This window comes from Prinia subflava, chromosome 8 (genome assembly GCF_021018805.1).
Source record: "Prinia subflava isolate CZ2003 ecotype Zambia chromosome 8, Cam_Psub_1.2, whole genome shotgun sequence".
NCBI classification, from domain to species: domain Eukaryota; kingdom Metazoa; phylum Chordata; class Aves; order Passeriformes; family Cisticolidae; genus Prinia; species Prinia subflava.
Window position 1 is genome coordinate 29,470,492 of NC_086254.1, and position 135,498 is coordinate 29,605,989.

Genomic DNA, 135,498 nt, shown 5'->3' on the forward strand with positions numbered 1-135,498 from the left:
CCCTGGAGACCCGCCACAAAGGAGAGAAAGCCCTTTCCCTGGCAGCCCCTTCCCTCCCAGCAGCACCAGGGATGCCGGCACTGTGCTGCTCCTCCTGTGAGTGCGTGTCCCGGGGATACAGCCCCTCCTCTGCCAGACACATTGTGTCCAAACTTCCACGGGCAGCAAGCGAAGGAGACGTGGCAGAGCCGAGGATCAGTGTGGCATTACAGCTCTTGTGCACCGAGACCCCAGTGGCCTTGGTACTTCACTTTCAGGGACATTCCAAGGCTGGGGAATAACACATGTAACTCTTTCACGAGTTTCATTTCAGGAACAACAAAAGCCTGCTTCCAAACCCTTCTTTGGTCGTTTCAAAGGACACATCTTCTTTGAGCAGCTTGGTCTAGTGGAAGATGTCCCTGCCCGTGGCAAGGGATTGGCACAAATTGATCTTTGAGCTCCCTTCTAACCCAAACCATTCTGTGATGATTCTGTGACTCTCCCTCCAAAGCAGGGCTCAGGTCCAGCCCAGCCAGTCCCTGCTGGGACCCTCTCAGGCTGCGCTGGGCAGCATTTTGGTGATCTGTGATCCCGTCTCAGCCCAAGGGAAGAAGAGGCACCTACACCTCCATCCAAGCCTAGACCCACGGGCAGGATCTTGCCTGGGCTGAGCCTCGGGGCTGGGGGGTCGCGGGGCTACCCAGGATCTTCCCGGGAAGCTCCAGTACCCGGTGGGCTGGGAAGGAGCGGTCGGACAGCACGGACAGCGCGGTTCCGCGGGGCGGGGTGGGTGCGCCGTGCGGGGCTCGGCGGGTCCGGGCGGTCCTTGCACCGGGGGGTGGCGGCCGCTCGGGGGAGGGGCCGGGTGCCCTTCCCGGCGCGGGGCGGCGCCCGGCGGCACCGAGCGCTCCTCCGGGACCCCGCGGAGCCGGCGGGGGGGCGGCTGCCCCTTCCGGCCGGGGAGCGGCGGGACCCGCCGGGGGCTCCCGGCGCCGGGCGGGGGGAGCCGGTGTCGGCGGGCGCGGGGCGAGGCCGGCGGGGGCGGGCGCTGCCGGGGCGGGCTCCATCCCTCCGGAAGTCTCTCCCGCTCCCTCCTTTCTCCTCCTTTCCCCCGACAACATGGCCGCGAAGTCGGACGGCGGCGGCGGCCCGGCCGTGCTGCTGGAGAGCCCCGAGGGCGATGGCGGGCGGCGGGAGGCGGGCGCGGAGCCGCCGGCGCGGCGGTACCGGCTGCGGGACGGCTGCTGGGTGTTCTGCGCGCTCCTCGTCTGCTTCGCGGACGGTGCTTCGGACCTGTGGCTGGCGGCCCATTACTACGTGCGGGGGCAGCGGTGGTGGTTCGGGCTGACGCTGCTGTTCGTGCTGCTGCCCTCGCTCGTGGTGCAAATGCTCAGCCTCAGGTGGTTCGTGTACGACTTCGCCGCCAGCACCAAGGACAGCGGCGGCGGCACCAAGGACAGCGGCCCCCGCGGCTGCTGCCGCCTCTGCGTCTGGCTGCTGCAGGGCCTGATCCACCTGCTGCAGCTGGGGCAGGTCTGGAGGTACGGGGGTCCCTGGGGCGCGGGGGTGCCGAGGGGCTGGGGGTGCAGCGGGGATGGGGCGGCTGCAGGGCCTGATTCACCTGCTGCAGCTGGGGCAGGTCCGGCTGGGTGGGAGGGTGTGGGAGTACAGGGGGTGTGGGGGTATCGGGGTGATAGGGGTGCTGGGGGATGGGGATGCTTCTGGGCTTGACACACCTGCTGGGGCAGGTCTGGAGGTACGAACGTACCTGGGGGTGAGGGTACAGGGGGTTGGGATGGGGCTGCTGCAGGGCCTGATCCACCTGCAGCCCAGGCAGGCCTGGAGGTACAGGGGGAGGGGGGGACATGAGGGTCATGGAGCCAGGCGGGGCCTGGAGGGAGCGGCACAGTGCAGCAGGGACATGGGTGGGGATAACAGCATGGAGATTTCAGGAGGGGTTGGCAGGGCCAAGTGGGGGAAGTGGGTGGGGATGGAGAGGTGAAGCAGGGGCCCAGGCAGCTGGGGGAGGCACAAGGATTAATCTCTCTGCAGCCCCAGAAAGATGGGTGGTGGAGAAGAGCCCAGCTGTGGGCACAGGGGGGTGTGGGTAGGACCTGTGGGTGTGGGTAAGGGCTGTGTGTGTGGGTAAGGAGCCACAGCCCAGCTTGGTGCCACAGCCCTACCATCCCTGCTGCCAGGTGGTGCTGGGCCTGGTGGGGACCTGCCTGGCCATGACAGTGTGGTCCTGGGGGTGTGATGTGATTATGCTGGGCCCTGAAAACCTCGAGGCTCCTGTCTTGATCTCATTGTATTTGTGGGGTGGTGGGGAAGGAGGTGCTGGTGGTTGCCAGCCTGTCCAGGCTCTGCTGCTGCCCCATCCCGGTCCTGGGGACAGTCTGGTGGTGTGGGCAGGGCAAGCAGCAGACAGGCTGGGGCAGCTCAGGGCCCTTCATACGCCTCTCTGCAGACCCCTCGGATGCACAAGGTGATGTTTTCTTGTCACCTTCCTCGGCTGTGCCCCGGCCCAAGCCCCGTGCCCTCCCAGCTCCAACCCCACACACCGGGGCAGAGCCGGGTGCTGGCACCGAGCGGCTCTGGAGGAGGGAGGGCAGACAAAGGCAAATTCCCGGAACAATGCGTGGAGCCGGCAGCACTCCCGGCTCGGGTTTCCATCCTGTTTCCCCTCCTGAGTGCTGTAGTAGAGGCTCTTTGCTCGTTCTCTGTTGGTGTGTGTACATTCATTCCTCTGCTGCTCCTTCTGGGATGCTCCGAGGTGTTTAACTTTGTTTGACAGTGCAGTGTGTGCCGTGCTCAGCACACCTGCCAGCACACCTGCCCTCCCCTGACAACAGGGCCGCTCCCAGGGTACTCTGGCTGCAGGGTGGGCACAAAACCTGCTTCAGTATGCGAGGGGAGCTGGTGAGGGAGAGGACAGGAGCTCTCTGCCCCTGCCTGCAGCTGGTGTGAGACCAACACACCTCAGCTCCAAGCTGGAGCTGAGCTGTAGCCGGGGGCTTTGCTCCCGGGGGTGTCAGTCCCGCTCTTGGATCGGCTGCACCATGGAGACTCCTAAGCCAATTAAAGCAGTAACTCTCAGCACTCACCCTCCAGGACATGTTGGTCTCAAGCAGCAGCTGAGGCTCTTTCTAATCTCTGGATTTGGGATTAGTTCGGGTGACCAGTTAAATGCAGTTTGTTAAACCCATTAGTGGGGTTGGATCCGGTGCAGGAGGATGTGGCAGTTAGAGAGTGTTAGATAAGTGCTGCAGGTGAAAGAAAGGATTTTCCGTGGTCAGAGCACTGTGCCCTTTGCCAAACACCTTCCCCTTCCTGATTTACCTGCCTCCTCCCTCACCTCTGGAGATCTCACCTCTACCAACCTCACTGCACAGCCCCAAGCCCCACCTGTGATAAAGACTCCCAGTCCCAAAAATGAAAGCTGCTTCCCACCTGCAAGAGCAGCCCTGAGCACTGGCTCTGTGGTGATCCCTAACTGAAGCTGTAGAAGTTAATTGTCTTTCGTATGTTCATGGTGCATATGCACAAACTCCATCACTGGTGGTCTCCAGAGATGCTGCTGTGGCATGTCCATGTGCCCGTGTAAGCAGCAGCAGCACGGCCCTGTCCCCAGCTGGTCCCACACCACCACCATGCCTGTGGGCCATGCTTGGATGGTTTTGCAGCTCAGGAATTGTTATTCACTCTCGAAGTCCCCAGCTTCTTCACCAAAGCAGCTCTGCAGGGCAGGGATGCTGCTCGTGCTGGTGTGCCTCCTGCCTGGAAGTGTGTCAGGGTCCCCTGCCACCTCCATGGGCTGGCAGCTGGCCAGGGTCTCCTGCAGATCCCACTGGGGACAGCCCTATCTGTGCCTGTGTCTGTGTTAGCCCAGGGTCACACATGGTTCGGTTGCCTGGGGTCACTGGGGCCAGACCTGCATTTCCCTCTCTTCCTGAAACTCCCCATCAGCCTGTGTACCCCCATCCTCTGCTGGCTTGGGTCCCAGTGCCACCCTTCAATTCTGGTGCCAGTCTGGTAGCAGTCCAGGAAGGCAAGGACAGGTTCATGAGGGCTGGCAGAGCAGGGACCTGCAGGTTTCCCCCCACTCTGCTCCCTAGAGCTTTGCTCTGTCTGTGTGGGGGCAGGAGTCCTCTCAGCCCTGGGAGCACCCAGCTTTGGGGTGTCCTGCTGCAGGACGCAGTGCTGGCGGTCCCCACCTGGCCCTGGTGCAAAGGACAAAGGGTTTTTGGGGCCAGACAAAGCCTCTCCCTGAGCAGAGGTGCCCTCAGGTACTCCCCTCTGCCCTGAGCAGCCAGGGCATCTCGGAGTGTGGGGCTGGTGGGACACAGTGAGTGCAGGGACACTGATGACCTGACTTGGTAGGATGTGTAAGGGATTAAAATGGCTGTAACAGAGAAGCAATTTTCTCCTTGTTTAAATACAGGATTAAAGGATGAGATCCCAAATTATCTTCTAGGAAAATCACACTTCCTATTGCTTACTCTGGGACCAGAGGGTCCCTTGTCCTATTTCATCTGAGAATGATGATTAGCAGATTTGTTTGTAACCACTGTTGGGCTTTTCTCCTCATTCATTTTTTCCAGCTCCTGAAAACTGGGCTCAGCAGTTGGGAGTTTAGGGCAAACAGTGACACTGGTGACAAATCCAGCTGTAGTGGGGCTCTAAAAAAACCCAGTGCCCACCCAAGCCACCACCTTCCTGCTGCAGGGTTTTTGTTGGATCACTCTTTGCAATACAAAGGAGGGAGCAATTAGCCCTGAGAGCTCTTGCTGTTGGTTTCTGCCTCATCATCGTTTTTTTTTGAAAATTAAATGATTTTTTTTCAAGTGATTGATTCTGTGTTTCCCGTGCAGCTGCCGCGGCGCGGGGCTGGGGAGCGCCCGCCGCGCTGGCAGCGCCGGGATCGCTCACTGAGCTGAAACACCATGGGATGATCAAATGCAGAACAAATAAGAATCAACATTTCATTCGGGCGAGTTGATGGGAGATGAAATCTTGTTTTAATGAGACCTATGGAGCTGGAGGACAGAGGGATGATTGTGTCCTTGCTGAAAGCTGGGGAGGCCATGGGTCACTTGTTGAACAGTGCAGGATCCAGGGCTGGGGCTCTGTAGTGTGTGTGTGAGGGCTGCTCTGTGCCATGGCCAGTGGGATAGCTGATGACCCCAATTATCAAGACTAATTACAGGATGAGGTCACCAGCTCCCAAGCCTGGTTCATGCATGGGCACCCTGGGACAGCAGTGTCCCCCTACAACAGCCAGAGCTCTACATTGCTTCCTCTGTTGTCTCCCCCTATGCTGTGCCTTCCAGCCCTGGGCTGCCCACTGGTTTGCTCCCCACCAGAGAGGAGGGTACTTCACCAGGCCCTTCTGAGGGGCAGTGGCCGTGGTGGTGCCACAATGGCAGTGCTGGCCTGGCTGCCATTAGCAGGTGGCACTGGGATGCAGATCTGTGCCAGGAGCCAGGAGCCAGGAGCCAGGTGGCCACAGTCTCTCCCCACCCCGAGCAGTGAGGGACAGGCTGCAGCAAAGCCTAAAATTAGGTGCTGCCCCGGAGGTGGAGGTTAAAATATCACTCTAACACCAGCACAGAGAAGCCGTGAGCACTGGGAGTGGGGCTGGCAGGGCAGAGCAGATGGCAGCAGGGTGTCCTGAGGGCTCGGTGGCCCCAGATGATGGCCCTCGCTGTGCTCTCCAGACTGTGCAGCCCCAGGGGTGGGAGCACTCTGCTGTCCCTGCAGCGGGAGCAGAGCTGGCTCCTGCCTCCTCCTGCTGACGGATGAGCTGAAACTGCTGCGACCAGGCTTTCTCCCATGCTCTGGGCTGATGGAGTTGTCTGGCAGCACATTCTGGAGCTGATGGAGAAGCCGTTGCTCTGCCAGAGGATTTTATTCACTGGGAGGAATCTGTGGCCTGATGTCCTCCTGCTGCACCTGTTTTCCTCCTCACCCGGCTCCTTTCTCCTCCTCGCCAGCAGAGCCCTGGCCGCGGTGCAGGCAGGGCTGCCCGGGGAAGCCCTGCCTGGCCAGCCCTGTGTCCCTCCCGTGGTGCCAGATCTGGCCCGGTGCCGTGGGGAGGGTCCCTGGTGGCGGTGACTCAGCCGGGCGTGCGTCGGTGCCACGCACTCCTCCACTGACCCCCAGCCGACCACCAGATGGCCAGGGCCAGCGTGAGGCTACACCCACAGCCGTGCCAAGAGCCCAGGCAACACCGGCATGAGCGCCAGGAGCTTCCTGTGGGCAGCACGGCAGAACCAGCTGGTTCCTCCATCCTGGCCGGGGCAGGAGGAAGCAGGGTGGGCTCTGCGCCAGCTGGGACCAAAATATCCCTTTTGAGAAGCAGACGGATGTGGTGCTGCTTTAGGGCAGCCTTAATCCATGGGTGGCTGGAAAGTGGAGCTGTGGATGGGAACCCCGGCTGGGGGAAGCCAGACCCTGGATGGGTGGTGAAGGATTGGGGTGATGGGTGGGTTGTCACTGTATGGCTGGGTGGGCAGTGGGATGATGGCCTGGGGCTCTGGGGTGCTGAGCTGGCTTTGCACAAGCTGGCCCTTCCCAAATTGGAGCCCTGGCCTGGGAGAGGGATGCGTTTGTCATTGCTGCTGCCCTGCATCTCCTGGCACCCTTGGCCTAGGCGGCTTTCCATGGTCCCAAATCAGCAGGAGCAGGTTGGCAGTGGTCACAGGGCACTGCTGGTGTGGGCAGGGTGGAGTGAGCTCACCTGGCAGCATGGGCTCATCTCACCCTTCCCCTGCCTCGCACAGGTACCTCCGCACGCTGTACCTGGGGCTGCAGAGCCGGTGGCAGGCTGAGCACCGCCGCCGCCACTTCTACTGGCGGATGATGTTCGAGAGCGCGGACATCAGCATGCTGCGGCTGCTGGAGGCCTTCCTCAAGAGCGCACCCCAGCTGGTGCTGCAGCTCAGCATCATGGTGCAGCAGAACAACATCGAGCCATTGCAGGGTAAGGGACAGCGCGTGCAGGGCGCAGGGTGCGGGGAGGGAGGGCCCTGGCTTCTGCGAGCTCTCATGGCTGCTCCCTGCAGGACTCTCAGCCTCGGCCTCACTGGTCTCGCTGGCCTGGATGATCGCGTCCTACCAGAAGGTGCTGCGGGACTCGCGGGAGGACAAGATGCCCATGTCCTACAAGGGCGCCGTGGTGCAGATCCTCTGGCACCTCTTCACCATCGCTGCTCGTGCCATCGCCTTTGCCCTCTTCGCCTCCGTGTTCCAGCTCTACTTTGGTATCTTCATCGTCACCCACTGGTGCATCATGACCTTCTGGATCATCCAGGGCGAGACGGATTTCTGCATGTCCAAGTGGGAGGAGATCATCTACAACATGGTGGTGGGCATCATCTACATCTTCTGCTGGTTCAACGTCAAGGAGGGACGGAGCCGCTACCGCATGTGCATCTACTACATCATCACTCTGTCAGAGAACGCCGCCCTCACCATCCTCTGGTTCCTGTACTACGACCGCCAGACCACCTCTGACTTCAACGCCTTAATCCTCGTCTGCGTGGTTAGCTCCAGCTTCGCCCTCGGCATCTTCTTCATGTTCATCTACTACTGCCTCTTGCACCCCAACGGCCCCATCTTCAGCCACCGCTCCGTGGGCTGCATCTTCCGGCAGGAGCCGCCCCCGGTGCCGGGGTCCCCGGTGGAAGCCGTCACCAGCCCGCCGCGCTCGCTGCCGCGGACTACAGGGGGGGAGCGGGACGGGGCGCCGGGGGAGCGGGACAGCTGCGTGCCCGTCTTCCAGGTGAGGCCCTGCGCCCCGCCGGCGCCGGCCGCCCGCGCCCCGCGGACAGAGGGTCCCGTCATCCGCATTGACCTGCCCAGGAAGAAGTACCCCGCCTGGGACGCCCACTTCATCGACCGGCGCCTGCGGAAGACCATCCTGGCGCTGGAGTACGCGTCGCCCACCACCCCCCGCCTGCAGTACCGCACCCCCGGCGCCCCGCAGGAGGTGCTGGAGTACGAGACCACCGTGTAGGCTGCGGGCCGTGAGGCTGCGGCGGGAGCCCCGGTGCCACCCAGGCCACCCTGTGTCTCCACAGCTGTTTGCCTTCCTTTGGGTTTGCCGGCGCTGCCGTGTCGCCATGCCAAGCATCCCGTGGGCGGTGGCTGGGGAGGTCTCTTGGTGCTATCCCCTCCCCGCGCTGCATTCCCGCAGCCCAGACCCGTCCCACCCGACGGCGGCCGCCCCCACGCCCTCCAGGGCTCGTCCTTGCCAAAATACCTCACCGGTGCCTGAGCCCAGGCGGTGGGTGCTGTGGCCCATATCACGTGTGGCCCATATCAGTGGTGCAGGATGGGGCCGGGGGCACCCTGGGATGGGGGCTGGCAGCTGCCAGGGGCACGGTGGGGCACGGTGGGCAGCACACGGGAACACAGGTGCCTGTGCCACGGCAGATGGGGTGGGGAGGGAACATGGCTGCAGTGGGGCGTGCATGGGGCTTGTGGCCCCAGGGAGCTGGGGCAGGGACAGCCGGGGTCCATCCAGTCCCCCCCGCCATGTCTCCCACTTACCCCCCATTCTGCCACACCAACCCATAGTGAGCCCCTTCATATCCATCCTCAGTCCCCTCCTGGCTCAGGGTTGAGCCATGTCCCCAATCTCAAGGAGTCTCCAATATCCTGTGGGGTGTAGACCCTGGCCTGGGAGGGGCCCTCGTGGGTGGGCACGAACCTTTGTACCTCTGGTTCTGAGCTGGGTCCCCAGCTGTGGCCAGGATGGCTGCAACCCATCCTCCCCCCACCCCATCCCCACAGGAACTGCTTCATCTCATTGGGTTTGTTTTCACCTGAATGGTGACATTTTGTGTGACATTTTCTACCTCCGCTGGGGCCGGGGGTGGCAGGGCCTGGCTGGCACCACTGAGGGGTGTGTGCGGGGCCGCCGGCGTTCCCCAGATTCCCCACAGTGGGATTCACCCCCAGCCATTCTCCTCTCCTGGGCTGGCATCCCTTCCCACCCGGGAGCATTTCCATTCAGTCCTTCATCAGCATCACTCCCCTCCAGCTCCCCAGTATAAACCTGAGCTGGGATTCTGCCTCCCCTGTCCTCCCCCTGTGTCCCCCCTGCCTGTCCCCAGTCCCTGCCCTGCCTGCCCCTGTCTGCTCCAGCCTCCCCAGAGGAGGGGGGCTGCTTGGGCTCTGCGTTTGAATGTGTCCCTGGTCCTGCCCAGATCTGCCAGCCCCCACCGAGGGGCTGTGCTGAATGTACCCTGTGCCCCCCAGGCCGGGACTGTCCCGGGGGGGTTGTGTGCATGTGTGTGTGAGAGAGTGTGCAGGGGCTGGCAGGGGTTTGCAGGGCAGGGGAGCTGTTGGACCCCCCAGCCTTGTGCTGGCCCAGCCCCTTGCCCCTGCACCCACGGCCCCTGTGCCTTCCCTGCATCCCCTGTGCCCCCACCATGGCTCCACAGGGCTCCAGCCTCTGGCTGCCCCGAGCCACAGTGCCAAGCCCTGCCCGGGCTGGGGAGCGTGGGCAGCCCTGAGAGCCCCTCTGTGCCATGGGGCACCGTGTGAGGCACTAGAGGATGGGAGGAGTGGGATGGGAGAGCTGCACCTGGGAACGGTTGGGATGTGGGGTCCCCGAGGGGCAGTGTGGATGCCCGGCCCTGTGACACGGCCGGGGTGGGTGGGTATGGTGGCATCACGTTGCTTTTATTTCCCATTTCTTGGTAGATGGGGTGACAGCAAGCTGGGCTGGCCATCGCTGGGTTCACTGGTGCTAACTGGTGCTAACTGGAAGCCTTGGAAACCCTTTAGGAGGAGGGTGCAGAGCATGGCTGGGGCTGGGCAGTGGGCTGGGCCCCTGCCACCTGCACCCCTCCTTCACTGGCACCACGGGCAGCCCCCGGTGGGGTGTGCTGGTCGTGCGGGGGCAGCCCCGGTGTGGGGCGGCTCTGGGGCAGGGTCTCTTTTCCTCAGGGAAGGTGGGGCAGCAGCCAGGGGTGCCAGGCTGGTCCGGGGGCTCAGCGCTGCAGGCATCAAGCAGTGTCACCGCAGCCCCTGAACGGTGCTCAGGTGGTGGCAGCTCCTCCCTGGGTCCGGTTCACAGAGGGTCGGGGCCACATGGGGACTCTGTGCCAGCACGGGGCAGCTCCTCTGGGCTCCCCTGCCCCTGCCCTTGTCCACCCCAGGGCAGAGACGCCATTTGGGCATGACTGTCATGCCGGGGTTTGTGGGGGGACCCCAGGGCCACGTTGGTGGGTCAGAGGGACACTTTTCTATGCACTCAAGCCACGGTATCCTCAGCCCTGGGCTGCTCCGGGCAGAGGAGTCTGGCCACGTGTGGGGTTCAGGGGGAGCCCTCATTCTCCCACCCCAGGCCACCCCCCTGCCCTCCACCCAGCCTGTGCCACAGCAGCAGCCAAACCCAGCACCATGTCCCCCCCAGCCTGCCAGGGTGGCAGTGCCTGCCCACTGGGATGACAAAGGGGCACAACCGGAGGCCAGGATGGGCACAGCTCCAGGGGTGCTCGAGCTTCCAGTGGGCACGGCGGGGTCCTGGTCCCTGGGGGTGTCACCCAGGGGTGGCAGCTGGGCTGCTCCAGCTTCAGGGAGTGAAGAAAGTTCGTTCTGGCAGGGGCTGCCGCAGGGTCTCAGCCACATCCCTGAACCCCCCAGCGCTGGGAGCCAGCGGCTGCTGTCACGTACTGTAAATACTCTGTGTGCCACCTTCTTCTCTGGGGCCCTCGGCGTGGGCGGGGGTGAGCGGGAGGCCGGGGTCCGTCCCGAGACTTTTTTGTATACCACAAACTTTTTGTATATTTTTAATTTTGCTGCAACATGAGATATTAAATTCATTTCAATAAGCCCTGCCTGTGGGATCCTGTCCTTGTCGGCACCTCCAGCTCACAGCTGGGGCTCTAAAGCAGGTCAGGATGATGTGTTTCTGTCCCGGGCTGCTCGGGGACATCATTAAAGGAGCAGGATGGCTGTAGCGGCGCTGCCTGCCTGGTGTCGGTGGCCCTGGCAGGTGCCGGTGGCCCTGGCGTGGTGGCCGGCAGGGAAGGGGTGCACAGGCAGGATGCAGCATCGCGGGGAGGAAGCTGCCAGACACGGCCACTGCCGGGTCAACCTCCTCCCTACCGGAGGCCCCGATCCCTGCCCAACCCCCCGACCCACGATGGGTTTGGATCCCTTGGGCAGCTGTGGCAAAGGGGTGCTGGATGCAGCTGTGTGGGCTCCTGCCAGTGCTGTTCCCGTGCCAGGGCCGTTCCCAGTGCCAGGGCTGGGTGTAAGCAGGACAGGATGTGGGCAGTGAGGGCTGGGAGCCCCCAGGGCTGCCCCATGAGGACGGGGTTGATATGGGGTCATAGGGAAGCAGAACCAGCCCCAGCCCCAGGAAAGAGCCCTGCAGTGAGGGGCAGGGGCTGCTCCATAGCAGAGTCCCGCAGGCACCACCAGCACCTGCTCTGGTCCCAACACCGGCTCCAGTCCCATCTCAGCCCACTTCATCCCCAGTCTGCCGCAATCCCAGTCTCTGCGTGTCAACCCCAGCTCCAGTCCCAGCACCAGCACCAGTTCAAGTCCCTGCTCCAGTCTCATCTCAGTGAACTTCAGCCCCTGCTTCTGCCCAAGTAACAGCTCAGCCCCTATCCCAGTCCCAGCCCCAGTGCCAGCCCAGTCCCAGTCTCAGTGCCAGCCCAGCCCCGGCCAGCCCAGCCCAGCCCAGTCCAGTCCCAGCACCCCCCAGGAGAGGCAGGAACTCACATCCCAGCTATCCTGGTGGAGTTTCCGACACAGGAAAGCGCCGCGGCGCCGAGCGGGGCAGTGGAGGCGGCCGCAGCGCCGCGTCCTGCCATGGACAGCGAGGCCAAGAAGGGGAAGAAGGTGCGTGGGGCTGGGGCTGGTGTCCAGGGGGCTGGCAGGAGGGTGGGAGTGGGTGAGATCCGCAGGTCTGAGAGGCTCCGCACCCCTCCCACAGCACACTGGGGAGAAATGGAGCCACCGAAATACTGCGAAGGATCAGCAGAGAGGTGCTCAGCTGTTGTCCCCCTGCCACGGGCCCTGTGTGTGGGGGCAGGGTTGGGTGCCTGGTGCTGACTCACCCCCGTGCCCGTTGCCCTGGCAGGGTTTTGTGTCCCCCATCAAGCGGCTGGTTTTCCCGAAGGCAGCACGGAGGGCAGCGCTCCGCAGCAGCGTCTACCGGCGCCCGCTGCACTCCGTGCCCCTCTACCCCCCCGACTACCTGATCGACCCCCAGATCCTGCTGCATGACTACGTGGAGAAGGAGGTGAAGGTAAAGGGATCCCCAAAAGTGCCCCGGGGTCACTGCTTGCTTGGGGTGGGGATATGAGGCCACCACACCATGCTGAGAGCCACACACAGAGTGGCCAGAAGTCCCCTCCCTGCCCAGGCAAAGACCCAGGGAGCAGGAGGGTGCAGTGGCGGTGAAGGGGGGACCCCCTAAATGCAAGGTCTCCCTGAACCCCAGGGTGATGTGTCCTGACCTTGGGTCCAAGGGACAGGGGGGAGGGTGCATGCCCCAGCCTCCCCAAGCTGCCCTGGGTTTTTTCCCCTCCAGTTTTTAGGTCATCTGACATGGGTGACATCCTCCCTGAACCCCTCCAGCCGGGATGAGGTGCTGCAGCTGCTGGACACGGCCAGGGTAAGAGGGGTCCCCACTTCCCAGAGGGTGGGCACCGGGTATCCCACACAGGTGCCCCACGCACCCCCTGCACTCTGTCCCTGCAGCAGCTGAAGGAGCTGCCGCTGCAGACGACGCCGGAGCAGGACAGCATCCTCAGCCTCTCGGCGCGCTGCCTCCTGCTCACCTGGCGCGACAACGAGGAGCTGATCCTGAGAATCCCCACACACGAGATCGCAGCGGCCTCCTACCTGCGCGACGATGCCCTGCACCTCCTCATCCTCAAAACCGGTGGGGGGGTCCGGCCGGGAGCCACCAGCCGAGGCACAGCCGGCGCCGAGGGGCCGGCGTCCCCTGGGCACGGGGGGCTGGAGCACGGCGGGTGATGGGTGTCAGAGTCTATCAGGGCGGCAAAATCCCGCCTGGTCCCTGTCTTGGTGTGTCCCATCCGCTCCCACATACGGAGTCCCGGAGGGGTGTCCCCAAACCACTGGGGCTCGCACATCCTCACACCACACCCCCATCCCTCTGCATCCCACCGGGCTGGTGGGATGGCCGGGGCAGGGGCTGGGGACCAGGCAGGGTGGGCAGCGCAGCCCCCGCCCTAACGCCCTGTCTGTCCCGCCCCCCAGGCCTGGGAGTGGACCCGGTGCCCGCCGGGGCGCACCCCGAGGCGGCCCCGGCCGGCTTGCCCGAGGCGTTTCCCGCAGAGAAGCGTGCGGGGGGCTCGTGGCCCGAGGGCCGGCTCGGGGGCCCGATGGAGCGGCGGCACACGATCTGCAGCCTGGACTGGCGGGCGGCGCGGGGCGGGCAGGAGGGCCGGCAGGGCGGCAGCCTGGAGCGGCGGCGGGGCGGCAGCTGGGAGCGGCGGCAGCGCGGGCGGCCCTCGGGCAGCTGGGAGCGGCGGCAGCCGTGCGGCGGCAGCTGGGAGCGGCGGCGGGCCGGCACCGCCGGCGGCAGCTGGGAGCGCGGCACCGGCTTCGGCAGCTGGGAGCGGCGGCACGCCGGCAGCAACCCTCTGGACCCCCAGGAGCCCTGCCCCGACGCTTACTGCAACCTCATTATCCTCGCCGTGCCCAACAGGGTGAGTGGTCCCGGCGTGTGCCACCCGCTGCCCGCTCGCCCAGTCACCGGCGCTCAGTGCCCTCCTCCCTTGCCGCTGCAGGATGCTGGGGAGGAGTCCTGCGCGCTCATCTGCCAGGTGTTCCAGATCATCTACGGCGACCAGAGCATCGAGTGCGTGGACCGTGCTGGGTACCACTACACCTCCACGCCCACGCGGCCTTGGCTCTCCAGCAGGAGTGAGTGGCTGAGGACAGGAGTGGGAACATCAAGTGGGGTGTCATGGGGCTGACGGGTGGGGGTGCATGGGACACATCTTGGGGGGTTTGTCTCTGCTATGAGGTGTCAGCTCTCCCTCCCCAGGCGAGAGCTGCCGCACAGATGGGACATACGGCTACGATGCTGACTACAGCTGCTGCAGCTCCTTGTGAGTCTGGCTCCCCCAGGGTGCCCTTGGACTGGGGTGGGTCCCACTGGACTGGTGTGGGATCCTCCTGTCCCTGGGTGGGTGCACCCGCCCTTGGGTGGGTACCAGTCCCCACTGCAGTGATGCCCCAGCCCTAACTGGTGGTGTGTGGGGTCAGCTGGGCACACGAGGGGTACAGGGACCTGCTAACCCGTGTTCTCCCACAGCAATGGCTCCCACGAGACCTTTGAGGCGTATTACAGCGGCGCCTCCTCGCCCTCCTTCCACCGCTCCCACCACAGCCTGGCCACCGCTTGCAGTGGCAGTGACCAGAGTGGCGCAGGGCTGGAGCAGCTGCAGGACTACATGGTGACGGTGAGGGCACAGGGACGGGCACAGGGACAAGCAGCAGGCCAACAGTGCCAGCAGCTGGGGCGGGGGCAGCAGGCAGGTCTGGGCTCCCTGTGCCACAGAGCAGCAGTGGGACACAGGGTGGGGGGCTGGGGATGTGTGCTGTTGGTGTCCCCAAGCCCAACTTGCCCCTGTGCCACCACAGCTGCGCAACAAGCTGTCACCACAGGAGATCCAGCAGTTTGCCATCCTGCTCCGTGAGTACCGGCTGGGCACACCAGTGCAGGAGTACTGCACGGAGCTCCTGCGCCTCTACGGGGACCGCAGGAAGTTCCTGCTCCTGGGTGAGTGTCAGCAGCCACCCTGTGTCACCTCACCTGGTGATGTCTATGCATGCCTTGGGGTGGTGCTGGTGCTGGGTGTGCTTCAGGGGATGTCAGGACCCCATTCCTTATTGGGGGCAGGATGGGACAAACCTGCCAGCAGCCAGTGGGGCTGGCACTGCACCCCAGTACTGCCTGCCTGGACAGCCTCCCGAGGCTTTCGGTGCTTATGACAGGGATGAGGCCCTTCATCCCTGACCAGGACATCGGGTACTTCGAGACCTTCCTGGAGAGCATCGGGATCCGGGAGGGCGGGATCCTCACCGACAGCTTCGGCCGCATCAAGCGCAGCATGAGCAACACATCGGCCTCGGCCGTGCGCAGCTACGACAGCTGGTCCCTGCGCTCCGAGGCCGAGTCCTTCAACCGCATGATCACCGACATCACCCATGATATCGAGGCACTGGCACGGGACGAGGAAGAGGAGGAGGAGGAGGAAGAGGACAACTACCTGTGAGCCAGTGCCAAAACCCAGCTGTCCCCTCCCTGCTCGCTGAGGTGGTGCTGTGCATCCAGGAGCAGATTCAGCAGGTGCCCAGCTCTGCCCCAGAAACAGGGAGAGTGAATTTGTCACCAGGGGAGGGGACAGGCCTCTGCACTGCCCTGTCGGCTTTTGTCAAGGCTGCTGGAATCACAGGGCAGCCGTGGCTGTTGGGGAGACACGTGCTGTAATTTCTGCAGATTTCAATTAAATGCTGGGGCTGGGAGCAGAGCAGGTTGTTCCCTGGGGAAAAGCCCTGTCAGAGTGCAGGGGTTGCTGCGGTGTGGGGTGAGCTGGGGCAGGGGGCTGCTGGGCTGGACACCTACCCACTCCAGTGTCACATGGAGGTCACCACCAGTGTCAGGGTGCTGCCGGCTGTTCTGGCTGGCTCCAGTGGATGCTCAGAGCAATGGAGGGGGTCAGCAAGAGTGTGCTGAGAGGGGAAAGGGCTGGTGGCCGCAGCTGGCCCGCTGCTGCCTGCGACGCCTGTGCGACACTCGTCCGGCCGCGGGCTGCGGGTGTTTCACAAAAGGAAGTTCCTGCCCCGGCCCCGGCTTCCTGCAGTCCCGCCCTGCAGCCCCTCCGCCGCCCAGGCACCGGGCTGTGCTCCCCGCCCCCGATGGACCCCAGCTGATGTTCCTTGGCCACCGTCCCCGAGCCGATTCCCCCTGGCCACTATACCCCAATATCTCACGGCTGCTGGTCCTAGGCTGATGGCCCCAAGCCAATATTCCCTGGCCCAGTGTCCCTTGGTGGGGACTACGGGACGGCGCTGCAGCCCCAGGGTGGTGTGCGCAGATGCTGGGGCTACCAGAGCAACTTATTTTTTCTACAAAAAAAATTTACATATGCAAACCCTGATGAGGTGGGATGCTCTCACACCCTGGCTGCTTCCTCTGAACCCAAGCAGGCCACGGTCAGGGTCACACAGAGCGCGGGTCCCCTTGATGATGCTGCCTCCATCCCGAATTGTTGTCCCGGGTTGTCCGGGCAATCCAGAAGAAAGGCTGGAGCACTGCGGGGCTGGGTAGGGCTCTGAGAGGAGTTTTGGCACGGGAATACTGGGGCCAGCAGGGACACCACAAAGCCCAGGATACCCGGACCTGTCTGAGCTGTGCTTCACAAAGCCAGTCCCACGCACCCTGCTGTGTCCTGGACCCCCTCATGTCCTGCATCCCCCCATGGATGCTCAGGGCTTTCTTTTCTCCTTCCTGGGGACAGTCCTGTCCTGTGCTCCCCCCGCGTCCCTCCACGCCCTCCATAGCCCTGCACCAGGCGAGGAAACATCCTGGGGGCTGCTCTGGGGTGCGGGACCCAAACCCGCCCGGTGTCCCGGGGGCAGCAGATGGACAGACGGACTCTGGCACCCGTCGGGGGTCCCTAAGGGCAGGGGGGGTCACGCAGGGTGGAATGTCCTTGCGGGTGCGGTTCGTGGGGTGGTGGTCTCCGCTCCCAGCCCGGCACAGGAGGCACCGGCGGCACCCGCCCCGTCGGAGTCGGGGGTGCGGCCGTACCGGGAGGGGCGTGGCCGTACCGGGAGGGGCGTGGCCGTACCGGGAGGGGCGTGGCCGTACCGAGCAGGCGGCGGGAGAGCAGCCGGGCAGAGCGGAGCGGCGGTGGCATCCCGGGCTCTGTGACAGGAACTGGGAGAGGGACTGGCCACAGGGACGTGCCCCAGGACGGCAGCGAAGGTGAGAACTCCGGGATCGGAACCGTGCGCGGAGCCCCGAGGGCGGCGAGAGAGCCCCGCAGCCAGTCCCGGGCAGCTCGGTGGGTCCGAGCCGCGCCGGGCCGGTCGCACTCAGAGCGGCGGACATCGGGTGACCGGGATGAGGCGATGGCCGGGAGTCTCACAGCTCCCGGTGCAGCCCCCGTTGGGCACAGTGTAGCCCCGACGAGGGGGGTCCCTGCCGGTGGCATTGCAGGAGCTGTCGGGTACCGAAGGCACGGGGCAGCAAGGGCAGGGGGCTGCGGGCAGCCTCGCTCCAGGAACGAAGGGCACTCTCATCCAACCTGGTCCTCATGACTGGGGACACTGCATGAGCCCTGGGGTCTGGCTCTCCAGGGTGGGACACATCAGGAATGCCAGCGGGAATGACCCTTGGACCGCCCGGGGTGTTTGTGCTTTGAGCCGCTGTGGGACAGGAACAGCAAACACCCGCAGTGGTGATGGTGTGAGCCGTGTCTGGGTTTAAGCTGGGCACCATGAGGGTTTGCCAGCATGGACCCGGCACAGTCCCCAACCTGTGCTCAGGGTGCCCCAGTGAGGGTGATGAGCTGTTGTGGCTGCCACTGCTGCTCCTGCTCTCCCTTGGGAGCAAGGCTGGCCCAGGCTTTGGCAAGCAGGGAGAGGCAAGGAGTGACCCTGGGGTGTTGTGGAGGTGACAGAGATGTCCCTCAAAAGCTGTGCTGTGCACATTGAGGGTTCAGTCCTGAGTTCCTCCTTCACTGTCACCACCAGCGCCTTCTCCTTTCTCTGCACACAGGCTCCTGGCCAAGGGAAGTACATTTGCAAGGGGTTTACCACTCTTGCTACTTCTTGCAGCATTTTTCCCGCTAAGTTTCTTGGGGTGCTGGGGAAAGTTGAGCATTTGTCTTTGCCCTGGATGGGCTGTTTGGGGCAGCTCCCACCCAGCAGAGAGCAGGGGAGCACAGTGTGGAGTGGTGACCTGTGGTGATGGGGAGGGCATGGGCACCAGGGGTGCTGTGTGGGGAGCCCCAAGCTGCAGCAAAGCTCACCATGATCAGGGCCCCTCTTTGCAGAAGATGCTGAGTGTGACTCTCTGCTGCCATGGTGCCCAGTGCCTGCACCCTGTCCTGCATCCCAGAAGGGCTGGGAAGCTGCTCCATGGCTGCTGCTGTCTCCCCAAACTTTGCCTCCTCTGACATCTCCAGGAGACTCCTTTTCCTCTGGCGTGTCACTGGGCACCCCAGTACCCCAAAGCTGTGGGAGAAGCAAAGCGTTCCCTGCCATGGCAGAGCACCTGGGTGGACACTGGGGCCCTGTGCTGGGTGGTAGCTGATGGGAACGGGGCTGGACTGGGGTTGTAGAGGGACTTTCTCCTCTGTTGCAATGGCCTCACTTCCCCTTCCTTGGCTGCAGCATGGGTTGTGTGAGGTCAAAGGAAGCTGGTGTCCAAGAGAAGATAAAAACTGATCCTGACCCTGATCCTGGCTCCACCATCCAGCAGGGCCACTATGTGAGGGACCCCACAGCCACCAACAAGAGGGTAAGTGATGAGGGATCTCAGGGCTGACCCGCCACGGGGGGCTCAGCCCCTCTCCTCAGCAGTGCTAGCAGCACTGAGAGTGGAGCCAGCTGAGGACACTGGCAGTGCCCAGGCACTGGGGCAGGGCCTTGGCTATGGGGTGGGATCTCAGGCCACGCTGAGACAAAGCACAGAGTGGATCTGATGGGAATCCAGGAATTATGGAGAAAGGGGGAGAAAAAGGAAGGTGTTGGGAGGGGGCGGTGATGCTGGTGCTGGGCAGGTTTTCATGTCAGGTGGTGCTGGTGCTGCCCCTTGGGTGCTCTCCTGCTTCTGCCATTGCTGTTGGGGCCAAGACCCCTGGTGGGGAATGGGTGTCTGCCACCTGTGATGTCACTCTGTGGTTTTGTTGCACTTTCCAGAACAATAATGTCCCCAGCATGGCTGTGCCCCTGCCCGAGGATGGTAGGTACAAGGGGGCTGCAAGTGGGTGCAGGGGGTTGGAGCATGTGGGGGCAGCATGGTCAGATCCTCCCTGACCTAGGGGTGAACACTGCCAGTCCTGGCAGGATGGGAGCTCTGGGCTCCCCTGAGGGGCCAGATGTGGCACGATGGAGATGGAGGTGCTGGGTACTGTGGGGGTCCTGGCCAGTGTTCATGGCAGGAGTGGCCCAGCACCCCATCCCAGCACGGGGAGGGGTGCTCAGGGAGCTCCCTCGCTGCAGGCTTGGGGGACACCGTGGTGCTGGCCCTCTATGACTACGAGGCGATGAACGCTGGGGACCTCAGCTTCCAGAAGGGGGAGCGGATGAAGGTCCTGGAGAAGTAAGTGCTGCTGGCAGACCCCCATCCAGGGTCTCCTCATGGCCTGTGTGGCCCTGTTGGAATTTTTTTCTGGAATTTGCTCTGGAGGAGCTGCTGGTGCCCAGGAGCCAACCCAATGCCACTTCCGTCACAGGTCAGGGGAATGGTGGCAAGCACGGTCACTGGTGACGGGACGTGAAGGCTTCATCCCCAGCAACTACGTTGCCCAAGCCAACTCGCTGGAGACAGAGGAGTGAGTCCATCCCTGTGTGCCAGATCCTGGCCCCATGCAGTCCTGCACTGCAGCTGTGCTGCTCCTGCCCCCAGCCCTGCCCCACACCAGCAATCCTTGGTTCACTTGGTTCTGCTGCAGGTGGTTTTTCAAGGACGTCAGCCGGAAGGATGCGGAGCGGCAGCTCCTCGGCCCTGGGAACATGATTGGGTCCTTCATGATAAGGGACAGCGAGACAACGAAAGGTGTGTGGGGGTGTCCATAGTACAGTGGTGGGGAACAGCTGCCCAAAGGGCTTCCCTCATCGACCTCTGCCTGGAAGAGGAGCTCCCTCCCCAGCTCTGGGGATCTGCTGTGCTGCAGGGAGGGACTGAGGGGCCCATGCCTGTGCTGGAAGTGCCCCTGCAATAGCCTGTGGTGGTGCCACACGTCTGAACCCCAAGGCAGGGATAGGGGGATGAGGCTTTGAGGCTGCTTTGGGTGTTTGGGGTGCAGGCGTAGATGGCCTGGGGCTGAAGGGGTGGTGGCAGCGCAGTGGGGTGGTGGCAGCGCAGTGGGATGTGTGCTGCTGGCTCTGCCGGGGATGGCTCTGCACGCCAGGAGCCCCGGGATGGCCAGGTGCAGCGGGGATGTGCCCCGTGGGCGGTGCCAGCCCACCCCTCCCTGCCCAGGCTCTTACTCGCTCTCGGTGCGGGACGGGGACGAGCTGCGGGGCGGGGCAGTGAAGCATTACAAGATCCGGACTCTGGACAGCGGTGGCTTCTACATCTCCCCACGAAACAACTTCAACACGCTGCAGGAGCTGGTCCAGCACTACAAAGGTGAGCCCTGGGGGCCCGGCCCCCCTTCCCAAATGGGGCTTTGCCCCTGGGCCAAGCAGCTGGGCAGCTGGGGGTGGGCAGAGGCTGAGGGGCTCCTGCCCATCACCCTGGGCTCCTGCTGTGGCTCTGACTGCAACATGTAGTGACTTCCAGACCTTCCCCTACTGCCATGGCTGGCCTGCTGGCTGTTACCGCTGTGGTGCTGCTGTCCCTGAACACCCACGGTGGCCAGAGCTCTCCCCTGAAGCACAGTGTGGCTGGTGATTCAGGCTAGCTGATGGCCCTGGATGCTCTCCTCAGGTCAGAGTGACGGTCTGTGCCAGAAGCTCACCCATCCCTGCCGTGTACCCAAACCACAGAAGCCCTGGGAGAAGGATGCCTGGGAGATCCCTCGAGAGTCACTGAGTCTGGAGAGGAAGCTGGGAGCTGGGCAGTTTGGAGAAGTGTGGATGGGTGAGAGTGAGGGGGAGGTGGCTGGGAGGATGATGAAGGTGATGGTGAAAGAGGAAGGGTGAGGGATGGTGGGGTGGAAAAGACAGGGGGGAGTGACCTGAGGGAGAGAAGCAGTGGGATATGGAGGTTACCCTACCTAAATACAGGGGCCGGTAAAGGCTGGACATGTGGGGACAGCCCTGGGCCGTGTGTGGTCTCCAACCTTCCCAGAGCAGCTCTGTCTGCAGGACAGGGATTTTGGCTCCAAAGCCCAGTGCTCCCAGGGTAGTGCGGGAATGATCTGTTGTGCCATCCCCAGCTACCTACAACAAGCACACCAAGGTGGCAGTGAAGATGATGAAGCCGGGCAGCATGTCCCTGGAAGCCTTCCTGGACGAGGCAAACATGATGAAGACACTGCAGCACGACAAGCTGGTGAAGCTGCACGCGGTGGTCACCAGGGAGGAGCCCATCTTCATCATCACTGAATTCATGGAGAAAGGTACAATCCGCATCCCTGAGTGATGTCTGTGGGCCAGGCCAAGCGGCAGCACTCAGGTTCCCTGGGCTGGTGCAGGATCAATCCCTTGCACATCCCCAGACTCGGCTGTGGGTTCTGTACCAGCTCCCAGGACTCTGGGAGCAGCTCTGGCTCCTGCCACAGCTTGTCAGTGCTCTGAGACAGTGCTGGGAGAAGGGATGTGGTGACAGCACTGGGAGATGAGGGATCCTAAAAGGGGACAGATGAATACAAGCATTCCACAAGGCAGGAGGGAGCCTGCAGAGATACTCTCCCCTCAGCCCAAGCCATGGGAGTGGGATGGGGGATTAAGAGCACTTCCAGAGTCCCCTTGTCCTGCTTGGCTCCTTGGGACCCTGTGCCACCCTGAGGGTGGATGCAGGCTCCAGCTAAACCATCAGCCCTGGCACCTTTCCCTGTCTGCAGGGAGCTTGCTGGATTTCCTGAAGAGCAATGAGGGGAACAAACTGCCGCTCCCAAAGCTGATCGACTTCTCTGCCCAGGTGAGGAAGGAGCAGACCTTCCCTAGTTTCGAGTGCCCCTTGTCCCCCTGAAAAGGGTGAGTGAGGAGCCTGGGAATTTACCTAGGGCTTGTGCAGGACTAGCCAGAAGCCTGGTCTGAACAGTGCTGGGGGTGGAATGAGGTTTTCCTGTGGGCAGCCACTGCCTGCTCACCACCCCATCCCACTGATTTCGCAGGAGCAGGGGTGTGGGAAAGGAGAAGTGGCAGCTTCCCCCTCACCACACCGACATCTGCAGCACTCAGGCAGCCCACCTGCACCTGAGCCGTGCACAGCAGAGCTGCACAGATCCTGGAGAGGATTGGCTATTGACTTCTATGTCTGCCATGGTTCCTGTAGCCCTCGCAGCCCATGGGGCTGCTGTGCTTTGTGGAGAAAGTGGGGATGAGGATGGGGCTTGTTTCCATAGCTCACATTAGCACAGTCGCTTCCCTGGGATGTGCTGGTGCTGGTTGGTGTGGCCCAACCAAGCCCAGAGCAATGTTATCAATTTCTCTAATTGATAACTATATATATTGGTACCTATAATTTCTAATTTGCTGCTGCTTTGACAGTTACCTGCAAACCTTAACTGCAAACTTGGCCAAAACCCCACAAACCCAGCATGGCCACACCCCCACCCCATCCCAACCCATCCCCAGCACTGCTTCAGGACAGTGCCATGGTGCTGTGAACGTCTGTGGGTTTAATAGGAATCCTGCAGCGTGATCCTGTGTGCTCCCAGTGCCTGAGAAGCTGACTCAGGCACGATTCCCAGTCTTCTGGAGGGAGCATAGTGGGCTGTTGCCCCAGAGGAATGCCTATGAGAGGGCAGTGGTTCAATAAAGTCACCAGAGGGCTGTCATGGGCAAGGGAAGGCAGCAGGAGAGGCAGGAGGGGTCAGCGATAATTATTTCAGGGATATTTTCAGGAGCTGATTTTGAGTACAGCAGAATGGGCTGTTAAACACCTCACTCCATGTGCAACCATTTGCACAACCACTGAGTCCCTGCTGCTCCTCCAGTACTCCTGGGTAAGGACTGAACCCAGGGACCCTTTGTGCTGAGCTCAAATATTTCACAGAGGCACCTGAGCAATAGGAACGCCAGGATGGGAGAGCAGACTCTGTGGGCTTAGACCAGGTCGCTGGCTGCTGGAGCCGGCTGTGCTGGGGTCTGGATCAGCTGTGCACTCCTGCACACCATCTGTTCTCAGCAAGCTGGCTTGTGCCAGCCCTGGCTCGGCCCACAGCTCCGAGGGGCTGCTCGGAGAAGCTCTGGGGAGCAGAGGCTGAAGGGCTGTGAGGGGCAGGCAGCAGCCTGGCCCTTGTGCTGGGGCTGAGTCACTGCAGGCAGAAATGCATCTGTGGTCATGGAAATGATCCTTCCGCTCTTGCGCTGCCTGGTTACTTCTGTATTTAGTGGGGAGAGCTCAGTGAGAGCTGCACCTCACCCAGGCTGACTTGTGTGGTGTGATAAGGATGGGAGGGTTTCCCCTCTGGCTGCTCCAGCCCCTTTGCATTCTGGATTGTGGTCACATCCAGGCATGGGGTAACCATACGACTTTGGGGTTTGGTAATGCACACACCAGGTCACCTCTGCCTGATCAGGGCTCAGACCTGCACACACAGCACCGAGTGCAGAGACTTCAGAAGACAGAGTGGTGGGGGGATTGTCAGGGACCATCACAGCCATCCTGTGCACAGGCAGAGGTGACTCCTCAGAAACCAGTCTGGGAGAACTCAGGCATCTTCCCCTATTGCTTTTCTGCCCCGGCTAAGGAAGCTCTGGAATGCTGACCTTCGCTGTGGCAATTACAGTGAGCCATTGTGGGTGTATTTGGAGACTGCTCTCACATCTTCCCTGAGCAGAGAATGATTTGCTCCTCCTCCACATCCTCGTGGCTGCAGATGAAGCAGTTACACCTTGCCCTGCAAACACTCACAGACACTCTCTGGTGATCATATGAGCCCCTCAGCTGTCAGTTTTCACAGCTTTTCTCACACGGCAGCTTAAAGATGCCATGTTGGGCTGGTCACCCAAACCCCAACCCTGCAAGGGATTCCCAGCTTGGAGAGCAGTTTCCATGCAGGAAAGTCACAGGATGGTTTGGGCTGGAAGGAACTTTAAATCTCATCTCCTTCCAACCCCTTGCCATGGGCAGGAACATTTTCCACTAGACCAGGTTTCTCCAAGCCCTGTCCAGCCTGATCTTGAACTTCCAGGGATGGGACATCCATCCCCTGCTGTGGCTCAGCCTCCTTTCACCCTTTCCTGAGTGCTGCCCAAAAGCAGTTGACTTCTTTGGTGCTGAGGGCATGTGTGTTATTTCAAGCAGCCTCTTTGCATTTACCTTGTTCCCCTGTGGCAGATTGCAGAAGGAATGGCTTTTATTGAGAAGAGGAACTACATCCACAGAGACCTGAGAGCCGCTAACATCCTGGTGTCTGCAGTGCTGGTGTGCAAGATTGCAGACTTTGGGCTGGCCAGGGTCATCGAGGACACGGAGTACACAGCCCGGGAAGGTGCTGGGGGTGAAAGGCTGGGGAGGTTCCCTTGGAGCCACTTGCCACCATGGTGGTCCCAACCCCGGGGGTGTGCTGGGTACATGGGCAGAGGGAAGCTCCTCTCATTTGCATCACTTCACTTGTTCCCCTTCTGTTGGTTTCTCCACATTTCACCACCCATTTCTCAGCAGTTGGGGTTGAGCTCATGTTTCCCATTGGATGTCTTTGTCCAGGTGCCAAGTTTCCCATTAAATGGACTGCACCAGAAGCCATCAACTACGGATCTTTCACGATAAAATCTGATGTCTGGTCCTTTGGGATCCTCCTGACTGAGATTGTTACCTATGGACGCATCCCCTACCCAGGTAAGGAGGTGAAATGCCTCCCCTAATCTGGTTCCAAAAGACACATTCCACCTTCTAAGCCCCATGTATGTGACCTGAGCTTCTCCAGCTCCATGGGAAAACCCTTATCATTAGGGACCATCCTGTATTTTATATTAATAGTTATTTTTGTATCTTTTCTCACTGGGAAATGACCCTGTAAATGCTATCACAAATGGGCCATGAAGGATCTGGGGTGGCACAAAGGGCTGTTCTGAGGAGCAGCTCTGCCCCTACACTGACCTGTTTTCATTGGAAGCAATAGCTTGTCACAGACTTAGCACATAGAGATTTTAATTTATACAAAGTGATTATAAACCCCATCTCACCTGGGGCACAAAACTCCATCCTACAATAATCCAGCATCTCCTTTGTCCACATGTTTCCCTGACCAGGAATAGCAGTTTCCCCTTTCCCAGCCCCTCTAATCACTTTTTCCTTCCTGCAGACATTTCCCAATAGGAGAGAAGTTTTGGGTTTGGGGATTTTAGGACTTTTAAGAAAAACCAATTATAAACCAGGTGATGTTCCCCTGTCCCACCCTGTGTTCCCAGGGATGTCGAGCGTGGAGGTGATCAGGGCGCTGGAGCGCGGATACCGGATGCCCCGCACGGATAACTGCCCCGAGGAGCTGTACGACGTCATGATGAGGTGCTGGAAGATCAGACCCGAGGATCGTCCCACTTTTGAGTACATACAAAGTGTTTTGGAGGATTTCTACACCGCAACAGAGAGCCAGTACCAGCAGCAGCCGTAGCACAGGATCCTCCCTGTCCCACCTGTGCCCTGCTTCCCCTGCCAGCCTGGCCCAGGAACCACAGCCTTGCTGGAGTGGCTGGGCTGGAGGAAGCACAGGGGGAAGTGCACAGGAGGGAGAACAGACGTGGCCATACCTTGTGCCTTTCCCAGGAGCCTGAGTGTCCGTGGGGCAGCAGCTCCAGGAAGTGCTGGCTGGACCGTGGATACCCAGACCCCAGGAGGATGGACAGGGATGGGGCCAGGCCTGCTTTTGATGCAAGTCAAAACCTAGATCAGTATTTTTTTAACCCTTCTGAGATCTTTTCTGTTCTGCAGAAGCAGGTGCTTTAGCGTGCCAAGGCCGTGCAGTGCCTGTGCTCCCTGTGTGATTGATCCCAGGGGATTCCCCGGGGCACTGCAGTGCAGCTCGTGGGCTCATCATCAGCACAGGATCCTGGGGTTTGGATCTGGAGTGTCACGGACACGCGTCCTCCTCTCTCCCTCCTGGGTTTCCCTCCCCAGTATTTTCACGGCACCCCCTGTGCAGAGTGCAGGTTTAATGAGGCTGTGCCGAGGGGCAGATGGACATGGACGGCGCTTTTCCAGGTCATCCCTGCATGGATCCCCCTCTGCTTGCCTTGGGAGGAACCTCTGGAGCACAAAGCCACGGCAAAAGGAGCCCTTTCCCCACGGCAAAGCTCACAGGCAGGATGTGTTGTCTCTTAGAGCATTTGCAGTCAGCAAGGGCCAGGTGCTCCCTGCACACTCACTTTATGTTATTGTTTATTTTTAGTATTTCATAAAGTTATTTGGGGTAAAGGAGTAAACAATGGGGTTTTTTTTAAAGACAGCTGTGTACGTCTTACAGGGAGATTGGGGTCTGTGATTATATTTTTCATACCAAGAGGCAAACGCCGTCGCTTCTGCTTTGGGATCTTTTTTTTTTTTTGTAATCAATAAAATATTTGTCAACCTTTCCTGTCCTGGCCGTTCCCGCAGCCCGAGCTGGGGAGACGCAACTTTGCCCCCTTTGGATGGGGCAAAGTTGGGGCAAAGATGGGGCCCGCAGCGCCGTTCGGAGCGGGGGCTCCAGCGCCGGGCAGACCCGCAGCGCCCTCTGAGCAGCCCCGGGCCGCGGCCCGCCCGGTGGGACCGGAGGAACCGCGAGGTTCGGAACGGTCCGAGCGCCTCCCGCCCCACCGCCTCCGTGCCCTCACCAAACATGGCGGCCGCAGCCTCGTGCCCTCTCCATGCAAAGGCCGCTGCCCTCAGCAAAGATGGCGGAGCGGACCGCCCCTTCCCCGGCCGGCTTCGCGGGGCCGCAGACCCGCTGAGGACCGGAGACCCCCGCCCCACCTCGCCCGGCAGGAGGGCTGGGCTGATCCGGAGCTAAGCTGGCCCGGCCCCGGCAGCGCGGAGCGCGGCCGCCCGGCGCGGTCCCGCCCGGCCGCCGCGGTCGCCATGGCGATCGGCCCCGCAGCCAACCGAGTGCCGCTTCCGGTGACGTCAGCGCCGACACGTGGATCCAAGATGGCGGCGTCGGCGGCGATGGTGAGTGCGGCGGGCCCGGCGCGGCCCCGCGTCCCGCCCGCTGTGCCCCGGCCCGGCCCGGCGGCGGCACCGGCGCGGGGCTCGGTGCGGGGGCTCCTGCGCCGTGCTGGGAGGGATGCAGGCCCGGCCTCTGGCCGGAGGAGGCTCCCCGGTCCCGCCCGGGGCCTTCAGCTGCCCCGCGTCTCTCGGCGGTGTCACCTGTGGCGGGCAGAGCTGGGGCCGCCGCTCGGTGCCCAGGGGCCCAGCGGAGCCCAGCGGGTTCCTGTCCCGGCTCCCCCGCGCTCTCTGGACGGCAAAGTTGGCTCCGTTTTTTGATTCACGGCGTTGTCTGGGCAGGAAGGGCCGCGCGGGGGGCTCAGAGCGGGCTGGGCTGCAGGGAGCCCCGGCACCTCCTTTGCCTTCCCTTCCGAGGTGTCAGCCTGGGCCCGCGGCCGGTGCCAAGCACGGAGTCTGTTGCTCTGTGTGTGGTTTTCACAAATGCTTGGTGGTGCTTGTCGGGTCCGAGTTCGAGCAGCTGCTTCACCTTCCCGCGTCCCAGCATCCCTGAATTATTCCTTGAATGCTTGGAGAACTGAAGGTGTTCCTGGTGAGCGTCAGTGTTGCTTCACAGAGGAGAAAACGAGCTTCTGAGACATTTGTTATCTTCCTTGAAGTCTTGTAGGAGTAAAACGGATTTCCTCCTTGCTTTCATAGGGTATTTTTGTGGCAATGCAGGAGTAGTGGCATGGATAAAGGATGTGTGCTGATACAAAGGTCGCTGCTGGCTGGGCTGTGAGGTGACTCAGGAGTGACTGGGAGGGGACTGGGAGAGCTGAGGAGTTTTTTTAATTTGCTTTAAGTATCTTCATACCCTGCTGGCTTTCCCCCAGGCAGGGAGGAGGGAGTGCTTAGCTGGCTTTGAGAGCTAGGGATGGTCCTACTGGGAATTTCCTCGTGGCTCTCTGTTCTGTGAAGGACAGAAAAGGCTGCCAGCATCTCTCCTGGTGTCAGAGGAGCTCTGAAGTCAGTGTGAATGCAGTACTTGTCTCCTTCTGAAGGGCTCTTGGGCCCCTCCAGTGCAGGGTGAGCAGGGCAGGGATGTAATACAGATGAGCTTATCCAAACAGGTATCAGGATCATCCAAGGAGGCAGCCCTTGGAAAAGGGGACTAGTGTCAGGGTGCCATTGGCACTGCTCTGTCCTGCTAATGAAGGTTACATGGGTCAGAGAGCTTGTTGGTTTTATCCCTCCCACAGCGTAGTGAGTTGTGGCTTTTCTCCCTTTCTGTAACTGTATTTAAAAAGTTCCAGTAAGTGAAATGGAATAGGAGAGCTGTGTGAATCCATTTGGACGAATGGCTCTGCACAGGTGGTTTTCCCTGTTTATCTTCAGAGCTGTCTTTGAAACTTAACAGCTCTCGATTATGGCTGTTTGATGTCCCTCTTGCCCTTCTCTGCCAAAAAGAGATGGGACAATTCATGATATCCATCACTGTCACTTCCTATTTCCTTTTCATCTCTTTGAACAAATACTGTGTTCTGTTCTTCAGTGCCTATGTCGATTGTAAAACCCTTAAGACCTAAACCAGCCCTGGTGCATCACCAGCTGAAATCAAATGCTTGAAATAGCTGCTGCTTGAGGGTTTCTTCAAGTTGTTGGCAGTACCCTGGGCAGAGATGTCCTGGGTGCACATGGCCAGGCCATGGATCCTCTGGAGCATGTTGGAGCTGTTGCAGAGTGCCCCAGGGAACAGCTGCTGTTTTCTCTTTCCCTTAAATAAATGCTGGAGTTCAGACTCTGGCAGTGGTAGCTGGAGGGACTACAAGCCCTAGGGAAGGACAAGTGTGGTAATAACTGGATGTTTTAGGGCCTCTTCATGCTGGGTCAGACTGGGATTTAGAGAACAAGTCCTCTGTTTTGGCAAGTGGTTTGTGAAACCTTCTGTGAATTCACAGAAATTGGCAATGTTGTTATAAGTCTGGCTGAATGGGATAAACCTGGGGTTGTCTGCAAACCTCAGGACTAGAGATAATTATCCAGAAGGGCCTTCTTGGAGAGGATTTGTGTGTGAACTTTTGATCTGAGGGACAGGAATGGGTGATTGTGCTTCTGCAGTTACTTCTTTTATTTAGCTCATATTCTCCTAAGAAAGGGTGTCTCTGCATGTCTGCATATCGGAAAATAATCAGGCTTAAGCAATCTGACCTATTTTTGCCTACTTGCAGCTGAGTTTTTCTCAGTCTGGGGTTGTGCATATTTGTTGTGCTACTTGTTGCACCGTTACACGATTTCCTGGCACCTCAGATGCAAGATTGTCATTTGAGGGGGGTTTGTGCATGTTTTTGAAACGCAGATAATTGGAAAAGGCTGTAAAGCTGTGTGTCCTGTTTGCTGGAAGTCTGGGCCTTGCCAGGGCTTTGTGACTGCACCAAAACAGAGCTCTCTGCTGGAAGTTCTGACCTGGCATAGGAGAGAACTCAGCTTGCAGGCATCCCCTGTGTGAGATGATCACCTGGCCAGGTCTGTGAGTTACACAGATATTTTGGGTGGTGTCCGTGGTGCCATTTCTAAGCTGCTGTCTTTGTATGGAGAAGATGAAACACATTTGTCAGTACAAGAGCAAAGGTCCTGATGAGAAAGGCACCTGCCTTCAGCTTCCCAGTGCTCTGCCAGCTCAGGAACCTGCACTGGGCATTTCCTTCATATTTCACTTCCAAAGCTTCCCCCACCTGTTGCATAGCAGCTTCCCCATTTCTTGCTACCAACTGTTTTTTCCTGGCAAGGCTTTACAGAGTCACCCTCTTGTCTTTCTGTTGCCTGGTGCTGCCTGAGTCATCATCATCTGTATGCAAAGACAGCCATATTTCTGCCAAAATTGTCATCAGAAATTTCATCCTCTGCATGCTCATGTGTCTCCCGAGTGTCTGCCAAAGTTCTGTCCTGGTTTTGTCACCTCTCACCCTCTGGAGCACAGGAGGCACTGGTGTGGTTTTGGTTTGTGAGTAACATTGTGTAGCTCTGTCACTTCAGTGACAAATGAGATAAGGGCTGCAGGTTGCTGGCTGCTCTGGAGTGCAGGGTGGGACAAGAATGCAGATTCCTTCCAGTGCTTCCCCTGTCCAGGAGACCTTTCCCTACTCTGTGGAGATCCACCGAGCATTTCCTTTAAATACTGGAAAGGCAAAATTTAGTGTAGCACAGAAAGTAAGAGCCAAATTGCCTTAAGGCAGATTGGTATTGAAGGTCAGGCAGCTTTAACGAGAGTGTTTCCAAGCTGTGTCTTTATGCCTGTTCCAAGTGTATTTGGCTGTGCTTAGAATAGATCTGAAAATCGCCTTTGTAAGCAAAAAAGATCACAGAATCACAGAATGGTTTGGGTTGGCAGGGTCCTTAAAGCTCATCTCATTCCACCCCACTGCCATGGGCAGGGACACCTTCCACTATCCCAGGTTGCTCCAAACTCCATCCAACTTGGCCTTGGATAATTCCAGGGATGGAGCAGCCACAGCTTCTCTGGACAGCCTGTGCCAATGCCTCACCATCCTCACAGGAAAGAATTTTTTCCTAACATACAATCTAACCCTACTCTGTCAGTTTAAAGCTGTTCCCCCTTGTCCTGTACTCCATGGTTTTGTAAATAGTCTCTCTCAATTTTTCTTGTATGCTCCCTTCAGGTACTGGAAGGCTACCTGCATCTGATGATTCAGTATTCATATTTTCTGTAGGTGCCTAGCATTTGCATCTTAAATACATTTTAGACTTTCAAACCCCTGATACTTCTGCCATTTTTTTTTTTTTTTCATCCTGCTGAGTTCCACTAATTCTGGATGCTCTGGTTGGCCCTCACAGGTGTCTGGGCCAAACATACTTTCCTTGCCTTAGAATGAGGCAGGAGGAGGGTGATGGAGAAGAAGGGGAGTGGGGGCAATAAACACAATTTTAACTTCTTTTCCCCCAACCTGAGGAAGGATTCCCATGATAGAGCTGTTGTTTGTCCACACCTGGCCTGTGGAGTGTTCCCTGTGGTGCTGTCAGACTGACTGACAGTGCTGAGGACACACAGGGACAGTGGGGATTTAGTTCCTTACATCTGCAGCATTAGCTCAGGAGTTGTCCCAAACCAAAGCAGGTTTGTGTGTTTTTCCAGTGGTGCCATTCACAGGGAGTTCAGGAAGAGGGACTGAAGCTGGTAGCGTTGTGAGATTAAACCAGAGCTGATGTCCTAATCCAGGCAAGCTGCTGCTGGCTAATACTCTTTAAAGCTTGATTTTCATTTCACAGCCTTCCTGCCCATGCTCGAGCTGGGTTACCTGAGGTAACGGGAGGGGCTGAGGAGGCAGCAAGGTGTGTCAAGTAAGGGGTTTGCTGTGTTAGGGTCTGGGTTCTCCTGGCACCCCCATGGAGCCTGTCTTGTCACCCTGCTCTCTAAAAAAGGGGTGGAAAGGTTTTTGCCATGTTAGTGAGCTTTGTTGTGGCCTGGAGGGGTGAGGAAAGCAGAGTGGAGCAGGAGGGAGTGGTGGTGTGACCGTTCCTTTGGGTGCAGTTCCTGGTGTCACAGCTGACTCCACAGTAACCACTCTGTGCAGGTTGTGGCCTGTGAGCATCCATCTGTGATCAGCTGCAGGGTAACTGCTGCTGTGCAGAGCTGACACACATCCAGTGCCAGGTACAGCCCTCTTCTCTGCTTATCCATGGAGCTTTCTAACACAGGGAGCTCAGTGGGGGCCAGTGCAAAAGTAAAGTAATGGCCTGCTTGATGCTTCATGGTGCAGATAAAAATGGCATTTTTCTTGTTTTCCCTAATTGCAGATGAAGAGGCAGAGACACGCTGAGCAGAAAGTGACTTGATGAGGGTCACAAAACAAAGCTAAGAACAGCTTTTGCGAATTTAATTTCTGTTTAATCACCTGACTGCGCATCCTTTCCAATGTCTGGGATGAACATTTCCAGTGTTGTTGCCCATCCCTGACGTTGTTCCAGTGTTTCTGTTGTATTTTACTGTTCCTTCTTCCTTTTGCAGGAACAGCTGAGCTGTGTGCTGGGCCTGCTGTTGTTGCTGCACAGCACAGACTCGTTCTACGTGCCCGGGGTGGCTCCCATCAACTTCCACCGCAATGATCCTGTAGAAATAAAGGTAGGATAAACGTGCTGTTAGTCTGTTTGGTTTGGTCTTTTTCTTCTTTTGGTTTTTTTTTTTCCTTTTTTTTTTTTTTTTGTACCATAGCAGCTAAGAGGGGCTGGAAAGTTAAATTTGGGGATCCTGATGCTAAAATTTTGGGTTCAGATATTTCCTGTTTCCCAGTGTTCAGGTTCCAACATGATTTTCCTGTTCTTGCCCCTGATCTCTTCTACAAAATTCCTTCAGCTGTTGCACCAAAGTCCTCAAGATGTTGCTCTGTTTGGGAAAAGGGACCCTTTCTCACTGTGGCTTTGAAGTGAATTTAATTTCTCCAGCATTGTGCTGACTCTAAAAGTGCTTGTGCAGAATGTGCCTTTGGGTGGAAGATGAATGGTGGAATAAGGTTTGAATCAGATCTTCTCAATACTTAGGTTGCTTGTGCTGTGCCTTTAGGGAAATCCATAGGAAGCTCTTCCCCAGTGGAGGTGTTTGTCCTTGAGCCTTGCAGATCTTTCAGCCCAGCCTTGCTAAGAGCTGTTCCTGCGCACCATTGCTGGTACTCAATGACAGAGCTGCTGCACCTATCCATGAGGAAGCCAGGCTTTGCTTTCAGACATCAGTGATTTATAGCCCATTTCATTTATTTTCCTGAAGCTGTGGCCTCTGTCTCAGCAAATCCAGCACCCTCGGGGCTGCTGAGGTTGGCTGCTCCCACATGAAGCACAGTTTTTCTTTTTGCCCACAAACTGCCAGACATAGGCTATTTTTAAGCAAATTAGACTTGCCTGTGGCTACAGTAAGCTTCCCAGAAGAAGACGCTTTTGGAATGGCTGTTCTCAAAGGGATTTCAGGAGCCAAATGCTTCCTCAAGTGCTTAGGCAAGTCAGTGTGTTTGCCAGCACTCTTCCAATAAACAAGCTTGGCTGTGTTACAAAACACTTCTATTTTTCAGAGCAACTGTGGCCTTGGCTGTTGTGGTATGTCTCTGCACTTCCCTTGTACCCTGTGATTTGTGGAAACTCTCCAGGAATGTTTGTGGTTGGTCACCTTGTCTTCCCAGACCGAGGGCTCTCTGGCTTTCCTTACAGAGATTAAAATTGCTGAACTCTCCATAGCACTGGAGGCCAAACCTCTACATCCAGTGGGATTTGAATTTTTGGTTGAGGAAGTCTTGTATGAAATTCGACTCTTGAATGTCTTTTGAGCTCTTTGTTGTTTCTTAGGACTCCACTGAGACATAAATTTGTGAACCCACCGTACTTTGTTCTTTGAGTGTTTGTGAATGAATTGCTACTGGAAGTCTCTCAGGAACATCTGTCTCTTATACTATTTTTAATCTAAGTAGTAGTAGTATCTTCTGGAAGTGAGCTTTATAGAAGGTCTAGAAGTAAGCATCAGCTTCTGGATGATGCTGAGAGGACAGAAAATTATCTGAAGTTTTTTTCTTGGGGATAATCCTTCCATTCTTCCTGCAGGCTGTGAAGCTGACGAGCTCCCGGACCCAGCTGCCGTATGAGTACTACTCACTGCCCTTCTGCCAGCCCAGCAAGATCACGTACAAGGCTGAGAACCTCGGTGTGTACCTGTCAGACAGTGTGGGGGGGTGTTTCCAGGGGTAAAAGCAATTCCAAGTGTCACTTCTGCTGAGCTGAGAGAATCTGCTTCCTCTGATTCACTGTGTGCAAACACCAGTGCCTGTGTGTTGGACAGAGGAAGTGCTCGTCCTGAAGGAGAGCGAGTAACCTGCTTCATAAGCAGTGCTTGAGACTTCCAACAAAGTAGCTATACTGATTTGCAATCTTATCCTTGCACTTAGGGTAGCAAAGGAGACTTGCTGTGGTCCCTGCAGCTGCACAGTGCCTGGCAGCAGGATCAGCAGCAGGAGGCCTGGCAGTCTCCAACCCTGCCCATGTTTTCCTGTTTTCCAGGTGAGGTTCTTCGAGGGGACCGAATTGTAAATACACCTTTCCAGGTCTCCATGAATGTGGAGAAGAAATGTGAAGTTCTGTGCAACTTTCCCAACAAGCCAGTCACTCTGACAGTGGAGCAGAGCAAGCTCATCGCCGAGCGCATCAGGGAGGATTACTACGTCCACCTGTGAGTCACCTCCAGCATGGATTTGTGTCCGGGGGAATTTGGTGCTGTGCACAAATTTGATGTGAAATCTGTTTTCAGCATTGCTGATAACCTCCCTGTGGCAACACGGCTGGAGTTTTATTCCAATCGTGAGGAAGAGGAGAAGAAGAAGGAGAAGGATGTGCAGTTCGAGCATGGATATAGGCTGGGGTTTATGGACGGTAACAAGGTATAGAATGGAGGTGCTGTGTGAGGGTGCCTGGAGGAAATCTGGGTGCCTGTTGGAGGTCTGCCAGAGAGGATCAGAATTGGGAATGCAACCAAAAGGTTTTAGTAATACTGGAAATATGAGAAAGGTCTCCTTTGGGCAGAAGAGGGTGGGTGTTAGAAAGGTGGGAAAGCCAGGAGTCCTTGCTTTTATTCACTGGGTAACTTTAGACAGGATCAGGCAGTGGTTTGCCCTCAGTAGAGCAAAGGCACTGTGCCCCCAAGACTGGCTGATCTCTGGTGTTGGAGTCTTTAGTTTTCCCTCACTGAAGCTGTTTTCTGCAGTTGTTGCTTCTCAGCTTTGCCTCTTCTTCCCATGGGGTGCTGATGTTTTATTTTATGTCACTGTTTCAGTTCTACCTGCACAACCACCTCTCCTTCATCCTTTACTACCACAGAGAGGATGTGGAGGAGAGCCAGGAGCACACCTACAGGGTGGTGCGCTTCGAGGTGATTCCCCAAAGCATTAAACTAGAAGGTAAGAGACTCTTGGGGAGGGGAGCAAGGGGGAGGAATCTCCTGTGTGGACAAAAGTTGGATGCCACTGACATATCAGGGTGCCAATTGTTGCTTCACAGGGCACAGTAAAGAGTCTAAATTACAAGAATAATAAGCCACTTTGTTATTAAGTACCAACAAGAGAGACATATCTATGAATTGCAATCCATGGAAAATGAATTCCTGTAAAAAGATCTGAGTTTGAGGTTTTGGGGTTGGATTTTTTTGTACTGTGTCATCTGTTATGAGGCATGCCTGACATTCTAGCTCTTGCTGTGGCACAGATCTCCCTGACTGGGACACTCTGTGCTGGTTCAGGGACACACAGGATGTTTGGAACTGTTCTGGGGGATTGAAATGTGAAAATAATGGTTTGGGGAAAACACTCCTACCTCAGTGAGCCCAATGGAAAAAGGTGTCTAGAAGGGCAGTTGCTCATGGTGTGGATCACCCCACGCAGCTCCCCCCTGGCAGGGCAGGCAGTGCTGCAGAGGTCTTGTTACTCACTGTATCATGTGGAATAGAAGATTTGTTCATGGTCTAGATCCTTGGCTTCAGAACCTCTGGCTTTTATCCTTCCAGTTAAGGAGAGCCCTGTGCATAGCTTTCCTGAAAGTTAGTTAATGGTGCTCCACTGCTGGTCAGGAGAATAGTTTTGCAAACTGCAGAGCAGGTGAGCAAGGAGCGAGTGCTTCCCCACCTGGAATTGCTGCGGCCCACTGCCCTCAGGATGATGCTCCAAGGGAGAGGTGGTGTCAGAGGAAGGGCTCACCGTGTGCTGTGCTTTCCCTTACAGACTTGAAGGCTGATGAGAAGAGCATGTGCACCCTGCCCGAAGCCACGGGCTCTGCCCCTCAGGAAATAGATCCTACTAAAGAGAACCAGTTGCTCTTCACCTACTCTGTGCACTGGGAGGTGAGGCAGTACTGGGGAGTTGGCTGGCAGTGATGCTCCAAGTGTCACTGGAGTAGTGGAAGACATTGGGAATGTGCTGGTATGAGGAGAACTCTCCTGTTTTTTCAGGAAAGTGACATTAAGTGGGCTTCCCGCTGGGACACCTACCTGACCATGAGTGATGTGCAGATCCACTGGTTTTCTATCATTAACTCGGTTGTGGTTGTCTTCTTCCTTTCAGGTGAGTGGATGTGTGGGGAGAGGAAGGCTTTACCATTATCTGCAGGGAATTTTCTTTAAGCCTTAACTGCAGGTGGCTTGAGGAGGATGTGGCCACGTCTGAACCTGGTCAGAAGGAGCAGGAAACCAATTTAAAGCCTCCCAGTTCAAACAGTGTCCTGTGGGGTCAGGCAGTTAGCAGCCTTTCTCTTACTGGGGTCATTAAGGGAGTAAAAAAACCCACAAGAAAGTCACAATGCCCCATTTCTGCTGGAATACTGCCTTCCCTGCTCCTTGGGGTTTTGTTTCTATCTTTGCTGATGACTCAAGACCTCCTCTCCCAGCCAGAACAGTGTGTTGGCAGTTGCACAGCATGAGAGCAGCACAGCCATGTGGGAGCCTCTGAGCTGAACTCTGTGCTTGTTTTCAGGGATTCTCAGCATGATCATCATCCGGACTCTGCGGAAGGACATTGCCAACTACAACAAAGAAGATGACATTGTATGTGTTTGTTCCTTGAGCTGGATTAGAGGGAGGGAAGCACAGGCCAGGAGGGATCCAGGGTGCAGACCTGAATGTATTGTCTCCTCCCTTGCCCCTCTTTTCCTTTGAGCCCAGGCCATGGGAGGGGCAGTTGTGTTGTGCTGTCACACACCTTTTTCTGCCTGAACAATCAGACACCAGTTCAGATGTCTTCAGACCTAAGCAGTGACTGCAGACAGCTCTGTAAATGTGTGCCCTGGCACTGATAATTCAGGTCTCAGCTGTTTTTAGCCCAAGAGGAAAGAAGTTTCTTGGCTAGAGTGGTAAAATTCAGTAGAAAAACTGGATCCAGGGTAGTTAACCTCTTAGGCTGGCTGTGGTAGGACCTTAATTTCCCCTAGCCTATCACATCTAAAAAACCTCCTTTTTCTGTTGTTGCTGTAGGAAGATACCATGGAGGAATCTGGTTGGAAACTTGTGCATGGAGATGTCTTCAGGCCTCCACAGTACCCTATGATCCTCAGCTCTCTCCTGGGTTCTGGAATTCAGCTCTTCTGTATGATCCTGATTGTCATCTGTAAGTGGCACATGTTGCACGGGGTGGCTGTAACACGAATAATTGTTCAAGGATGTTTGACATCACCCTGTGCTCACCTTAGCTGGAGTGAGGCCCATGAAGCTGCTTCCTGTTGCCATCAGCCTGGGCTCGGCACTGGATGCCATTGCCCAGCTGAAGGCAGCTTTGTGTGGTTGTATTTCTTTTGCCGAGCCGTGAGCTTTGGCTGATAGTGGGCCGGGAGACTTTTGCACAGGTGTGCCTTGCTTGCTGAGCTGCACCTGCCCCATCCCTGGGGAAGCTGAGGCTGAAGCATGGTCTGTAGCTGAGATCAAAGCTGTGCCTTCCTCTGTGGCCACTGCTGGAGGCTGTGGGTGTGTTATGCTGTGAAGGAAATCGGGCTAGTGCAGAGGTTGCAGGCAGCTGTGGGCTGCGGATTGGACAGGCCCCTGTCCTCCAGCTGCTGCAGCACACATCCCTCAGAGCTGCTGTTCCTTGTCCTGTTTCCCTCTGCAGTTGTTGCTATGCTGGGGATGCTGTCGCCTTCGAGCCGGGGCGCACTGATGACAACTGCCTGCTTCCTCTTCATGTTCATGGGGTAGGTGCCTCCATGGCTTCTCCCCTGTGCTCTCCTGCCTCTTCCCTGCAACAACAGCTCATTTTCCTTGTCTTGGCTTGTTTCTGTCCAGGGTTTTTGGTGGATTCTTTGCTGGCCGCTTATACCGGACTCTGAAAGGCCATCGATGGAAGAAGGGAGCTTTTTGTGTGAGTCTTGGATGTTCTGTGCTGTTTATCCAGGTTTGCTCATGGCAGGATCTGTGGATAAGCTCCACATGTTTGTGGTGGCTGAACACAGTCTGGCTGTGCTGCACATTTGCTGTGGGTTGAGTCCTTGTAGCTGTACAGAAAAGGCACCACCAGAGTATGTACTAGAGCAAAGAGGATTGTCCAAGGTCTTCCCCACAGCCCAGCTCTGTGTCCTTATCCTGTAGCACAAGGGACACGTCCCCCACGTGTGCCTTGTAGGAGAAATGGACTCATTCCATAGGAACATCTGGCTGATGAGTCAGGTGCTCTCTCTTACACCGTGGTTCATCTTGCAGACAGCAACCCTGTACCCGGGCGTCGTCTTTGGCATCTGCTTTGTCCTCAACTGCTTCATCTGGGGGAAACACTCCTCTGGTGCGGTAGGTGCCACCCTCAGCCTGGGGCTGGCTGGGTGGGAGAGGGTCACTGGGCTGATAGGGACTCACTTGGCTTCCCAGACCTTTCCAAATGGGTGACTGGAGGGTTGGCTTGGCCCATGACATCAGTCCCCAGGGCAGGAGAGCTGTCAGCCTCACTTCTGTGGCTCTTGGTGTGATTCCAGGTGCCTTTCCCTACCATGGTGGCCTTGCTGTGCATGTGGTTTGGGATCTCCTTGCCCTTGGTCTACCTGGGTTACTACTTTGGATTTCGCAAGCAGCCGTATGACAATCCTGTACGGACAAATCAGATTCCCAGGCAGATCCCGGAGCAGAGGTGGTATATGAACAAATTTGTGGGGTGAGTGATGAGTGGGAAACACGGTGAGTTAAGCCCCCTCCTCCCTGTCCCCTTGGGTTGCTGAGTGTCACCCTCTGCTGCTCTCTGGACATGGACAGATGGCAGATCAGGGTCCTTGAGACCACATGGATAATTTGGATTATTGATGGTACATGTTCAACAGTGGGAGCAGCTGTGCCATTGCCTGTGAAGTTTAGTAATCTGGGAATGTAGAGCCTTTGCTTGGAGTTTTCTGTGTGGTTACAAGGAATTTTTAATGTCCAGACAGTTATATCGTGCTGCTTATGGTTTTTGTTTCTGCTCTGCAGGATCCTCATGGCTGGTATTCTGCCTTTTGGAGCCATGTTCATCGAACTGTTCTTCATTTTCAGTGTAAGCATTTAACCCACTTTCCTCCTCAATAGGGTTCCTTTCATGCCAAAGCTTTTGAAAGGGAGAGGGCTTCCACTGGAGCAGTCTTCTATTTCTGTAGTCTCTGAAAGGGGTAGCTGGTTTCTTCCAGACCATTCAGTATTTTTCAGAGAGAGCTATGGGACTCTCCTGGTGGTTTGAAGGGTTATGGTAAAGACAAAATTTGCTGTAACAGTACATCAAGGAGGGATTCCACTGCTACCCGTTTTTCACCTTGTATGGATGGAGAAGATTTTGCTGTTCCATTGCTTGGGAGATGCAGGGGAATGAACAAGCTACCTCAGAGCTGTCCTTGTGCACCTTTTTGCAACCTGAATCCTCTGACATTGTGAAATGCATTAGGTCTGTAGTTTCATCTGGGTGAGGCTGAGGGGCTCCTTATTTTCCCCTGGCTGGCTGCCAGAAGTTAGTCCCACATTCAGTGATTGATCACAATAACTTGGAAACAAATTTGTGCTGTATGTTTATTTCAGGCAATCTGGGAGAACCAGTTCTATTACCTTTTTGGCTTCCTCTTCCTGGTGTTTATAATTCTGGTGGTATCCTGCTCCCAGATCAGCATTGTCATGGTTTATTTCCAGCTCTGTGCTGAGGTGAGATTTCATTGTTTGTAATTTGGGTAGCTGTGGGTACTTGCTCCTGGAAAAGCACAGATCACATTATTGCTGCTACACAGATGTGATTGTCCCTAATGCCTCTTCACTCTCAAGGCAATTAAAGCTCCTTGATTATCTCTTGGGCTGGGAACTGTGATTTCACATCAGGAATTTGGCTGGGCACAGGGTGTTTTGAGCTGTTCCCAAACTGTTCCATTCCATCCACATCCAAAACAAAATGCAAGGCTAAATGCGAGCCATGTCCTTGGGCAGCAGGTGCTTTGAGCCTGACTGTCAGCATCACATCTCTTGGTTTGGAAACGCTTTTGTGACAAAAAAAAAAAGTCCCCCAGTCCCAAGCTGTGGATTTCCTTTGAAGGAAGATGGGCGGTCTTCTCCCTGTCCTGGAAAGGTCACAGATTCCCTGAGGCAGTGCCTGGGGAGAAGAAAGTCAGGGGGATAACGAGGCTCTTTACCCTATCAGGATTACCGCTGGTGGTGGAGGACCTTCCTGGTGTCTGGAGGATCTGCCTTCTACGTGCTCATCTATGCTGTCTTCTACTTTGTGAACAAGGTATTCCTCCTGGGTGAAAGTGCCGTGGTTTTGGGGGTGACCGTGGGCTTTGGGAAAGGAAATGTTGTGCCTGCTGAGTTCCAGTCTGCCCATGCCAGCCCAAGACAGTGCTGACAGCCCTTCCAGACAGGAGAGAGGAGTGTGCCCCAGAACTTGTGCAGAGCAACATTCCTTGACCCCACCTCAAAGGGGATCTCCCTTTGGCTGCACAAAAATGAAAGCTTCCCTCTGCCAGAGAACCCCTTGCAGAGGGCACTGGTGGTTTCTCGCCTGGGTGTGTTATTTTGCTGACTTTTTCATCCTCTTCTGTTTCAGCTGGACATTGTTGAGTTCATTCCCTCCTTACTGTACTTTGGCTACACTGCCCTCATGGTCCTGTCCTTCTGGCTCCTGACGGGCACCATTGGCTTCTACGCCGCCTACATGTTCGTGCGGAAGATCTACGCCGCCGTGAAAATCGACTGAAGCTGGAATCCCCCAGCAGGAATCACACACCTCTGAACACGTGTCCTCCCGGAGGGACAGGGACATCTTCTCCCAGCTCTTTTTAAAGGAAACAAAAATCCAGTGGGAGAGTCACAAGAGAAATAATTAACTCCTCGATTTGGAATGTAACTTTGGCACAGTGTACATGGATTCTGGGCTACTTCTGTGGGGAAAAGGGGTCTGTAGATACCTTACATTTTAACTTTATTATCCTGTTCCATATTTGAGGGAGTTTTTTAGCAGAGAACTATCCCTCTGTATAAGTAAACCCCCTTTTTGCTAATCCATCCTTTTTTTTATGTTGATGATGAACGGATTTGAGACAGCAGTGGAAACATTTGTGAAAACGTTTTCTTCCAGCCCCTGGGGTGCTCTAGGATTCAGGGAGACTCTTCAGACAAGTATCAGACTGGGTTTTTCTCCTGCCTTCGTGTCTGCACAGAAGAGGGAGCGTGACTATGGCAGAATAAGCGGAGCCTGAGGCTCACCCAGCGGGAGTCCGGCGCACTCCGATCACCGAAGTCCTGGCTTCAACTTGTTTACAATTTGCTGGAGGTGCCATTCAGAGCCTGGGAAGTGCAATTTCACCCTGAGAGAGCTTGAGCAACCTTTGGAATCGCTTCTCCCTCCCTCCCTCCAGCCTCGGACAGCACAGGCCACTGTGGGAGGGTGGGATTGCCTCTCCTTCAGAAGGCAGGACAGACGTCCTGCTGGAAGTGATGTGGTTGTGCTGGAATACAGGACTGGAAGGATGTGTGAGGTAACTACAAGAGTTTGTTCCTGTCAATAGCTCTGCTCTGGAGGAGTGAGGAATCAGGGCAGGCTCCTTCCTGGGAATGCCACTGGGATCCTGCAGAGCCTGCAGGGGATGGCTGCGGTGCCGTGGTGTTAGTGCCAAGTGATCTGAGGCAGTGTTGGGCCTGAGCTGCCCCAGGGCTGTGCAGGCTGTGCTGAAGGGGCTGGCACAGGCAGGTGGCCCCATGAGCTGTCCCATGGCTGGGAGTGTGGCTCTCTCGCTGGCCCTGTGCTCTGGCTGCCCTTGCTGCTCTCTGCTCCTCCTCTGAAATTCTCTACCTCCAGGGAACAGGAAAAGTGTACACCCCATAGCTGTATTTTGTTCTTCTCCACAAAAAACAGTCCAAGCTCTCCTGGATAGCTGGCATGGGCTCTTTTCCCATGGCTCGATGCCTGAATTGGCCCGTGGGAAGCTCTTTTTAAAAGAGGTTAAAGTTGGGTTGTGTGGTTTGTTTTATTTTATTTTGGTCACTTCAGTGATGTTTATCAGTAAAAGGGTTCCACGTTGCAGTGAAGGCTCCTTCCATCCCCACACTCACTGGATTCAGCCAAGACTACAGAGAAGAGGTTTTTTTTAGTGAGATCTATGAAAATTTTTCTTTTTGGAGTAAGGTCTTCCAATGACCAGCTGCCAGAGGTCACATCATTCCAACCCAAAACTGTCCAGAGCCCTCCTTGCTCCCAGGGAGGGCTTTGGGGCCTTTTTAAACCCCAACTGCCATAAGTTTCCACCAGGTCCATGCAATGGCCTGTGTCCCTTCCTATTGGCCCTGCCCATCATGCCAAAGTCTAATCAGCCAGGAATCATGGATGGAAAAAGGGAGGAGGGGATGCAACTGTGAGCCAGCTGTGCTGTGGAGTCCTGTGTCAGTTCTGATTTGAGGTCCCTCTCTGAGATTTTCGTTGATTTTTTTTCTTTTTTTTTCTTCTGCCCCTGCCCCAGTGGAGAGGCTCAGCCAGCATTGATTTCTCTCCCTTCCCTGAAGTGTTTTCTCTGTATTCTTTGTAATTTTTAATTAATGTATGTATTCTTTGTGTCCTATTGTAAATAAATCTGCCATTGTCCTGTCATCCTGCTCTCTTGGGTTGTCCTAAGCCACCTCTGGAGGATTTCTTTTTGTAATGCTTGGCCTGTTCGATACCCACGTGGTCTGTGATGTGTGGCTTCAGCCAGAAGCAGAGCTTGGAATACTCTGGTTTTCTTTGTAACATTTTTCTCCTGGTAAACTAAGTTTCTCCCAGTGTGGCATGCCCTGAATGCTGCCAAATATTGTAATTATGCCACCAGTTGAGGTGTTTGGGTCTGCTGGTGCTGTGTGCTGGGTAAGATCATTTGAGCAACTCGTGTCTCGTGTGAGATGTGTTGTTTGATGTGCGGCACTGGTGGGCAGAGCAGCAGAACTGTTGGAAGGCAGTGCTGGGCAGGGCTTTAGAGCAGCAGAGGGAAGAGCACAGCTCTGAAAATGAGCTGCCATTCCCTCCTCTGAGCAGGAGTTTGAGGAGTGCTGCTGGTGTGGAAGCTGGGCCCTCAGCATTGGCTTCCAGCTGTATTGGCTTCCCAGAGCTTGTGTGTTTCTGCTGGGGGGGTGTGTGGCAGATCAGTGAGCCTCTGCTGGGATGCTGGCTGGGGGAGGCAAAGTGAATTCTCTTTTCCTGAGATGGTTTGCCCAGCAGAGCAATGGATGTGATTCCCCCAGGTTATGGAATACAGTCTTGAGGGCTGCTGAGTGTCTGTGAGTGAGACCAGAGCTGGCAAATACTTGAATCAAAACTCAGAAATCATCAGAATAATCCCTTCTCCCTTTAAAAAGGCAAAGGAAGCTTCAGTTCCACCACCAGGACAATCCATGTTGAACTCACTTCTCATTTTTGGCAGATGAGTGTATTCATATTCTGTCAGTCCTCAGCACCAGGGGAAAGCTGCTGAGGAAAGGGCATGTTTTAAGGGTGGCTGAATTAGGAATGAAAACTAGAGCTGAAAACTAGATCATTCTTAGACAAGCACCTGACACTGATCATGGCTGTCAGCTTTTCATCCATGTTCTAAAGGAGAATCCCAAGAGGGCCCTGTGTGCTTTGCCCTGTTTCATCTTCAAATGCTGCTGGTGCCTGCAGCCAGTTGTAGCTTAAGCTGAGGTTTGGTCCTGGTTCTCCAGCCTTTGGGGAGCACAGCCTGTCGGGGTTATTTAGGATGGGGAGTGGGCTGGACTTGTCTGAAATGGTGCCACATGGGCTGGAAAGTTTAGTGAAACCAAGTGACCAGAACTTTCTGTCTAACAAACATTATTCTCCTTGACAGGGGATAATGGTGTCTGCTGTGGCTGCCTCCGCAGTGGGGTGCTGGTTTTTTGTTTTTTTTTTTCTTGTGGGTCTAATTCTTTGCTTGGAAGAAATTTAAAAACCTCTGTGGCTTCCTCTAGGGAACTGTATCTTTGACCTGCCTTTTGATTCTGTCTTGTCTTAATCCAGTCAAAACCCAAATGCCCCTCCATGAAGACATCTGGGGTAGATCATCCAAATGCTTTTAATAAACAACTTCATTATAAAAGATGCTTTCAATTTGAACTTCATTTTGCAAGAGCTAATTTTAGTGTTGAACCGTACATTTCCTAATGGCACTTAATTACAATTTAAAAACCTTGTTTACAGCACCCAAACTACTCCGTTAAAAGAGGTTATTCACGCTGTGTAAAAGTGCTAGAAAGTTTGTTTTTAGAAACGCAGTTGAGCTTTAACAATGGGAAGTTTCTGGCTTTGGCAGCTGTAGCTGCAGGGAGGGAGGTCAGGCACGGGGCCTGTCCAGAACCAGCGCAAGAAGGGACAGTGAATGCCAGCCCTGGAGAGGGACAGGACACTGTGGCTTTCCCATCCCCTCCCATGGCTAACCCCAAACCCTTCACCTTCCAATCGGATGTTTACAGGCTCCTGGGGCAGGTAGCAGAGCTTGTGCTGGGAGAGGGTTCTTGGTATGATTTGTGGCTGCAAAGGTAACTCAGCTTTTCTTCCAGCAGCAGTTTCGGAACTTGGCTGCTCTCAGGGGTTCTACAGGTTCTTTTCTGTGCTTCTTGTAGCCACCCTGGGTCTCAAGAATACATCAGCAGATGAAGAACAGCTCTGTGTTCTTCAGTATCTTCATTTAAGGAAAACACTGGTTCAAATGTTATAAAACAGTCTTTCTAAAAATATCTCATAGATATCAGGGATCACTAAAGTGGGAAAGCTCCACAAAGCATCAAGGCTGAGGCACTCAGTAGGGTGAGGAGAACTCAAACTCCAGAGTGGCTTCCAGCAGAAGTTCTGGGATGTGCTGCAGTGTGCAGGCTTCTGCAGCCTCCCAAGGCACCCTGAGGTGGGCTGTGCTGCTGAGGGCTGTGAGCAAAGCTCATGTGTCACCTTCAAGCACAAGGCACTGACTACAGAGGGAGAAGGGCTGCAGGCAGGTCTGTCCCTGCTCTGTCCCTGGACACTCAGCCAGCCTAGCCTGTCCCAGGTGTTGGAGGCTGTCCCTGTCCTGCAGGCCCTGGAGCTGTCCCCAGTCCACTCAGTACATTCCATGCTAGAGCTCTTATCCCCTTGCACAGCAGTTCAAAACAAAGACACAAAAGTGAGGGATGGTTGGTTTGTAACAAAACATTTCAATGTTGAGGATTCTTCCCCCAGCTGAAGAGGTGACCTATTTATAGTAATAAAAAAATTAATTCCAAGTTCCCTGGTTATCTTCTGCAATGCTTTTAACTTTCCTTGTCACTGTGATCTGACACAGAGAAGCTCCCTGTGTGTCATGTATGCTCTATTTCCATGCTGGTATTTAGGCACTGGTGGAAAGGACCACGCAGACCTGGCTTCAGCCACGGGCAGAGTGAGGAAGGTGCTTCAGGCTCCTCCTGCAGCCCACCTGTGCACATGGAAATAAAATGTACTTTGAAGAGGAAAGCCATGCTCATCTCCTGGTGTGGATTTGTGAGCAGCAGAAGGTGATCTGTTTTCTGAACACCAGTTGTTTTTACTCAACCTGTTTGCATGCCAGTCTGAACTGTTAAGTTGGCCTGTGGGAAGATGTAGAGCTGGCTCCAGGTAGAGATTGCAGACTGTACCCCAGGAGAAAACTCCTTACCTGCAGCCACAAGAATAGCTGAAACATGTAGGATTCCTAGGGGATCCCAGTTATTCACTAGAAGGAAGCAAGTCCATCTCTGGGAATAGCCAAAGGTGAGCCTAATGTGAGTGTGCATGGATTGTGCAGCAGGGACAACAGAACCTGAGACCTGGTGGGGAAGAGGAATAGTGGTCCTGTAAGGCAGCTGGATCAGTGGGGATGGTATCTCCCTGGCAGCTTCCAGCTGCTTTCCAAGAGAGGATCAGTGGCATGTGAGGGATGCCAAAGCTGGGCAGGGGGGTGAAAAGAACCTGGGCTTCCCTGATCCAGCAGACCAGGTTAAACCAAACCACCTTCTCCTACTGCACAGAGGTCGGCCAGGATGGGATTCAGAGCTTCAGGTGGCAGCTCCCATCTCTTGGAACTGGGAAAAAATACAGGAAATAAGTTATGGAAAAGACACAAATTTTGGATGATGATGGAAAGCTGAAGTGGTTCTGTTTGAGCCATGCATCCACTTCACTGTTCAGTGGCAGAATAGCTCCAGGGCTTGGGCAGGCAATTAACTAAAAATAGGCACCTGAGGGAGAATTCAGTCAGCCTGACTAACTGGGATTAGAGGATAAGCAAGAAGGTAGGGTGATGGGAAGCACATCTTTGAAGATTTATTTGTGGAAATTTTAATTCCAGGTAGCAGAAAATGTCTCTGTGGGGTTGCTCTGTCCAGAGAGCAAAGGTGGTGCAATGGTAGAGAAAGGAAAAGGGGCTTTTTTCAGTGAACTGCAGGAAATCTTCCCAGCAGCTGCTGTTCATCTGTCAGCAAGGAAGGAATTAAGAACAAAGAGCTGAGCTCAACAAAAGTACTGAAATCATCAATCTACCGGAGGCAAAAAAAAAAGGATTCCAGTTGAAGTGACACCATTTTTCAACACTGAGGCTAAAGAAGTAGCAATGTTGTGAGACAGAGAACGGGGTCTGTCACAACGTGGTGTGTGGGTATTCTGTCATGTGAAATTCAGTGGAAGCAAATGCAAGATAACATGTTGGATAAACAAATGGATTTTGAGTGAGCTGTAATTCCAGGGGGAAAACAAAATCTTCAGCCTTTCACAGGGTTCTGGCAATCTGAGCCTGGAAGGATGGGCAAGGGTTAACCCTCTGCTGCCAGGGAGTAGCTTGGCTATTTGTTAGTTATTTCTAGGGGCACATTAGGTCCTTGGCTTTCTGAGAATCCAGGGTCTGATTTATAAGGGCTGGCAAGTTCACGTCCTGTCCTTTTGCTGATTGGAGGTCTATGGGTTCCTACCTTAGGTGACTGCACAGTTCCTATTGCTTTAGACACCCCTCAAACCAGCCAATTTAAAACATCCCTTTATTTAACTAAAACCTCCTGAACAATTACGTGCTGTAGTTGCTGCCCTCAGGCTCAGTCTGGTGCAATCTTCCTGGTACAGGTGTGGCAGGAACAGAGGGATCCCAGTGGAATGGTTTGCTGGGCTCTGCCTGCTTCACAGCCCTGTCCTAGACCTGCAGCCCCAAACTCGTGGTCCAAAACAAAAACCAAACCCAAGCTCTTTCTGGGATGATTTTTTTACATCACAGAAGCAGCACAGTGGCTGCCACAAAGCCCTGCACATTCACCACAGAACAGATTGTAGGCTGTGCTGCAGCAATCCCCCTCACAGCATGCCCAGGTTACCCCTTCCCCTTACCTCCAGCTGCATCAGCAGGAGCTTGGCTAAGCTGACTTCCACCCTAAGAGCTTGGTACATATGCCCAAGTGGGATTCCCCAGTGCTGTAAACTCAGATGCTCAAAGTATTTTCTTATAAATAGGTAAAAATTGTTCACTATTTGTTCTGTGAATTGCAGAGTTGCTATTTCAAATGGAAATAGTCTCATTAGTTTTAGACTGCCTGGTAAAATACTTTTAGATAACAAGCTGTTGTGGTAGGGGAACTTTGAATCCATTTCCCTGTGCAAACATCTGGAATCAGCTCCAATGCTGTCTCTGACCATGCTGCCCTTGCTGGGTTAGGTTTTCCTTCCATTGACAAAGTTACTGCAGTTCTGCTTGTTAAAGTAGCTGTGGAAAGCAAATCACACGTGCAAATCATAGCAAAATGAATTCCATTTATTCTTTGACAGACTACTGGTAGGAAAAAGATGCCTGGCTCTAAGTTTAGCTACCACTGCTAAAGGAATTCCAGTGATGACATCTGTTCAGAGTACAATGCAGGCAGGAAGCAAGAAAGCTGAATGTTCTGCAGTGGGAAAAGGTGTGTGATGGCATTGCATAAATCTGATAACCCTCACTGGCAGTGAGTGATCAGTTTTGACCATTTATTTCTCAAAAAATAATAATCCTCTCAACTGAAGACAGGGATAAGGCTTGCATAAAATTGATAACAGTGTGAAACTCTTTAATTTGCAAAGAGCAAAGCAATAGAAGACAGGCCTGAGGTATTCAATGCTGGTAAACAGACTGGCTGCAATGCCCTGTTTACCTTTGCTAGGTTAGAGAACAAGAAGGCACTCGTTGGACTTGGAAAGGCAACATTTTCCAGTGGAGAAAAGGAAAAAGTACTGCATTCAACTCGGGGAGATCATTGCCACAGGATATTGCTGAGGTAAATAAATCTTATATTACATTTTGATACAAAAGTCTTATTTGCAGCATTGCTGGCTAACCTAAAACAACCAATCTATGTTCTGGAGAATCAATGGATTGCTAAAGAGTCATTCTGGGAAGAATTACTAAGCTAAATTAAAAATAAAATTCTGCAGTAAAATGGAAGGGGGACAAGCCTGCGACCAAAAGAGGCACAGCTGATGTCACACGGTGGGACCATGGCTCACAGGAAGGAATCTGCATCGACTGAGGTGGGTGTGCTCTGGGGAGGACAAGGGAGGACAGCATCTGGCTTCACCCAAGGAGCTGAGATAACGGAGTAGAGGTAGATTTTGCATTTCCTAGATTTATGGAGAACAATTTTGACAGATTTCCTGGTTTATATTGGCCTACAGTGGTTCCTCTATGCTGAGGTATGAATCTGCCTGTCCACAGTCATAAACATGCACCAGTGCAGTGGCCTCCATACGTCCCCATCTGCAGTGTAAGTGCCCAGAAAAACAGGAGCAGGAGACAATACAGGTGCTAAATGACACCAGCAGCTGGCTGCCACTCCCCAGTGTAACCCCTCTGCCCTGGTAGGTAGACAGCCCATGAAGAGTTTAAGAGGTAGGGCAGGAAGCAATGGAAGCACTGGAACTTCAGGAGGCAAGGCTTGAGCAGGAGAGAACAAAAGCCAGTGGGACCAAATCCAAAGTGAGAAGCTGACTGCAGGCCCCAAGCATTTGTTAAAATTATTGGTGTTGGGAGAAATGCTTCAAATACACTCACAGTGTGTACCTGAAGCTGGGACCAATTTTTCCTTGATTCTTGGATGTTATCACCATTGAAGTTAAAATATACTTTTGAGATTGCTTCCTGGATAAACCAAAAAGGGTGCTGACCTCAATGAATGGCTGTGGTTAAAAAACCCCAAGCCCGAGAAACTCATACTCTGTTCCTCATCCCGAGGGAACCTATGGAGCAGGGCCTGCAGCCTGTTCTCACCCAAGCCAGGTACGCCAGTGCTCAATGTCCCCAGCTCTCTCACGTGCTTTGGTTTCCAGATCTGCTTGCCTGGGGGAGATATCTGAAATCCTCTGTCCACACACCGCACACCAAGCTAAGCTGTGAGAGCTGCTGCATCCCCTTCACTCAGGACAGCCAGCGAGGAAAGGCAGGAAGGTGCTGCCTACAGGGGCAGAGGCTGAAGTGGTCCGAAAGCAGTGTATTTCCCCATGGGGGAAGAACATGATAAGTGAAGAGAAATCAGTGCAACCTGACTTCATTGTGTAAACAGTGTTCTAGCTACACCAGAGATGAACCCAGTGTATTCTGGTGCCTCCTATCTTTGCAATGGCAGAAACAGATTTGTGTTGTGTAAACAATGTTCACCATAACGAGTTTATCCTAATGGCTCTGAAGAGGTGACGTTGAATTCACTATGTAAACGGGCTTGTTGCTTAACACTGATGTGGAGTAAGCTGTGTTGGGTGATGGGATGAGAGGTAGCAGGGAAGGACAGCCTCTTCCCCATTGGCTTCATACAGAGCGGTATCATGACTTCTTCTCCATGTGGAGGTGTTGGCTGGTTTGCCAGAATTGCAGTGTGGTAACATGAAATGGAAGCTGGACTCTTCAAAAGTTTAGCCCAGGATGAAAAAGTCTCAACTCCTTCTGAGGGACAGTCCCTTCCCAGAGAGGACATAGCTCCAGCATTCTCAGGGAAGGTCAGTGCTAAGCGTGGCTCCTGATTCACAGATTAAAAATTAGATAAAATATATCCAGTCTATCAGCTGAAATCTTTCTGCTGTACAGGACTGGGACTCACACAGCTGTTCCAGTCTACAAGTGCTCCCTCCGAGATCAGAAACCTCCTGCCTGACCCAGCTCTGCCAGAGCTTTCACACCCCCAAGGAAGGAAGAGTTGTGCGTTTTTAAGGCTCTCCACCAAAGGGTGACTGAAAGATCTGTTCTCCAGTGCTGTTTCCAGCTTACTGGAATGCCTGGTGGAACCGTGGCAGCGTGGTTGTGCTCAAGCTGGAGGTGAAGACAGGGGGCAATGAATGAAGGGGCCCAAAGTTCAGCGAGGCCCCGGCTCCAGGAGACTCTTGAGGTTGATGTTGCAAAGTGGTGAGCAGTGGCTGTGCCTCCCCCTGCGAGTAGCCCATGACCAATCCCCCTGATGAGACAGGTGGATTGCAAGGAGGAAGATTTAGGGGGAGGAAGCCAAGAAGATGAGAAAAGTCCATGTTAGCAGCACAGAGAGCCTCTGAGAGGTTAGCAGGGCTCTTGGAAAGCAAAGCCTCATCCAGGGCGGGTGGCTGAGGCGAAGAGGACTGAGGATCACCAGATGAGAGAGACAGGCTGCCAGGGAAGTCTGACAAAAAGCTGTCCACCTCTACTTTGGGTAGTTTCTCAGGCAAATATGAGGTAGATCCAAGCTGATACTTTGGAGGAGGTTGCGGTGGGGAGGAGATGGGAGAAGAAGACTCCAGAGGATAGCTCATTCCCATTGGAAGAGAATTAGGAACCAAAGAATGGGGCATCCCTGAGCTTGGCATGGTTTGGAGATGCGTGCTGTACATGCCCACGGGCAGCATGCCAGGGAAGCTCTTACCACCCATCATGTCTCTGGATGCCATACACAGGACAGGACTCAGCTCTTCCTTCACTGCCACAGAGGAGCTGCAGCTGAGCAGACCCAACATGTCCACTGGCTCCGTCTTAATCTTCAGCAGTTCCTGGGAGTGGCTTTTCTTCATGTGCCTGGTCAGGTGGTCTTTCCTCCCAAACCTCTGAGCACAGTACTGGCACAAGAAGTCCTTCCTCCCCGTGTGCACCACCAGGTGTCTCCGCACGTCCTTGCGGGTGTAGAAGCGCCGGTCGCAGTGGTCGCACGGGTGCTTCTTCTCCTTGGCCCCGCCGGAAGCGCGCCTGGAGTGAGCCTTGAGGTGCTCCAGCAGCACCTGGGTGCTCTCGAAGGTCTGCAGGCACACCTTGCAGCTGAGGTCCCCGCTGGCAGCCGCGTGCATGGCCAGGTGTCGCCTGAAGCCCAGTTTGGTGTTGTAGTTCTTGCCGCACTCGGGGCAGTGCAGGGCCTCCTTGTTGGGGTCGTGGGTCTGCAGGTGGTTGCGAAGGTGATCCTTCCGGTGGAACATCTTCTCGCAGTACATGCACTGGTGAGGCTTCTGAGCCGAGTGTGTGGCCATGTGCCTTAGGGGGGGAAAGCAGGAAAGGTCAGACAAACATCCAGCCCTGAGGGAACACATACGGCTTTCCAAAATTTTCCTTGTGTCCTACACTTTATGCCACAAAAATCCCAGATGGCATTTTACCTTCACTAAAGAAGGAGCACAACGGTTCAGGTAAAACCTACAGTCTGTCTCTCCTGAGCTCCTGCTCTCTGTTGAGGCTGCCAAACCTCCATAGTTTGTGACACTAGGTGACAAAACTTCAGCTCATCGGGAGGGTCAGGCTGCGCCCAAATCTGCTGACAGCCACTGTGGTGTGATTTCACCTTCGTATCTCACACTCTCCCACACTGAGGTTCATCTGACTTCAAGTTCTCAGCAATCACTGTTTAATTATTTTATGTACTTCAACTATAATAAATGGGAACTCTACTTCTGCATACTGGAGCAACAGCTGCCATGGAATTATCCCTATGGTTAGAGGCAGGACTTATGAATACAAATGCTATTGTTAGTTTTCATTTTGTTTTTTAATCTGTGAACTTCACTTTCTGTTTCTATTTTCCCCTCAGTGTAACAGAAAACAGCTTAAGCTCAGGATACAGCATTAACTGAAGTTCTCTGGAAGGCACCTAAAGAGATGCCAAGTATGGTAATGTCTGGGACTCAACTGCTTTGCAAGGTAAAAGGGCATTTCCCCTCCTCCAGCTTCTCAGAAATTCAAGCAAAGACACCCGAGGGAGGGGGGTTTCCCCTCTCTCCTGGCACTGCTGGGCAGAGGCACTTGCAGATACCTACCTATAGAGCTTGTACTTGGAGGCAAAGGCCTTGCCACAGTGCAGCTGGGGGCAGTTGTAGGGCCTCTGCTCCGAATGGGAGAGTGTGTGAGTTCTCAGCTTGTCCACGTGAGGGAAGGAGGGCTCCGATAGTTCACACTGGCATTTTCCCTGACTTTCGGTCTCTTCACCTCTTGGTCTGGGGACTAATTTCCAGCCTGTCTCTTCCTCCTCCTGCTTTGCATCTTGAATCCAGTTGGGAACACCGGGAAAAAATGCCGTCATGGCAGGGCTAGTACAACATGGCCATGTCAAGCAGAACTCGAGCCTGTGGGCGTCTTGCTGTGATGTTGTCCCGGTGCAGTTTTCTGTTGGAGCCCCCTGTGACCAAACTGCTTTAACAGCAGAACTTCTTCATCTGCAATCACAGAAGGCTGGTGTTAAGACACTGCATCCTTCACCCGTGCACACAATGAACATGTGAAGATGCCTGTCCTCAGTCTTGGGGAACTCCAACCTCCAACTCCAATCAACAATGTTTTTCTGTCTCGTCTCCCTTAACCTGTTACCTGAATAAAATTACGTTCAACTTTTTCTGAACTGCATTTTTTTGCAACTATTAAGAGCCAGTGTTGCCTGCTGTAACAGATGTATTTTCTCCTGAAACATCATAAAAGGTGGTAGCTCTAAATAACTTTCCCTGTGTGTTTTGCAGATCACTTCTCATCCTGTTTTTTCATATTCTCACTTGCTCTTGGTCTCTGCTTACATGGAATTCCCTCCCAGAGATTCTCAGAGAAACCAAGGTTCTCTCGTATTTTCTTTTCCCATCCTTTCTGCTACCAACCTGGTGCACTGGGCAAGACCATCTCCAGAGCAAATCAATCTGAACCCCCACATGTGGCTGAACAGGGCTGAGGAAGAAAACTCGCAATTATCGTCAACACCACACCTTTTTCTGGAAGGCAACGGATGCTGCTCCTCTTCAGGGTGGGATTACTCATTGTATTTTCACTTTTCAATTGTGAGGCAGATTGTGCCTCTCTGGATCAGCAAGTTTGCTACTGTAATGAGCAATTTTTACCTCTTTTTTTTTTTTTTTTTTTTTTTTTCTGATACTCTCATCCATTAATAATGGAAACTCAAACTGTTTCCTGTTCAACCAAATACACCTCCTGTAAGCTCTTCTGGCTTTCATGTTGACGAGGTTCTACATTCATCTCTCTTAGCAGGTTGCTCTTGAGCTGCGTGTTGGCGAAGTAAAACGTTTTTACAGGGTTCTACTGCCAGCTCAACTGGTAAACGGTCACTGAAATAAAACCCATCTCTTTCACTCACTTTGGCTGCCTGAGAAACTCTTCTTAAAATAGCATCAAACCCTCACTCCATGATTGCTTCAGAGGAGGAACTTCCTGCTGCACATCAACACGAGTGCGAGTTGTGGGCAGGATGTGCAACTGCGAGGGAGCAAACCAACCCTGAAGAAAGTGCTCAAGGAACGTTATGAAGAGCTGAAATAACAATTACTGTGACTGCACCACCACCTCAAACCGTGCATGGTTCCCTCAGGGTGGAAAACACTGGGAAACAGGATGACTCCAAGAAAACATGTCACTGTGAACTTTGGAAATGCCTGTTAAGAACAAAACTTGGTTTTGTGCAGGCGAAATCTACGTGGTCAAAGCAGAACAATAAAGGACCAGAACTGCTGAGGTACCACTTTGGGACAAACCAGCATGATGTGACAGCTGCTCTGACCCCTCAGGGTGCAGGAGGCCTGTGGTTCAGAGCAATCTGTCTATCTGGGTGCTAAAAGCATGAATATTTCACCTCTCTATGAAATATGTCCCAGAAAAGATGAGTGTTCTCTACCTCTTGCTCCAGAGCTGTGCAGGTGTCCCGGGAGTCTCTGCCACTTTCACCAGGGAACTGCTCCTTTCCCTCCGAAAAAGCCTGGCCATCTGGGCCAGTTTCAAAGCTACCTGGAAGAAGACAAGAGTTTGAATTTTGATGTCTTTAACAGCAAGGTGCATAAACGATCACCCTGGAATTCTGGGGAATTCAGAGGTGCTGTTGCAAACGGCGGAGGTGCTGGGGGGTGGCCGCGAGGGGTAACTCGCTCCTCCCTCCGGCACCTCCGCCGTTTGCCTCGGAAGCCAACCGGGAGACCCCCACCCCCGGGAGCACTCCGTGGATAACGCAGCCCCGATGGAGCGGGATCACACATCCCACCCCCGCCCCGCAGCCCTGAGGGGAGGGAGGCGGGCCCGGCCTACGCCCCCCCCGCCCCGCATCCTCCTCCTCCTCACACGCCCCCCTGTCCCCTGAGGGGACCCCGCCATCGAGGGGAGGGTACGGCCGTGCCACCGCCCCTCGCTGCGGTGCCGCCCCCCTCCCAAGCCCCCCCGCGCTCACCCCGTTCCCCCGGGCCCCGCCAAGCGCGGCTCCGGTCCCGGCCCCGGCGGCGCCATTGCGCGGGGCCTTGTGGGAGTGACGTCACGCCTCGGTGGTGGCCGCCAGAGCGGCGCGCCGCGGGGCATGACGGGATGGTGGCGCCGGGCTCTGGCCGCCGACGAGCCGCCATGGCGGTGCCGCCGGTCCCGCTGCTCCTCGTCCTCCTGCTCCTCCCGGTGATGGCGGTGGGAGGCGGCGCGGCACCCGCCTGGGACGAGGCCGGTTACCTGCTCTACTGTCCCTGCATGGGTGAGGCTCTCCCGGTGCGGGCCCCCTGTGCATCTCCCGGTTGCATCCCCTGGCGCGACCCCCGGCGCGGTTCCCGCTGCAGTTCCCGCTGCAGACCCCATTTCATCCCCCGGCACGGTTCCCACTGCAGACCGTGGTGCTGCAGACCGTGGTGCACACCCCATTTCATCTCCCGGCGCGGTCCACGGTCCGTCCCCGCTGCATTCCCCGGTCCATCCCCGCTGCATTCCCCGGTCCATGCCCCGGCGCATCCCCCGGTCCGTGCCCGCTCCGTCCCCGGCGCGGTCCCCGCCTGAGCCCCGTCTCTCGCAGGCCGCTTCGGGAACCAAGCCGAGCATTTCCTGGGAGCCCTGGCCTTCGCCCGCGCCCTCAACCGGACCCTGGCCGTGCCGCCCTGGATCGAGTACCGGCACCACCGCCCGCCCTACACCAACGTGAGCCCCGCGGGCGCGGGGAGGGAGCGGCGGGCAGGGCTGGGACCTCTCCGGGGGTGAGCTGCGGGCCCCGAGGAAGGGACCCGGCTCACGGGCTCTGTTCCCCCACAGCTGCACGTCCCCTACTCGGAGCACTTCAGGCTGGAGCCGCTGCGGCGGTACCACCGCGTGGTGAGCCTAGAGCAGTTCATGGAGCATCTGGCGCCCCGGCACTGGCCGCCCGGCAGGAGAGTGGCTTATTGCTTCGAGGCTGCTGCCCAGAGGAGCGCGGACAAAAGCACGTGTCCCATGAAGGTGAGTTCCTCCCCAGCCCCGCGGGCACGGCTTGATTCCAAAGGCTGTGACTGACTCCTTCAGGTCGCCTTTGATTTGCAAATTTAGGAGTTATCCACCGCAAATGAGTCTGTGTGGCGTTGCTTCCACCACTTGTGGAGTGCCATGCTGTGCCTTCATTAGTTTCCTTTGTCTACAAGTGCTTGGGGATCGGGGATACAGTCTGTGCAAGTAGATTTTATCACTTCAGATTTGATTGTGACTGCAGCTTATCTCCTGCTCTCTGTTTCCTAGCTGTGGTAGTTTTCCAGTTAAAGCAACCTCTCTTAACTACAAGTTTGGAAGCTGTGGTGTGCTTATTCTTTAAGATAACCTTTGCAACCTTCTCAGTGAACTTCCCTTAATGTATTTCGCTGTGTCCTTCCTGTGGAGCTGATGTGTCAGACAGGCTGTTGTATTCCAGCTGCTTCCATCCTGGAACAGGCTCCTGCTTTGCACCTCAGGTTCTTGCTAGATCCATCTTTCAGGCTCCGTGTGTGCCAAATGGACATTTGTCTTTTCTTTGCAGGATGGAAATCCGTTTGGTCCCTTCTGGGATCAGTTCCAAGTGGATTTTGATAAGTCTGAGCTCTTCAAGGGAATTTCCTTCAGTCCTGCATACAAGGACCATTGGATCCAAAGGTAGCAAGAAGATGGAAAAGCTCTGGCAGGTCACTGTGGACATTTACAGTCACTCATGAAAGCAACTATGACTGTGTATTATGACCTTACATTTTGGGGGAGAGATTGAAGTGGTTAGTTAGTAATATAATTAAAAATACTAATGCTTTTTCCATTAAATATTTGCTGAGCACTTCCTGTGGGCATTATTTTAGGTATGAACTCTGTTAGGCTGATTGATTTCTGAGCCAGGAATATTTAATTTATTAAGTATTAATTTATTAAATATGTAATTAATCGTCAAAAATAATTTGGTTCTCAGTTGGTGATTGTGAACTGTATTTTGCTGCTTACCTTGTGTTTTCAGAGCTATGAGTGACTTTAGTGGTTATCAGTGAGTTTGGGTGACAGAATTGCTCTAGTCTGGGGTGAAAATGTAACATCCCATTGCTTGGTATCTCCTCACTGCATGTTTGAGGTTCTTCTCTTATTGTCTGTCAGATAAAAGGTGTGAGGTGAAATACAGTCCCTGAGATTTCTTTAGTCCAGATGGCAAAACAGCTAAAATTATCTAAATTTGGAGCAATCAATGCTGCATATTTTGGGGTGTTCCTGGTTTCCACTCTAACCTTCACAGCAGCCTTCGTGCAGCTTAGGTCACGTTTCAGACTGCTGGGTTTTGGTTTCCTGTAGGTTTCCACCCTCTGAGCACCCTGTTCTCGCCTTACCTGGAGCTCCAGCCCAGTTTCCTGTCCTGGAGGAGCACAGGCCCCTGCAGAAGTACATGGAGTGGTCTGATGCAATGGTGAAGAAGGGAGAAGCCTATATCCAGTCTCTGCTGGTGCGGCCCTACGTCGGCATTCACCTGAGGATTGGCTCGGACTGGGTACGGCAGCGGCTCGAGCCTGGTGACAAGTGGGGTGTGAACAAAGCCACTCAAAAAGGAGCTGTGCTGGGAGAGCCACCTGATCCCTGCTGGCATCCAGGAGCTCCCTGTGTGTTAGCAGTGGCACTGGGATTCTTTCAGACAGGCAGAGGTTGGGCTGTGGTGGTGTTTTCTCGCTCGAATGTGGTACTTTGAAAACACAAAATAGCTGTGGTGAGGTTCAGCCTCTTCTCCCAGCGACAAGACAAAGGGAAAATGCCCTCAGGTTGCATCAGGGGAGGTTCAGGTTGGATATTAGGGAAAAATTCTTTACTAGAAGAGTGACTGAGCACTGACGTAGCCTGCCCAGGGCCGTGGTGGAATTGCCATTCCTGGAAGTGTCCAGAACACAAGCAGATGTGGCGCTTTCTGATAAGGTTTAGTGGGCACAAGGTATCTGTTCAAAGTTTGGACTTGATAATCCCAGAGATCTTCAACTTTGATGATTCTGTGGTTCTCTTTTCCAATAGAAAAATGCCTGCAACATGCTAAAGGACGGCACGGCCGGGCCGCACTTCATGGCCTCACCACAGTGTGTGGGCTACGACAGGAGTGCAGCAGTGCCTCTCACCATGGACATGTGCCTGCCAGACCTCAGAGAGATCAAACGGGCCCTCAAGCTCTGGGTGGCAAAGACTGAAGCTAAATCTGTTTATATTGCAACTGATTCTGAGCCCTACACAACGGAAATACAACAGTTCTTCCAGGAAAAGGTGAGTCTTCCAGAAACCTCTTCTGGCAGGAGTGCTTGGATAAAAATTTCTCTTGGATTCTGGCCCGAGGCTGTCATGGACAGCAGACAGGCAGCTGTGGAATAGGTTATTTACAGCCAAATATTGGCATCTCAAAGTGAATTTGGCCCATAGCAATAAAAATTATCCTGTAAAAACACTTTTTTTTCCAGGAGATGGAAGAGCATTATCTAGCACAGTAGTAAATATTTCCATGGAAAGGGTTTAAATTAAATAAACCTAAGTGATTTTCAGAAATGCTCTGGCATTGATCTAATCCTAAATGAGTTATAGGGCAGAGAAAGACAAAACTCACTCTCTTTCTGTTGTGTATTCCATTTCTAATATTATGCCAAGACATTGGATTGTGATAATAGCTGACTGGATTCATCTGCTCTCCTCATTTCTCTGTAGCTCAAGGTTGTCAGCTTGCAGCCAGAAGTGCCTCAGATTGATCTGTACATCCTTGGCCAGTCCGACCACTTCATCGGGAACTGTGTCTCTTCCTTCACGGCCTTTGTGAAGAGAGAGCGCGATGTCCATGGGAAACCCTCCTCGTTTTTTGGCATGGATCACCCACCGAGGCTGCAGGACGAGTTCTGACCAAAGCATGAGAGGCTCCGTGGTTCCAGGGCTCTGAGCTGGGTCCTTGGTGTCATTGCTGGGCTGTGGGAGAGCTCCTGCCCTCCAATACTGCTCACAGTCCCTTTCAGACTGTTCTGTCTGATCTCTCCTGTGTTTCCAATCTGAGCTCAGATAGAAATTTAAATCATGTAGTTTATAGGAAACTATAAACTATATATAGTTTTTTAAGATGTAGCTTTTATAGCTCTCCATTCTCACTACTTGGGATTCACCAGCAATCATGATGAAGCAGTTGCTGAGATTTCCTCCTCTTTTCTTTCTGTTAATTCTTAACTCTCACCTGGAGATGTTTCGAAGCTTTGTGGCCAAAACTGACCATAACTGGTTCTTTTTGAGTGTAAAATTTTTGTTAGACATATCAGGTTCCCTGGAAAGAGTGTGCAAGGTGACACTCAGGACTGAAAAAAGCTCTGGGTTTTATCAAGGACCACTGTTGTCTTACCAGACCTATGTCACCACGGTGCCTCAGTGTCCTTTCTCCTGTCCAAAGAGATTCCATTCCCAGTGCTGTGGGGCCCTGGAGCTCTTTGGTGGTGCTGGAGGAGTGCAGTGGGACATGGCAGCTGCCTGTCCAGCCTGAGGCAAGGTGTCTGCAGGGACATAGGAGATCTGTCACAGCCATTCCAGAACTGGAGATCGAGGGCTCGTAGCTTTGTAGGTGTTGATGTCAGTGAGGTCTTTGGTAGAAGAGAAACTTTGAGCCAAGGTTATTAAAATAGCTGTAGTGGGGTTGGGTATGTCATACCTGGATCTATGGTATTGTTTTGTTTTAGTACTTTATAAGATAACCCCTCTGAGAGCATTACCCTTGTCTGGGGCAGTTCTCAACGGAGGTAACTCTGGAAAATTATTCACTGATGGGGAAGCAACAGCCCCAACCCCTCTATTTGGCCTGGTGCTGTTTGATGCTGGAAACAGTGATAATCCCAACATGGTAAGACTCTACCAATGCCTTTTGGTGCTTCTGTGACTTTGTTTTCTGGTCCAAAGACTGAATACAGAACGGTTCATTTTCCAAAAATGCCACTTGGGTGAGTCTGTGGTACCAGAGCTGCTGCCTCCAGTGCACTGCTGCAGTCCAGGCAAGGCTGTTAAGAGTAGTTAACTCCAAATGTCTCTTTTTATGGTGGTCTTTTCCTCTTTGAAATGTTTTTGAGCTTTGAAGGAGTTTGAGGGCTCAGGGGAGTGAGCAAAAGAGGGCAAATTGAGAAGGTCCCCCAGGTGTCAGGGTGGCAAAAATTCATCTCTTGTTTTCTCAGGGCTGGCTTCAAAAATCATGGGATTTGTGGGAAAATTGTCAGATCTGGGGCCTTTGGGAGCCGGGCTTTTGAAGTCTGAATCTTCCTGTGTCATACAGTTTACTGATCTTGGGTGATGCCCTTGGGGCTGCCTTGCCTTGCTGTGGAACAGGGGAAGCCTTTCCCCACACTGTTGGGAAGACAAAGTATTAAAACAAAATGTTATGGTGGGGTGTTTCTTTTTTTAAAAAAATAAGATATTTTTTGTACTAATAAAAACGTGATTTTGTATTCACTCGTAGTGCACCAACATTCCTTCTTCCATTGCAGGGGTCTCTGATACCAGAGCTCCAGCCTCCACTGCACTGATTTAAGGGAGTTTAACTCTTAAATCTCTTCTCTTTATGGTGGTCTTTTCCTCCTCGGGAATATTCCCGAGCTTTGGAGGGTTTTAAAGGCGCTGCGTGCGGCAGAGCGGCGGGACCCACCCGGCCGGGGCAAACCGCAGCACTCCGGGCTCCGGCGGTGCGCGGGCTGCCCGCGGCGGGGCCGCTTTGTCCCGGCTGTCCCGGTGGCGGCGGCGGCGGGGCGGGCGCGCCCGTTGCCAGGGAAGCGCGTCACGGGCGGGCGGAGCGGCCGCGCCGCTTCCGGGGCCGCGGGAGGAGCGGCCGGGCGGCTCCATGGTGACGGCGCAGGTGAGTCCGGCCCGGCCCCGCACCGCGCCCGCTCCCCGCGCCCAGCATCCCCCGACCCCCCCGGACTGGCGCACCGCGGGCCGTTCACAGCCCGCGGCCCCCGCTGCCCCCGGTGCCCGCCGTGGGCACGGCCCGGAGCGCGGTGCGGCGGCCGGGACGGCGAGCGCGGGAGGCGGCGGGACCCGCCCGCGGCCGGGCCGCGGGGGCGGTGCCGCGGGCGGGTGGCCCCGTTGGGGTGGGTGTCCCCCGGCCCCGGTGCTTCTCCCCCGCGGTCCTTCCCCCTCTCCACGGGCGCTCCCCGGGCCCCGGTGTCGCAGCCGCGAGGGCGGTGGGTGATGCTCGGGTGAATCCGCGAACGAGCCCGCGGTCCCGGCTCCCCGGGGCGGGGAACATCCGTGGGCTGCCGTGCTGAGGCGACCACAGGTGACCCCAAACACCGAGTAAAATCAGGGCTCACCGTGGCACGCCAGCCCCGGGCTGTCCTGCCCGGCCTGCGGAGCGTTTGGCAGGGAGGCGAGAGGAGAACGGCAGCACAAAGGGTGGTTTGGCTTGGGACGGAGGGAAAGACACAATTCAACCGCGACGTTATGAAACCACAAATATTCGAAAGATTTGAACGGCGAGAGGCAATGGAATGTTTTGAGTGGTACCTTGGGATGTGCAGAGATGCAAGGGGAGGGGTTGGGGAGTTCCAGGAAAGTCTTTCAGAGGTGTTTAAGGCAGAGCAGCCTCAGGACATCACCTGTCAGGGCAGGCGGCTGGGGTGAGCACAGTGCCTGGGGCATAGCTGCCCAAGACAGCAGCTCCCAACCCTGGAAGTTTGTGAGGAAAAGTGGTTGCCCCAGCTTGTATTCAGGTTGTGGCATTGCTCATTTTTTCAGGCATAACCTTGTGTTGACCAAAATAAATAAAAATTCTTCAGTTTCTGCCCATCCTCCCCTCTTGGTCACCAGGGACACATTTGCAAGTGCATCCATCTCAACCTTTACCTTGACTTGCAGGGACCTGGCGCAGGTCACTTTTGGCTGAACTAATTTAATGAAAAAATTCTCATCTTTGATGGAGAAGAGTGCATGGCACGGCAGCATTCCCAGCTTTCTGGCCATTAATGTTCAGCCATTCTGGCAGCTCAAACATTGCCCTGGAGTTTCTGGGGAATACAAACACTGCCAACTAATTGGTTTTATTTTCCAGTTACACACTTGGATAAATCTGAGAGGAACCATAATTTGTTATGCTTCCAGTAAACTTCACCACAGTAGCTAAAATAATTGGAGATGATTCGTGATGGGTTGTTATGAAAATAGCCCAAATCAGGGGTAAAATCAGTTGTTTGTAACTATAAAAAGAGACTTGCAAGTGAAGTGGGGAAAGGTGTCAAAACCTGATGGTGAGGAGGTACATCCAGAGGAGCAGCAAATGTGCAACATAATTTTTATTCAAGGTGTACCTCTGGCAAGACTAATTTAACTCTGATCATTTAATATTTGTCATAATTGCTTACAAAAGCAGCAGTTCTCATCAGAATAGTATTTTACATATTCAATATATAAAATAAATTCCTGCTTTCCTTGTCAGAACTTGTGCCTAATTCGAGTGTTTGCCAGTGTGAACATGCAGATACGTGACACAGTGGTTGTCATGTGACCTTGTCAGAAAATTGTCTCCTGTGAACTTGAATTACTGGAATGTCTCTCGGAGCTGTGGAAGAGGAAGCGTGTGTTAATGTATACAACTCCTCAGGATGAAAAGAGGGAGAGTTGTTCTTTGTGATTCTTCCAAGATTTGTCCTTGTTTCACTTATTCTTTCTGTGTTTGTGCTCCAGAATTCGTGTTTGCTGTGGGTCAGACAGGAAGGTCACCTTTGTCTGGAGCTGTCAATTAAGAGGGAAATGGTTTTATTCAGTAGCTACCCAAAATTCCTGTAACAGTTTGAACTCACTGTGCAGGGTGTAGAGTGAATTCTGAATGAGTGTACAGTTCAGTGCTTTTATGGGAAGAATGAGAAGCAAAGAGTTTCCCCCCACAGACAAGGAAATTCCTAAGGCCATATTGAGGTTTCTGTACAATCCTTAACCATGTTTATCTGATTCTTCTGTAAAACTTCTGTTTTACTTTTTGCCAGTCTGACTGTCTGTGTATTGGAATTCTGCTTCCTTTCCCTTCCATTAGCTCTGACCCTGAAGTTCTCTGCCACCTTCTTGGAAAAGCTCTCCTGAGACATGCAATTATCAAGTAAAAACAATTAGACAAAAATCCCTGTTTCCTGCTGATCTGGCTGAGAAGGGAACAGTGAACACATTCCAGGGAGGCCACACCTGAACCTGTGCCAGCACTACCTGGGGCTCCCTGTGTGTATTAGTTTTACACTTAGTTCCAGTTGGCAGAAGGACCTCAGGGCTCTTCTTGGAAAATATTTTTGAAATAAAAAGTGTTATTAGAAATTGCATGGCATTCCCCAAGTTGTGCCATTGAGATCTGAGGCTTTGAGTGCTTTAGCAGTTTAGGAGCACAGGCTTTTTGCTCCATTTTCAGTGGCAGCTCATCTTGCTGATGACTGGAGGATGCACCCCTGACTCTGGTAGAGAGTGTGTCCTCCCTCTCTGCCCAGAATCATGAGTTGGATCTGTGATCTGTGTTTATGCAACATGAATTTAGGTTGATGGTGAGTCCTGTAAACCTGATGCAGTTGGAACACCAGAGCAGGAGTGATGTCAGTAGGTCAGTGTAGCTGAGCAGGGCTGGCTTTTGTGGGGAATCCTGATAAAGGTATGTTGCAAAATGGAAAGATAATGGCAGATTTGTGCTCCAGAGAGAGCAAGGCTGTACTAGATTTTCAAAACAGGAGACTTAAAACAAAAGCCCTGTCTGCAAAGAAAATGAATGGCAAAGTATTCTTTTTATAAAGTTTAAAAAGGTTTTTTATTATTTTTAAGGGTCAAGAAAAGGATCTTTACCAACTCTAAAGATGTGATCTGATGATGAATTTTTGCAGCAGAGCTTGTAAAAATGATACCATTTGATGCACTGCCTTTGGTAAAATAATTCTGTCTCAGTTCAGGCCTTTACAGGGTTTTCACATTGGATGTTATTTTAGTTCTTCAAAATCCCTTGCAACTTAATGAATGCAAAATGCCGCTCAAATTGATGAGGCGAGACTTTGGCTTTGTGAAAAGCTGGCCCCTGCAGAAAACTGCCTTCAGACGGTCCTGCTTTGTTTTTGTTTCAGGTTTGTAGCACGGGATCATCCATCAACAGCATCACACCAGCCCCGCTGTCATGTCTAAGTCAAAGAGCTCCGAGTCCGTGCGGGTGGTCGTGCGCTGCCGGCCCATGAACAGCAAAGAGAAAACTGCTTCCTATGAGAAGGTTGTCAATGTGGATGTCAAGTTGGGGCAGGTCTCGGTGAAGAATCCACGGGGATCATCTCATGAACTGCCTAAAATGTTCACCTTTGATGCTGTATATGACTGGAATTCCAAACAGGTTGAACTCTACGATGAGACCTTCAGACCCCTCGTGGACTCTGTTCTGCAGGGGTTTAATGGGACAATCTTTGCTTATGGGCAGACTGGGACAGGGAAAACATATACCATGGAAGGGGTGCGTGGTGATCCCGAGAAGAGAGGGGTCATCCCCAATTCATTCGACCACATTTTCACCCACATCTCTAGATCTCAAAATCAGCAATACTTAATTAGAGCGTCTTATTTGGAAATATATCAAGAAGAAATTAGAGACTTGTTATCAAAGGATCAGTCCAAGCGGCTGGAGTTGAAGGAGAGACCAGACACAGGGGTTTTTGTTAAGGATTTGACCACCATTGTTACAAAAAGCGTCAAAGAGATAGAGCACATCATGAACTTGGGAAACCAGAACCGCTCCGTCGGCGCCACCAACATGAACGAGCACAGCTCTCGGTCTCACGCCATCTTCCAGATCACCATCGAGTGCAGCGAGTTGGGACTGGACGGAGAGAACCACATCCGTGTCGGGAAGCTCAACTTGGTGGACCTGGCAGGCAGCGAGCGGCAAACAAAGACTGGAGCACAGGGGGAAAGGCTGAAGGAAGCCACCAAAATCAATCTCTCCCTCTCAGCTTTGGGCAACGTTATCTCTGCCCTGGTGGATGGCAAAAGCACACACGTTCCGTACCGGGACTCCAAGCTGACCAGGCTACTTCAGGACTCGTTAGGTGGCAATGCCAAAACCGTGATGGTGGCCAATATAGGCCCTGCCTCTTACAATGTAGAGGAGACACTGACCACACTGAGATATGCCAACCGTGCCAAAAACATCAAGAACAAGCCACAAGTGAATGAGGATCCTAAGGACGCTCTGCTGCGGGAATTCCAGGAGGAGATTGCTCGACTCAAGGCACAGTTGGAAAAACGGTCTATTGGCAAAAGAAAGAGGAGGGAAAGGAGGAGGGAGGGTGGGGAAGAGGAGGAGGACACTGAAGAGGGTGAGGATGAAGGAGATGACAAAGATGACTATTGGAGGGAGCAACAAGAAAAGCTGGAGATTGAGAAGAAAGCTATAATCGAGGATCACAGCTTGGTAGCAGAAGAAAAGATGAGGCTGCTGAAAGAGAAGGAGAAGAAAATGGAGGACCTGAAGCGAGAGAAAGAAGCAACAGAGATGCTGAGTGCCAAAATCAAGGTAGAATTCTTCCTTTTCGTAAGCAGTTTCCTTAGGCTGTGGGGAAAATAAAGCAATTTGGAAAGATATTTCAGAGGAAGTTTCCAGGACAGTGATTTGTGTTTACATTGGAAGCTTTTAAAAGAAACTATTTCTATCCAGAAGTTGACATTTCCACTATTAATTACATGTTTCAATATTCATGAGTTATTGCATTGTTCTTATGTGCTGATCCTAAACTACTGGCACAATAAAAGACAATGCATCTCTTCACAAGCTGTGGCACTAAAAATGTTTCTGTCACAGATCATTAACAAGTTATTTACATGGAGCACACATTTTGGTTCTCCAGTTTTGCCACACATTGCAGTGATGCCTTATTCTAAATAAGTTACTGTTGCATTAATCCCACAGTTTTATAGGAATTTTAAGAATCAGTGATTCCTGTAGCAGCTGCCTTGAAAGAGAAGGTTAAGTAAGGGAGCTGCCCTGAAGAAGTTGTATCCATAGGAGAGAAAGTTACCCTCTGTAGTCACTGAGAGAAACTTCTGACCCTGGTTTTTCCTTTCAGGCCATGGAAAGCAAGCTGCTGGTGGGAGGGAAAAATATTGTGGATCACACAAATGAACAGCAGAAAATCCTGGAACAGAAACGACAGGAAATTGCAGAACAGGTACAAGGAAGGAGATTTGTTATTTTGTATAAGAAGCCTTGCTGAGGAACTTTTGTAAAACATTGTGTCAGGGAAATTACCAGAAAGTTTTCCCGGAGTTAACCCTGAAATTGGTTTAATGACAATCATTTATTGAAATGGATGGGGAAAGGCTTGTGTTGTATTTAGCACTATTTGAAATTATGTAAAGAAGGTTTGTAATAGTTTTCTTCTAGCTCTTCATGGTAAAGATTTACCTCCTATCTTGATTTGAGCTGTTTGTAAGTGAAGAAATATTTGTAAGATCTCTGTGAGTACCGGTTCAGCCTTTAGCTGAAGGGAGGGGTCTTTACTCTGTGCTAAAAGTTTCTGTTACGAAAATTCTATTGGTGATTCTTAAATGCAATAACCAGTACAAACTGATAAAAAGGAAAGAAACAAATAATCTGAAAATGACATTTGATTCCTGTAGTTGAAGCTTGAGCCTTGTTCACTTTGTCTGATCATAATAGCAAAATAAGGACAAATAAGAATTGATGCTTCTGGTATTTCTGTGGCTAGAGATAGGAAGAACTGGAAGGCAGGGGAGGAAATCCGTCCTGAGCATTGGTATCATGTGTGCCAGCTGGAGGTGACAAGGTAATTGTGGTCTTTAATACCATGTTGTCACATTCTTCAGAAACGTCGGGAGCGAGAAATCCAGCAACAGATGGAGAGTCAGGATGAGGAGACACTAGAGCTGAAGGAGACATATAGTTCTTTCCAGCAAGAGGTGGACTTAAAGACCAAAAAACTCAAAAAGGTAAAAAGAAAACGATTCCCTGTCTACCAGGCTGGGAATAAAATCAGCTTGTGTGTGAAAGTGAGAGGAGCTTTGGCAAGTGATGGATTTTGGCTCTTGTTGTGTGCTGCAGTTATTTTCCAAGCTGCAAGCTGTGAAGGCAGAGATCCTTGATCTCCAAGAAGAGCACATCAAGGAGCGCCAGTATAGGGAACAGCACCAGAATGAACTCACCAGGGAACTAAAGCTAAAGTAAGTCCCATCACACCACTGCCTGCTGCAAACTGTAACAGAGAGGGTTTCTCGGGGCAGGGAGTGGAGGGACTGCCTTGCACTTACTTGTGGAATAAGATTTAACCATGAGAAAACGAAACCATTCCTCCTTTTCCAAGGTTGTATTATGTCAGTGGGAGAGGAGCAGTGAGGAAAGTCATTGCTAATTATGTTTCTTGTATATTTCTCATTTTTGTGGTTGCATGTAGGCACCTGATTATTGAAAACTTTATTCCCTTGGAAGAAAAGAATAAGATCATGAACAGATTATTCTTTGATGAAGAGGAAGACAACTGGAAACTACATCCCATAACCCGTCTGGAGTGAGTGTACTTCTGCTCTTGGGATGGAATTACAGGTCACAGGAAACCCTCTAGCTGTCAAGAGCAAAAGAGGGATTGAATTGGGGATGTAAACTGGCCCTCTAGAGTTCACAGCTTGTTGATGTAAAATAAAATAAAATAAAATAAAATAAAATAAAATAAAATAAAATAAAATAAAATAAAATAAAATAAAATAAAATAAAATAAAATAAAATAAAATAAAATAAAATAAAATAAAATAAAAATCAATTTATTCCTCTTAATAGTGCTGTAAAATAGGAATGTACAGTTAGGAGAGATTATGATTTTTCTAATAGGCAAACACAATAATTATATGTAAAATATATGTAATAGTGCATTCACCCTATCCTATTTCTATGCATTCCTATCATATTTCTTTCCTGCTCCTACAAATGCAGCCTGGGTGGTTTCTGCTGTGTTGAAACAGATTTCTGCATGGAATTTGCAGATGTTGTAGCTCATAAACTCCAAGAGGAGCCTTTGGTTTTAGGGTATAACAGCCTGAGTCTCTGTTTTTCTCTAGCAACCAGCAGATGATGAAAAGACCAGTATCTGCTGTGGGGTACAAAAGGCCCCTGAGCCAACACGCCAGGAAGTCCATGATGAATTATACAGAGGCTCGGTACAGGGTAAGGCCAGATGTGGTTGAACCTTTGTCTCTTCACCCTCATGACCAGGGGAATGTGAATTCCAGAGGGGATTGTGTGTTCTTCTTTGTGATGTAAATTTGTAGTGTCCTGCATACATTTATAAAGTACTTCAGATTAAGTTTCTGGAGGGCAAAGTAACAGTTTGCATGAGAACACAAGACTTTGATTCTGCTTCTCCTGTCTCAGGCAGAGAACATTGTGTTACTGGAAATGGACGGGCCCAGCAGGACGACGAGGAACTATGAAGGTCCAGCCATTGCTCCCAAGGTTCAGGCAGCTCTGGAAGCAGCTCTGCAGGATGAAGATGAGATTCAAGTGGACGCCTCAAACTTTGAGAGCACTTCAAAAAAAATATCAAAACCCAGGTGAGTTGGACTTTCTCTGAGCAGACTGGCCCACAGGAGAGGTACAAGTACACTTGCTGTTGGTCAGCACTTCTCTTCAGTGAAGTGAAGCTGAGATTCATAGCAAAGCAGAGAGAGAAAGGAATACACAATCATTAAGATTAGAAAAGACCTTTTGAGTCCAACCTCCAACTGAATCCCATCCTGCTACTAAACCTTATCTTGAAGTGCCACATCTACTCACTTTTTGAACACTTCAGGAGACAGAGATTCCCTGAGCAGCCTGTGCCAGGGCTCAACCACTCCTGCAGGGAAGAAATTTTCCCTAATATCCTCACAGAACTTTCAAGTTCCTTGTAGAACTTGAGGCTGTTTCACCTTGGCCTGTTGCTTGCTACTTGGAGAAGAGGCCAACCCCTGCCTCGCCACAACCTTCTTTCATTGTGTAGGACATAGGACAGAACAAAAAGCTGAGACCGTTTATTAGAGAATAACTCCATCAAAAAAATCAGCTTTTTGCAGATCCATTTTGGAAAGTAACAGGTCGTTGACATTGTTAGAGCTTTTCTTGTTTATATTTTAATTTTTGCTTCTTCAGACCGAAAACTGGAAGGAAATCGGTGGGATCCACATCAGGATCAGGCACCCCCAGTTCTCAGCTCTACCCACAGTCACGAGGGCTGGTTCCAAAATAAAACCAGCAACGCTTCGCCAGGGAGGGAACAGCCTTTACCTTCTGGGAGCAGAGACAAGGACAAACCTGCAGAGAGAGCTCCTGGCCAGCCTCCAGCCCCTCTCCCTGGAGATGGCCTTGTTGCTGTTTAACTGACTCGGGCCAATCCAGGGGCACTGAGCCATGGCAAGATCCGTGCTTGCAATTCAGCGTTTGGCCTCTGTGGGAAATGGATTTTAGTTAGGAAATCAAAAATGCATGAGGTACGTTACAGTGTGTTAGGAGCAATGGGAAGCATGGGGATCACCTCACAGCATCACCGTCCTCCTCCTGCACCAGCCCTTCTGCTGCGTGGGGCTTTTCAGCTGTTGGGCACTAAGAAGACAGAGTTGAAAGTCATCTCATCAGAACCACCAATCTGCAGCTTCACAGTGAGAACCAAAAGAGCTGAAAAGCAGAGGATGTGTTCAAACTCGACAAGGTGCAAGGTTCTTCCTCTTCTTGTGAGAGACTGGCATCACCACCTGGGGTTCAGGCAGGCAGGATGGCAGGGGCCAGAGTGTCCTCACCACCACACACCTGTGCCTCCCCAAAGGGCTGTAGGACAGAAAAGGGTCTTGAAAACAACTCTGTGGTCTCTAGAAAGGAAGCAGTAGAATCTGAAGTCCTTTCTTTGTTTACAGTGAGAGCAGGTCTAAGCTGACCTACAGACCTCACCCCTGCCAACAGGAACCACCTTGTCAGAGAACATCTCTGCATGCCAGTGTCAGCTCCACAGCTTTCCTCCTCTCTCTTGCCTCCATCTTTACCCCTGGCATTTAAAACCAGTGTCCATATGACATCTTTAATGGCAAATGGCCATTCTCTTATGCCTCGCACTGTTGATGGAAAACGTAGCACTAGCTCAGAGCTCTCCCTGCCAGCCTCAGACTCTCAGCTGGGTAGAGCACTGGATCTTGGAGCTGCACTGAGTGCACTCCTGGGAGTTTGGTCCCTGCCCTTGGTGTCTAAGGAAGTTCAGCATTCAGTGCCTCTTGTGCCTCACCTGTTCCATGTTAAGCAGCTTTCTCTCTGCACCTCCCAGCTTACTCAGAGCCTGCTGGAAGTGAACCCAACCTAACCGAGGCTGGTGATGGAAGCTGGTGTTAATTCCAGGGGTTTTACTTTGAAAACAAGAGAGGAAGAACTCCTGCTTTTGACAGTCTCATTGCAAAGCTGCCCTATGACTAAAGCAGGCTTGTGTAACAGGGTAGAGGGAGGTGGAACTCCACGCTAAGGACAGAGTAAGGTGTCCCTGTCTAGTGTCCCACAGCTCATTTATAAGTTTTAGTTCACTGTATATTGAGACTTGGGATGTTACTTTTTCTGGTTGCTCTTGGCTGTCATCCTGTGAACGTTTTTACCTGTTTCCCTCACTGATGACTCCCTCCAGACTGACACGTGTGAGTGTGTGAGGACTTGCCTGGTTGTAGACATGCTCTGATGTGCGGACTCTGCCTTGTGCTTGTGAAGTGTCCACGGAGTGACTTCATCCAGGCTGGAGAACTCCTTTCTACTGACCCCCTGAGCAGGAGGAACTGAGTGCTCAGCACAGCTCACCTGTGCATCCTGCAGGCACGGTGCCCAGGTGAGCCAGGTGGGCCCCTTAAACACCAACTTGGCTGCTGCATTCCATGGACTGCTTTCCCTGGCTACAAGGTTAATATATGTATACACATATATGCACACACATATATATATATATATATAAAATAGTTGTGGTGGAGAAAGGAGGGATTTGCTTATAATTGAGAGAGCAGGCACATGACCAATTTCTTTCAACCTTAACATGGAAACCCAACATAATCTTCATTTTCACAAAGCACTGTTTCTATCCAGAGAGCTTTTTTACTGGCTTTTGTTGCATAGTATAACATCACCTTCTCTTCCCTCTCCTCCTTCTTTCTCTCCAGCACATAATCTTCTGTACTAGGACATTTTAAAAGATGATTGTATAGTTTAAGTGCTCAAGAGAATTGAAATTAACTGGGGAGGGAGGTTGAAAACCCTGAAATAGCAGCACAGTGTATAACCACATGTATGTACGTACCTGTGTACACATGTTCTATGTGAATAATGCATACACAGACACATCTGTGTCTGCACATGTGCACACTTTTCCTCAGTTGCTACTATTCCATAGGGAATTCTATATTAAACTCATATGCTGGAAACTGCCCTCGTGGCAAGGCTGGTACCATGGAGCTCTGCAGTGCAAACCTGTTTTCATGTTGATGAGCCAGTGTCAGAAAGGCTCTGCTTTTAACTCTGTAGAAATTCATTAGCAAGGTGAAAGAAACTCAGTAGAGTGGAAACGAATAAATCTGCATATTTAGTCATTGTATGTAAATTGGGGCTGCAGGGTGGAGATTTGGTCAGTGTATTCATGGGCAATCTCGGCCTGTTACAGAAGCTTTTGGATTCTCATTCCAAAGGACTTTACTCTCACCAGATGCTCAGTGGCACTGATATTAAGATACATTGTCTTAAGCTGTACAAAACATACTGAGCTCTGAGTTGAAGCTTTTAAGAAACATTCCTGTCGAGTTTGCCCTTCTTTGGTGTTATCTGAACCATCTGGGCTTCCTGCTGGTTAACCAAAGGCAGGAAATCCAGCTGGACTCCTGGAAGAGGCCCTGGGACAGCCTTGCACCGTCACCTTTTCTTCATAGGAATGTTTAACTTTCAACATAATTGTCTTTGCTCTGATCTGTATAATGGGATCTTTTTTTAAAAAAAAAGTGGCATGGAGCAGGAGCCAGCCCATGGGAGCAAGTGCCACAAGACACTGAAGCATAGGAATTAAAGCACTTTCTTAAATCCTTAACTTAGGTCTAGCACCTTTTTAAAAATATTTGCATGCTGCTTGAATCTTCTAAAACACATACCTCTGCCAGAGCACCTGGGGCTGCGCCGGTGCCTTATACAGATCAGAGCAGGCAGCGTTCAGCCAGTTTGAGGAGTGTCAGTCTGCCCTGGCTGCACACGCAGCACTGGAGTTTCAGTGAGTGTACCTGGACCTGTCCTCTCTCCTGTCTGTGCTGGGCAACCTGCACCAGTCTTGAAACTGTTCAGTGGAATTTCTTGGGGTCTGCTCCTGCTGTGTTCAAACACAGACTGGAAAAGAGAACCTGCAAAAGCCATAATTAGCTACAGAGATGGAACTGGAATGAGAACACTGGTGCTGCCTGCTGCACTGTGCAGTGGGAGGTTGACTCTCTAGGGTCCAGGTGCTTACTGCCTTCTCCAGCCCCCTTTCTTTTTGAAGAGGTGACCCAGGATCCTTCTATGGGCACAGCTGTCAATGACAACTCTCAGCTCCTTGGAGATACACCCACCTCCACCTTCTCTTAGGTGATCTGTAGAAAAAGAACCTGTCCATAGTTCTGTCCATAGTTTTACAGCTTATATTTATTTGTATCATCTCTTTTGTCTAGGAATGTAAAGTGATCCTAAAATACAATGTGTAATAAAGTCAATAAGATTTATTGCATCTATCAAAACGTGCGTTTTTCATTGTTAATCTGGGGCAGGGCTCAGCGACTTCATGTTTTACAAAGCCTTGAGTTATTCTTTCATAAAAAAAAGTGCACAAAGTAAGTGGGAAAATGTAAATATGAGTAGAACTGCAATGAGTATTGTAATGTGTATATGTGTGTGTATATATATATATATATATATATATATATATATATGTATATATGAGTAGAAGGTGCTGATGTGGGACCTTGGGAACCAGAGGTGCTGGTGAAACCCCATCAGAATCCCATTCCAGGGTGGGCCCCCAGCCTCGGTACTTCTTTGCTTGCAGCAGCAATGGGTGGTGCTGATTTAAACCAGTCTTTTATCGGCGCTGTGGGGAGAAGGAGCCTCGGAACATGACCACGAAGTGTGTCCAGAGAAGGAGAACGAAGGTGGGGAAGAGTCTGTAGTGTATGCCCTATGAGGAGCAGCTAAGGGAGCCAGGAGTGTTTACCCTGCAGAAAAGGAGGCTCCAGGGTGACCTTACCGCTCTCCACACCTCTGTGAAAGGAGTTTGTAGCCACATGGGGTCTTCTGCCAACCAGCGACAAGAGGACACAGTTAACTGTGCCAGGGGGAGGGTTAGTAATTAATTCTGGTTTAATTCTTCATCAGGAAGACTTTCTTAACAGAAAAGGTATTAGGTACTGGAAGGCGCTGCCCAGGGAGGTGATGGAGTCACCGTCCCTGGAGGCGTTTAAGGAAAGCCTGGACGTGGCCCTCAGTGCCCTGCTCTGGTGGACGTTGTGGTGTTGGGTCATAGGTTGGACTGGCTGATCTCAGAGGTCTTTTCCAGCCTCATTGATTCCGTGATAACCGGGATGCTGGAACACAAACAGCCGCAGCCCTCAGCCTCGAGCCCTCAGCTCCAGCTCGGTCCCGCAGCCGCCCCCGGCCCGGGCGGTGCCGCTTCCCCTCCGCGGCCATGCGGCGGCAGCGGCCTCTCCCGCCATGCGGCGCGGCGGCCGCCGGGACTTGTAGTCCGCGGGCGAGAGCTGTGCGGGGCTGGGGCCACGCAGGAGGACTACAACTCCCGGCGGTCCTTGCGGTTTGTTTTCCTTCAAACCAGCCCCAGGCCCGCCCCTCCAGCCCCTCCCCTCCGGTCCCCCCGTGTCCCGCCGCGGCCACCGTCGCCGGGCCCCGCCGCCCCGCCCCGCTCCCGGCCCTTTGACCCCGTTGTTATGCCGGGCCCGAGCCGCCGCCGCCGCCGCCGCCTCCCGTAGCGCCCGGAGTCGCCCCCGCCTCGCGCCCCGCCCGCCGCGCCCGCCGCGCCCATCCCGCCCCGGTCGCCGCCGCCCGCCTGCCGCCCGCGCGCCCAACGGTCCGCGCCCGCCGCGCCCGCCCGCGCGGGAGGAGGAGGAGGAGGAGGAGGAGGATGAAGGAGATGAAGCAGAGGAGGAAGAAGGAGCGCACGTGGGCCGAGGCCGCCCGCCTGGTGAGGCTGGGGGGGCGTCCAGGGAGGGGGCGCGGGGCCTCCGCCGTGCCCCAGGGCCTCCCCGCCACGTCCGGCCCCTCCCCGAGTAACGGGGCCGGCGGCGCCGCCATCGCTTCTGAGGGGGTAAAAGCGGGGGCCGGGCCCGCCTGCAGGGCGCGGGCCGCGTTACCGGTTCCCCGCCCGGTGTTGCTGTTTCCCCGCCCGGTCCCGCGGCTTCCCGCGGTTCCCCCGCCGGCCGCTGTGGCCGGGGTCTCCTGCGCGGTTGTTTTCCTTCCCCAGCTCGGTGGGAAGGCGATGCGCCCCGGGGCGGTGCGGGGCGGCCCCCGGCCCTCCGTGGCGAGCTGCCCGCCCGCCGGGGGTCCCAGCGGCCCCCGCCGCCTCCCGCCGGGCGCGGCCGCCGCGGGTCCCGCCGTGGGGCGCGGGAGGTGCCGTCCCGCAGCGGGTCGGTGCTGCCGGGCAGGGCTGCGGGAACGGTTCCGCTCATTCTCGTCCTTTCAGATGGTTTTAAAGCTCCGTGGGAGGAACCGGAGCCTGCGGAAAGGGCACGGCCGCTGTCAAAAGTTTCTGTTTAATTACCGAGGGCGCGGGTTCCTTCTGTGCACCGGCAGCGCCCGAGGGCCGGTGGCGTGTGCTGGGCTGCCGAAGCAGCAGCTGGACTCAGCATCCCTGAATCAGTCCGTATTTGGTCACTTTTGGGTTTAGGAAACACGGCCATGGAAATGTCTCAGTCCTTTTGTCTTAAAGAATCTCCTTGTCGAAGGCTTCAACTTGCAAGCAATGCCACTGTCATTGGACCGTGGCAGTGGGAGGAAGGTGACTTCCCTCTGTGAAGCCTTTCAGTTGGATCTGTCTCAGTTATGAAGTAGGAAATCTGAAAAAGAAAAGTGACTTCAGTGTTTTTTCAGTGAGCTAGTCAGAGGTTTGATTTAAGGGCTGCATGCCGAGGTGTTTAGGCTGGGTGTCTGGCATTTGGGTGGAAGGAGCTGGCTCTCTCCTGGTGACCCAGTGACACAGGTACAGCAGTGCCAGGGATGGACTAAGGGATGATCCAGCAACCTGGATGTGAATGGATCCTGTGCTTCCTCCCTGTAGCCCTGTCAGTGGTGGTCAACTCATGAGGATACATGTGTTCCTTCTGTGTAGCCCCTGGGCTTCTGCAGAAATGGATTTACAAAGCTTGAGGGTGGTTTGTTTTGCTGGTTTTTTTCTGTTGTGTGTGTTTGTTTTGGTCTTGCCAGCCCAGGTTATGCATTGATGCATGTAAACATTCAGAAGGAACAGTGTGGGTGAGTCCAGTGAGGCTCATGATGGATATGATCAACATACTGAGGATATTCTGGATAACTCTTGGTGCTTCTGAGTAAGATTTTTTTGGCTATTGGAGTGTTTTCTTACTGCTTGCCAGGAGAAAACCTAATCAGACAAGCATCTGACTTCCAGCAACTTGCATCATCTTTTGTGTGTAAATGATAATATTTTAGACCCACGTAGCTTTGCTTGAAAACTGAAGAAGGGTATAATGCAGCTACTGTGGAATTTCACTGCAGGAGCCTGGTGATCTTGTTTTCCATCCTGCATTTCTCCTTGAGATCCAGGTTCTTTGAACCAGGTGTGTCACTGCGGGTGGCAGGGATGCTTTCCTGGTAGGTGACCCTGGGGACAGAGGCTGTGCTATGTGACCTTGCACAAAGTTAGCTCATTCAAACATCCTGAGCTCTGACAGGTGAAAAAAAAATCAGTATTTATAGGCTGCCCAAAGGTAGCACATGAGACTGTGACTCTGAACCAGTCAGCTGATACACCTCATCAGCCTTGTGTGATGGGGAAGGCATTTCTTCACACAGTTCCTCTCACCTGTGTTTTGGCCAGGACCTTGGCCACAGTGGGTGCATGAGATATCCAAGCCTCAACAGCATCTTAGAGCCATTGATGAACCAGAAATAGAACGATCTCATACTAGATTATCCACTTTCAGAGACCTACAGTTGCGTAGCTGCACTTCCAGCTTGCAGGACTGATTGTAAATCTACTAAAAATAGAACTTTATTTCACACTAGTCTTACACATGCTCCCTGTCAAAATGCCTTTAATTTCCCTCTCTGACGTGTGCTGGTGTATTTTGTATTCTGCTCGACGTTTCTGAGAATCACAGGCAAGAGTGTTCTTCAGTGTTGCTTCTCCTACAGAGCCAAAACTCTGCACGTTCCATAAAATAAACCTTTCAAGGTTCATGGGAATGCCCAAAGCCACGGCAGGATCCCACAAGTGCTGTCAGAGCTAGCTGGCCAGTAAATTGAGGAAGTGATGTAAACTTCTATAATTAGGGGCAAAGGAACCCTCAGCTATCAGTGCTAGAAATAGTGGAAGGGGGAAAATTCTGTTTTGGGGGTAAGGAATAGCCAGGGTTGAAGTTGTAGCTCTGGGTGGAAGGCTGATGTGGTGCTGGGAGTGTCAGGTTGGAGAGGGATAGAAGGGGCAGTGCTGGAGACTGGGATTTGGTGTCTAAAGCTTGCAGGATCCTCTCTCCCCCAGTTCTTCCATTAAGTGCTCTGTGCACTTCATACAGCTCTTGATTGGAAATTGTTCCCCTGAGCATAGATTCTTTTATCCGTATGTAAATGCTCCTTTGTGCTCAGTTTTAGGCCACATACTTCGCTTGCTGTGTCTGTCACTGGAGAGAGGTTTGAATAATTCCCTGATTTTTTGGAACAGACGTGTTGTATTTTGCAGATCTCACTGGGCTCAGGAGCAATGAGTTTCTCCATGTCAGCTGTCTGCAGCCTTTGAGTGATGGGGTGACAGCTCATGAGGGAGGCATGGAGACCTCGTAACCTATGGAGGGGGGAAGAAGTGTGATGGAGCTGTGTAGAATTTAATTAATTCCCTCTCTCTGACTGTGGCTCATCACTTGCTTTGATTTTTCTTTACACTCTTTGTGTTTTCATTGGGTTTTGACTCAATTTAGTTCTCTAATTCTCTTCCCCATGATATTCTTGCTTCATTCTCAGAAGCTTGTGAGCTTCAAGCATCTGCAAAATACCTGTTGGGTGGATATGATTTGAGAAATTCCAATTACAGAATCAAGGTTTAGATTGGAAGGACCTTAAAGATCATTTTGTTCCACTCCTCTGCCATGGGCAGGGTCAGCTTCCACTAGTCCAGGCTGCTCCAAGCCCCATCCAGCCCAGCCTTATCACAATAGACAGTTGAAGTGCAGTTGGGTTTTTCATTACTTGTAGAAGGTGGAGATGGTCTGAGGTGCAAACGTTGGCCTGCACAGCTTTTGGGTGATTTTGCTTATGTCCCATTGGCCTGGCTGCTGCAGTGACTCACTTCTAGATATTGCAGATGAAAATGGGGCATCTGGGTCCTTCCTCTGGCTTTCCACACGAGTCAGACTGAAAGACAGCAGCACGTTGCTGATTCCTAAAACGTGGGGACAGATGACACCAGGGCTGCGCATCGTGGGGCCGCGATGCTGGGGGAATTTAGACTACGGTTAGGATCAAAGAGTTCCTGAGTGAATTCCTGTTGCTGCTTTCCATGCCTGTTCCAGGCCATGGCCTGTGCCTGTCTCCCTCTTTTTGCTGTGGTCCCAGCCCTGTGGAGCTGGGTGCCTTTGCATTCCAAGAGCAGCACTGTCTGCTGCCGGGAAAGGCGCAGGAGGCAGCGCGTGGCCGGCAGCTGTAGGGTAATCTGCTCCCAAAGAAACTGCATGGTTTACATCTACTGCAGCTTATTTTTGCTCATTGTTTCCTGTTTATGTGGATAATCTTCTTATCCACAGAAATGTCCGGTCCTCTCTTTGAATCCTTGAGTTCTTGCTTCTAGACATTTCGGAGCAGTAAGTTCCACAGGCTTGAAAAAAAATAAAGTAATAATCTCTTTACTTCTTTGTATTTAAATGACAATTCTATTCTTGATATAATATATGAAAGGATGAGTTGTTATTTATTGTGTTGCCTTTTAATATCTGATTTTCTTCATTTTATGTCAAAGGCAAGCACTCTTAAGTCTTTTTAGTGTCTCTAGCCAGATTTTTTTGCCTAAATCCTTTACGGTTTTTTTGTCCTTTTCTGAATTCTGTCCTTCTCTGATGTGAATTCTGACTCCTAACTTGTGGTTCCCTTCCTGGGATGAAGAAGAAATGGATGCAGGCATCTGAGGAGAGTACAGTATTGGATTGTATAGCTGCACAGTAATACTTTTAGTGATGAAAAAATACCAGATGCTTTGTGGAGAGGTAGGAGAAGGTTTTACATTGTTACAGGTCACTGACCATTGTTCAGTTTGGAAGGTTTATGTGGCAGTAGCTCCATCTAATGTATAGTGAAGTCTGGTAAAGCTTCCTTTGGGGTAAAGGCCAAATTCTGCTTTTTCTCCTCCATATTTGTATTTCAGTTAATTACAGAGGAGATGATGGTAAAGTCTTTTGTGGCTGTGATCCATGTTCACAAGGATCTTGAGGTAGCCTGAAATTTTACTGTGTGTCTCTGCAGGTAAATCAAGTTTGAAGAGGCACATTATTGGGTCTGGGCCACAGCTGATGGAGTAGTTCTTGGAATGCAATTCTGTAATGACACTTGGTCTTTCTGTCTTTTCAGGTGCTGGAAAATTACTCAGATGCTCCTATGACCCCAAAACAGATTCTGCAGGTCATAGAGGCTGAAGGTCTAAAGGAAATGAGGTTAGTATTGATGATTTTGTCTAAAGCAGTGTGGAGCATGGGGGAGGCAGTGTATGAAGGCTGGTGCTGCTTCATACAGTTCTGCCTCATCCCCAGCCCACTTTGCTTCCCTTTTTCTCTTTTCAGCCTGGTAATTTCAGATGACAGTACAGACATTTATATACAGATTGTGAGGGTTTTTTTCACTGATAATAACTGGAAGATGTTCTTGCATTTTTTGATAATATACAGAATCCCTTCATCCATCTATTGTGAAATAAATGCCTCTTGCAGATCAGGCCCCTGCATTGTGCTGTACTTACCACTCACTTGCATGGTTCTCACATAAGTAGCTCCTGGCAGTTTCTGCTATTATTACTTGAGTCTGAGAACAGTTAAGTTTTATCTCCTCTGATGCTTCATTTCTAGAGTAGTCATCATGTTTTAGGAGAGACAGTCTTCTCTATGTTGCTGGCTTTTGCTCAGATTCTTGAGCACCAGGAGAATGCAGCTCACATCACACTGTTGTGGCTCTTGACATTTTAGGGAGGAGATGTCCATCTCAGAGTGGGTTTCATGTGGAGAAGAACCTGATACAAAGCCTTGGAAAGGGCAGAAGCAGGAGACTGCTTTCCTTGGTTAAGTTCCTGTGAGCTTCCATCTGTTTCCATGACAGTAGTAGAAATACCAAGTGTCTTGCAGCTCAAAGAAAGTGGGTAACTGATAGTCCAAATGCCTCAGTTACTGCTGCCTGGCAAAAGAAAAAAAAAAAAAAAAAAAAAGACACGAAAAGCTGCTGTTCAGGGATGGGCTTCTGGGAAATCCAGATGCAAGGACTGTTTTTAGTCTTGCTTCTCCCTCCCTTTGTTTCTGTGGACTGTTTTTCATTGTGATGTTTGCATTTCCTGAACCTGTACTTTTCCCAACTGCAGAAGGTAAACTGATTTCTTCAGGGACCTAAATGTTAGCTTGTTTCTGCTCCTTGTTTGTGTGAAATCAGGAGACAGCTGGGGTGTTTTGAATAGTGAAATCAGTGACGTGTACAGAGGTGTTGGTTGTGGGACCTGCTGTTGTTTGGGGAGGCATGAGGCTGGTGTGTGCTGCTGCATCAGATTTGGAACTGTTGGAACACCCACCTTCCATGGGGTTACAAGAAGGCTGGGGAGGGACTTTTCACAGGGGCATGTAATGATAGGACTGAGTTTGAAATGTTTCCGAGGCCAGGCTGGACAGGGCTTGGACCAGCCTGGTGGAAGGTGTCCCTGCCCATGGCAGGGGATTTGGAACAAGGTGATCTTTAAGGTCCCTTCCAACCTAAACTGTTTCATGATTCTGTGATGCTTGCTGAGATCTTCTCTGGTTTGAATATGGCCAGTGGTTTCAGTAGAATTCAGACAGATTTTAATGAGGACCTTCAAAAGAGGAGCTTTGCTTTAATCAATCTTCTGCAACTCTCTCACGTAAGTCCTGTTACCTAAGCAGGCAGTTGAAGATCTCTGTGCACAGATGTCCCCTGCCAAAGATAATAGCAGGGCTCTTCACACACATAAATTATCCTGTGCTTTCCCAGTTTTTACAAGTGACCTGTCACAGTGTGTGAGTAAAACCCAGAGTTTGGAACATGTGTCATGTTAAATCCCACAAAGCTAACTCATTCCTTTAAAGGTCGGTGGTTTCCCTTGGGATATCTGCTTTTCCTTCCCTGGTCATTAAATGTCTGCTTCAAGAAAAGATTGTTTTCTCCAGAGCGTGATTGTTCGCAGAATAAAGGCAGCGAGCCTGCCTGGCTGAACGTGCAGCGGGCTTTGCTGGTGCTTGTATAGAAGCTCTTCCTGAAACTCCATTTCCTGAAGGAAATAGCTCAGTGCCTTGAGATGTTTTTCCTTCTGAATCAATTCTGAGGTGGGGCTCCCTGGTTTGGGGGTCACACTGCTCTACTGGGAGGGCTGTGTTCCATACTGACATTCCCATGAGCCAGCATCATGCTGAGTTTAGCTCCTGGTGGAGTTTCAACTGCTTGGTTTTTTTACTGTTTTGGGGAAAATTACTTACTTTGCTGTTTTAAGAGAGCTCTGTGGCTGGTGAGTGTGCTTGGTCTGTCTGGTAAACACAGAGGGGAAAGTACTGTCTAGCAGGACGGAAGGCTGGAAATTTTGTTCACATGATCTAAAAAGTGATACAGGGTAACTTTGCCTGTTGCCATGGCATGTGAAGAAATGTCCAAAACCCAAACACATATAAGGTGGAAACAGAAATTGCTGTATGTTTTTGATTTGAGAATGATTTTCTTTGAAATATTTATCTCAGTCCAGTTTTCAGTTTCACTTTTACTAGGAATGCAGTCAGTAGTGCTGTAATATGTCTTGCAGACAACTTTCTGCCTATACATGTGGGACTTACTGGAAAACACCATATTACGTGGCATAGCAGTTCCATCAGTGGGAGTGTAGGATGGGGCTTTAACCACGGAGTTATGTAGGAATTAACAAATGAGAGCATCAGAGCCTTTGTACAGAGCTCTTCCCAAGTAGTTTGGTCCGTGAGGTATCAGGGAGACATTCCAGTAACATGTATCTACAGTTTGTTACATCTTTGTACTGCTGAATAAATCGGGGGGGGGGGGGGGGGGGGGTGTTTTATAAAATCAATCCAACACAGGAGAGAAGGGGAGGAAATGGGTAATAAAAGTTAGAAATGTCTAAAAACATATGAGGGTAGCTTTAAAATTGGTGTCACATTTCCTGTTTGCTGTGATGTGCAAGGCTGATGTACAGGTCAGAATGAAACCAGTGACACTGTTCTGACTGAAGTGCCTGTCCCATAAAGCTAATGGCATCACCTCTGTTCCCCTCATCAGCTAAAGGATGCCCATTTCACCAGGTGTTTCAGGCTGTTTTCTTGACAATCTGTTTTTGAAGCTCTCTCCTTTTTTTGTCTGTGTTGCAGTGGCACGTCTCCCCTGGCCTGCCTCAATGCCATGCTCCACTCCAATTCCCGGGGAGGGGATGGGCTCTTTTACAAACTGCCTGGACGCATCAGCCTTTTCACACTCAAGGTAAATGCTGAGCTCTGCTCCCAGCTGAGGGCCCAGGGGTGAGTTCTGCTCCTTGTGCTGGGCTGAGTGTTACCCTGTCACTGAGCATCACGAGCAGTGAGATCATCATGTGAGAGAGGGTCTGGAATTCTTTATTTCCTTGGAGCTTGTACCTTTGAACTATATTCAGCCATCTATGATAAATTCCTTTTTAAAAAACCCCAGCTATTATTTCTTGAATTGCACAGGCAAGATGAATCCTCTTAGTGCAGTACCTGGTGTCCAGCTCAGGTGGCTGCTCCATCAGAACAGTCCTGTGCACTCCCTTGCTGCCAGGCACAAGGGAAAACAGCCAACCAAGGAATTGGTCCAAGAGCTTGTAGCGACAAGTAAAATCTTGATAGGAAAATGTATTTTCATTCTTCTGGCTGCTTGGTCTGTGTTCCACTACATACCATATTATTTAGCATCAGTATTTTCCTCGGATCTTGAACTCTCTCTGGAATACTTTTTTATTTTTAGTTTTTTTTTCCAGTAATATTAAATACTGAAAATGTTTCCAGTCTTGAGCTTTTCTTTTGCTTTGTTTTGTACTGTTGGGTTCCCTAATAAATATCACCTTGATAGATCTCAGCTATTTAATTTCTATCTTTTTCTGCTGTTAGAAAATCTTGTTGAATTGACACATTTTGCTGAAAATAGATGGTATTGAAATGGCTTTTGTTGTACAAGTAGGAAATACATCTCCTAAACCTGCTATCTTAGTGTGTGGCCACTCTCATGCTACTTGTTCTTTCCTAGTGAGATGCCTCTCTTTAACAGGAACTTATTGCTTACAGAAAATTGTGACATATTATGAACATTTCTATTAAATTAATTATTATTAACCTGGTATTTTGGGTATGTGTTACTTGTCTAGGAAGGGGTTATGAAGTGCTCTTAGTTTAGGTGACTTCTGTTCCACTATGAGCCAAATATACTTTAAAATACCTTTCTGCATCAAGGATTAAAATAGGGAAAAAAATTGAAGGCTAAAGTATATCCAGTTAACTGTCTGCTCCTGTTGGTATAGATTTGGGAGGGAGGGAGGGCTGTAGCTACCCCAATTCTGTTTCCCCTCTAGAAAGATGCCTTGCAATGGTCCCGGAACCTGTCAGTGCCAGAAGGGGAGGAACTGGAGGACACAGCAGATGCAGAAAGCTGTGGGTCCAATGAAGCCAGCACTGTGAGTGGTGACAATGATGGTAAGTGTCTGGTGACATTAACCTTAAACTCCAGGACCTACTTCAGTGTCTGACTGAGAGTTCATCTCTTTCAGTGTCTCTTGATGAAACTTCTTCTAACGCCTCGTGTTCCACTGAATCTCAGAGCAAGGGACCTGCTACCAGGGAGAGCTACAGAACTGCTTCCCAGGTAGGAAAGTGGGAGTGATGGGAAGGATGAAACCTCCCAAACAGAGCTTTCATCACTATTGGGGTCTTATGACAGGGACTGTTTGTGCACAAGTGCCTCAGAGAGAGTTATGAGTCTGTGTCCTTGGGCAAGAAGTGGCAGGGTGGGGAGGGGTCATGTATGGGAAGGCAATTTTGAATTCCTTAATGTAGTGCTGAAGATTCAGCTAGGAGGAGCCAGGCAGCTCTTTAACTGAGGAATATGCTGCTTAGAAGATTACTGTTCCCTTCCATAACGCCTTCATTCCTTTCTTCTGTTTTTGGTTTCTCTCTGGTCTGCAGACAAGCAAACAGAAGAAAAAGACAGGTGTGATGCTGCCACGGGTGGTGTTAACCCCACTGAAAGTAAATGGGGCACACATGGAGTCTGCCTCAGGTGAGCATGGCTTTGGGGGGTCCTAATGACCTCACAGATCTCTCTGTCAGTCCTCAGTTATCTGTGTTTGCCTGAGGATTTCTGTAACACCTGCTGAGAATGAGTGAGACTGCAGAGTTGTGTGTATGTTTAACTCCCTCAACATAATTGGTGCATGGGCAATAAATACCCTGTAATAGCAGATTTGTTAGTAACAGAGAATTCCTGTATGTTAAACCACTCTCCCAGCTGGGCTTTGACTGTTCTCTGCATATTTTTATGCTGTTGTTTTGCTTTTAGGTTTCACAGGAAGGCATGCTGATGGAGAGAGCAGCAGCACATCCAGCAGCAGCAGCAGCTCCTTGGCGCTGTGCAAAACCAGCCTGCGCAGTAGGACAGAGATAAACAGGGATCCTCCACAGCTGCTGAGGGGCATCCGAAAGCCCACGACTGGTATGTGCTCCTGGTTAAAGGCAGAGGAGGGATTGGTGATGGTGAAGTCCACGTTTATCTGAGAAAAGAGCACCAGGAAGAATTTGATGACCTGAGGTCACAAGCCAGGCTTTCCACCTTGAGTGTTAATGATACAATTGTTTAAAGGTTTGCGTGGTCTGAAGAGCAGCGTTGAGAATTGTACCTGAATATGGCAGAACTGTGACCTCATGCCAGAATTCCAGATGTGTGGTTGTTAATTACTGCACTGAAGAGTTATTCTTCACACTTGAATACCACAACCTTTATCATATCTCTCGCCCCTCTTGCTGTTGTAGTTTGACATAAATTTCAGCCCATAATGCTGAAATACTTTTGTACAACAGTGTTAATTTTATTTGCCACTTTTATTTCAGGGCAAATGAAACGGAACAGGGGTGAGGATATCGACTTTGAAACCCCAGGCTCCATCCTTGTCAACACAAACCTGCGAGCGCTGATCAACTCCAGGACCTTCAACGCGCTTCCATCACACTTCCAGCAGCAGCTGCTTTACCTCCTGCCTGAAGTTGACAGACAGGTATGAGCACTCAGGTGTTTTCCCTTCCCTGGGTACCTTTTCAGTGTGGAACAGCTGGAGCAGATGTGTTCTGTTTGTCCTGGGTCTAGGTGGGGGCTGATGGGCTGATGCGCCTCAGTGGCAGTGCTCTGAACAACGAGTTCTTCACCCACGCTGCACAGAGCTGGAGGGAGCGGCTCGCTGACGGTGAGTGCCTTTGCTTCCCTCAGTGCCTGGGGAATAGCTGCTCATTTTGTAGGATTTTTAGTTTTCTTTTGCAGTTAATGAGCAGGAACTTAGTCCCATGTATCTGACTATGTTACCCCCAACTTTTTTCTTTTTTTGGTTTAAAATCAAAGATACAATTTCTTTAGGGGCCATGGGACCTTCAGCATTAAGTGGTGAAGGTGTAAAGTAGAGCTAGACTTATTTTTCCCTAAATGGTGGCCTGTCTGTTAAAACATGATTTTTTCCAGAGCCACAGGTAGCACATGGATCCAGAGTGGGATGGGGAGCAGGGTGTTAGCAGCAGGTCTGTCTTTCATGTATTTAGCTGCTCTACTGTTCAAACACTAGAGGCTGTGTTTGCAGAATGAGTTTTGTTTGGGACTGAATTCCAGTCTCTTGCTTCCATGTAGGTGAATTCACCCACGAAATGCAAGTTCGAATCCGACAGGAAATGGAAAAGGAAAAGAGAGTGGAGCAATGGAAAGAGAAGTTCTTTGAGGACTACTATGGGCAAAAGTGAGAATTTTTTGACTTGTCTATCCTGTTTTATCCATGCTTATGCAGGTGACAGAGTGTGTTTCTGTTTGTGGATACCTGAGCAGATGCAGTGTAGACTCCTTGAAAAACACAGGTTGTTGGGTGAATTGTTCCAGCTGTTCCTCTGGGAAAATCCTTATTGGAGTTGGCTGGGTTCAGCAGAATTTTGTAGCCCATCTCTTTTGTTTCCAAGAAAAGCTGATGGTATTTTCCATCACAGTTTTTGGGGTTATTTTCTCATTCTGTGATAGCAATGTGGGATATGTGGATTCACCCCTTTCAGGATGAATTAATGAGGCTTTGATGACTGCCTGCCTGTGTTGGCACCATTCAGTAGCACTGAAATTGGGGTGAGCTTTAGCTTTTAGCTGGCTTTTGTGTTTGCCTTATAGGTTGGGCTTGACCCAGGAAGAATCCCAGGCACAGAATTCGGTGCAGGAGGATGCTGAGAACAGGACAGAGCTGCCTGTGAAAGGAGAGGCGAGGCTGCCGCGAGGGCCGGCCACGCGCCAGAGGGACGGGCGCTTCCGGAAGCGCTCCCGGGCCGACCTGCGGTGCCGGGCCAGGAGGAGCCTGTACAGACTGCGGGATCCTGAGCACACAGAGGCTCCCAAAGAGCCTGCTCCCGTGGGGCCAGATCCCTCCCTTCATAAAGAGCCAAAGCCTGAGACAGACCTGAAGAAAGATGATCTGAGCAGTCCCTCGGCCGCAGGACTGAAGGCAGAGAGTACCGAACTGCACCTCTCTCCAGAGGCTTCCAAATCAAATAGCAAATCAGAAGATCCATCATTGGCAGCTGCCAGCAGAATTCCCAGTCTGCCCCAGGAGAACTCTGCTCAGGAGTCCAAGGAGCAGAAGAGGAAAAGCTTTGAGGAAGCTGCCTCTGCATCCTTCCCCGAAAAGAAGCCCCGGCTTGAAGATCGTCAGTCCTTTCGTAACACAATTGAAAGTGTTCACCCAGAAAAGCCACAGCCTACTAAAGAGGAGCCCAAAGTCCCACCCATCCGGGTAAGAAAGAGCTTTAGAGCTGCTGTGTCTCAGGGCTGCCGTGCTCAGTAGTATCAAAACATTATTAAAATGTCAAGCGTTGCCATCTTAAGGGAAGGAGTCGAAGGGTTTCATTGGTAGAGCTGGTGAAGTGCCTCTGACTGCCACAGTTTGCTGTCGTATTTAGACAGGCAAAGAATGGAAAATCATCCCAAGGTCTTTGCACAAGAGCACAGGGTAACCTTGACTTACTCCCTTCATTTGCATTTCTGTGGGTACAGAAACACTGCCTGAAATGAGCTGACTTACTGCAAAAGACCTTGAAATCATGTTCTTTATCCTGTATAGTTTGAGTTCTTTTCCTTTGCTTTTGGACAGAATCTTAGTGTTCCTCCTGACTTTTCCAATTTTGTCCAGGATACCCATTTTGGTAGCTTCAGGGCAGTTATCCTGGTGTAGAGAAGACCAGTTTGATCTCTGAAGACATGAATATAAATAACTTATTTCATATTTGCCTGCAGGCTCTGGTAAAACAATATTAGTGTGAACTGAGCTTTACAGATCACAGAGCAGAGGTTGTGGGACCGTGCTGCTTCTCTGCCCAAATTAGTTTCTAAGTTGAAATTTTTGTTGAATTGTGATGAGCAGTTGCCAATAAAACGCATTTCACTGGTGACGGTCGGTGTTAGAACTTACCTCAACTCCTTTTCTTTCAGATTCAACTTTCACGTATTAAACCACCCTGGGTGGTTAAAGGTCAGCCCACTTACCAGATCTGCCCCCGGATCATCCCCAGCACGGAGCCCTCCGGCCGGGGCCGCCCCGGGGCCCGCACCCTCGCAGACATTAAGGCCCGTGCTCTGCAAGCCCGAGCCCAGCGCGAGGCCGCCGCCATCGGAGGAGGGGGCGGCCCCGGCGGGGGGAGAGGCACCGACCAAGGAGGAGGTGGAGGAGAACCCAGCGGCCGCTCCCAGCACAGGAGATCCAAGAGAGCTCATGGAAAACGTGCGTCAGATCTACAGCGAGCACAACTACAGTCGTCTGTTCATCTGAGCGCGGGGAAGGCTGACTCCAAAGGGGCTGCGCAGGAAGCAGGCGTGAATTCCTGCCTCTCTTCCAGACAAGATTGCTCAAAAAGCGAAAGGAGCGGCATAGTGGGCTGTGCCACAGGGTCAGGGGACACTCAGCCTGGTGATGGGTCAGCCAGGAGGCCGTTCTGTGGTGCTCGGACTGCGTCATCCTTGGACAACGCGACTCCTGAGAGGCAGGAGGAGAGTCCTGAGCAGCTCCTCTGTGACCCAAGGACCGAACTCCCCCCTTGTGCTGTGTCACAGGAGAGCACAAAGCTGGGATGTGTGGTTCCTGTGGTGACCAGTCTGCCGTGTGCTGGGGGGCAGGGAGCTGGGGTCAGTCCCACGGGAGACAGGGCTGTGGTGGAACTTGGAGATGTTGGTGCTCCCTCCATACAGCTGGATTATCCTTCTGATGTAAAGCAAAATTCCTCCAGTTGTCCTTTTCCACCAGAATTGTCACCGGGTGTCACAGAACGCCATGATCCAGAGGAGGTGTCTGGTTTTAGATATAACAGCTCCAAAACTTTTCTGGAAAAGTGTGTTGCTGATAATACCTCCAAAATGGTGACTGTTGGAGTGAAGAAAGTGATCCCTGCGGTGTGTGACGCCACACAGCTGCAGGCAGGGAAAGGCAGTGATGGCAAACTGAGTAATGAGGAACAAAATGCAGAGGCTCTAGTGCAGCCCTCTGTGCATGGTAACTTTGTTTCTCAGAATAGGATAGATACCTCTGAAAAACTCCTGCAGCCCAGGGAGAGGTGCCCCAGAACCGAACCAGAAAACACACATCAGCCCCTGGGAGAGACACAGGAATTGAAGAGAAGCGGAGATGAAGAAATACAGAGTACACACAGTGAAACAACAGACACTGCTTCTGATTGGGAAGGGGACATGGCTGATGAGAATGTGGAGGTGGAGATGTGTTTCAGAAGTGTCAGCTGTAGGGAGGTGACTGGAAAAGGCTCTTCCTGTCACAGCAGCAGTGAGAAGCGCAATGGGATTAGGTCAAAATTGTCCGTGGAGACCGAGAGTCCGACCTGTTCTGGGGACTTGGTTGCTGCCCCACCTCAGAGGTGGGGAACCCAGAAAGCCAAACGTCTGGCCAGCTCTGCTCAGCTCGTGTCCTCCATCGAGACCAACAACCCTTTGGTGATGCAGTTGCTGAAGGGGAAGCTTCCACTGGAAGAAGTTCTCCCAGTGTCTCACGTCAACATCAAGCTGGAAATTGCACAGCCAGTGCTACAGAAGCAGTCAGAAAGCCTCTCCCTGCAACTGGACAGAGGCAGTGGGCGCTATTTTGGCAAAGAATCTTCTCCAGATGTAGGAATAAAGGCGAGTGCCCAAGGCAGGAGTGATGATGTTCACTCGGTGAAATCTTCCATAGGTCCCCAGGAAAAAACCTGTGGATCAGGGGCAGCATTGCCTAGAGCAGAGGGTGCAGAGGAACAGGCTGTCCCAGAAAAACATTCCAAAGCTGGCTCGACCTTAGGCTGCCAAGACCAACTGGCAAACGTGGCAAGTGCCTCTCTGAAGGGTGAAGATGTGGACCCTCGGGAAAGAACATTTTCTTCGTGTAGCTTTGAGGAGCAGGAGGAGTTGCCCAAGGTCCACCGCATGCCTCAGCACAACCCATTAACGAGCGTCACGGCAAGTAAAAGCCCAGAGAAGCTGAATACCTCTACAGAGCCTCTGTTTTTATCTCCAGCTGTAACTTCTCTTGGACCAAACCAGACAGGAGGTGCATCGGTCAATAAAAATTACGGTGGGGTTCAAGGCAAAAAGCTCTTTGGTTCTGGTTTTCCTTCCAACCCCAGCATGAGGCTGCATTGCTCCAGGGCTTTGGATCATGGCTCAGCCATGCGAACCTTGTCCCCCAGCAAACAGATTCCCTTGGACAAGGGCTGTGCATTGGGAGAAGGAATCCCAGCTGCCAGGGAGGAATGGACTTCAAAGCAGCACAACAGCACCCCCGGAGGGATCAGAAATGAGAAGGTGTTGGTGTGTGGCAGCCCAGCCAAGAGTAATGCGGAGAACCAGGGGGATGTGGCCCAGCAGCCCACGGAACCGGCAGGGCACACACAGAGAGAGCCACTGGTCATGGACTGGCCCTTCTTTAAGTTTTCAAGGGATCCTGGAAAAGGACAGAGTCACCCTTTGGAGCCTTCATCCATCCCCTCTCAGCTCAATATCAAGCAAGCATTTTATGGGAAGCTTTCAAAGCTGCAGCTTAATTCCAGCAGCTTCAATTATTCATCCAACACTCCGGCTTTCCCCCGAGGCCTTGCTGGGAGCGTGGTGCAGCTCACCCACAAAGCGAACTTTGCTGCGAGCCGGAACACGGCCCTGGCTGTGCAGATGTTTGCTGACAGCAGCAGCGTGGACGAGATCTCGTTCCAGTGCTCGTGCAGCCTCAAAGCCATGATCATGTGCAAAGGCTGCGGCGCCTTCTGCCACGACGACTGTATAGGACCCTCAAAGCTCTGTGTATTGTGCCTTGTGGTGAGATAATAAATTACGGCCATGGGACAGGTTGTATATTCAGTGTGTGTATTTTGATAACGACTGATCCTAACGCCTGTACACAAAGTACACAAAGTACTCTCTGTTCATAGTAGAAATGCTGTTACACTTTGTTTTGGTGAGGAACGTTGAGCTGCCTTCCCACGGAGATCAACAGCGTGGAGCCCGTTCCTGCTCACCGGGACACCCTGCTCGGGTAGGCTCTGCCCCATGGGAGTGATCCTGCTGCTTCCTGCTGTCATGGAAATTCCAGCTGTGCTCTGGTACAGTGCTGAGGCTGATGCCGGGGGAAAGAGGCCGTTCGCTGTGGCAATCCCTGGACCTTCTGTGGAGGAAATCCTTACATCCAGAGGAACTGGAACATGGTGTTTGCCATTTCAGGGCTGCACAAGGTGAGGCCCTACAGTCTTCCACTCTCCCCTTCTGCCATCTCCATTCCTGGTTTGTGTGGGAAGTGCTGCTGTGCAGTGAGTGTAAGCAGAGAGCTGCCCTGCAGGGATGATCGGGTGCAGTTTTTGGATGCTACAGCAGGACGTGGTGCCCAAGAACGTGCTCTGCAGGTGGTTATGGAGCCATGAAAAGCCCACTGTGTGCCACATGGAGCCCACGTGGAGGATGCAAGAAGAAGAGCAAAAAAATTTGGGGCAAGTGCCAAGCAAATGCCTTCTGCTGGCCTGCAGGAAGCTGTGTGGCCAGGGAACTGTTCCTGGCTGAACTGGCCCAGCGGCTGTGCCTGCCTCCTTTGGCCAGCTTCCACAAACTGCTGTGGAGCACTGGAGGTTCCTGGAGCTCAGTGATAGGGGCAGTGAGCTCTGCACTGCGGCTTTATGGTGAGGACCTGAAACCCCACAGCAGCTGAGCACCTGCGAGCATCGAGCTGTGCATCCGTGTGACCATCACCTAACATTTAAAGCAGTGTTCTTTCCTTTTTTTTAATTTTCCTTTTTTTTATATTTTCATTCTTGGATGTACAAAGTGAATTATTTGGCTCCTGTAAGTATCCTCTCTGCATCTGTTTGATCATATATTTATATGTTGTACACAGTACTGGCCAACTCTGTAAATGGATGTAATGTACATAGAGCATAACGGGGTCTTTTTTTTCCTTGGATTTCCAGGCTCTACAGCAGTATTGCATTAAAGTGGTGTTAGTTATTGTCAGAGCCACTGTATTCTGTCTTGCCTGACGTGAGGCTCACCACACTGGGGTCTGGGTTCCGACAGCCTCCCCGTGCCTGTGGTGCCTGGGTGGACTGTGCTGTGCAGGCTCCAGGATGACCAGGTGGGATTTGCTGAGCTAAGCTCACTCCCCAGTTGCTCATTTAAGCTCTTGCCAGTTGCTGCTGCATCTGAGCTCCCAGGGCATGGCTGTACCTGCACTGCAGGGAGGTGAACGAACATCTACGTGCATCCAGAGAGGGAGAGCAAAACTGCAATTCTCTTCCTCTTTGGAGCAATGTCTAATCAAGAGTTAATTGCTTCAGTGAGGGGGAGAAGCCACTGGCTTATTCAAGCAGGCAGTAGCAAGAATTTTAGGGAGTTTATTTTCATTTTTTTCTTCTCATCCCTTTTCCAGCTCCATCCTACCTCCCTTCACCATGCACTTTCTTTCAGCCGTGCAAGTTCCTCTGTCAGCCACAATCGTGAGGGGTGGAACATGTTCAGTCCCCGAGATGGTTTTATCCTCCATGCATCCCCCAGCCTCATCCCACAAGCTCATGAGAGCCCGGTGCAGCAGCACCCGGGCAGGGCTGCGGTGCCGGTGGGGGTGAGAGGAGGAGTGGAACCTGCTTACCAAAGATGGGGAGTGGAGCAGGGGGCTGGCTCTGCCTCCTGGGGGGCCACTGCAGTGTTCAGCTCGGACTGGTCTGGGGGGCAGAGCCCTCGGGGGGGCCTGCTCATGTCTGTCCCTTGTGCTATTGGAACAATAAACACTGTAAAAATCTGCTTGTGTGGTTTCATTCCTTTTTCTGAAATCCTCCTCCATTCTAAGGTGATGTGGCTTTTCCTTTCCTCTATTTTAACTGCAGCTGTTCCAGAGCTCTGCTCGAGTCACTGAGGGGAGGGGCTGTGTTGCTGCTTGGCTTAGTTAAATCTGGTTTTATGCACTTAGAGAGCACTGAAGATTGTGCAGCTCCTGCAGAAATGCCGTGTGGCTCTTGGGGAATCGACACCCTGAAGGCTCTGAGGGCACAGGGGGGTTGTGGGGGCACTGTGGGGGCCCCCACAGTCAGGGGGGATCCCTGCCCTGCTGGGGTGATGCCTGTGGGCAGCAGCAACTGAGACTTTTCCCACCATCCGGGCAGGTCCCTCATTGGATAAAAATGTTTCTCAAGAGCCTAAATGTGATACCAATTACAGTTTATTGAAACTAATTGAAAACTCACTTTAGGGCTGAATTTCTTTTCTGGGCAGTAAGGAAATAACATGAATTCTGATGTTACGTGTCTGGGTTCTCACTGCATGGACGTTCCACAGGGTGAGCAGGGATCTCCTGCCTGGGGCTGTGGGAGTGCTGTGTGGTGACAATCCCTGACTTCCTGGAATTCCACAGCGCTGCCATTGCAGAACAGCAGCCATGGCCTTGCATAGGAGCTGGGGCTGGGGCAGCAGAGGGTCTGGCACCAGCATTTGGGGTGAAAAAAGGCTTTTGTGGTTTTTGGTGGTTCATTGAGGTTCTGACTCTGGCAGGCTGTCTTCACACAAAATACCTGAATAATCTAAATAAGCTAGATACAGGGAACGCAAAGAATGAGTAGAGTTGTTACTTAGCCAAGCTTTAAAACTCAATATTTAATCCTTCCCTGTTTTATTGGGGTGAGGGGTGATGGCATCAGGATTACTACCTCTGGAATAGGGGAACTTGGGTTTTCAAGAGTAAAACCCATTAACATCAGAATTTCACGAAGAGCAACACACTTTTCCCTTTTTTTCTCTCTGTTATTTGTGTGCCAGGTAACAGATTTTCCCTCTCCCAGCCCGGCTGCTGTTTGGCTCTGCCCTGCTCGGCGGGGCCATCTGCGGCCATGGGACATCCTGAGCCAGCCGGGGCAGGGGCTGTGGTGGCCTCAGCAGGTGATGCCGGCTGGTTTGCAGCTCTTGTGGCCCGGCACTGCTTCATCCCCGCGGCTGGCAGCCCTCTCCCCTGCTCCCTGGGAAAGCTGGGAGCAAAGAGGCTCAGCCATAAACCCGGCAGTGTTAAGGACACGGGGCCACTGGTGCTGTGCTGCCAGACATTAATGAATTCTGTGGCTGCTCCGTTTGGGAGGTGCTGGCCCCGTTTACAAGCACGAACATTCAGGTGAGTCCTCCTGGGCTCGCTCCCGGCTGCAGCCGCAGCAAATCCCGGCAAGGGACGGCCCCACCCGCCTGCCCCACCAGCATCCCACACCCCTGGGCAGCTGCACTTCCACGGGAGCTGCAAACCCCTTCGACCCTCTGGGTCTCCTGACGATCAAACCAGGAGATGGTACAGCGCTTGAAGAGGAACATTTATGGATGCAAAGGTTTATTATACTTAGTGAATAAAGCTGATAACGAAAAATCAGTATTTTCCATGAGGGAGAACTTTGCACAAACTTCAATGAAAACTTTTTTTTTCTTTTTTCTTTTTTTTTCTCACAAAAACCAGACACTTCACAAAATTAATTTTGTCAAAATATAAGTTAAGCATAAAACTGGTGCCTTGCCCCCTTTGTGAGTGCTGCCACTGCTCTCTCTGGTACCCACAGTCTGTTACGGAATGGAAAGCACAGCTTATGTCAACAGGACTGAGACATGTTTTGGTTTGTTTTGTTTTCTTCCTTTTAACACCTAAATTTAGATCCCGCTCTGGTGACTGATGGCACCGACCTCTCGCACAAGGCCCGGGGCGAGGGGCAGCGCTGGGGCCACCAGCACCCAGCGGGGCTCGACAGTGGAGGAGAAAGCCCTTTTTGTTATACAGTGTTTATTAAGTAGATTCAGTCTTATATATGATATACAGATTCAAAAGAAAAAAAAAAAAAGGATTCCACATACTTATGAAATCAGTGCATTTAGCAGGTAATACCATGGAGATAACAGCTCGATTAACAGCTCATTGGTCTTTGTTAAGTGAGGGGACAGGGAGTTGGCCTGTGCTAATCATTCCACAAACAGAACAGAATTAAGTTGCATCACATATATAATAGACACACATTCTAAGAATTAAAATATTAAGCCACATTTACTGGAAAAATCCACAGTATATAACACAAATAACTCTTATCAAGCTCGTTGAGGAGGAAGTGCTCATCTGCTTAAGAGCCACATGAAGTTGCATAGGTGCCTATCTGCAAAAATATCATTTCCAAAGGAATCAATTGATTAAGCAATAAAGTGTCACTTTAGAAGCTGGATTAAGTGCCATATGCTTTCAATCTGGGCCCTCGGGAAAGCACCAGCTTCCCAAAGAGCCTCTTCTGCCTCGTTGGGAGCCTCCCGTGGGACCGCGCTCCCAACCCTCCACCCCAAGCCAGCGGCCGGCTTGGGCGAGCTCACCCCCTTCCCTAAAGTATTCCCAATTCTGCTCAGGAGTGTTTTCCCCCTGCTCCCTCCACTGCTCCCCTACATCAGTTGGACCCTACGGGCAGCGCAGCCCTCCTGCCTGTGTGGGAGGAGGAGGAGGAGGATGGGGAAGGCAGCAGCACTGCCCGGATCTGGTGCTTCAGAGCTCCGGATCAGCTCCCGATTGGAATTGCAGCAGATCCGTGCAACTACCAAGGAAAAAACAAAACAAAACAAAACAACAGCTTGTGCAAAACCCAAAATTGCTTAAAGAGTGTCTGGGTTTGGTGGGGTGTCCCTCAGGGCGGGCGCATGGTGGTGGGTGAGTGAGGCTGTGGCTGGGTTAAGCAGACGAACTGGGTGAGGGGCAGCTTCCTCTTCAACAGCAGGTCTGGCAGAACACACGGGGTCGGGAGTTCTGTACATGTAAACAGTACACTTTCACTGAGTCCAAAATTAGGAGCAAAAATACAAAGGTTCACATTGGTCTTAGGTAGATACAGGCGAAGAACTGAGCTGTGCAGCTCCGAAACAACCGAACAAAAGTTTCTAAAGCACCACTAAATTATATAAAAATCAGACCATGGACGGATTGTAGTTGGTGTCTGGTGAAATACTATGCTACCTTGTAAAAAGTTTTACAAAAAATTACAAATCAAAAGTATATTAACCCTCTGAGTTCAAAGCAGCATTTTTTTTTTTCCATGAACTGGTACTAAATCCGACGGCCGCTCCGGGAGGGAAGTGGCCCTGGGGATCAGGGAGGTACAAGTTACATCTGCTCACAACCCCGGGAACGCTCTCCCATACAGAAACAGCATCATGGGAACTGCACATCCAGGGCAGGATGGGTGTGTTGAAATAAAATTAAATTAAAAAAAAAAATCTCTTTTTCGACCAGTGATCAGCTTTTCTTAACTGAACCCAAGACCATCCAGACCATTTGCTAACCCAGCATTCTCCTTCCACCTCTCAGATATCTGGAAAGCTGGTGTATTCTGCTCCTGCTTGTTCCTTCTTGTTGAGAACCTGGACTAGCAATTCCTGACCCCGTCCTGCCCAGTGAGAGCGCAGGAATGTGGCTGTGAACAGTCCTGGAGCACAGGGAGCCACGGTGGAGCACAGAGCAGCTGCAGAGCATGGAGATGTCTGTGAAGCTCATGCCAAAGGACCCAGAACGCTGTGGCTCACAAAAAAAAAAAGGAAAAAAAAAAAGAAAAAATATCCCTGACAGAAATTCGGAGTCAATCCTGTTTGTTTCACAACTTGTCCCAGATGTGGCTGTCACCAGGGCTTTGGGAATCTGAGTCTGGACCGTTCAGCTGCAGGTTATGAACATCAGGTGTTGGGACAGGGCAGTGTCGGGCGCCCTCCTTCGTGACACGGCCTCGGTGTCCTCTACAGCAGTTTGACCACGTGTGAGAGCTCCTGAACTTCCACAGGTTCAGCTCCTGAACTTCCACAGGTTCAGAGGTGATCAGGAATGACCTGGATAAATAAAACTTAACCCAACTGTTGGTGTTCTGTCCATGTGCCCCCGGGTTACCTCTGTTTCAGTACAAACTGATGGCAAACTTATGGCTAAAGGTTCCGCTGCCTCTGCCGAGGAGGGAGGTACCGGCGTGGGTGGGACACCACGGAGAGGGAGAATCCCGGGACAGCGATTGTCTCTGCCTCTCCTGCCTGAACGGTACGACTTCCACGAATGGCTGCGCTTACAGATTTTGTCAAAGGTTTGTTACTTCATGGTATCCACACAAAAATAAATATTTACATAAATTCCAAGTATGGGAGGATGCAGTGGACAAACCAAGCAGGCTTGTGAAGTGCTGGGGAAAGCGTTAAGTCTGAGCCTTGCCTGGGGGCCGGCGTCCCCGGGGCCCCCTCCCCACGCTCTGCTGCTGCAGGCAGGAGGGGATGGGTGTGGCCACGATGCTCCGGTTCCAGCATCTGCTCAGGTCTAAGAGCCACCATCACCTCGTCTCTGCACTGACCCCTCAGCTGCACCCCGTGGTGAGGGGCTGGGTCCCTTTTTTCCAAATGCTACGGAAAGTTTAAGGTTTGAGGAAAACAGTCAAAGCAACGCTTGATCCCTTCTGCTGTGGGGCCAGGCACACCTGGCCTCAGGAGCCAGCAGCTTTTTCTGTTCTGAGATTAAACGCAGGGTAAAACTTTGCTTCTCTTCCAGTGTGTGGAGCATCAGGGGGTACAGAGGGTACAGGGGAACTGCCCGGGCCCACTCCTGGCCGGACCAGCAGCTGCTCAAGCCTGTGCCACCAGCGTTGGCCCCTGAAGCAGCAGCCCCCGGCCGCTGGCTCTGAGTGGCCAAAACATAAGATAAAAACTAGCTCCAAACCAAGAAAGTTTCTACCTACAAAACAGCTTTACACTCATCGAATTTCTATCTCGTGGTGTAGACTTCAGCCAGGTGGGGGGGCTGCGGGGGACAGGGAGCAGTGGGACCCTCGCTGGTCTCTGCACAGCTCCAGAGCACATTGCACTGCTGGGCTGGGCTCAGCACCCCTGGCCGGAGCGAGGTCCCTGGGTTAGCAGCACTGGCAGTAGGTATTGCACTGAGCAAAACGAAGTGCATCGTTGTGGGGGGGTGGAAACGGGGCAGAATGGTCATTGGACTACGGTTCTTCCACACTTTGGGAACTGTGGGCTTGTTCCAGGACTGTGAGCAGGGAGGGGGAAGGATCCTGGGTCCCGGAGAGGACTTTGTCAGTTCTGCTGCTCAATGCTGCCCGTCTCTGCCGCAGAAGCAGGCGGTCACCGCTCCAGCTCGCCTCTGGGGTGAGCCCTGGCGCTGCCCTGCCCCACAGCCCCGCGGCTCCGGGCGGCTCCTCCCGGTGCTGCCCCGGGCTGGCTGCGGGCGGGCGGAGCGCACGGCCGGGACCCCAGCCGGAGGTTCCAGCCTCCTCGGCACGATCCCCATGTCTGCAACACTCACTGCCTCCCAGGACCGGCGCGGCCAGTCCTGGAAGAAGCCCACAATGGAGTGTGAGGTAGAGTACGGATGGTGACCGCAAGACAGTGTTTCTCAGGCATCTCCTTCCTTTCTTCCTTCCTTCTCTTATCTGCAATGACTTTAATGAGTGCGAGATGTCCTTCCAGCCGGAGGTCTGCTGAGCTCGCCGAGTCTCTGAGGGAGGTTCAGACCCCACTGCTGCTATGGGACCCCTTAGAACAAAGGCCTAAGCAGGACGCTTGCGCTGCCATTCAGCTCCCACCTACGCTCACTGGAGGCTGAGCAGCCTCGATGTCAAGGGCTGGATGGCAAACTTGCTCCCTGTGGGACAAGGGTTCACCAGAGAAACAGGCAGAGCTGCCTGGAAATTAGTAGTGTAGTGATATGGAATGTGTTATTTCACAGGAATAAATTCCTTCTGATCAGACAGACAAAAAACTGGCAATCTGTACAAACTCAAAAGAATCCATTTTCAGAAAAATAAATTACTAAGGGGAGAGGAGGGTCCATTTCTCAATAAATATGTGATTCAGCTCACCTAAGACTTGGAAATTATCCAGGGATGGGAATCTAACATTTGGGTCCACAAAGGTTATTCTAAATACATCTGCAGCCCCAAACCTCCCCAGGCTCCCTTCTGCCCTTCAAAGTCCCACATCCTTCCAAGCTGCAGGGTTGGCTTCTGGTCGGCCGGAGGCACGGGCGTTGGTGCGGTTCCAAAACGTGTCCTTGTGCCTGAAGTCCCAGGTGCTTGGAGTGTAAAAGAAAACAGGTCTTTTGGATCCCACCTTCTAAAACTACGTGTGCCCACCGCGTGGCGGGAGGACGATGGTGGTCCTGAGCAGGACACCGCCGGGAGCCTCCTTCTAGCAGGTACAAATTGTCTTGTCGACCGAGGAGCGATGTGGACACGGGGAGTCAGTTCTGCTGTAAAATGAGGTTTTCCAGTTCATCTGCAGAGCGGAGCAGGAACGCCGCTGACTCCCGGTAGCCGGCGATGAGCTGCCGCACGGCGCTGATCTCCGTGGGGCTCAGCTGCGCCGCCTGCATGCCCCGGCTGGTGCTGTTGGAGGGGGCCGTGCTGGAGGCCCCACCTTTCATGCTGAGATCGGTCGGACCTGCCGAGGAAAAGTGAGAGGGAAGCTCAGGCACAGCAACCTTTCCCATGCCCATCCTGTTGGGATTCCAGACCTCTGCACCGCTTGGAAGGTCCCCACGGTGCCCAGGTAACGTGAGGAGCTCCTGCTCCCACAGACACCAGAGCAGCCAGTCAGTGCCTCTGCAACTGGGACACAGGTTCAGAGGAGCCCACAGAGATGCTCAAAAGGCTGGAGCTCCTCTGCTAGGGGAACAGGCTGAGGGAATTTGGGTTCAGCCTGGAGAAGAGAAGGTTCTGGGGACACCTTGGAGTCCTTCCAGTGCCTAAAGGGGCTCCAAGGGAGCTGCAGAGGTACTTTGGACAAGGGCATGGAATGACAGAAAAAGGGACAATGGCTTCAGCCTCACAGAGGGCAGGTTTAGATGGGATATTGGGAAGAAATTCTTCCCTATGAGATTGGTGAGGCCCTGGCACAGGTTGCCCAGAGAAGCTGTGGCTGCTCCATCCCTGGAAGTGTTCAAGGCCAGGTTGGACAGGGCTTGGAGCAATCTGCTCTAGTGGAAAGTGTCCCTGCCTGTGGCAGGGGGTTGGAGTGAAGTCAGCTTTAGGGTTCTTCCAAACCAAACAACTCTGCAATTCTGTAAAGATGTCTCAGAGCCAACATGACAAAAATCCCATCCTGCAGCCTGGCCCACAGCTCTGTGAAGAGAGGGTCTGTGGGGAGATAAGCCAGCTGCTGCTGGCACATGCACCATCAAAATCACCTTCCAGGTTCTGGTTTTCCCTCTGCACATGGGGACTAACATCCCACATGGGCTGTGCTTCCCTCATTTATCTTGACAAGTGACCCCAGCAGGTAAAGGCAGGGGGAAAAGTGGACATAGCTTCATGTTGGACTAAGTAAGAGAAGCAAAACAAAGACCAAGAAACACACAGTAAATTGAAAACAAGGAGAGAAGTGCCAAGAGATGTTCTAGAGATGTGATAATAGTCAGGGAGAGGAGGCTGGTGAGGCTGCAGCCAGGAGGGAAGGAGAGAAGACACTGAACTAATCCCTGGGCTGTGAGTTGAAGTGCTGCAGGCAGATGGAGTAACTGGTGATGCTGGAGAAAGGCTTTGGGACGGCTGAGTGCCTGCTGGGTGGCCTGATGCAGCCACGGGACACAGAGCAAGGACTGGGTGTTGTGGCTGTTTGCAAACTGGGATGGGGGAGTTCAGCTGCCCCCAGGTCCAAGTGGGTGCCACTGGTGATGGTGGCAGGGAGGGGAGCTCACTGCCCTGGCTGGAATGGAAAGCATTCAAGGAAAGCAATGCTGGAGCTGCGGGAGGAGCAGCACCAGCAGGAGTGTTCCATGCCAAGAGAACCAGAGCTTCAAAGCGGGGGAGGAGGAGGAGAAGGAGGAGGAGGAGGAAAAGGAGGAGGAGGCTCTCATGCGAAAGCAATTTCACTGGACAGAAAAGGCAGCAGTAAACTGAGCCTGAGCCTGTTTCCTGGCTCGCCAAGGGGGAAGGAGCTGGGAGCAGGGATGTGGACTTGAGCAAGAATTGCCCGAGGTGGGGGATGGAGTGTGAAGACACTTCTGGGCAGCAAAGCCCTGTGGTGCCTCTGCTCAGAGGGAGGAGAATACACAGCTCCTTGCAGAGTGCTCTCGCCTCTGAAGGACTGGGAGCTTGGGAAAAGGCAACTGCAGAACAGAGGTTTAAAACTCCCCTAGAAAGAAAGAAGGCAAGGTGCTGCTGGGTGCTGCCCCCGGGGCCTGTTGCCTCCTCCTGGGGCTGCTCAGGGATCTTCCTGCACGTTGACTGCCTTACATGGAGGAGCCAAGGGAGGGTGCCTGGCAGTGGGGGACCTGTGCAGTTCTGGGGAGGAACCATTGCTGTGAGGATTAGGTCTCAGCAGCTGGAGGCCGGGACAGGATCTTTATTCAGGGTTAAGAAGCATTAGGAAGGGATGATAAGAGTTAATCCCAGACAGGCATCTCTCAGGCCTCCGGAAATCACATCCTTCCAAATCCTGGTCCGTCGGGGTGGGCTGGGGCAGGAACCCAGAGCGCACCAGGACAGACAATGGCAACCTGGGGATTGCAGAAGGACTGGACAAGGACTGGCAAGGGACTCTGCTCCTCCTGCCACCACTGCTGCAGGACAGAGCCAGAGGGAACACTTGGTCTCATCTCATACCTCTCTCTCCAGCTGTGGTGAGTCACGAGGTACCTTGGAGCCTTCCTGTGTGCCCTGCTCCAGCCCAGGATACTCTGCTCTGTTCACTTGCTCCTAATCTCAAGCTCTGCCTACTCTCTCCTTCCACCTTCCTGCCCTGCAGCATCAGGTTTTCACAACCACAACCAGCGTTGTGGTTTTTCAACTGTTCCCAGGCAGTCCCCAGCCCCTCAGAGCCCTCCTGAGCTGTGGCTGTGCCCCCATCCTGTCCCCATCCCCAAGAGCAGAATGGCTCATACCAGCAGGAGATCAGGGCAGTGATAGGCACCGCCCCTGTTAATAATTAACAGAGAATCTGGTACAGACTCTCCTTTTTTTTTTTTTAAGTGACACTCCTTCCCTCCACCAGTGCCACCCAAACTGTCCTTCCAAATGCAGTTCAACAATTAACCACTTGCTGATGACGTGAGCAGAGCCGCCAGACAGAAGGGACAAGAGGGGATTTTGGAGCAACTCTGTGCTGCAGTGGGAGAGGTGCAGCCTCGACTGGGCTCTGTGGGAGCTGCAGGGGCAGCCCCTGCCTCTCCTCCAGCACAGTGGGGCATGCCAGGAGCCCCTGGGGCACTGCCCGGGCATGGGGCAGAGGTGGTGCCAGGGTGGGCTCCCCATGCCCCTGGCACAGCCACTTACCATTACTGTGGTTGCCCGTCTGGAGGGATGCGGGGGGCTGCAAGCTGCCCCCCAGGGACCCGTAGCCACGGTAGCTGTAGTTCAGGCTTCCATTGATGTAGACCGGGTCTTGGGAGTAAGATGAAGCTGGCAGTGAGTAGGAGGAGTGGGTGATGGCTGTGGAGTCTCTGGAGTGCTGCTTGTCTAGAGCGATCGGTTCATCCTGCACAGGGGAACACACACGTACTCAGCAAGGAGCCTGGCTGGCCTCTGTGGCCAGCAAGACGGGCAGTGCAGGGATGCCTGGTGTCCAGTAGCTGCAGTGTGGCCAATCCAAACCAGCATTCCCATCCCCACTGGCCTGACTCTCAGGATACACCACGGGGTTCCGTTCTGCAGCCCCTCAGACTTTCAGAAAGCCTGTTGACCCCACCATAGGACACTGCCAGTTCTGTTCCTCGCCCACCTCCAACTGCCAGCACTGTACCTGGGAGGTCTGGTAGATCTCCAGCCGCATCCTCTTGGCTGCTTTCCGCGTTTCGCTCTCGCAGGCAGCGGCCAGGATGTTCTCTGCCATGGCTGAGGTCAGGTGAGGCGGCGTGGGCCTGGTCTGCAGGGACACAAGCAGAGAGGCTGCTCAGGGATGTGCTGCCCTGGGCGCTGGGACGAGGAGCGGGGCACTGGGGTGGCCACTCACCATCTCCATCCCATTCTTCTTCATGCGGCGGCAGGACTTGAGGTAGGTGCGGATGCGCTTGCGTGCCCGCTCCTGGAACTCGGGGAACTGCCGGCTGCAGGACTCAATGATGGCCTGGATCTTCTCCTTGGGCTGCTTGGAGATGGGAACCATCCGGTCCAGGTTCTCGTCCACAAAAAGGCGCACGAACATCTGCAAATGAGAAGCCAGGTGGTGGGAACACCGCGACAGAAGGCAGGCAGGCTCACCCTCCCTGTGGAGCTCTCCTTACATTGAAGGCCTTTAGCCTCTCTGGGTCCATCCCCTCCGAGTCATTGATCTTATCATTGTCTTCATGGTCGTCATGGTCATCATCATCTTCATCAGCTGTGGGGGCCCTGCCCACAGTCAGGTCCTCGGGGCAGCCGCTCACCTCTGTCTTGATGGAGTCATAGCTTCCAGAGCTGTACGGGGGGGACTGAGAGGAGACAGGGGTTACCACCAGCAGCTCTCACCTCATGCACCTGCCCTTTCTCCTTGTCTCACCATGTCTAACCCTGCCTCCTGAAGGCCCCCCTGCAACCCAGAGATGAACCCATGGCCAGGCTCCCCTGTGTGTCACCTCCTGCCTGCTTTGGGCAGAAGGGTGCACGGTGGCCTCAGCGAGCCTGTGATAACCTGGTGGCCCAGTGACAGCTCTGCCTGATCCTGTAGGAAACATTGCCTGACCCAGCAGGAATGGGCTACTCATCACACGGTGGCTGTGGCACAGCTGCTCAGGGGTGAGGTGAGCCCACTGCAGTGCCCAGCTCTGGGGCAGCTGGGCTGTGGGGCACGTCCCTGGCTGTCCCAGCCCATCCCAGGCCGTACCTCTGCCGTGGTTTTCACCCCGTACTTGACCCTGCTGCGCAGCCCGTCGGCACTGCAGCTGTCAGACTGGTAGGAGGGGGTGATGTGGGCAGGCATGAGCTTGTCGCAGAGGTTGATGGGCTGGTCGTCAGCGGCGGCGGTGAAGTCCATGGGCGCTGCGGTGCCATTGCCGTTCATTTCGGGGAAGGCGCTGTCGCCCTGCGTGCTGCTGGAGGTGGAGGGGTTCAGGGTGGAGGAGCCATTCCCGCTGCAGCTCTCTGACGAGGAGTCATCTGCAAGGAAGGATGTGTGGTCACCCCCTTGGCACCCTACGGCCACCTTCCCGAAGCTGCTCTGGGCTCACTTGGTGGCTGAGTTGCCACTGGGAGCCAGGCTGGCTTTGGACCCTGGGATGCAACAGATGGAAGTACGAATGCTTGTGTCCAAGCCTGCGAGGCGACTATCACAGGGATCCATTCCCTCATCCCTCAAAGCACACCAGGTGCCGCCGTGCCCCATGCCCGAGCCACCCATCCCTCTGCAGGTGACAGTCCCCACACCTCCGCCCTCGGCCCTGGTGCCTGGGCTTGAATAAGAACTTTGGAATTTGGTCCTTTTCGGTTTCTGTTTGCATTGCAGGGAGGAGAAAGGGGCACTGCCTCTCCCTGCCAGGTCCCCTGCCATCGTTCTGGCCCAGTTTGGGACTGGGTGCAGTAGGAAGTGACAAGTTCCAGCACTGCTGGTTAAGGGATATGCAGCTCTGCAGAGTGCTGGGCCACGGGGATGACACATGAGGACAGGTTCACTTGGGTGGGAAAACCCTGAACCCATGGTGCCTGGAAGCAGCATTAGGAGCTCTGCTCACAACTGGCACACCACCCAGCAAGGCTCCTCCTTGTCATGCTGCTGCAGGGAGGGGACAGGGGCTGCTGATGTCCTTCCTGTCTCACTCAAAGCCCAAATGACCTACACCCTACATGGACACTCCTGTTCCTGGTTTCCACACGCCCTAGAGCCATCTCCACAGCACATGCAAAGCCTTTTCCCCACCACACAAACAGGTCAGGGCCCTGGCAAAGGCGGTGCCACGCACACCCAGCACACAGATCTTGGCTGAATTCACACCCCAGGCCCTGGCACCATCCCCCTGCCTGTGCCTGCTCCCACCATGGCGGCTACCAAAGAACAGCCCAGCAGTGACAGAGAGCCCGGCACTGCCCGCACCCACCCTGCCTGCACCTGCCCAGGGAGCCCAGCCCTGGGGCCAGGCACGACATTTCAAACTGCTCAGCCTGTTCCCCTCCCTCCCCCTCGCCGCAGTAAATCCTTTATTTCATTAGGTGCCTCCGCGAGAGGGAAAGGGCGAAGCACGTGGGAGCCGCTTCCTGCGCCAGCGTGCGCCGGGCGGTGAACAAAGAAGCTGTCGGCAGCGACGAGCAGATGGCCGTCCCTGCGCCCGGCCCGGCCACCGCGGGACAATGGCCCGGGGCTCCGGGGTGGCCGCGGCCCCGCGCCGATGGCTCCTGGCACACGGGCGCCAGGTCCAAAGGTGTGCGGGCGCAGGGCGGCGGGATGGTGCCCAGCTGCTCCATCCGCCCTCCTCCTCCTCCTCCTCCCCCTGCCAGCACCTGCGGGAAACTTTCCTGTGAGGCTGGGCGAGTGCTGCGGTGACCCTGTGGTGGCCCAGGACTTTGTATCCCTTAAAATAAACATACTTGAGGACACTCGGGCATCCAAGCCGACTGTGGGGCCGGCCGGGGCTGCCGCTGCGTGTCCCCAGTCACCCCGCCACGGGTGCCAGTGCTCGCGGCCCAGCCTCGCGCCTGCGCCAAGGCGGCTCCTGGCCCCACGAGCCCCTAAATTAACAGGTCCCTACTGGAGCTCCCTGCTCAGCAGAGCTCCCTCCCCCTCCTTTCCCTTGCGCTGATCCACTTATTCGTCTGAGCGATGACCAGAGCTGACCTAATCCCCGGGGTGGTGTTTATGTGCCGGGTGCTCTGGGCCGGTGGCAGGCGTCACCCGCCCCACCACGGGGCTGGGTCCTGGCAAAAGCCCTTGGTCCCAGCTCTCTGTGCCAGGGAGTGCAGGGCTCCAGAGGGGCTCAGCAGCCAGCACTCATCCAGGGACACGCTTCAAGCCAACTCCCCTAAATGAGCTCCGTTCTCCTGTTCCAGTGTTTGCAATGGTGGGCCTGCAGTGGGTGGCTGCATCCCAGACCATGCCCACAGGTTCCTGCTGCATCTGGAGGGGCAGGATGCTGGGGGTACTGCCACATCTTCCCCCACAGCCCTCCTGGCACAGGGCACTGCTCTGGTGCTGAGTTCCCCAGGGTTTTGCTGTCCCTCAGCAGGAGCAGTGCTGCCTTGGCTGTGGCCCCAGCAGGAGCAGGCAGGTGGCCGGGGGCACAGAGGCCTCCCTGCCCAGGATGGCGGCTGTCCCTCCCCCAGCACTGTTCTCTGCGCCAGGGGAGATGGGGCTCCCAGAGGGAGGCTCCAGTCTCATCCAGTGATGCCTCTCGGAAGGATTAAGGAGAATTATTCCCTTGCACGGAGGCACGAGCTGTAGGCCAGGCCCTGCCATCGGCCCGGGCACAGCCACAGCAACAGCGCTGGGCCAATCGGCTCCGTGGCCAGGAGGACAGTGGGGACCTCCTCCCTCAGCTCCTCGGCAGCCCCTGGCATGGCTGCCTGCACCAGCAGAGCTGGGGCCCACCACAGCACAAAATCCCTGCCAGGCAAGGGCACCATGAGAAGCGTCACCTGGGAGAAGAATGTGAATGTGCTCTGAGCATCCCCAACATGTCCTGCACATCCCCAAACCTGTCCTGGGCATGCCCAACCTCCTCTGGGCACCCCTGCAGGGATGAAAGCATCCTCAACCTGCTATGAGCATCCCCAATGTATCCTAGACATCCCCAATCTGCCTTAAATCCCCCCACTCCACCCTGGGCATCCCACTCTGGCTTTGCCCATCCACCTCCAGCCTCCTCACAGCCCCCAGCTCTGGCCCCCCATTCCTGCAGGCAGTGACAGTCCTGCGCTGGCTGCTGACATCGGACAGGATCCTGGGGGTGACACCTGCACTGCCCCCATTCCTCCACGTCTCAGGTTTTCTTTTGTGTCACACAAAACACACGCAGCAGCAGCTGCACGTCAGGTTTCCACCCAATGGTGCTGCATTTACCAACCCTGGGTTTGCTACAGGCAAAAGATATTGCAAACAAAGAAGAAGATGTCTCCAGGAACCTGCCAGGTGGGATAAGGAAATGAAATGGGAATCTAATATCAGTTGCCAGCACCTACTGAAACAATTTAGTTTATACAAGGATGGATGTACGTAAATAATGAGGTTTTTAAACCCTTGAGCTACAGATATTTTCTTATTTCTGTATTTTTACATGTTATCCTCTCCGAAAAGCGCCACACACAGAGTGGTGGGTTACTCTCAGTGTTGCAAGCAGAGAAATGGCCACAAATTCAAATTGGTGAGTCCTTGGGTCCGGGTGGGAATGGCCTCAGCCAGCTTGAAAATGCAGATGAGCTCAGGAGAGAGCTGCAATTTCCCTGCTGGGATGGATGGGACAGGGATGGGAATAGGGCTGCTCCCTGGGCAGCTTCACTGGGGTATCTCCAGCCCACAGCCATTCGTGAGAGGAGCTGGGGCACCCCACAGCAAAGTGGGACCTGGGGGAGGGAGAGCAGGAGCACTCCCACTTTGGGTGCTGGGACCAGATTTAGGCTCCTGCATTGCTTTGGCAGCTGTGTCAGGACTCTGAGCAATGGTGGGGCTGTGTTGACCACACTCCATTTTGGCAAAACCCACCAAGCTCCGGAGCTTGGAGAGGTTTTCCACATCTCCCAGCAGTGCCAAAAGCACATGTCAGGAGCAGGGCTCCAGCAGCAGCAGGCGAGCAAGGCCAGGCTGTGCAGCCATGAATATATTCATTATCAACCAGCACGAGCCTAGTGAGCTCCCTGCTCACGGCTGGAGCTTGGCTGCACGAGGAGCCCCTCTAATGAGGATAATTGGGAGCCCCCCTGCTCCACCCCCGTGCCCTAATTGAAGCAGATGGAACTGCAAAAACAATGTCACTTCTAACCGGTTTGATCTTTCGGTTGGAAAACGGGACTATTTCGTTCTCCTGCTTAATCCCCTCGAGCTGGGGCTCCGTGGGCTGCATGGAGGTGGAGCAGACCCTGGGAGAGACTGGTGAGGCTGGAGAGCCCAGCAGAGGCAGCTGGCCCCGAGGTCCATGGAGTGCTGCCCTCTTCGGCCCCTCTGCAGAGGCCAGCCCATGACAAGACACGTGGTGAGGCTGCTGAGGTGGCTGTGGGGGAGCAGCCCTGTGCCTCTGCTGCAGCCCCGGCATCTCCCCGGCATCAGCCCAGGAGAGCAAGAAGCAAAATGGCTTCTTGGGCCGCGGTGCTGGGGGAGGAGGGGATCAGTCACTTATTAAATGAATTAATCAGGGCTCAGCGTTTTCATTTTGAAGAGGCTGCTGGATTATCCTTGATTTCTGTGGCGCTGGATTTGAGGAGATCAGGAGGGGAAGGGGCGATTTCCAACACCTGCTCCCCGGGAGATTTTACGGCGGGGAAGTGGTTGGGTTTAACGTCTCTGCCGGCGCAGGCCACCGCACCACTCTCCAGAGCAGAGTTAAAGATGAATGGGGCAAATTGTTCCTCCTCCTGTCACATCTCCAGAGCGGAGACAAAACCTCTTTTGACTCAGGAAACAATGAGCTTATGTAAGAGCCAGCGGCCCACGGAAACCTCGCCGCAGCCCCGCACCATGCAGTGGGCCAGGGTCCACCCGGCTCTGCCCACATCCCACTGCCATGGGATCCCTGGCTGGCCTTGGGACAGCCTTCCCTTGGCTGCTGCCCACCTGCCTGGGCAGTTGTGGGTGTCACAGCCATGCCAGGTCCCACCAGTGACCCTTGGTGCTCCATGGGCCGTCATGGATGCACCAGCCATTGCCCTGCCTGCTGTGGCTCCATGGGTGATGGCAGTGGGTCTGCCACACCTGAGTTCCTGTGGCTCGTGGGTGGGTCTGTCCCATTTCCAGCACCGGAAAAGGATGGAGCTGCACACCCAGCCTGGGAGTGGCCGTCAGGAGGGCACAGAGCATCCCACCGCCGCCCGCCTGGAACAACAGCCAGGAAGATGAAAAGTGCCATAAATTATTCACTCACAAAAGAGACGAGAAGGGGGAAGAAGGGGAGGAGGAAAGTCTGTGAGGAAGGGATACTTAATACAAATTAGAGAGACTGAGTGGGAATGGGGGCCCTGGTGGGGGACAACTGCGGGGTGTTAGAGCCACACTCATTAGGAGCAAGGGACCAGCACTGCAGGGATCCTGCACCCATGACTGGGTGGTGAGTGGCAGGAGAGGCCCTGGCCCCGCACCACTCACGCAGTCAGAGCACGGAGCCCATTTTCTCCAGGTCCTGCCCAGCGTTTGCCTCCAAGATGCATAAGAAAGAAAAAAGCAACGTGGCTGAGGGCCGCAGTGCACTGGGGCTGGCCAGGTTCCAGTTAAGACGCTCTATTTCCTGTCTTCCTTCGCTAACGCAAACCTCGTTATGTCCCAGACAAAGTGTCCACCCTCCACGCTCCCTGCCTGGTCCCTGCCTGGACCAGAGCCCCTGACGAGGCAGACATCTGGCACGGCTGGACACAATGCGCATCTGCAGGGAGAGCTTGGCTGGACAAGGCAGCGCTGTGCGGCCGCCTCCCTGTCCCCTGCCATGAAAGGTGCCCCCCAGTGCCATCTCCCCCCGGCTCCACTGCCCAGCCTGAGGGAGCAGCTCCCTCCAGCACCGGGATCTCACCGCGCCAGCCCCGTGCTGGACGTTTTCCCATGCCCCAAAGCTGGTCAGATCCCGCTGCACAGAGCAGCCTTGTCACAAACACTCTGTCCCTCCCAAACACTGTCCCTTCCTTCCTGCTGCTGCTCCTCCAGCCACCTTGCAGCTCAAGGAATACTTGAGTGCTTGAGCCAGGAGCTGGCCCTTGCTCACACTGAGGAAGGAGGTGGCACAGACCAAGCCTCTCCTTGTGCCACTGCCGCTGGCAGCCACCCGGATCCTGCGGCAGGGAGGGGACATTTCGTGGCCCCATGCTGCCCGGGCACTGCCTCTCCTCATGCCAAACAAACGGGTTTGGTGGGTTTCGGCTGGATTTGTGCCAAGGTGGTGCCTCCAACACAGACCTACCACCAGAGAGACCCTGCTGTGCACCCCCAATCCTTTAGGGACTGTCCTTTAGCACTCACCCCACTGTCCCCACTCACCCCTCTGGTTGGGGGTACTCAGTTTGGGAGGAAGGGGGGCACAGGTGGTGCTGGTTGTGCATAGCCTGGTGATTCTCTCTGCTCTATATTAAGGAAGAGACCCCCAAAACCCTGCTCTGTGCACCAGCAGGATGTACTGACTGACTCGGCAGTGCCTGCACCAGCCATGAGAGAGCTGGAGCCGAGTTCAGTGTACCAGGCTGGGAAAGCCACCACAGCCTCACAGCGTCCCTGCTGCACTCCCCAGCCTGGCAACAGGGAAGCACAACTTTCAAAGGACACCGAAATGAGGGTGTTTATCACAGGCCAGGGCCTTTGCTCGGGAGGAGCAGCTGTGTCCCTGGAAGAGGTGACAAGAATGGAGTCACCAGCCCAGACCGCTCAGGCAAGGCAGGGACTTGTTTGTTGACTCCTGCTGCAGAGCCAGCACAGCATGGGGACACCCTGCAGAAAGAGGAAATATATCCCTAATGAAAATGAGATCAGGTTGTGTCTAGCTGCAGTAAGGCCTGGCTGCTGGTCCTAGTCTTGTTAAGAGCTAAAGCTTTAGGGGGCCAAAATCCAGCACTAGTGCAAGCCCTGGAAACAGTGAGTATTTTGCAGCCTGGGCTAAGCAAGTGTCTTGGGGCTCAGAGGCCACCTCCTGCACTAGCCAGCCATCAGACAGCTGCCCGTGGTCTGCTGAGCTCCCCCTGTGGCTTACAAAGGGTGTTTGTATTCACCTGGAGCAGGGCTAGGCTGGCCCTGAGGAGAGCCCTGGGAGCTGTGTGACACCCAATGCTGCAGCAGTGACCTGTGAGGGCACAGTGAGGTGGCCACCACTGCCCCATGGTCAAGTGCCAGCTGTCAGAAGTGCAGCTGTGGAGTGGGACATCACTTGGGGATGGAGCCTGGTTTTTGGTCAGCACTTGGCAAGAGGCTGCTCCTCCCTAGAAAGCTGTGCTAGGTTGGCGGTTCAGGGGAGCTGGTGATGTGCAGCACATCGTGGGCATCTCATCAAGTTCCAGCAGTGTGACCCAGAGCTGTGGGACATGTGCCATACCAGCAGAGAGACTGCTGTGCTGGGAACAGCTCTATGCCTTCCCTGACATCCCAGGGCAAGGGGTCCAGAGGAGTGACACATTACAAGCCCCTGGGACAGATAATGCTTGCCCACATGTCCTTGAGGTCCCTCTTTGTACCCTCCTGAGCAATGTCCCCAACACCCAGAAGCCTCCCCAGCCAGCTGCCTCAAGGGATGCCCCCAAGAACCGTGTGCCTTTGCAGTTAAGTAGGTTAAGAAAGTCCTTTCTCCAAGGTCTGGATTAGCCACTGCTGCTCCGGGCAGAACAGTCTCAGCGGGGACGCTGCCAGTCAAGCGAGGACGGCACGTGGGGATCTCAGCAGAAGGGGATCAGTCCAACATGGTGCCATGAAACAACCCCATGCCCCCCACACAGAGTAAGCACACCACACACCCAGGAGTTTTCTCTGCTCTTCAAAAGAGGCTGGGGAGCAGCAAGCCCTGCCTGTGGGCTGAGTGCTGCTCCTGGGCAGTAGGGCAGGATGTACAGGCAGGGACAAGGCAAGGTGCATCCTGTTAGTGGGCAAGACAGAGGCTCTTCTAAATGAGTTCAAGCACTTTGCCGTGTCACACGCTGGGGTTTGGGGTCTGACTCCTGCTTTACTTTCAAGGGCACTGCACTTGCCAGAAAGTCACAGCAGGCCTGGGGTGGAACACCCAGCACCCCTGTGGTGGGATACCCCACTCAACCCACACTCCAGACTGAACCAGGAGGTTTTTAGTGCAGTGCTCGCCTGTGGAAGCAGACAGGCTCTCAAGATGGACAGAGCCCAGCTCAAACTGCCACAGCAGCACAGCACCAGGGCCTGGGACCTGCGCTCAGCTGGGACTGGGCACGGGATGCCCTCAGGAGTGGAGATGGGCCCAGCCAGCGGGATGGCGCAGCATTCAGGGTCCCTTTGCTCCCGGTGTGTGCTGGCTCCCACAGACGTGTCCCTGCAGGATGTCCGGCACAATAGCTCCGCTTCGGCAGCAGGGTCTGTGTTGATCTTGCTGCTGCTTTGGGCAGCCGGCAGCTTCCTGCGGGCACGTACGCCGTGAGCAACATCCGACGGGAAGGGATGGAGCTGGGAGTCTCACGTTTTCCGTGCTGGGGCCCGCAGGATGAGTAACAAAGGAAAATGGAAGGAGCGAGTGTGTGCTCAGTGTCGCTGCTCAGGGCTGCCCTGAGGTGTGTCCTAAGTCCCACCCTGTGTCCGCTGGCCCAGCAGGAACCCCGGCTCTCCTGACACTGCCTGCTCTGTCCATGACCCACCCAAGCCTCTAGGAATACTTTGCTCTCCCTGCAGTTCCAGGGCTGACACCAGTTGTAGCATGGCTGTACTGGGCCAAGGCTTCTGGGCACCCAGGACAAAAAAGGTGCTGGCTTTTGTCCCAGCTGCTTTTTAGGCCTCTGATGATTTAGCAGGTATCAAAGCGTGTTTATCAAAGCATGGGATGACAATTCCCTGCTCTCCCGCCTCTCTGGATTTCAAACTACTCTGCTCTGTGCCACAGGAGAACACTTGTCACTCCCAGGCCTTGAAAAGATCTGGAGCTGGTGCTTTGGTCCTTTAAACAAGACTTTTTTACAAGCGTGTCAGACGATACTGCTCTCCTACTAGGCAACTCTTCATTAAAACTTTATACTTTAGCAAGCCTTTCACTGAAGACACACTCTAAGCATCACACCTGTCAAACAGCAGCAGGCAGGACCAATTTAGAAACTCAAAAGGTTTTCCTGAAGGCAGAGATATCCAGTCCTGAACAAGTTCCCAACTGAAGGACGTGGTGTGCAGCCAGATCCCTCTGCAGCGCCAGGATGCCCAGAGTTGAGCCCAGCCTGGCTGCAGGGGATGTGTGGGGCTCACTTTAGCACTGGCTGGAGCCCTGCAGGACTCCTGCAGGGCACAGGGGACAACTGAGCACAGGAGATGTGGACAAACATCCAGTTTGGGAGTACTTTTGTTGCCCCAGTGCCGGCAGCTTGGCCAACCAGACTCCAAAGAGGGTTCACATCTTCTGTGGGCTGGTTACTCACATTTTTTCCACAGCCTTGGCAAGCTTGTGTGAACCCAGAAAACACATTTGTTTCCAAAAAAAAAAAAGAGCTTTCGTAAGTCAAGAGAAGAAGAAACTGAGGAGTGGTCAACACTTTGACTGTGCACATTCCCTTCCCCACAGCAGTAATCTGCTTTTCCCCTCATGATGTGCTCCTCTACTCCATGCTCCTCTCCTAACCCACTGCCCTCCTGGGTTACTCCATTGTCCTTCCTCCCTGCCCACTCTTGTGTGTGCTCCATTCGTGGGTGGGAGCATTGGTTTGACAGGAGGCAGCATTAATCTGTATTTAGAGCTCTGATACAGATGATGGACATTCACCACAGGCACAAAACCTCAGTCCACAAAATTCTTCTGAAGTGTGACAGCCTGGTGAAAATCACAACTCCTGTTTTGTTTTGTTTGTTTTTTGTAGGGTTCTCATTTGTCACCCTGGGCTTGGCTGGCTTATTTTTTTGACACCATCACTTCTGATCCACCGAAGTCTACCCAGTTCAGCTGATGCTGACACCAGGGACACTTGCATTCCTATGGGACTATTTCTGCTTTATTTCTCATCACTGAACCTTACAAAAGAAATTAAAGGAGCCAAGAAGAGCCCCAAAGAGGACACCTGTTTCTGAAGGAAAACCACAGGGCATGAAAAATTGGAAGCAATTCCTAAGAGGGCGCAGAGAGAGAGAGGATTTAGATTTAGTGAGAACATCTTGATTTGCCTAAATACGTGAGTCCCTTATTAAATTACTGTCCTGTTGAATAACAGTGTTCAGCAAAGGGATCAAAACTGTGTCATTCTAGATTGTAAATGAGACTTGGGAATTCAGTGGTGAGGGCTGTCATAAGCCTGAAATGTCCCAGTGGGAGAATGGCAAAGTTCAAGGGGTACAGAGAGACCCGGCCAGGCCGCAGGGATGAGAGGCTGGGCTTGGTGGGGTGGAGGCTGCAGCCCAGTCCTGAAGAGCCAAAAGCTTCTATGGGAGCAACTGTGTCGCCACCAAAACACTCTTCCTCCTGCCAAGACACAGCCCCTGGGGCCCTGGCCAAGCAGAAGTGCCTGTGCCCATCCCACCACGGGGATGCAGTGCCGTGCAGTCAGGTTCCACAGCCTCAGCAAGGCTGCCTGGCTCCGGGGCTGGGGCTGGCTAGGGAAAACCAGCAGTCTCCAAAACTGCAGATTTGGAATAGAAACTGAAGTGCCACAACTCACTGTACTGAAGAGAGCAGTGTCCCTGTTGCCCCTTCTGTCTGTACCATCTCTCTACCACTGGCCAAGACACCAGCTAAAAGCCACCCCAGGGAGACCTGCCAGCACAAAAGCCTTTTCTTTGCTTTCCTTATGAATGGTTTTCCAGCTCCCTTTCTTAAAGCAGAACCGAGCCAGTCTCAGTTATTCCTCATATTCCTCTGCTCCTTCCTGGACTCCCAACAGCAGCCAGGTTGGGACAATGAGGGATTCAACCTCTGGAGCAAAAGCCAGTAACAGCCCAGCCACCAAATCCTCCCAAGCATCACGGCGATGAACTCTGACCTGAACTCATACTTCTACCACTTATTTACCTGCTCTTTTATTTTAAGCTTGCATGTTTCACAGACGCAACACACCACCTCTCTTCACAGAACTCTTCCTCCCACCCAGCCCATGTGTGCTGCTTTCAGCCCTTCCAACCGCCTGCCCCGAGGGAGGAGACACCCACACACACGTTCACCCCACACAACATCGCTGTGGCTGCTGCAGATTATTCACAATTTCTTGCCCGGGGGATGCAAGACCTGTCAAAGGTGCAGCTTTCCAAACACAGAAACCTGTGACTGTGCTGCAAAGCCTTGGCATTCCCCTGTGTTCAGAACTAACAGTGCTCTCCTCATCACTTGGGAAGAGGACTTGGGTAACTAAGTCCTCCCCTTAGAAGGGGATTTAGTGACCTCTTTTTGGAGGAGCTGGGAGACAGCTCCAGGCACAAGGACCATCCACTCTGAGCTGGACAGGGCCCTGGCTGAGCAGGAACCCAGAGGCTAAATTGGAAGGACTGGAAGCCAGCTCTGAGCTGATACGAAATCCATCCCACAGGTGGGACACCTGATCAGAAAGGACTGGTTAATGTTTAATAAGTCACAAAAACATCCTGTGGCAGAGGCTTGGGGCTCTTCCTGCCTGCCGGGGTACTCACCGTCCTCGTGGCCGTGCAGGTTCTGCGGGCTGCGCATGCTCTCGTCCTGGCTGGGGCTCAGGCTGGAGTTCAGGTGCTGGTCAGCTGAGATCCATGTGGAGTCGTTCATATCAAAGTCCTCGCTGCTCACCGACGTCTCATCCTGGAGGCAAGCAGGAAAGGGTTAACTCATGGAGCTGTTTCCTTTCCTCCTTTCTCTGGCTTTAACATCTCACCACACTCCTTCCTAAAAACAATTGGGTGGGCAGCTCCTGTTCCCCGCCCTGAGAAGCCTTGCTGGCCCCTGGGGCTTCCCAAGGCCACAGCAAGCAGCCCTTCCCTGTGCAGGGCGAGGTGGCTGCCCCAGCGGGGACCAGGGCTCTGCTTCCTGCCTGAAGACTTGCCTGAGCAATGGCACTGTCTCTAATTGAGGACAATTAGAAAGAGCTCACATCCTGTAGGAGCGGATGGCTGAGCCCTGGAGTTTACCCTTTAATCTCCATCCACCCCAGAGTGCTCCTGGTGAGGCGGCGGCGTGGGGGAGCTGAGGGCAGGCGAGAAATGGCTCCATAAAACAACTTGGACTTTTCTGAGATCAAATCATTTGCTACACAAGGAATCACCAGAGGACTGGCAGAAACAGGAACAGTTTCTGGGGCATATCTGGGCACAGGTATGTATCCCCAAAGATCTGCACTGCCTGATGCTGCAGAGGAGGCTCCTCCAGACCTCTCCAGAGGGATATTGCCTCTGCACCCTGATCAAAAATGACAGCACACCTTGGGAAGGGGCTGGGGGAGTGAGGTCCCCAGTGAGGCAAGGACACCCCAGCTCAGGCCAGGGACCCCAGCCAGCCGCCTGCTCCCTGACGATGGCATAGATGACATTCCTCTCTCCCACTTCTGCAGCTCAAAGGACGTTTTCTCTCTCCCTCTCTCCCTTCTCACTAACCTTTACAGTACTTCGAGACACAGCCCTTGGATCACTTCCAGCGCCGGAAAGGTCAGCCACAGGATTTCAAAACCATCATCATAAAGGCAGCACTGAGATCCTGAATGAGAGGAGGGGCTGCGGGACCTCCCCAGGCTGAACTCTCCCAACGCAGAGCTTGGGAGGAAGCAGATACGTGTTCCCGTATGGACACGGTCCTGCTGGTGATCCCTTTATCTGCCTTCCTCTCCCTGCTCCCCTCCCAAAGCCAGGGGCACAGACAGCCCTGGGGTGCAGGGGAACACCAAAAATGTTTCCAGAACCGCTTTCAACTCTGCTTTCCTTTGATTGAAACATTTCAAAGGCTTGTAAACCTCTCCGCTCTTATTTTTTTTACCCTCCCTCTGGTCCTGAGATAAAATACAATCCCCGCTCCCTTTCCGTGTAAGCAGTAATTGGCAGTACCCCTCCAATCCACGCCTGCTCCTCATAAAAACAGCCCTGTCTGGCTGCTGCTGGCTGATAGTTTTTATTGTGAACAAACAAATGTCTTTAAAGACAGGTTTGTGCTTTTCCTCCCAGCTCTTCGTCCCTGCAGACACATCTGCCGGCTCAGGGCTCGTGCCGCCCCCAGCCCGCTCCCTCCATGTGCCTCCCGGGGAGTTTCCTGGAATTTACAGCTGGTGAAACCCTGCATGCACCAAGGGACGGACTGATGGACAGAACGACAGGGCTCAGCAGCCCCATGCATGCCCCCCACAGGCACACCCTGACCCCAGACCCACCAGGTGTCCCCCCAGGTGGAGCTGAGCAGGAGGGCAGAAGGTAGGGACAGGCTCAGCACAGCTCCACTGCTACAGCAGCCACATGGCAATTCTGCCTCTCCAGAAACTCCATCTTGTACGTACAGGAACAGAACTGCAAAGGTCTCCCTGTTACAAACTATAAATAGTCTCTTTATTGTAAGCATTTGCAGGGAGGCAGCCACCCTAATATCTGGCCTTCTTCACATGGCTTACTCAAGATTACTGTCAGGCTTAAGAGACAAATGCAAATGCCAAGGTCCTTGCTGCCCACAGTCTCTCACCTGTCCAGTGAGGAGGAGGAGCCTGGGGAACGACCCACGATATTTTCAGGTTGTTCAGGCTCAGCTGCAGAGAACATCCAGCCTCAGCACCCAAACCACAGCCCAGGAGGCTTCATGTACTCACACAGTGACACGAAGGATGCCTCACATGCACATGCGATGTAAAGTGCTTTATAAATGTGTACAGTTCTCTCGAGGTGCAATAACATTTGCCTATTATTAGAAATACTCTGGCTATCAAACCAGAAACCGATAAGCTATAAATGACTCAAGTTAAACAAGGCTGTCACACGTTCACCAGTCCAGAAAGTCACCCCCTGCTTTCCAGCCAGAGCTTTCTGCTTTCCAGCATTAATACCCTTGGCCAAAATGCCAACAGGGTGAACTTCCCGGCATCTCACAGCTCCCATTGCACAGCCCACCCCAACGGAATGCCAAGCCAAATGTGCAGGTGGCAGTAGGAGAACCCTTCCTGGCAGTGAGAACTGTGGAGAGAGCATCCACTGCCTGCTGGGTCTGGGCAGCCACCCGGCTCTGCCCACACCACGGTGCCCCAGGAACTCCTCACACCTTTGTGCCTCTTTACTAAAGAAAGAGAAAAGCCCCAGCCTCAAGTGTGGCTCTGGCCATCCCCATCACTCCAGCTCTGGCATGCTGCACTTGCCCTTGGCTGCATTCCTCACTGCTTGTAGGGACACCAGGGGCCACCAGCAAACTCCTGCCTCAGGACACCCCTTGGAGACTGAAAGGTGAACATTGTGACCTCCAAGCGCTGCCCATGAACTGCTGGCACTGCCTCCTCATACCAGGGACAATCCCAGGGACAGGAGGCCCCAAGAGCAGCATCCAGAGCACTGGCTGCCCAGCCACAGCCCAGGAGCAGAAGGACAGCAGCACAGCACAAATCCAGCCTCAGAGCACAGGACACCAGAGCAGGATCAAAATTTCTGGCTGGGTGGGAGCTCTGAATCTCCCTGGATGCCAGTAACCTGGCTGAAGGCTGAGCCTTGCAGTGGGCTCCCCATCCAGCCAAACAAGGAAGCGTTTCTCAACAGCAGCAACAGCCACGACTCGGAGCAATACGGTAAATCTAATCTACCCTTCCACCCTCTTTTGGCTTGCAAGTCAGGCAGCTCATTCTTTTTCCTCTCTGAGTTCTCAGGAGAATTCCCTCTGCTAATTTCTTCTTTCCTGTAAACAAACTTCAAATGAAACTTTCATTAGAAAACAGAATGCAATCCATTACCAGTGCCTGTCTCAGGACCTGCTGCCTTTTCCCCAGTTCCACACCACTCGTGGCACAGATGGAAGTGCCAGTGGTGCCCCAAGCAGCCAGCCCAGAGCCAAACCCTGAACCCCAGCCCTGCTGCTGCCGCCCTCCTCCTTCCTGCCTTTCCCAGCTCTCCGGAGAGATCTCACCCCGCAGTAAAGTCCCATCGCTTTGTTTCCAATGTTCAAGGGACTGAGCGATCAAGGGTCAGGCAGCAGAGCTCCTCTCTGCAAGGGGAAGTCAGATCCTGCTGCTGCACTCACAGGGCACACCCAAACATCGCGGCACCACTCAGGGTTTGGAAAACAAAATCCTTGCTTCTCTCCTTATCTACAGTCCAACATTCACAGCTGCTTTACAGACATTCACAGCCACTATTTTCTACCCAGCAGAGGCAGACACATGTGCAGGGCTCACACTCCACATTTCTGTCCCACTTTCCATTCACGATCTTCAAGCACTGTGCCTGCAAGCGTCCGCTGGGCTTCCCAACTTCGCGAGTTAGAAAACTATTCCTCGTATTATAAAGCTGGAAACCCCAGGTACTGGCAGCCACCCTGCCCGGTCCAAGAACACAGCGAGTCGCTGGCAGATCCAGGAACCTAATCAAGCCCTCCGGACTGCAAGGCTGTAATTGCTAGACAATGTTTCTTCACCAAAGCCCTTCCTCCTGGAGAACAACCTCCCACAACACGGGCTGGAGCAGGGCAGGGGGGGAAGCTACTCTTATAACCTCGTAAATATATGCAAGACTATCAGTAACCTGCTTATTTTACAGCCAGGCTCAGTTTCTCGGGGACTGCCTTGCAATCTCTCTCCAGTCATTTACATGCTGTGCCTCACGTTTAATATTCCAAGCTCCGAGTCTCAGGACGGTTTATTTTCTCTCTTTAAGTCCTTTTATTTTAAAACATGTCCTTTCACGCCACAGCCTACCATCCCGATGGGATTTCCTTCCGCGGAGCAGGAACCGAGAGAGGCTGTGCAACCTCCCCAGCACACAGCCACGCTCAGCTTCCCACCAGAACCAGCCGTGTTTTTAGAATCAACAAAAGGCAACGCGTGACTGCCAGCCCCCAGAGCTGCTCCACGGCCACGCCGGTGCCGTGCACGACCTGCCCGGCACAGGCAGCCCCCAGACCTGCCCAGCCTGGCCAGGGCAGAGCTCCCCACGCCGTGACCCCCGGCAGCGGCGCGCAGGGACGAGCTCTCAGGAAGGCAGCCTCATCTCCGTCTCAGCCACTGTTTAAACCCAGCCCTCTGAGCATGCCAAGAAGGTATTGAACCAGATTTGACCCTAACTTAACCAGTTCAGCGCAGAGAAAGGCTTACTAATGGAAGATAAAACACTCCGGGTCAAAGATTGGTACTGCAGCCACAAATACTGTGGTGGTCATCGCTTCAAAGCCCCGAGAAGCCTCACAGCACACGGGTGTACGCAGGCTGTGGCGGCGGTGAGCTGTGACTGCGCTGCCTACTCGTGTGTACAATTCCCACACCAAAGAGAACATCCCCGGCGCTCTTTGTCAAGTCACTTACGTCCTTATTTACCGCGATTTCTGCCGATTTCTACGGGACCCGGCAAAACCCGAGTAATTTCTTAGTTCCCGAAAATGGGCAAAACAGTTAATTTTAACGGCAAACGGCAAATGGAAGAGGAAGGGAAGCTCATCCCTTTCTCCCCCTCCCCCTTCTCTAAGAGCTCTTCTTCTGGGAACCCCCCGAGCATTCCCACAGCCCCGAGGCGCGGAGAGCTGCCAGGGCGGGGGGCGGCCCCGCAGCCCCTTCCCGGAGCCGCTGCCCCGCTCCTGCTGTTCAGCGGGGAGGTGCTGAACGCGGGGCAGGGGGGACCGGGCTGCACGACTCCCACCACCACCCTGGAGCCCCGCACCTGCCTCCCCCGCACCTGAACTTGCTCACAAGGCGTTTGCTTTTCCATGCGAGGCGGGGACGGTGCCTGATACCGCGCGGTGTGAAAGGGCACTTTGCTCTTCCCCCAGCACAGGGAAGCGAGTGTCGGGGAGGGGGGACGGACCCGGTTTTGGAGGCGGTGGCCAACAGGAGCAGCGCTGTGTGCTGAGCGGCCGGGGGTTCCCGTGTCCCCACCCTCCCCGAGGGCCACGGGACCCCGGTGGGACGCGGTTCCCACGCGTGTGTCCCCGCAGCAGCGAGGTGCGAGGCGCCGGGCGAGAGTCCCCGTGCCCGTCCTACCCCCGCCCGCAGGTAAATAGATACAAGCGCGATGGAGCCCTGCCCGCGCGTGTGCGGGGCTCAGCGTGCGGCGAGGATTGACACGTAAGTAGGGCTTTACCTCCAGGGAGGCGGCTATTTCCAGCACAATCCCCGCCCGGAGCCGGGGCCGGTGGTGATGGCAGCGCGGGGCCGGTGCCCGGGGATGGCCGGGGACGGAGCGCTCCCGCTGCCGCCTCCTCCCACTTTCTTCGGCGCTTTTGTGCTCTTCCGGGCGCGGGGGAGCCGCGCCGGGCGCGGGGAAGGACGCGCCGCCCTCCCCCCCCCGCCGCCGGGCAGCCGGGCGGGCGACCCGCAACTTCCCGGGGCCGCGGGGCGGCCGCTCCCCCCGGAGTTGGGGCCGGGCCCCGCGGCCACCGCCCCCCCCGCCCCGCCCCGCCCCGCCCGCCGGTGGCCCCCCCTCCTCCCCGGCCCCGCAGCGCCGCGGCCGCGTGGAGCCCCCGCGCATCCCCCCCCGCCCGCCGCCCCGGGGCCGGCACCGGAGCCCCCCGCGGGCGGGCGCTTACCTGGAGCGGAGCCCGGGGCCTGCCGGCCTGCGCCAGCCCGGCGGCGCGGCGGGGAGCGCGGGGCGGAGGGACGGAGGGACGGAGGGAGGGGGCCCGGGCTGGCGGCGCTCCGGAGAGGCTGACAGCCAGCTGCTGCCCGGGGAGAGGGGCCGGCGCTGCGGAGCGCGTCACTCCCGGCTCCCGGGGGGGGGCCGAGGAGGCGGAGGGGGGCGAGCGGGGCCCGGCCGCGGGCGGAGGGGGCGGGGGCGGCGGGGGAAGGGGAGCGGGGCCGCGGGGGGCGGGCGCACCGGGCCGGGCGCGGCGGGGGGCGCGGAGCCGCGCCTGGAAGAGCACATTGTGGAGAGCCGGGAGGGCCCTTCCCCGGGAGGAGACAATGTCCAGGGCCGGGCGCCTGCTGGAGAGCGCGAGAATGCGCGGCCGGGGCACGGTACGGATCGGCCGGCAGGGCCGCTACCCGTCCGGGCATCCTCCGCTCCGCACGGCCCGAGGGGCTGCAGCCGATCTGGGGACTCCCGCTCGTCACAGCCCCGGGGGCTGCCGTCCGTCACGGCCCGGCCCGGGGACCCTCTGCCCGCCCGGCTCGGTGCGGCCCCGGGAGCTCCGTCCCTGGGTCCGCCCGTGCGCGGGGCCCCTGCAGCCGGCCCCGGGCGCGGTGGGTCCCGCAGCCCCTTCCCCGCGCGGTGCCGAATCCTTTTGTTCCCGATGATTCTCCCTCGCTCCGCGGGAGCAGAAGGACCCCGCGCTGCCGGCAGCACCATCGCCCATCGCCGCAGCCTCTGAACGCTGGAGCAGAGCTCTTGGGAAACCAGCGGCTTGTCCAGCACAGCTCCGGGCAGGGCACCGGCTGCCAGATCCCCGGGAGGAGGGGGATGCTGCGCCCCAGCTCTGGCAGGGCAGAGCTGGGGGTCCCGGTTTCCCCCAGGCTGGTACCTGCTCCCAGGCTGGGCTCTGAGGGCAGTGGGTCAACGACCTCTGACTTAGTTTAGGGTCACCGTGGTGGGATGGTGATCCCCACCACAGCGATGGGCGCCAGCATTGCAGCATCCCCCTCCCCAGCCCACCTCATGTTTCACTATTTAATGGTTACAAAGAAAATGGTTTATGAAATAAAGCAAGTGTAGCAGTTCAGCGTGGAGCCTGCAATAGGTTGAAACCAGAAATGGTGCCAGAGCCAGGATGGGAACTGCCAGGTTTGGGTTTATGGCTTGTTAGTGTGGATGTCCAATTATGATGTTATCTGTTCCAGCGTTAACCACCTCACTGCCAGGGAAATGGCAAGGGAAGAGGGTGGCTCAGGAAGATCTGAGGCCAGAGGTGAAAATGGGCATCACCCAGTACTACATTTCCATCTCCAGGCTGATCATGGAGCCAGAGGCTGAAAGGCAAGGACAGGAGCCCTGGGGCCCTTCTGCAGGAAGCGGATGGCTGGGAGGGGAGCGGGCTGTGAGCCCCCAGCCACAGGGCCTTCTCTGCACTCCCTTCCAGCTCCATGGCTGCTGCTCCTCCCTGAAGCTAAAATAAAATCCTGACCATTTAAGGTGAACAGGAGCCTTGCCGAGAACCTCAGCGGAACGGGCTTTAACCCCTTCCCATTGCTGGGCTTTGTTTACTCCTTGCACTTCCTTTGGCTTCAAGCTAGAGCGGCTTAAAGCCATTTGGGAGAGCACATCCCCTGGGGCTGAAGTGCCTGCCCCTCTGTTTGGAGCTTGCAGAGGACACAAACTGGCCAGGATGCGAGTTTGAAGCACAGTCACTATTCCATGCTGCCTCACCATGTGGACACTCTTATTTTATACTAAGTGCCTTTGTGTGGGTTAGCTTAATCCACTTTGGAAATGGATTAACCTAAATTTCACATCGGTAAACTTAGTGTGGAACAGCCGGGTCCTCACAGGGAGTGAGGGAGGAAGAGCCATTCAGCAAGAGCTGCTGGGCAGGAGCTGTCCCCTGTGCAGGAGAGGGGTCCTGACCCCAAGGGGGGTCACCGCTGTTACAAGTGGGGTCATGAGCCCGACAGAAATTCAATTGTTTGTGCCAGCACAAGGGGTCACGAGGCTGGCAGAAGTGGGGCTCACCAGAGGAAGAGGGGCTGCCTCCAGAAACAGCCAGGGAAGCTCTGGGAAACAGCCCTCCAAGCGCCTTTCTAGTGGATATTTTTCGGATTCAAATTGTCTAGGGGAAAATAACTGGCAATTAGATATAGAATTGGTAATAATAATTTATCGAGTTGTCAGGAACGGGGGTAAGTGCCTTACGAGATTACACATTAAAAAAACGCACACCATAACAAACTAGTGCTGCTGTTACTATATCATATATATAATATACATCAAATATATTATTTATAAGTCGCTTCCTTCTCTCTCTCTTTGCAATGTGCTCATTACCTCTGGTCCCTGCCATGCCCCTCATATGGACACAGATCTGTCCATGCAGAGAACCTGGGGCTCCCTGTCTATGTTGGTCCAGCAGGGTCCTGCTGGATGCCACCAGAGCTGAGCTGCAGGTCCAGGGAAGAGCCATGTCCCAGCTGTGGCAGCACCCACACCACAGAGCCTGCCCAAGCACCAGGCAGTGACGCTTCCAAGGGCATCGCTAACGATGACCTGACCTCATCTCTTGTCATTTCCTAAGGCAAGGCTCCACCAGGACTGCTGTCAAACCCAGGAATACACGACATTTAAGGCGCTGCAGGAGCTTAATTGAATGGTTGTGGTGCTGTGGACTGTGGGCACAGGGATCTAGTGGTGGGAGCAGGGACTGCAGGCTCTGGCCATCACGCCAGAGGAGTCACTGACTCATAGACGACCTTGTGCGAGTCACTTGATGTTCTTGTGCCTCTGAAAAGTAGGTTAAATAACAAACGGGACCTCCTGCATTGGGTCCTCCGTGACCATCAAACCCTGCTGAGGAGTAAGCAATGAAATGCAATTCTCTCGGGGGCAAGGCCAGGAAGAAAACAGGCAGGAAGGACTGAAGGAAGGCATGGCATGAGGGGCAGACACAGCTTTTATCCACACTGTACCTTAACTGCCATCCAGAGCAGAGTCAGGGAAAAAAAGGAGGGCAAAGATTTGGGAAACTTCATTACGGACCAGGCTACTGTACTCCCACTTCCTCCTGATCACTCCTTCCTTAGAAGCAGTAGTAGTTAGCATCTGGCATGGGCATGAATAAAAGGGTTTTTTTCTCCCAGGAGGCAAGACCAAGAGAAGGAAAGGAAATGCAGCTCTGTTCCTCACAGGGTACACCAGTCATTGCCAAACACAGAAGCAGAAAAGGAGTTGCTTTTGTGAATAGAATTTTCGTGTTCTGGAGTACAGGGAATGGGTGTTTGAAGGGACAGGTCCCTGACAGTCAAATATCCCCTAACATTCCTTTCCACTGCCCAAATCCACAGCCCCAGTAGCAATATCTGCACTGCTCTAAACAGTGAGGACCACCCTCACAGCTTATCTCTTGGCCCCCCAAATCAGAATTGATTAACCATAAACAGGACTCCCGCTAAACCCATTTTTAGCCATTCTAAAGCATTCCACGCGGTTCAGAATCCATCCTTGTGAGTAAACCTGACTCCTCAGATCCTTCTGTGCACACACAACTCCTGGTGTGAGCCTGAGGGGTGTGTGTAAGCAGACAAGGTGCAAACCTGCCCGCGCAGGTTGAACAGCAGTGGAAACAAAAGCAAGCACACAATTCAAGGTTAAAAAGCTGAACCACACAGCTTCATCTTCTGTACTAACGGAAATCATTAATAACAGTTTGCGCTCTCAAAGTAGTTGCCATCCAAGCTCTTGAAGAGCTTTATTAGTGAGCAAGACCTCAGAAGTCTCTCTAAGGTATTATCCCCTTTTTAAAGGGAGAAGGCAATTAAGAAACAGCCATTTGTGTGACTTGATCAAAGTCAGTGTACAGCACGTCAGCACCTGAGCTTTGAGATGATGCAGAACAGCCCACCATGCACAGTTTTCCACAGGAACAGGACAGATCCAACTGGATCCATGAGACTACTCCATGGATGTTGCAACAGTTTTTCATCACTCTGAGATTGACTTCTTTCCTTTCTCCTCTGGAAGTATTTCCCAGCCCCACTTTACAGGTCCTGAACCAAAAACTTTTTTCTGGTTCTACTGGGAACAACTGTCTTTGATGCTGGTTAACACATAAGGGAATACTCTCCTTACCAAACAGGGAATGTACTGGGAAGAAATGAGGAATTAAAGAGAGGTGGTGTGGCTTCTGGCCCTGCTTGTTCAGTGTTCCCAGACACAAGCTCATGCAACTTGGCTGTAGCAGGCTTCTGAGACCAGATAACAGGATAGGTGTGTGTGGTAGGTGGAGAGTGATCAGTCCCAGTTTCATGGGAGGATCTTCATGACAACCACAGCTCCACCAAGAGCCACAGAAACTTCTAAACATCCTCCAGCCACTTCTCCAGGACCTTAGCTGAGCTCCACAACACCACAGGGAAGTGAAGAGAGAGTGGGGAAGGGACCACCAGTGCATGAGAAGGGACTGGAGCTGCCACATGCAGCAACTAAATACACCTGAGGGGTTCAGGGGGGTGAACTGTCCCCAGCACCACTAGAAACAAGCAATGCCACCTCCTTTCTTATAGAAAATAGCATGATTAGCCCCCAAACAGCAAAGAATCAGAGCCTTGGCATCAATTCTCACTGGAAGACAAGAGCTACTGTGGCAGGACAGACCACCACGGGCTCACAGTGTTTGCTCGCAGCACACGTCACACTGAACAAACACAGAGCTCACCTGGAACACTGGGAAAAGTACTGACAGATCCACACAGCAGGAAGGAAAAGCTCCCGAGTTTTTACTAGCTGGGAATGCCAGAGTTAATTCCCAGGAACAAAAATGAGTTGCCCTTCACTGAAAGCGACCCATTCACACCAGGGTGAAACCAGGCTAAATGGCTCGGTCATCTGACCTCCTGCATGTCATGAGCCGTCAGGCCGAGGATGAAAGTTTTGCTAAAGCACCTTTGCCAGTAAAGAACGCGGGTGTGACAGCTGGACCTGGCTTTGCCTGGACTAACTCTGTCCTTAAGAGCAGATCCGAAGTTTCCCAGGCAAAGCCGGCTCCCGGCGGCAGAAGCGCTGTCCCCACTAGAGGGCTGCGCAGCCGAGCAGCGAGGAAATCTGCTTCAAACTCGGTGTCTCCCTGTGCCTACGGCCAGGGGTCCCTTCTGTGCCTAAGGATGCGTTTAGGGAACTTCTCTAGTGCTCAAAAATGACTTGAAAATTAGCAGCAGGAAACACAGACCTCCCCAAACCAAGACAAAGTCTCTTGAATGAGAGCTATCTACAGCTCGTCAAGTTGATCTAGAGGTATTTATTCCCTGAGATGTTTAATGCCCTCTTTAATGGACTGGGAAGTACCTTATCATCCTCATGTGATGCAAACACATCATCCCACTTCCTTTCGAGTGCTGCCTGCTTCTGCCTTCCTCACCTCTGTGAACACAGTGTTTCTTCAGGATGCCTTCATGAAACACTCAGCTAAACCCAGGTCCCAGGGCTCGCCCAGCAGCTGCCAGCTCTGCCAAATTTGCTCCTGGTCTCCGGACCATGTGGAATGAGGTGTCTGCAATTCTCACTACCGAACTTACAGACTGAAAATAAAAACCCAGTGTGCCCTCTTCTGTGGCTGCAGACTCCTCTCCCTGCCTTCTGCACCCCCAGGACTGGCCGGAGATGGCTTCAAAGCAGAAGGAAGCGAGTGAGCTGCCAAGGGAAGATGCATCTTAGCTGCTCTCAGAGCCTCTGAGACCCTGAAGTGAGCAAGCACAGTAATGGGTAGAGCAGGGAAAAAGGAGGAGGAATTCACATTGCCAACCAGCCTCTGGTCAGGAGGCTCTGTGAGCTCTCAAATCCTGCAGAGGCCTGATCCTCACCAGCACCAGACAAGACCAACTCCATGTACATTGGTGGGATTTCAGCCCCTGTGCCCCCCTTCCAGGATTATCCAGCTGTCTGAGCTGAAACATTGCTTGAAATAGTGCTCTGAAAACCACCTCACATCCACGCATCATCACACACTCCAGGCTTACAGGGAAATTACTGGATGGATGGGATGTGTGATGGTGCAGGACAAGGCTCTGTCCCTCTCAAACACTTACAAGTCAGTGCAGCAAAGCCATAGCAACAAGAAAAACACTCTTCTTATTTCCCATCCAAGAGCAGCTCCTGCCATTCAGTGATTGCGTGACCTTCTGCCAGCAGCCACTGAAGCAATCTTTGAAAACGTTTCTGTATCATTTAAACCTGGTTACTCGGCCCTGGACTGTTTCTGCCAAGGTAGCAGCAACAACTCCAGAGCAGAGAGAGAGCCTGGCATATCAGCACTGGGATTTGTCCTCTCAAAATCTTTCTATTCCTCCTGTCACCAGTGGAAACCCTGCCCAAAAGCGGCATAAAAAATAAATCCAAGGCTGAGGTTGAGTAACACAGAAAAGATTGTCTGAAAAATGACTGGAATAGAATAACCAATCATTTAAAAATGCTAATATTTAGCATTTGAAAATGAAGTGGAAGGATCATTATAGATAAATATCAAATATCTTCTATTCATTCCTTTTTTGCTGCTAGATTGGGAAGGTCAGCAGTTCAGAGATGCTTTAATGCCTTGGCAGATACTATGAAATGGGGCTAATTCAGCATTCTGGAAAGGGTAAGGGGCCTGATTCTTCACACATGTGAGAACTGGTGAAAAAATGGGGATAAAGGAAGATTCCCACCCCAGAAGAACCTGTATGTCCTACTGAACCCAGTATAAGCAACATGGGTCTCTGCTGTTTTCCACTGGCCCAGAACAGATGTTCTGACTCCAAAAAATGTATAGAAATAGGTTCTGTGGGAACTTTTCATTTTGTGAGCAACCACGTAAAGAGCTTCTCTTCTGACAGTTTTCTGTGCCTAAGCAGGGATAAAATGCTTTCTTTAAGGATCTTCTGGCTGTGCTTCCTTCTGGAGACACTGGTGCCCTAATACTGATGTGCTTAGCAGCACTAATAGATTACACTTACATGCACTTTTTTTTTTTTCCCTTGAATAATGAAGTTAAAAGGCCACTTTGGCATAAATTCACTCATCGTTACCCCAAGTGAAGCGAGTTTCTCCTGGTGCTGCTGCATACAAATAATTGCTTTTGGCCAAAGCCAAGGGAATCACGACTCCATTGCTTAATTTATTTCTATTAACACCATCAAATGTTAGTGAGAGGAAGGCAGCAAAGTGGCACAATGGCAGCGCTCAGCGAGAGCAGCCTGGATGTGCTGGTAGATAAAACCCTTGCAGGGAATATCTGCGTAGTGCAAATTTTAAAAGCAGGTTGTATTTTCTGCCTGTTTTGCATTTGCAGAAAAGTCAGGATTATTTCTACTGCCTTTAGAGGGCTCTTTCAGTTGGCAAACACCTGGAACTCCAAAAGCTGCAGCACCTGAACTGTGCAACCCTGAGCCTGGGGAAGGGAGAGCAGCAGCCTGTGTCACACAGCCCATGTCACACAGCCTGTGTTCCACCATGCTCCACACACTGCCAGGTTCCTCCAGGACAAAAGGATGGCACTGTGCAAAGTATGAAGAATAAAATTAGGAGGGGAATGCCTGTGGAGGGACCTGACCCCTGTTATTTGCATTATTACACATATTTTCTTCATGTAGCCTCAGCATTTGCTGTTCCAGGTCCAGCCACAGCTGCCTCAGGAGTGTGGCACTTGTTCTCATTCTGCTTGCACCAGGGGAGGTTTAGGTTTGATATTAGGAAAAATGTCTTCACCAAAGGGGTTGTCCAGCCCTGGAACAGGCTGCCCACCATTCCTGGAAGGATTTAAGCCATGTCGAGGTGGCACTTGGGGACTTGGTGGGCTTGGCAGTGTTGGACTCAATGATCCTGAAGATCTTTTAAACCTAAATAATGCTACTGATTCCCCAGGGGAAGCTGGGGTATGTCCCATGTCAGAAGGGCCTGCACTCAAATCCTGCTGGATTTTCCCCAGCAGGTCCAACCATCTGAATCCTCTCCAGACTTTTGTCATGATGGAAAATTTCAACGCTTCAGAAGTCTGAGCAATAGGACTGATCTTTTTTTTTTTTACTTTGCTCTCAGGAATCAGTTTCAGTAACACAGTGAACAGCAAATTTTACTTCTTCTAAACAGGTTTTTCCCTTGGCTGCTAGGGCTTGAAAAGCTTCGAAAGCTGTGCTACAGTGTAAGGACAGAAGCACAGGAAAAGGAAAACTTTAGAGGCAGGGAATAACATCAAACCATTTGATTTATGATCTAAACCAACAACTGCTGGTTGCCTCAGCTGGTCCCTTTTTGTTCCTGCGTGACATACGTTTCTATTCCAATCCCTGCAAGCTTCAGGAGTATTCATGTTAGCAGCACATTGAATCGATCTAGTGACAGTTCCAGTGCAGACTGCTGCACCAAAATTCAGGGTATGAACTCTAAATTATCGACCAAAGTTCTCAAAACAAGCATCCCTAAGCAGGCAGCTCGAAAACTCAAGATCCACTACTGAAGCCTCCCAACTTCTGGGTGGTTTGCTATCCTGGGAGTCAGATCAAACTGCAAGGCCAGTTTGCTGCCTGTATAAACCGGCTACAGGAGTTTAATGAAGCTCTGTAGCACACTTCCCTTAAGCAGCTTCAGAGCCAAGAGGAACTGGCTGAAAATGCGTAAATGGTGACAAATCAAACCACTCAGTCCTCTGTATGCAGCAAACTTAACTTGAAACAACCACCTCGAATGCTGAAAGCACAGCCAGCGTTCATGGCCCCTGAGTCCCTGACCTTGGGGAGGAACAGGACTGCAGGGTCTGCCACACCAATGGCACTCTGCCAGGAGCTGCACCAAGACCCAGCAAACAGTGCACAGTGCAAGGGTGGCTGGAACATGTTGGCCTGTTTATCCAGAAGTGGTCCCAAAGTAGCAATCAGATGGCACAAAGGGGCACATCCATCCACTCCACGTCCACAGCCCAGTTCAGCCCAATCCAGTTCATCCCAGCTGCCCCCCAAATTCTCCACAGTTCCACTGCCTGACCCATCATGAGCACAAAACCTGGCACATCAGCCTTTCATCTTTCAAAACCTGAAAAAAATTCTGAAACTCACTCGAGTGTAGAACAAGTGCAAAGGAAAAATCTCTGAGACACAAAAGTGCTTCCCACCAGATGCCATTTTGTCCTCCAGCAAGAAGGTTTCACAACAGAAGTGATGGAGGAGCTCGGTATCCCTCCAGCAAACCCACACTTGGCACTTTACAACCTGGCAGTGATGCTCTAACCCACATCCCTTTAGGAAGCTGTTGGATAAAAACCCTCATCGGATGCTCAGGCTCCAGCAATGTTTTCCACCACAGCACCATGCAAACGCTGTCACATCTTGCCACTGGCAGCAATGTGTGAAATCAGGTTCAGGTTTCAGTGTGCTGGAAAGAAAATACAGCACTGGCTTCCAGTGCAGATTGTGGGGAGCAAGTAAAACATACTTTTCTTTTTATAGACTGTTTCCATGGTGCACAGAGGTTCCCATAGCTAATTCTGCAGCTGCAGAACTTCAGAAAATTGCACAGCCTGGGTATAATCCTGTGGCAGGGTGCCCCATACATCCCCAAAGCAAAATCCAATGGCTTAACACTGTCACCAAACAACAGAGATGTGTCCCACTCTGACGTGGGAGCGGAGCGGCTGCAGCTGAACCCCCTCAAGTTTAAGAGCAGTTTAAGAGAGCCCCAGAGAAACCAAAGCCAGGTCTGAGCTTCAGACCCCATCTGCTAAAGCTCCCAGACATCAGCGGGATATAAGCAAATTACCACTTGCTGTATTTACTTTTAAACAATTTCTTAGAAGAACCGTATGCCTCAGGAACAAGCAGACTGTTGCAACAACTTAATCAACCCCACCTCTGCCCCTCTCCACTGGCACCACTCTGAAGCAGCCCAGGACATCCAGGGTGTGCTGCCTCCCAACTTCCATGCACCAGCACTTGGTCAGAGCCTGACCAGCTTGGACAACCCCAAATCCCAAAAACATCCCCCCAGAATCACCCCACGGCTCCGTTCAGCCCCTGGGCACGGGCAGATCCCGGCACGGCACTCACCTGCTCCTGTGAATTCATCACCCGCAGCTTCATCTGCTTCAGGTAAGTCGAGGTGAGGGGCATGTTGTAGTCAATGATCCCAGAAACCAAGGAGGAAGGTGGCTCACTCTCTGAGGGACAGAGGAGAAGCTTTATTGAGATGAGGGATCGCAGGTATCCTCTCGTAACTGTTCCTCAGGGGTATTCAGGAGAACTTCAAATCCCTGGCAAGAGCCACCACCCGCTGAGAGAGGGTTCCTCTAAGAACATGACCCCACCAAGAACATAATTACAGAACAGATGTTGTCTTGGGAAAAGAAAAAAAAAAAGAAAAAAGAAAACAAGCATTGGTGTCACCTGTGAAAAAAGCTACACATCATGTATAATTTTTCAGCGTCCCCCAAACTTGAAGGAAGAAACTGAGTCTTGCTGAAGCCTCAGAAGCACTTCCATGCACATGGGATTTGTGCAGGGGGTGATGAACAAGGATCTATTTGCAGCTTGTTTCAGCATTGCAAAGTCTTGCCAATTTTGCTGGGATTCCCTCAGGTAGGAGTTAACATTAAGGCAACGTATTAAGTATCTCTATCTGGTGATGAAGATTATTTTTAACATCCTCATTAAAACACAAACTTAATTTTAGAGATCTTTAATTTAAATTGTTCCTGTTGATTTCTCTGGCTGCATCACACTGAGCTCTAGAGATGGCTCCAGGTTTGGATGCTCCTGCAAATCACTCTGTCTGGCCAGGCTGCGTCCCCACAAAGCAAATTCTCAGTGCTTTCTCTGAATTCTCAATGATTTTTCTGCTCTTCCACCACCACAGCATATCCTGCAGGATATGGAACATGAAGGCTGCTGGAATGATCTGTTCTAACACTGAATTTGCAGGCTCATGCAGTGGGTTTATCCAGGAGGAAAGCTGCCATTGTCCACAGAGATGGCTGATGGCCACCAGCAAGATTTCTTTGCCCTCAGCACATGCAGATGCAAGTTTGGAGAATTAATGCAGCTTTCCAGCACATGCTGAAGGGATGTGTGGTATCCACTGGACAGGGAACTTAAGTAGCAATGGGGGAAGAAGATTCCCAGGAGCTGAAGGTGAACTTATGGTGGGAGGTTTCCATTCCTGGTTCTGAATCTCCCTGGCTGGCTTGCATTTTCTGGGGTCACTGGTTTCACAGGCATGTGTGACAGAGCCCCTTGAAAAAAAGCCTGCACAAAATGTTTCACAGAACCTCAGAAAAGCCATCAACCCAGTCCTAATGGGCCTGCTTCTCAGAAATGCTGAGTGTCAAAAAATCCTGTTAAAACTCAGCAGACCTGAAGATGCTCCACACCTCTGGAAACACGACATCTATCATGCCTGATTAAGAAATTACCTGACCCAAAACTGCCTGTAATTGACTTAAACATCACAAAGGTGTTTGCAAATCTTCTCTATCAAGACATTGATTAGGTCCATGGAAATACAATGGCTTTTTCTCAGGTTCATCTAGTCCATTCCTGAGCAGATGGAGCATTCTGTGGGTGCAGGGAAGGGTGGCTAGTGCCACTCAAGCCATCAACTTGCCCAAATATGAAGGTCCAAAGCTTTTAGGAACCTTGTAAACTGATCCCTCCACCTTTTCTCATGGCTGTATGTCAGCAGTCTCTGTCATGCTTTGACATACAGATTAGGAGCACTTCTATGTCTCTCTATATTAAACACCCAAAATAAACCCTTATTCTGCTGTGCACGGATGCTGTGCTGTGATGAAAAGATGCTAAAATCCCAGTGCAAGGGGAGCTTTTCACAGGAACAAAACCTGCCACCTTCCCCAGCTGCCTGAGTCCCTAAGAGTTTAGGAAAGCATTTGCTAAGAGTAAGACAGATAGTGCTGCTGTCTCCTGAAGCACAGGCATGGGTGAGGTGAGTGTTTCAGATCTCTGAGGATGATAAGTTGCTCTCCTGCCATTCCCCACTCCAGTGCTCAGCACTCCAGAGATGAATAAAGCTGAACAGGAGCAGCTCTGCAACTTCAGATGGAGAGGAAGAGGGAGGCAAGCGATCTTTTAGTGCTTAGATTCTGCCTGAAACCATCCCAATGTAAATTTGGAACAATTCCATCAGCGGCCACAAATTTACTGTGAATTTGTGCAACTGCACCACATAAGAGTTTGAGCCTAAGCGACTAACCCCTTTTTTTTTTTTTTCTTTTTCTAAGTTATCTGGAAAAGAAAGAAAACCTTTGTTTTAAAAGGCCTGGGGGGCTCCACGGGAACAATCCTCACATCCTATGTCACAAGAGGAAGCTCCTGGAATCCTTTAACTCAGTGTTCAGTTATCTCTGTCACATGCCCCACATGTTGGACACACAGATAGAACAGGCAAAAATGGTTTTGATCCTAGCTCCACATTTTTATCACTCCACCAGAATCACTCCTAATTTAACAACGCTGTAAAGAGATGCCAGTGAAGTCCAGTGACGTCCAAACTTTCCCACAAGCAAGACAATTTGCTTTTATGAATGATGTGTGTGCCCTGCGGGGTTTGATGTCAGATATGTGTAATTAGGGATTTTTGTGATCACAAATTAAATGTGTTCAGATTTGTTTCAGGACAAGAGAAGTAGGAAGAGATAGGAATGATTCAAATTTTGTGATCTTACTGAGTTAAACTTTACCTGTATGTGCTTCTATGTGTGTATGCATACACCTCAGTAATTCTTCTATGACCCCAGTGGGTTTTTTTAAGTGATTTGCTCCTGATAAATTCCTGAATACGTGTTAGTGAAATCAGACACCCTTCCCCAGTAAAAGTAACCTTATCTAATCTACTTAATGCGTTTTCACATGTACTTAGTCACTATTTAGGTGCTGTTCAGGCAGAGAAGCCCTTCTGTCCTTTCATTCCTGGTGGGTAACACTTTTTACCTGTGGGATCCTTTGTATTCCTGATTGATTTATTTTTAAGAGAACTGCTAAGGGAAGAAGCTTTATGAAAATAATCAATAATTGATATTAATTTATAAATTTCTTCAGGGCAGATGGATGTCAGCCCTGATCATGGTTCCCACTGCCAGGACCACACTGGGGGGGATATCCAGGACTGGGTGTTCCCTGAGCTGCCTCTGGACTGGGATGGGTGTGTGTTGGTGGGAGAGGCTCAGGAGATGCAGGATGGTGGGTGGGTAGAAGCCCCTGAAGGAAGACCAGGTTGGGCAGGACTTTGAGCATCCTGATCTCATGGAATGTGCACCTGCCCTTGGCAAGGGGTTGGAATGAGATGGACTTTAAGGTTTCTTCCAAACCCAACCAGTCTATGAACCTGTGAAGGAACAACCACCTTTTTCATTAGCTGCCTCCTGAAACGGGATCCCAAGCTCTGGAACTGGCAGCTCAGATACTGCCAGGCATTTAGGAAGGTGTCCTGGTGTGGGTGAAGCCAACAAGTGACATCCCTGGGGGCCTGACTCATCCCACCACCCTTCCCATCCATGAGCTGGCTGCTGCAGCAGCAGTGCTGGAACAACACCCGTGATGGATGCACTGCAATCAGTGGGGAGGTCAGGCTTGCTCCCAGCAAGGCCAAAGGCCAAAACTTCTCTTGATGTAATTGGAAAGAGGGATCAGACCCTTAGCTGGCAGAGTGGGAAGTGCTGTGGTAATGGAGCTTCAACTAATAGAATTCACACAGAGTTATTTGGGAGAGATTTTGAGTTTTTAAAAAATATAATGAGTACAAAGCATTTCAGTCACTACCTTTGGATAGATGGCACATAATCCACTCACACAAAACCTCTGGGATGTCCATAGCACTGCTTCCAGCAGTAAACAGTTGGCAATCAGTATCTAATACTAGAAATTCTCTATTGTTGGGCCTTTTGTTTCTTAAATTCTGCTTCCCTTCTTGATAAGAGCTGCCAAATGAGCCACTTTGCCTTGCCACTTTTGAAACAGACCATCTCCCTGCAGTTTGCTTATGTTTTTTTTTAAAGAAGCAATTTTAATGGATGAAACCAACATCACTTTGATGCTTTGCACTTGATCATGACAACAAGTTTGTAATTCAGAAAAAAACAAACACACAAACATTTAACCAGCTACTCTGGAAGAGAACCTGGTCCCATCTTCTTTCCACTCCTGCTCTCTCTCAGACCTGAGGAGCTGCAGATTGGATCTGTCCACAAAAGGAGTCAATCACCTCAGTGGCCAGACTAATTGTGTGTGTACACAGGCACAGTGTAACTGTGATTGCCAAAACACTGGCCATTATCTAATTCAGGATCACGTGCTTATCTATTAATTAGTGTAAATTGCTTCTTTATCAGAAACTTCAGCTATTCAGAGGTATTCTGTGTCTTTCAATACGAAATTGCTAGTGCCAGGGAAAAACTTTGGGTTGTTTTAGACATTGAAGTTTCCACCCACACATGATCATGGGTTGATTGCAGCCATATCTGTGTATTTTTGACCCATGTTTTGGGCAGCACTGGGGGAGCCTGGCAAGAAAGCCAGGCTGCTTCTGCTCCCTAAGATGTAAGAAGCAGGTTTAAACAATTCCTTCAGCTTGGCTATAAGATGAAAAATAGCCCAGGTTGGGAAAACCCTTAGGTTAGGATGTTTATCCTGGGCGGGGCAGTGTCTGGCAGCTGTCGGTGGCGTTGTGCTGGTGCAAAATGCAATGTCAGCTCTGCTGGCACTTTACCTTTGGGCTCCAGGCCGTTGGAGTTGAAATGCATCCTCTTCTGGCACTCAGTGCAACTCATCAGGAACCTGGTCACAGCCTCTCTCGGGAGGAAAGCATAGGTCTCTGCAATCTGGGGAAACAACAGAGAGCTGTATGTCCTGGGAGAGGGAGAATGGGGTGGAGAATGGTGGGCACTACTCCTGGCCACATGTTGTCCCCTCCAGCCCTAAATCCCTCCCTCCAGAGCAGCTGTTAGTGGGGGAACACTTTGGGAGGGTAACTGGTGTGCCAGTGAGGCACCAAGACACAAATGAGCAGACTTTTGGTATCCCTGCATACCCATTCCCTTCCCAGAAACTCCTTCCCATTCCCCCTTGGAGTCTGGGAAGAGCAAAGCTGTGAACATGTAAGAATCAAATGCAAAAGTAAGGCCTTGTCAGCTCTGTTTGCATTGTTAATTACCATCACACCAGTAACCTGAAGAATCCATTAATCTTTTGTAAGGGCAGGTCACTTTTTCCCACAATGA

The 135,498-nt window shown here is 53.0% G+C and overlaps 9 protein-coding genes and 1 long non-coding RNA gene across 18 annotated transcripts in view; 8 read left to right on the forward strand and 2 right to left on the reverse strand.

Annotated features, from left to right (window-relative positions):
- Positions 1 to 1,101: 1,101 nt before the first annotated feature.
- Positions 1,102 to 8,321, forward strand: XKR7 (XK related 7). Its single transcript, XM_063402232.1, has 3 exons — positions 1,102 to 1,523; positions 6,765 to 6,964; positions 7,047 to 8,321. Exons 1-3 carry the CDS (start codon positions 1,102 to 1,104, stop codon positions 7,997 to 7,999), a joined length of 1,575 nt encoding a protein of 524 aa, XP_063258302.1. The 3' UTR covers positions 8,000 to 8,321.
- Positions 8,322 to 11,279: 2,958 nt separating this feature from the next.
- CCM2L (CCM2 like scaffold protein) lies at positions 11,280 to 15,534 on the forward strand. Of its 3 annotated transcripts, XM_063404503.1 has the most exons (11): positions 11,280 to 11,847; positions 12,089 to 12,256; positions 12,542 to 12,625; positions 12,712 to 12,895; positions 13,237 to 13,493; positions 13,524 to 13,688; positions 13,770 to 13,905; positions 14,030 to 14,093; positions 14,300 to 14,447; positions 14,629 to 14,767; positions 14,983 to 15,534. In XM_063404503.1, the coding sequence occupies exons 1-11, from the start codon at positions 11,818 to 11,820 to the stop codon at positions 15,261 to 15,263; spliced, it is 1,656 nt and encodes a 551-aa protein (XP_063260573.1). In that variant the 5' UTR covers positions 11,280 to 11,817; the 3' UTR covers positions 15,264 to 15,534. The 3 variants fall into 3 exon arrangements, with proteins under 3 accessions (XP_063260573.1, XP_063260575.1, XP_063260572.1); XM_063404505.1 differs by having other exon boundaries at positions 11,688 to 11,847; positions 13,237 to 13,688; positions 15,009 to 15,534; XM_063404502.1 differs by having other exon boundaries at positions 11,690 to 11,847; positions 13,237 to 13,688; positions 14,983 to 15,533.
- Positions 15,535 to 16,860: 1,326 nt separating this feature from the next.
- On the forward strand, positions 16,861 to 26,403 carry HCK (HCK proto-oncogene, Src family tyrosine kinase). The gene is made up of 13 exons (XM_063404506.1): positions 16,861 to 16,978; positions 18,391 to 18,517; positions 18,919 to 18,961; positions 19,222 to 19,321; positions 19,455 to 19,553; positions 19,674 to 19,777; positions 20,204 to 20,353; positions 20,654 to 20,806; positions 21,105 to 21,287; positions 21,732 to 21,808; positions 24,176 to 24,329; positions 24,545 to 24,676; positions 25,249 to 26,403. Exons 2-13 carry the CDS (start codon positions 18,392 to 18,394, stop codon positions 25,449 to 25,451), a joined length of 1,524 nt encoding a protein of 507 aa, XP_063260576.1. The 5' UTR covers positions 16,861 to 16,978; position 18,391; the 3' UTR covers positions 25,452 to 26,403.
- Positions 26,404 to 26,409: 6 nt separating this feature from the next.
- TM9SF4 (transmembrane 9 superfamily member 4) lies at positions 26,410 to 42,552 on the forward strand. The gene is made up of 18 exons (XM_063404501.1): positions 26,410 to 26,983; positions 31,983 to 32,096; positions 33,557 to 33,656; positions 34,010 to 34,178; positions 34,257 to 34,386; positions 34,779 to 34,902; positions 35,719 to 35,837; positions 35,946 to 36,057; positions 36,466 to 36,536; positions 36,963 to 37,095; positions 37,591 to 37,672; positions 37,764 to 37,839; positions 38,178 to 38,261; positions 38,444 to 38,619; positions 38,928 to 38,991; positions 39,504 to 39,623; positions 40,111 to 40,200; positions 40,516 to 42,552. Exons 1-18 carry the CDS (start codon positions 26,489 to 26,491, stop codon positions 40,663 to 40,665), a joined length of 2,409 nt encoding a protein of 802 aa, XP_063260571.1. The 5' UTR covers positions 26,410 to 26,488; the 3' UTR covers positions 40,666 to 42,552.
- Positions 42,553 to 47,689: 5,137 nt separating this feature from the next.
- On the reverse strand, positions 47,690 to 54,675 carry PLAGL2 (PLAG1 like zinc finger 2). The gene is made up of 4 exons (XM_063404507.1): positions 54,573 to 54,675; positions 54,030 to 54,139; positions 52,180 to 52,575; positions 47,690 to 51,403 (listed from the first exon to the last, which is right to left on the reverse strand). Exons 3-4 carry the CDS (start codon positions 52,440 to 52,442, stop codon positions 50,182 to 50,184), a joined length of 1,485 nt encoding a protein of 494 aa, XP_063260577.1. The 5' UTR covers positions 52,443 to 52,575; positions 54,030 to 54,139; positions 54,573 to 54,675; the 3' UTR covers positions 47,690 to 50,181.
- POFUT1 (protein O-fucosyltransferase 1) lies at positions 54,642 to 60,061 on the forward strand. The gene is made up of 7 exons (XM_063404508.1): positions 54,642 to 54,860; positions 55,173 to 55,294; positions 55,406 to 55,588; positions 56,136 to 56,248; positions 56,921 to 57,113; positions 57,623 to 57,865; positions 58,298 to 60,061. The coding sequence occupies exons 1-7, from the start codon at positions 54,704 to 54,706 to the stop codon at positions 58,484 to 58,486; spliced, it is 1,200 nt and encodes a 399-aa protein (XP_063260578.1). The 5' UTR covers positions 54,642 to 54,703; the 3' UTR covers positions 58,487 to 60,061.
- A 285-nt stretch (positions 60,062 to 60,346) lies between these two features.
- Positions 60,347 to 72,361, forward strand: KIF3B (kinesin family member 3B). 2 transcript variants are annotated; one of them, XM_063404466.1, is made up of 9 exons: positions 60,347 to 60,461; positions 63,691 to 65,123; positions 65,674 to 65,775; positions 66,434 to 66,556; positions 66,669 to 66,787; positions 67,018 to 67,131; positions 67,676 to 67,781; positions 67,989 to 68,167; positions 68,745 to 72,361. In XM_063404466.1, the coding sequence occupies exons 2-9, from the start codon at positions 63,741 to 63,743 to the stop codon at positions 68,839 to 68,841; spliced, it is 2,223 nt and encodes a 740-aa protein (XP_063260536.1). In that variant the 5' UTR covers positions 60,347 to 60,461; positions 63,691 to 63,740; the 3' UTR covers positions 68,842 to 72,361. The 2 variants fall into 2 exon arrangements, with proteins under 2 accessions (XP_063260536.1, XP_063260535.1); XM_063404465.1 differs by lacking the exon at positions 60,347 to 60,461 and adding an exon at positions 60,497 to 60,696.
- Positions 72,362 to 73,559: 1,198 nt separating this feature from the next.
- ASXL1 (ASXL transcriptional regulator 1) lies at positions 73,560 to 91,602 on the forward strand. The gene is made up of 12 exons (XM_063404468.1): positions 73,560 to 73,815; positions 78,420 to 78,502; positions 81,428 to 81,536; positions 82,639 to 82,759; positions 82,834 to 82,928; positions 83,249 to 83,342; positions 83,622 to 83,774; positions 84,170 to 84,333; positions 84,423 to 84,519; positions 84,951 to 85,056; positions 85,470 to 86,085; positions 86,781 to 91,602. Exons 1-12 carry the CDS (start codon positions 73,756 to 73,758, stop codon positions 89,643 to 89,645), a joined length of 4,563 nt encoding a protein of 1,520 aa, XP_063260538.1. The 5' UTR covers positions 73,560 to 73,755; the 3' UTR covers positions 89,646 to 91,602.
- A 6,022-nt stretch (positions 91,603 to 97,624) lies between these two features.
- Positions 97,625 to 135,498, reverse strand: part of NOL4L (nucleolar protein 4 like) — a 58,923-nt gene continuing 21,049 nt past the window's right edge. For 2 of the 6 annotated variants that reach the window (XM_063404469.1, XM_063404470.1), the window contains 9 exons: positions 134,988 to 135,099; positions 130,319 to 130,428; positions 114,174 to 114,315; positions 102,630 to 102,901; positions 102,052 to 102,237; positions 101,781 to 101,972; positions 101,571 to 101,693; positions 101,105 to 101,306; positions 97,625 to 98,273 (listed from right to left, as the gene is read on the reverse strand). In XM_063404469.1, the coding sequence (XP_063260539.1) occupies positions 98,074 to 98,273; positions 101,105 to 101,306; positions 101,571 to 101,693; positions 101,781 to 101,972; positions 102,052 to 102,237; positions 102,630 to 102,901; positions 114,174 to 114,315; positions 130,319 to 130,428; positions 134,988 to 135,099 (1,539 nt within the window). In that variant the 3' untranslated portion in view covers positions 97,625 to 98,073. Of the gene's footprint in view, positions 98,274 to 101,104; positions 101,307 to 101,570; positions 101,694 to 101,780; positions 101,973 to 102,051; positions 102,238 to 102,629; positions 102,902 to 114,173; positions 114,316 to 115,103; positions 115,245 to 119,345; positions 119,530 to 119,750; positions 120,034 to 120,195; positions 120,329 to 130,318; positions 130,429 to 134,987; positions 135,100 to 135,498 lie in introns of those variants that run through there. The other 4 variants (XM_063404473.1, XM_063404472.1, XM_063404471.1 and 1 more) reach the window with 4 other exon arrangements.
- On the forward strand, positions 114,322 to 117,411 carry LOC134554110 (uncharacterized). Its single transcript, XR_010081199.1, has 2 exons — positions 114,322 to 114,825; positions 115,112 to 117,411. It is a non-coding gene; the product is annotated as an uncharacterized LOC134554110 (long non-coding RNA).

Excerpts from the sequence above, each read along its gene's own strand:
- TM9SF4 (XM_063404501.1), top strand. The coding sequence starts at position 26,489 with ATGGGGCCCGCAGCGCCGTTCGGAGCGGGGGCTCCAGCGCCGGGCAGA. Across the intron at positions 32,097-33,556 it reads ATGATCCTGTAGAAATAAAG|GCTGTGAAGCTGACGAGCTC; the intron begins GTAGGATAAACG and ends TTCTTCCTGCAG. Across the intron at positions 38,262-38,443 it reads GGAAACACTCCTCTGGTGCG|GTGCCTTTCCCTACCATGGT; the intron begins GTAGGTGCCACC and ends GTGTGATTCCAG.
- PLAGL2 (XM_063404507.1), bottom strand. The coding sequence starts at position 52,442 with ATGACGGCATTTTTTCCCGGTGTTCCCAACTGGATTCAAGATGCAAAG. Across the intron at positions 51,404-52,179 it reads TCCAAGTACAAGCTCTATAG|GCACATGGCCACACACTCGG; the intron begins GTAGGTATCTGC and ends TCCCCCCCTAAG.
- CCM2L (XM_063404502.1), top strand. The coding sequence starts at position 11,818 with ATGGACAGCGAGGCCAAGAAGGGGAAGAAG. Across the intron at positions 13,906-14,029 it reads GCCTTGGCTCTCCAGCAGGA|GCGAGAGCTGCCGCACAGAT; the intron begins GTGAGTGGCTGA and ends CTCCCTCCCCAG. Across the intron at positions 14,094-14,299 it reads TACAGCTGCTGCAGCTCCTT|CAATGGCTCCCACGAGACCT; the intron begins GTGAGTCTGGCT and ends GTTCTCCCACAG.
- POFUT1 (XM_063404508.1), top strand. The coding sequence starts at position 54,704 with ATGGTGGCGCCGGGCTCTGGCCGCCGACGAGCCGCCATGGCGGTGCCG. Across the intron at positions 54,861-55,172 it reads GCTCTACTGTCCCTGCATGG|GCCGCTTCGGGAACCAAGCC; the intron begins GTGAGGCTCTCC and ends CGTCTCTCGCAG. Across the intron at positions 55,589-56,135 it reads AAAGCACGTGTCCCATGAAG|GATGGAAATCCGTTTGGTCC; the intron begins GTGAGTTCCTCC and ends TTTTCTTTGCAG.
- ASXL1 (XM_063404468.1), top strand. The coding sequence starts at position 73,756 with ATGAAGGAGATGAAGCAGAGGAGGAAGAAGGAGCGCACGTGGGCCGAG. Across the intron at positions 78,503-81,427 it reads GAAGGTCTAAAGGAAATGAG|TGGCACGTCTCCCCTGGCCT; the intron begins GTTAGTATTGAT and ends TCTGTGTTGCAG. Across the intron at positions 86,086-86,780 it reads CCAAAGTCCCACCCATCCGG|ATTCAACTTTCACGTATTAA; the intron begins GTAAGAAAGAGC and ends CTTTTCTTTCAG.
- KIF3B (XM_063404466.1), top strand. The coding sequence starts at position 63,741 with ATGTCTAAGTCAAAGAGCTCCGAGTCCGTGCGGGTGGTCGTGCGCTGC. Across the intron at positions 67,782-67,988 it reads ATACAGAGGCTCGGTACAGG|GCAGAGAACATTGTGTTACT; the intron begins GTAAGGCCAGAT and ends CTCCTGTCTCAG. Across the intron at positions 68,168-68,744 it reads AAAAAAATATCAAAACCCAG|ACCGAAAACTGGAAGGAAAT; the intron begins GTGAGTTGGACT and ends TTGCTTCTTCAG.
- HCK (XM_063404506.1), top strand. The coding sequence starts at position 18,392 with ATGGGTTGTGTGAGGTCAAAGGAAGCTGGTGTCCAAGAGAAGATAAAA. Across the intron at positions 20,354-20,653 it reads GCTGGTCCAGCACTACAAAG|GTCAGAGTGACGGTCTGTGC; the intron begins GTGAGCCCTGGG and ends TGCTCTCCTCAG. Across the intron at positions 21,288-21,731 it reads CACTGAATTCATGGAGAAAG|GGAGCTTGCTGGATTTCCTG; the intron begins GTACAATCCGCA and ends CCCTGTCTGCAG.
- XKR7 (XM_063402232.1), top strand. The coding sequence starts at position 1,102 with ATGGCCGCGAAGTCGGACGGCGGCGGCGGCCCGGCCGTGCTGCTGGAG. Across the intron at positions 1,524-6,764 it reads CAGCTGGGGCAGGTCTGGAG|GTACCTCCGCACGCTGTACC; the intron begins GTACGGGGGTCC and ends TGCCTCGCACAG. Across the intron at positions 6,965-7,046 it reads CAACATCGAGCCATTGCAGG|GACTCTCAGCCTCGGCCTCA; the intron begins GTAAGGGACAGC and ends TGCTCCCTGCAG.